Source organism: Dreissena polymorpha, chromosome 15 (assembly GCF_020536995.1).
Source record: "Dreissena polymorpha isolate Duluth1 chromosome 15, UMN_Dpol_1.0, whole genome shotgun sequence".
Lineage (NCBI taxonomy): Eukaryota > Metazoa > Mollusca > Bivalvia > Myida > Dreissenidae > Dreissena > Dreissena polymorpha.
The window spans coordinates 57,592,394-57,724,893 of NC_068369.1; the positions used below are offsets into that span (position 1 = coordinate 57,592,394).

Consider the following 132,500-nt stretch of genomic DNA (forward strand, 5'->3'; position numbering starts at 1 on the left):
TGGATTGTTAAGCTTTAAGAAGAGGGACATACATTTGTCTTATAATATGATTTCAATTTAAAACCTAGTTGTTGCCATATTTGATCCAAATTATATACGTTTATTGCACTAATCTATCTTTGTTTTATTGTTTACATGTAGTAGCATGCATATCACACTAAATATAACTTTACATTTAATGATAATTATTCGTCAATAAATGACATAGTCATTAATACATCATGATGGCTGTGTTCAAAGTATATATAAACTTGTTTATGGCTATTGACTATTTTCAGAATGCACTTTACCAAATATTATGGAATAAATGTTTAATGGTGTGTAAAAAATAATTAAGTGGCGCGTAAGCTGCATCAGCAAGAAAAATAAATAAATCTGGTCTTGTATTTATTGCAAGAGACTAGTACTGGTTTAAAATAAAATAAAATTTACAAGACATGACACAGATATACACAGACGCATAAAACGAATAACGTTGGGCTCACCACCTTGGAATGATACATACAATGTCTGGTCTCGCATATGTTGATGTTTTGTAACAAACTTGTAACAAACTAATATGCATATAGACTAATATGTGTGCTTTATTGATGAAGATAGAAAATATAATTACGATGATGATCTTGATAGTTGCATATTGTTACTGTAAGACTGTTTAATGATAAGATTGTAAATCCCCCGTTCACACATAGACGCCGCTTCTACACGATCAAAGCGTGGCCGAAAACGTGACCGATCGTGACTAATCGCAGGAGAAACGAAGTGGAGTCTTCATAAGCGCAGATGATCGCGATAGAGTCTACATGATCGAAGAGCTCTACGCTCTCGCCACCCTTATTTTGAACATGTTAAAAACAAGCTACGTAGCGGGATCGTTGCCAACAAGAAACAAGAATATAAAACAAAGTCGAAATGAAGACCATTATTTGCCAAATTGCTCGATTTAGACTCCGATCGGTCTCGATCCGCCCCTATCCAAACCTTTTTTCAGATCGCGGCTTGATCGGGATGATCGTCGTAAACTCGCAGCTCTGTGAGAACGGGGGTTAGAAAGGTAATTTCAGTAAATAGTTGTTCCTTTTTCAACCTGGGTGGTAGGTATATAACAGGCAATGGGATGTAACACTGCACATGCATTTTATCATGCTTGTAGATTGGCTGAATGCGGTCCGCGCTTTGGCCTTCCTCGGTCTGTTCTCGAGTGTTGGCAGCATTGTAACATTCGTGCTCTACAATTTCATCTTGGAGGAAAAGAAACTCATCCTCTATCTTACCTTTGCTCTTGCGGTTGCTTCTGGTAAGAAAATATAACATGTATTGTTTATCCCGAAAAAAAGTTTCAAAAGTCTCCAAAACGTAAAATAAACCAGTGCCCAATCACAAGTTAAGTAAGACTTTTGTTAGAAGTTCCACATAAGAAGTATATTCTAATAATGAATATGTTTTATATGTTTATTTAAATAATATTGTGTTTGCTGTTTACTGATTGGATAAGCTTAAATAATTCAAAGAAAGTTCTATATTATTTTATTTAAAAGCATTGTATGAGGGAAATGTCCAAAAGATTAGTATGAAATACAGTTGTCAGTAAGCAATGCGGCATTATTTGTAATCAAATCATGAATACGAAGGTACGATTTCGACCTGGTTACCATGTTGTTTTAACAAAACTTAAGATTGTGAAGTAATCATCTCCTTTTTAAACACGATGTAACATTTCGAAACACGACAAAATATGGGTCATTCTTATTCCCTTTTCGCATTTTATTAAATTAAGGCACTCAGCAGTCGTTTTTTCACAACAAATACCGATTTACTTCAGGTTCATTGTAACACACGACCGCTCAACGTTCATGTTTGTTCATATTTTATCATTTCAGGGCTCTTTATGCTGATTGCATTTATAGTATATGTGACATGCGAAACAAAGGACGCGTACTTGGGTGCAGGATTCGGACTCTGCATCGTTGCCTCTATTCTCGGATGGATTGCCACTGGACTTTTGGGCACGTACATGAAGATGCCATGATAATGCTTAAACAATGCTCATGAACACAAGTGCTGGGTTAGAATAACAAGCATCGTATGTTATTATGAGATTTAAGTTTGCTGTAAAGAGATTTTTGAATTTTAAGTTGTTTTCTTCATCTATCTGACTGCCCGTATGTAGTTGCTTCTGTTAACATGAACCATATACTTTTCGATCGATGGAAGCTGTCCTTTAACAGCAATTAGCAAACATGAATAACGTCTTTATAGCATTTCGTAATAACATCAAGACTCTTAACATATGCCAAATTCAAACTGTATTGTCATTGGTTCACGTATCGTGACTTACGACGTTTTGTTGAAACGGTCTCCTGACGCAAAGGAATGAAATATAAAGTAATTTCACGCATTATAAATATAATATTTTTGTGATTGATATAAACGTAAACGATAATTTGAAACTGATTTCGATGATACCTTAATATTGCAGAAATTGCATTTTAAAAGAAAACTACAATGTTCTGCACATCAAATATAATTGTACTATGTGTACTATGAATTATGACCTATCAGAGCTCAAACATGTTAGGCACTGTTATAGTGTATATTTGTGTATGTATGCTGTCATATTTTGAATGTCTATTAATTTAAATTCAATACAAATATCATGATGCAATATGTATTTTTTCATTTCACTAAACCGAATTGATTCCAACTCTATTGGTAATGCTTGTTTTAACAAATGTTGGGTCCGTTTCTGAGAAGAATCAGTTATTGTGTCTCGACAAAAAAACTATTACAGAGTATGGATCGAACCCTGAACGCGAACTTGTTTGTTATGCAACACGATATATCTGTTTGTTATTCGAATAAGCTGTTGTTTGCCCAACAAAAATCCTTTTCATGCTTTTTTTTTTCTCAAACGCAAAATTTATGCGAGATTGTTTAATTTAAATTGTTTTTTTTGTTTGATTGTGTGGCGTGTTTGGTATTTGTTAGAAGCATTTAAAAAAAGTATTTTAAACAGGCAGATAGCTCTAATTTAAAGTAATGTTGAAAAAAAACTTATATATATTCAAGAGGTCCTTATCGACCTATCTTCGAGTTTTTTAGTCAAAACATATAATTAAACTTTTTGAATTTATATGTGTGTTATTTTAAATATATTTAGTTAGTCTAATTTGTGATGTCATTATCATCAAATGAAAACATCACATGTTTCAGTTTGTCATGGTTCTTAAAATCATTCATTTTTCTATCGAATATGTTAATGTGTTTTGTTAGAATTGTTAACGAGTTTAATTATACATGCTTTCAAATACAATAAAACCCATAACAATGAAATTGTTTTCCCTAGATGAACATCAGGTAAATGTTTGTTAGTGTTTGCCAAACGTACATATCCCTCTATCTATTACACCTTATTATTTGAAACATCCAGCATGTCATCTATAGGGGACTATTAATCTCTTGAAAAATTAATAACAATGTTCTGCGCTCGAATAACTTCAGTTTGAATGGATATAGAATTGATAAATTGTGTATGTAGCTTGGTTTCTTTGCTGATCTAGCGTATAATTGGATTTTAAGTCAGTTGTATCCATGCTACTATTAATAAGAAATAATTTAATAGTTTCTAATTTCAGTAGAATGAAGGTATTTTGCTGTAATTGTATTTGTCTATCAAAGAATTAAGTAACAATGAGAGAAAAGTACTTTATACTTCTTTATGCTTCTTTATACATGTAATCGTGCATTCATCACCATGTCGTTTTGAAGGCTGCTTAGCTACATAAAACACGTACTCTTATAACAAGAAAAGAATTCAACAATGCAATATGAATACCATAACATGCACTATTTTCTTTATTTACACTTTTTAAATGAAAACAATAAAAACTGAGTTGTATTGACAGCGAATCTGAACCATTCCATAAACTGTGATTCTATCAAGACAATTAATAAATTTGTAAGACTGAATAACATACAGTTAAATAAAAATATCACATTTCCAATAAAAACAAAGTAAATCATCAGTTATATCATAAGATTAAGACACGAAGCAAAAATATAACGACATATATATATACACAAATAAAACTTGGGGTAACAATACCTAAAATGAAAGCGGCACATTCCTTTAGCCTTAGTAGAACGGATATATTTAATTAGCATTTTGTAACATATCATGATAGCCAGGTTATTTGTAACACGCGAATTAACAGTATATACATGCCAAAAAGGCATTATTTAAAGACATTAAAATACCATTACTTTAAATTATATTAACAAATAAAGTTAACTTATTAGATGTATTCATATTTGCGTATTAATATAATATCCTGTTAAATGCATATAAAGTGCATATGTGAAGTAATTGCTGCAAGCTCAAGACAAATCATTTGCAAAATGATAAATCTGCATAACTGCAAATATATGATCATATACATTAAACATGCGTTACTCATGATAAAGAGTTATAATCGGTTTTTGAAGGGGAAGGTAAATAAAAAAGGATAGATAAGATGGATGTAGTGACAAGTAGTGCAATTGGAAGTAAGATAAAATGAAATCGAGTTAGAGATAATGTCGGACTCATTTGGAACATTATTTCCGTTGCATTGTACATTTTAGAAGCCATATGATGGTATTGAAGTGCATGATTTAATATATTTCTATTAAACAAAAAATCATTCCAACATCCGAAAATCAATATGTATTGTACAATACATTATAAAAAGCAATCCATCGTGATCAAACCAAACAGCAACCCCGAGATTAGGCTCTGTCCGCCAGTTGCAGTTATTATCATTCTACATATATATATATATATATATATATATATATATATATATATATATATATATATATATATATATATATATATATATATGTATGTATTATTTAGTTCAATTTTGATGTTTATGTTGATACCATTCCTATTGTTATAGTCGTACCATAGACGGTGAGATATGTGGTCAAAATCATCACAAGTTGATGCTGTTGGTTTTTTATCATCGAATCTCTTTCATGAAAAAGTTAACACAAATAACACAAAACTGTAGTACAAATAGGTACAGTTATCTTTTGCATTAATGTTGTCCCGAAAGATTTATCGCAAACCTTTTATTCCGGCAAATTAAATGTTGCTTCAGTTTCTTCGCCTGTAGATTTCAGCTTAGCCTTAAGTTTTATTTCGGTTCCACCAAAGTACATTGTCACTTCTGCACTCGAAACGTTCCCTCGCTCATCCTTACAGTTAACATTAAATGAACCGATTGGCAAGCATCCGTCGTCATCCACGTAAATTGGATTCTTCTCTTTTGTTGCAAAGATGCGAGCGTTAAAGGTCGACTGTCCTACTGGTAAATCATATGTCCGTTTTCCAGCCGGCTCATCGGCTCGAATAGACTTGTCAATCTTAACGAGCTTCGAAAAGCAATTTTCAACTCTGCCTTTTCTTGGACCTTCGGATAATACTTTGTCTTGCGAATGCACTAATGGGTTATATTTTCCAAAGACTTTGATTCCATACGTAAATTTAGAAACCCTTGATATGATTTGGTTTTCGTTTTGTCCGAACAAAACTGCGACTCTCAGGACAGCCAAGCCTGCATCAATCGGGATGATAACTTGCATTGCTGGAAAAGCTTCTCGCACTGCATCTTGCAAAAGCGGTGATTCAGAAAACCCTCCAACCATAATAATATGATTGATGGGGTTGTCAACGTACTTTGACAAAATGGATGTCAATTTTGTTATGATATTGTTAACTGGTCTATTAAAAAGAGCTGACAGATCACTCTCTGAACATCTGATTTTTTCGCCGATTACGGTAGTGGTTTTCCCGTACTTTGAGCGCTGAACCTGCTCATTGAATGTGTAACCAGTCATTTCTTTAACAATGTCACGAATGGATATAGGGACGACTATAGTGTACTTTCCGGCAGTGGGTGATTTCTTGCAAGTTCTTTTCTTAAGTTCGAAAGCCCTTGTGATTCTTATGTAATCTTCCATATTTTTGTTTTTTACAGCTCGCATCACATGGCACCCTAACATTCACAAATGATAAAGCTTATAAATACTGAACTTCATGGTATAAGGGCATATTAAATAATGCAAAATGCCTTACACGTTTGAAATACAAATCATTCGAACGTATTTAAAGAAAATTATGTCTTGAATTATTGCTAATGGGAATTTTTCTGATTATTCGAAAATTGTGCGTATGTAGTCAATCACATAAATAAAATAAATGCCGTTGACACATACAAACCACTAGCTATATATGAAAATAAAACGTACACATTCCAAACGTACAAAAGTACCTGCTAAAGTATCAATATAATTCTCGAACTCCTCGTCGACCTTTGTGCCACCCCAATATCCGCCGCTAGCCTTCTCTATCTCTGTCAGTTTCAGATCAGGCGTCACCTCGTGCACTGTTATGTCAACTGTACCGCCTTCACATAATAATACATATAGCGACGCATTAATATATACATAATAAAGTCCTTTCAATCAATCAACATAAGGATTTTTAAGTTTACTTTACATATTTAGTTGAATAACATAATTGGATTGTTAAGACTGAAATACAATTATTTAAAATGACTTAACAATATGCTATTAAAATACATTTAATGGAAAAAACTATAAAAAATGGAAACAACAAGGCGTATCTTTGATGGGTTTAATTTGGATTTGGCTGTTTGACACGGGTGAACAAAAAAACTACGAATGGGTCAAATGACAAATGTTCGTAACGATAAAAATTGAGAAAATCTATTTTTGCAATAATATTTATGTTTGCAATAACATAGTACATAGGCAATATACATGTTTCTCACGTGACGTGTACCTCCAGTATCACAAACAAGGTATCGTGTGCCGGATTTAAAAGTAGAAATGTTTTGAGTTTTGAGGTTTTCGGTCCGTATCATTTTGGCATGGCGACAGTATATAGAAGCAGCCTCAGGTTCCAATGCTAGACTCAGATGTTCTATTTCTAGTCCTGCCTGCAAAACATACTGACGGTACACAGTCTGTAACTGTTTGTTTTTATTAAAATGTTATCAAACGCAATGAGAGCATGATATATATTTATGTCCATTCAAAGCTATTACATACCTCTTGAGCCGAAGTTCTCATGAACTGTTTGGCAGGTTCATCCCATATTGCTGGTACGGTCAAAACCCAATGAATGTCACTTGTGTTGAATTTTCCACATATACTCCTACTCAGGTGATCATAAAAATCGTCTCTCAAACATTTAATCGACAACGAAAATACTGTTAACGCTTTAAGTTCTTTTCCTGTCTCGTCTTTCAACATTGTTGATTGTGCAATGCTCTCCTGCATTTAAAATAATAAGCTGTACATGGTAAAGCATGTCAAATGAATCGTGTTTCAATTCTAAATAACTTGTGTATCAATGGAGTGTTGTTCAGTTAATCGTGGATATGCGACATTACCATCAAGTTTTACATTACAAAATTGTTTTAATATTTACATATTTATTTATAAATAATTATATTTTGGAATCTTAGGGAAGCGAAATTACAACTCAAATATAAAGGGAATTGTCCACAACTTTGCAAAATGACTATAAAAAATAATTTGTATAAACTCTAACAGCAATACATAAACTATATTTCTAAAAGCAACATAACTCCCCTGGCAAAACAAACAAACGTATCTGATTGTTTTAACCATTCAAATTCAAAATCGGTAGATGTATGAAACCCTTGATACATTTTTCATCGACAGTTTGTAAAATATTAGTAAACCGTTACGCACAGTAAATCAAAAGCTTAAATGGTCAGCGATAAAAAGTAGGTGTTTGCTTCCAAAGCCCCAGTTTCGAATCCCGATTGACGCTTTTTTCCCAAAACAGAATTACCTGCGCATCATATAGCTTCATCTTAAATCTTCGGAAAAAATACCAATCTTTGTGTATCTCGTCGGCAGCTAGCTGGGTATACCTATTTTCAGCGTCGTATCCAAAAGTATCTACGGTTTTGCCGTCCGGTTTTATAAGTATACATGTAGGTGCTAATAAAGAAATAATAATTATAATTATTTGTTTCTGTTCGATCTTTGCTTTTGTAATATTGTTAAATCAACTATTACTCTTGCTGAATAGTGTCGTGATTTTAGTGGCATATTGATTCTCATATATTCACAAACGGTTAAATTAAAACTATATACCTGCAATTTCGTTTCTCAAATCTTATTTTGAAATCACAGTCACTTGATTCATTTCCGTGCATATCCAATACTCAGAAATTAATTAATTCATATTCGCATTATCATTTTCTTTTAATAATTCGCTCGAATATTGGTCTTTTTTTCAACAATTAAGGCGATTATATTTTTAATAGCTGCCAATTTTCATGCAAATCTAAGCTAGTAAAATTTGACTTTTGTATAACGACTTCTTCCTGATATTGCATCACGATGATGTAAACTATAAAACTCTGGGATGCCCGGATTTAAATCAAAGATGAGTTCGATGCTTGTTTAAGTTGAATTTCATCGTGCCTTAACAAGTTGCAGTACTGTTGCTCGGATTTGCAACCATTGTGTAGATAACTGATAATTTAATTTAATTGAATATAAATTGTGATGCTTATGATTTATTAGCTATGTTTAAACCCAAAAAGCAATCGATTGACCTTTCTATGGCGGTTTTATTTATTCGTTTATGTTTTACATGTCTTATCTTCACGTTCTTTTACATTTGTTGTGTGTCTCATTGTTTTTACATAAATGTAAGTTCCTCTTTTTTATGTACTATGTTACTCGTTTACTGCTATGTACCTTATTATGAAATTCCTATAATTACAAAAGACCATAGATATATGAAACTTACTTTTCAATGAAATCATCTGATCACTCGAATTCCACTGTGGAGCAAAGATTTTGGTCGGATCCGTTGCAAAGTCATCATGTGTAGAATATGCCCAACCAGAGAAAGTTGTCCCAAAATCTATACCAACCACAATCAGAGCCATCTTCGACATTCCGAAGAAAGAAGGCATTTTCATCTTTTACACATTTTTTTCATGACTCAATTCATGTTTAAGTGTTTTTAATAGTACTCATTGTTTTATTATCTTTGGGGAGTTAGTGACATTCCCACAGCCGTATATGTTGAATGACAACCACGGCATTATACGTTTGCAGCATTTAGAAAGTTTATATTAATGTAGCAGATTACACAAGGTCACTGTCATAAACATTACAAAATCAACGCAAAACCGATCTCAAATGTTCTCATTTTTCGTGCAGTTATTTAACGTTGAACCAATTAGTTCCATTTAAATTTCTATTTTAATAAATAATTTGTGAGTGAGCTTAAGGTATTATCACTCCAATGGGACATTTTGATTTTATCTTCTTTCTTCGCATATTTCTTGGCGTTATTTTATTCGGCATTAAAGTTTAAATACAATTCATCGTACAATTTCGTTTTTGGACATTTTAAGTTGTCAACCCTAAAAAAAAGTTTTTTCCCTTTTTTTCTGAACCACTCACTCTCATTAATCCAACTATTGAACAAACAATATTTTTTTATTAATAGATAAATGCATTATATATACAAATATGATAGATTATAGCATGTGAGAAAAGGAATAAATAAAATATAAACAAACAAGTGATGGCATCATCCTTCGGAAAACGAGAAATAATACAATCTCTTGTCACAAGTCTTTTTTAAAATAAATTTTCAAAACAAAAGTGACAAAAGGAAATTACAATATTTGAACATAGATTTCATCTACAATATATGCTTGAATGAAAAAAGAGAAACAAAAAGGGGAAAACCAGTGAAAACAATGCCATCCAATAGTTGACTTTTATCATTAACTCTCCAGTAACATTAATATGAACAACAATAACACTTTCATTATTCTTTCTCTTTAAAGATAGCACATTGCTTCTTTTTTACACACCCAACCTGTCAGGTACAGTGTCGGCCATCTTTGCTGTTATTTTATTTAGCCTGCGGATCCTACATTTAGTATTTCATAGCGATATTTATCGAATATTCGTAGGTTTCCGCACATACCAGGAAAACGTTTGGGCTAACGGATATTTACGAGGAAAGGCGATATTGCACGAAGTTCACTTCGTTAATTTAACAAAGGTGCATTCTACTTTAAGGCAGCAAACAATTTGATTGATGTTGCTTATTATTATTATTTCTATTCTGCTTATGCTCCATGGTGTTTTTATTCATTCGTAAACACATAAGTTTCAAACAAAAATCTATTGTATTTATTTGTTGTGCAAACAATTTTGAATATTGCATTCTGGATAAAACCCAGGCGCACCTGAGAAAAGGCTTTGAAAATATTTTGCACTCACCATATCACGTACCGTCTGTGGTATTTCCTAAACTGAAATGATAGTAATAAGTGCGTTGTGATTACACGTGTAAATATTGCATTACTGATTTCCACGTACAACGATAACTTAAATAGATATGTGTTGATAACGGAAGGAGTAAACATCATAATAACTGTGATGTGTTCGATTATTTGAAGTGAACTAGAAACATATCAACATTTCAAGTTTACTATTTGCAAATAATATAATCACGCATTATCATGACAGCGTGATTTTAACATGAATTGCTTCAATTCAAATGACTACATTATTGAGCATTGTTATATTAATTGAGCAAAGTATGAATCATGCTGAACGGTCACACACATACACAAACACAAAACAGCTGTAGACAAACGTATCTATCAAACAGTGCTTGTCTACGTCTTAAAGAGTGAAATTGAAAGACAATAACATCGCGTAATCATCTTCTTGAAGGCTGTAACACTTACGTATTCCAATTAATGTAATAAATATAGAGATAATAATTGGTTTTGAAGAATTTAATAATCCCGATTCGCGCAACGATTGAATCGTAGTCTTAGTCGAGAACGCAACGTGGTACCGATATGTAGAGAATAACAGGTTACTGTCACATCGTTTTGTAATATTTCAGGCGAGGCTAAGAATAATATAACGGCGAGGCTTGCCGAACCGTTATTTTATTCGTGCTGAGCCTGATATACTACAAAACGAAGGGACAGTAACCTGTTTTTCTGTTTATCATACCAAATTTTCCAAAATTCTGCAAAACAATCCAGTTTTAATATTTAAAATGTACGGTCCCCAGCTGATTTTGCTGAACCGGCTTTTACACGTTGACCTACATGTAGCAACGGCGTTCGAAAAGACGACACGAATAATCGCTTATTTTAAACATCGTATAGAGATAAAAAGTTGTTTGCACCACGAATGGGAAGAGGACAACCGCTTTAATTATAAACGTCTTGAATTGGAGATCATGAATGGATTGCAGTGACAAATTTAATCGAAGAACACACTTCACGGAATAGTTTGGAGACGCCATTTTTGAGATGTGTATTGAAATTGACAGTTTGAAGATGGGTGTCGATATTGACATAAGCGTGTTAAATCGTTTGTTTAAATAGTTGAGGATTAGGATACAGTTATCATTTGTCTTGACTTTCTGTGCAACACTTGCGAGTGTAATAACTATATCGATATTTAAGATTTATTGTCCCATTGATGACGTCATTTAACTTCTGCAGTGCGGGCTGTGGTGATTTAAAAAAAATAAACATTTATGTGATTTATGACTTTAAACTAGAATAAAATATGTACTTTCTTGGTATCAAATTGTTTGTGTTGTTGAAACTGATTCATGTTGATAGAAATTGTTGACTTAAGTGCAAATCCCACGTAATTCCAAACATTGACTGATAAAAGAACTTCCTGTTGACCATGATATAAAAAATATATCAAGCAACGTTATATCAGGCAGATATCAATGCGGTGGTATGATAAATAGAGAATATCAATGCGGTGGTATGATAAATATTATGACCGTTATGTAAGACAGAAAAACGCGAAATAATAAAATTGACGTGATTTAATGTTTTATTTAGTTACACTTGATGTTTTAAGTTTTAGCACTAGTGTTGGTATTTTTATGAGGAATCTGATGGGAGACATATATAACTATATATACATGTATTCAAGGCGGTGTCTAGCGCTTAATCATTTGGTAATTTCTTATGTTTATTGATGATATTTATAAATGTTCTGTACTGAATAAGTCATTGGTGACTTGTAACAAATAACAGACAATCGAATTTGATCAAGTATCTCTTTATTGACAACGTTCGGGGAGTTAATTTCTTCTAATATGTTTTTTGTGTGCTTCTCCTTTTTTGCACTGTGTTGTTTGATATGTTTATGTCTGGGTTTTTTTCGTTTTACAATTGATCTTACGTGTTGTTACCAAATAATATGATCTAGTGGTATTTGCAATTGTGCAAATTAATGTTACCTTAATGTTCGTATAAATTTTTATCCAAACTAAATATGAATACGATGTTTTATGACCAGAGCCCCAAACACGTATATATATATATATATATATATATATATATATATATATATATATATATATATATATATATATATATATATATATATATATATATATATATATATATATACATACATACATACATACATACATACATACATACATGCATGCATGCATGCATGCATGCATGCATGCATGCATGCATACATACATACATACATACATACATACATACATACATACATACATACATACATACATACATACATACATACATACATACATACATACATACATACATACATACATACATACATACATACTACATACATACATACATACATACATACATACATACATACATACATACATACATACATACATACATACATACATACATACATACATACATACATACATACATACATACATACATACATACATACATACATATTAAAACATCCAATCTTGTCTGCAGATGGAACGGTTTGCGAGCAAGAATGGATCGGTTACCATAGCAACTGTTACTACTTCTGAAACGACAAGACCTTGAACTACAGCGACGCCAGACAGTGGTTATGTCACAGAACGCCGAGTTGGTTTCCATTCTTAGCGAGGAGGAGTTGCCGACACAAGATCTAGTAGGACGGTTATACTTGCCGTAATCTTTGGCTATGAATTCTCAGTTCAATAAAAACTCGTTAATGCGAAAATCGTTAGATTTGTCAAAGCACAGCTGTTAACGACTTTTCAAGTTTTTTCAACTACTGGTACGCATTTTATATTTAGTGTTCAATGCCACCGTATCCAGGTTGCTTCTAGAAGGTTTGTGTTATTTTCTCCAACTTCGATAAAACATACATTTAACGACTCCCTGGTTTGCATCACCTATATAATGGTGACACTATTTAGTTATAAGAAGTCGTTTCCTTTTGTGAACACTCATTTAACAATCATTTTCTGAAGGTTATATGTTCTCGCATATAAATTGTATTCATTAACACCCTGAACACTTTTAAATGACAGTGTTCCAGGACCTAAAACCTGACGTTAGTATCTCGGAATGGTGGATTGGAATGATTGACGTCATGAACTCGTCAATTTACACGTGGCTCGACGGCAACATGAGGACGTTCTCGAAGTTTTCCTGGGAACCACACGAACCCTATACGTCGTGCGCGCAAGAAAAGGTCACCCACTACGAATGGTTCGAGACTCCGTGTGCTCACGTGAAGAACGTCATGTGTAAAAAGACTGCAGGTCCGATTTCGCAGAATCTGCGCCATTGTTGATATTGTCTGTTATGTGTACACATGCTTCTTGTATTAGTACTTGACCTTTTATACAACTTTATGGATACAATATGTGCAGGTCGTATAACAGTCAAAATATGTTAATAGCAATGCCATAACACGTTTAGATGAAAAAGATGTAGCGAAATATACAAAACAAAATAATTATGCGTTCCATTGTCATTCATTTCAAAGGAGCAATGTTTTACTGCGTTTCAAAGACAACGGTACCAGCAGGCCCCCAGGCGGAGGCCCGAGAATGTATGTCGCTTTCCTTCTGCGCCCAGTTCTGTGAAAGCAAACAGTAGGACATATTAATGTCCAACAATACCGCGTGCACCTCTGGCGTAATGTTGCCGGCTGACGTGACTCTGAACTTGATTAAATGTGAAATTGTGTGCACCGGACACGAATTTCAATTTTGCACCGGAAATGACAGGATTATGTTTACAGCGTCAGAAATATAAAAAATACGCTCAAACATTGATCTCGCTACTCTGTATGGTTTTACTGTTTGTCTAAAATTTCGTAATGTGGTATAACATCTTACATCAAACTCGTTTTATAGTTTAAAGAGGCGGGTAGGTTTGAATCTCTTTCGAAATCATGTAGCCAGAGATATTTGTAAACGTTCAATAGCATATAATTATTTCGAGAGTCAACATAGACAACAGGTTCGCATGTTTGCTGTCCAACCGGAAGACAACTTGGTGAACCGCTATTGTGATACTGCGGGTAAGTATTAAGCCCGTTTTAATATATTTGAGATTAAATGAAGCAAGCAAATAGTAGGTTTGCTGTCTGAACGACAGACTGAGAGAGGCGTACAGGTTTTACACCGCGCTGAAATCGTGTACTCTCTGCTGGGATGCGGGAAGGTTTGAGGCACACTAGCATGATGAACAGTTAGGTTAATATTCATAGTTACATTATTAGTTCGTGTAGCTATGTGTCTTAGACATCAGTAGCTTAGCCGTTCATTTAAAGACATTCAATTCAGTTCAACCCAAATCATTATAAACAATTTGAGGTAAATTAAGACTTGTTAAAGTTGACCAATGCCACAAACACAACATCGTGCAATGGTATGGAGAAGGTACCACTTCTGTTGTTTCATAATGCACATCGCCTATACATCAGCATGCGAGTATGGCTGGGTAATACTAGATGGTCACTGCTACAAGTTCAACGTGATAGGAGAAACGATCTCAAATGCTGTCACCGAGTGCTCCAAACACGACGCCTACACCGTTACCATAGAAACCGAGGAGGAAATGGAGCCAGAGCTCGCTGCAGCTACTAATATAAGAGTGTGTCATTTCAAGTGTGTAATTAATGACGTCTTCTTTTTCTTTAATGCACTATCGTTGTTTGGTGTTGCACATATTTTATTTGGTTAACATAAAGCTTATAGTATTATGCTCTTACGTCCTATGTACACCTCGCATTTTAACAAATAAGAAAATAACCGGATTTTTACTCATTCCTGATTATTAATTATGATGCAGAATCAGTCTTGGTAGTTGCCATTTTGGATTTCGTAATACATCAATTATATTGATCTGTTTCTTATACTTATATATTATTTAGTTGCGTTTTTTTATTCGTACGCATCAACGTTCACCACTTTTCTATCCGAGATTCATCGAGATTTTACTTGCATATATGTTCGCATAATTGTTCACGAACATATGTCGATATCGCGCACACCTTCTTTTAAGTATCTACCGCTCAGAGGAATCCTGGCGGCTGTGCATCTACACGCTCTCCGTAAACGGCGTCCTGTTCGTGTGATCATACGGACGCTTGGCCAACATACCGGCGGTTACCATAGCCGACAAGGCTGACCCGACCGTCACCGTCGGCATGATCAATCACGCTCTGTTGACAGCCACCGCCGAAAATGGCAACGTTTATATCTGCAAAAAATGAGAGGGTCTGTTAAACCAACATGTGTTTTTTGTGTCAATTCAAACATACCTTCAATCAGATACGACAAAGAAATAATTGCTTGGATTTTTGACGATGCTGGAACAGCAGCGTCCAAGGTTTGATAATCACCTAAAGAAATTTCACAATTTCCATCTATGTAAAAGACCGAGCCAGTCCGATTGAGATGACTCGATTTTTCAGTTACTTCCCTTGGGCATACGCCACTGTGTAGGAGCATCGATAACATTCTCCTAGCAGAGTTGTCGTTCGTGTTTCAACATTCAACAATGGCCGCCTTAATGAGAGTCTCGATTAAAACTTTCTTACTGCATACATTGGCTTGTTTCGCTATTTAGAAGCTGTCATCTAGGATATATGAATTATTTATTCACTAAATCTCCGCTTATGACAACAATAGTTGGAATTCGAAGGATATATACTCGATGTGAATGAAGGACTTTCTGGATCGTAACAGCTTGACACGGCAAAACTGGAATACTGATTACTGGTATTTTTAGTTATCAATATAAGTCACATTGTGCTTTATAAATTGTATTCGAGCATTTTGCGACTTATTGAATGACTATGATAACCGATGTCAACATTTCATCGGGGATTTGCAGATCACCAAGCTGTCCTGAGATTCAACATTGATTTCAAACTCTTTACTGGTTAGTACTCTTTCTTAGTGTTAGTACTTTTTATCATTTTAAAGTTAAATGAACTGTGTCACAGTAAAAGAGACATTAACCCTTTCAGTGCGTGACCGAATTTTAAAGGCCTTTGCAAACAGTTTGGATCCAGATGAGACGCCACAGAACGTGGCGTCTCATCTGGATTCAAACTGTTTGCTATTCTGATAGTATTCTTTGAAAAAAAAATGAAGAAAATGCTTATTTTACAAATTCAGCAGACGACATGTTAGCAGACGACATTTTTCCCAGCATGCAAAGGGTTAAGGCGATTGTGGCCAGTTTGGATCTAGATCAGCCAGCAGTCGCTTGAAAGCTGTTTTCTTAAAAGCGTTTTTCTGACAATAACAAATAATTTAATTTAACTGATTTGACTGCGCTTTTCCTGTGACCTGGCTCAAATAACAGAATTGTCATTAATCAAATTATTTATTTCGAACATTAATCAATTGTTTTTATTGTCCCTCGGGATCAAGGACTTCAGCACTTTCCTGTTGAGAATTGAATACTGCTAAAGGCGATGCTAGGGGTCGTGAGAGATGTTGCACCTTCCAGTATCGCTCGATTGTTCATTGTCGGCTCGGGTACTACGTACATGTACCCCGGGTACTCTAAAGTATACTTACATGTATCCTGGGTACGGTAAATATACTAAAATGTACCCGGGAAATTTAACCCTAAATCAGTCGTTGTCGACTATTTTTTTGTAATAATTATATATACACATTTATGTCAATTTTCTGTAGAATGGCCTCTATATTATCGGAACACATACTCAAAAAGCATGTTGATGCAGTGTTTTTTGAAGAGAAGTGTGTTTAAGATAATCGGTTGCGCGTTTTACGACATCGGATTTTGGGCGCGAATACAACTCGGTTACAGTCTAATATGGACCGAGTACAATTACGTTTATTTTTACCGTACCTGGTTTCTTCATGAAATCAGGACACAAAATTGTATTTTATGTCCTTAATTGACCTGGTTATAGTTCTCAGATTATTATAAGCTCAATCAGTATATTTATATCATTATTTATGCGTTGTGTATTGTAAACATATACACAATCTTGCAGTTACATGATAGCAATAAATAATATCAAAGCTACCCATACTATAAAGGTCATTGACAAAGCCTATGGTCAAAATGTGAACACATAGAGTGTAATCGCCCTCTCGTGCCAGCAAAAACAACACGTTGACAGGTTGTCATTTTTGACAGTTCTACGTTCACTTTCATTTTGTGATATCAAACTATTAACAATTGTGTGGCTGAGAAAAATATCGCCATTGCTTTTTTATGCTCCCGGTAGGGTGGCCTATATCAGTTGAACTGTCAGTCAGTCAGTCAGTGTGTCAGTCTGTCCGTCCGTCCGAAAACTTTAATGGCCATAACTTTTTTAATATTGAACATAGAAACTTGATATTTGGCATACATGTGCATCTCATGGAGCTGCACATTTTCAGTTGTTAAAGGTGAAGGTGAAGGTCATCCTTCAAGGTCAAATGTCAAATATAAAGCGTCTGTCTGTCTGTCCGAAAACTTTAACATTGGCCATAACTTTTTCAATATTGGCGTGCATGCGTATCTCATAGAGCTGCACATATTGATTGGTGAAAGGTCAAGGTCATCCTTCAAGGTCAAAGGTCAAATTTTGCAATATTGAAGATAGCAACTCCATATTCGGCATGCATGTGTATGTCATGGAGCTGCACATTTTGAGTGGTGAAAGGTCAAGGTCATCCTTCAAGGTCAAAGGTAAAATATATGGGTTCAAAGCTGCGCAGCAGGGGGTATTGTGTTTCACAAACACAGCTCTTGTTTAATATATTTTCTGCACATTTCTTAAAAAAACTTACATCAATACACGATTTTCTTCGTTAATTCAATCATTCCTGACAGACTTGTGTACATATTTCGCTTACATTTTGACGCGCGTAGGTAGGACCGAATTACCGCTTCCGAAATGTGTATTCATACTATTGCCTTCGATGAACGTATCTGATGTTTGACGGAAAGGGCCGAAAATGTGCGAATGTGGGTCAAGTTCCCCACAGGTACTACTTTCCCGTTCCCCCAATTTTTTTCCGTACCTAAAATTTTTCGTACCCAATTTTTTTTCGTACCCAATTTTTTTTCGTACCCATTTTTTTTTAAATCCCCAATTTTTTGTTCGTACCCAAAAATTTTCGGTCCCAATTTTTGGTTCCCAAATATTTGTTCGTACCTAAATTTGTTTTCATACCCAATTTTTTTTCGCAAAATGTTTGTACCAAATAATACATTCTATATGAGCTACATTGAATACTGTTTACTTTCTTTCATACTGTACTGTGACTTTAGCGCATGTAAAATAAAAAGATCAAATTTGAAACTGTATTATTGTTTTCTTCAATTCCACAATCTCACATTTAAGATAACTACGGTTGCAACAACAACGACGGGTAACCATATTGATTGAAGACTACAATCACATGAACATACAGTCTTGGAAACATGTCTAGCCCAGACCTATACATTGGCGGTCGTCAATTAAACTTTTTTTCGCATGCGCCAATGGAGCCTCTGGCCTGAACAGACCGTGAGGATGTTCTGACACGTGCTCTGGTCAGGATAACCAAATATGCGGAGGTCCGGATGGAGCGATGCCGGTGAACAATATAAGTAGGTTGTCGAGTTTTGCTAATGAATGCTTACATTTATGATACACTTTGAAACAGATTTACATGTTTGAACATGATTTTTGTGAAATCTAGGAAATATCTATGTTACTGCGAGTCCATCAAGGCGTTAAACGTTATTTGTGTTCTCCCCCTAAGAATAAGTTCAATAATCGTCAAATTACAGTTCAAGCAATTTTTTTAAAACATATTATAATTCAAACAACGCAAATCATAGAAATCATCATTACATATATTCAACTCGGTGCTAAGTGTGTTGTTACGGGCACGACAGAAGACAACCTTATTTTTGTTTATGTGGTTAATTGTATATGAGGTATTTAAGCTGTTTTTCTGTACAGGTCTACAAAACTATTTTTTATTGAAAAATACTTTACTGATATTGTTTATGCACGCTTACAATTACTCAAACATTTGAAACTATTACAATAATAAACCATTTCAGACACTTTGTACCGTCTATGTATATGCTCTAGCAAGCAGAAAAACTGGAAAGGTGAAAATATTGATGTTGGTTTGGTTTCTTTGGTTCTTTTTTAGTAAACAACTCTGTTTATTTTTAAATTTTTGGAGCTATTCTTTATTTAAATCTTATTAACCACTTAGAGATCAAGTTTGTTTGTCACACATATGATGATCAATTTTGATGTTTAGCTGCTTCATAACCATATTGAAGAAATATTACACATACCAATTTGACATATGTCTTATAATATTTCCCCATACATATGTTCATGTAGTGCAACAATTCATATTTTCTCTTTTCAAGCAGATGTTCATCTTGTAGCAATCTTTCGTTAATTAAAGCGTTAAGAAAAATACCCAATTGGACTCATATTCACGCTAATACAGAAATAAATGATGACTTGCACTCAAGTCCGTTATCTATAGTTTGCATACGTATTACGCTGCCTTATGTACAGTTCTTTCATAACTATGTAACTACTTCTACAACTACTATTTTTCATACGCCCGCTAAAAGTGTCCCCGTGGACAACTTCTCAATATTACGAAACAAAAAAAAACGTTATAAGCGTTTGTCAGGCGACCATTTCATACATTTTTTTTGAAAAGATAAGCTTATTTCGGAACAAAAAATACCGTACTAATTGCAAAAATGACCCTTTAAAAGATTCCATATTGTGTAGATTTTTGCAATATCTTAATAAGATGTTACTTAAGCAATGTAATTTATATTAGTGTTGCAAATTTAACAAGAAATCCTCGTCAATAGTGTCCTTTCTTTCTTAATTGTCTAACATTCAACAACAAATTCTTGTAAATAGTTCTAGTTACGTACACATGCATCGTATCTCACATGAAATAATACTAACCTTTCCACGACAAACTATCTCCTCTTCATGTAAATGGGTGCCGTTAAACTATTGGTGATAATATGGGCATATTTAACTACAGCAAAATCATATCCAATACAGCCCATCGTTGATTCAACCAAGAGGAAGATTACCATTCCCGGAAAGTCGCCTTTTTGCTCGACATTCCTTTCCATAAATATTCTTAGGAGTTAAAAAAATCGTTAAATTCGTCGTTCTACTTTCTTACACATTGTGCTTAGCGTTCACATTCATCTCTAGCGAATAAATGCTAAATAAAACTTCATTCTGGCTTCTCATCTATAAGTAAAACAAACAAGAGACAATAATCGCTCCATAGGGAGCATTAGTCTTTGTCTGATATATATGAGAAAGTTGCCGCGCTCTGCAGTCAATATTCTTACGGTCGGTGTTTGTAGTTAGTGGCTGTAGTTGGTGCGTCGGGATGGAATACAAGAGTGTGTTGTATGGGATTGTGTTTCTAGTCTTCGATGCACAAAATGGTAAATATATTGTTCAGGATATTATAAAAAATGACATTCAAACTGTATAAATCTTTTTAAAACAATTTAATATATATAGTGAATTTCACATTAATGTGTACTTATACACGCATTTGGGAGAGGCATTGATACAGGCAGGGTTTGTTAGGATTATGTATTTGTATGTACGCTATCCGTCGTCAAAGCTTTTTCATAACAATAATTAATACTGTACGTGTATTAAAAATGTTTGTAGTATTGCATAACGCGCAGCGTTATAAGAAGTTATGAAAACAAATCTACCACTCTGTCACGAGCGCTATGAAGTCATTTCGAATAAAGGGATTTTCGCAAAAATAATCAACCTCAGCACTTACTTTTTTAAGTTAATATATACAACGCCTTTAAATTTACGTTCAGCAAAAGTTAAGGTTAAGGTTTTTAGTTTAATATTTACTCTGTGATGATATCGATATTGAAATAAACAATACACAATGGAGCATTTATCTTCGAATAATTACGTTACTTCTTTCTTGGGATACATCATGACATGAGAAATTAATGTTTTCCGTTCAATTTATGGACGCTGTATGCTATCGACCCTAAAATATAGTAATATCTTTACCAAAATTGTAGGCATTGTATTATAGATATGGTATATTGCGTACAACGTATGTGCCCACATAAGTATTTCACTCAATTAATGCCATATTCATCTAGCATCAACCTAAGCACTGAATGTGTATCACTAAAATTGACCAATTCTTATTATAATGCCATGTTACCGAAAGGCGTATTGTAAATTAATAATTACCATACCCTTGTGATCAATTTAATCAATCATTAGAACTTTTTCATTGCATACGAAACTTTAAGCGTTACGCACTATGTACAAAGTGTTGTTTATGTAGCGTCAATTCACAACGTTACTTAACCGGTCAACTTTTCCCTTCCAGTACTGACGCTTGAATGCTACCGGTGCAGCAGCCTGAAAGACGCCGCCTGTGGTATCAACTGGGAACTCTCCGATGCCGACGCCGTCAAGTTCAGAGTTGATTGCGCCCAGCAAGCGGTAGCCTGCCAAAAAACCGTCAGCGAATACCCAGGTACCTGTTCCTTTTTATTTAAACTCAGGTAAATTCAGCTTAATTACGATGATTAGGCATATTTTTGCCAGGTTTACTCATTTAAACCTGAATGCATTATATAAGACAGTAAGCTTGATATGAACCACCACCACCACCACCGCCATCAACAACGCCACCACCACCGCCGGCGCCACCGCAACGAACACCCCCACCACCACCACCGACGCCACCACTACCACCACCACCAACGCCACCGCCATCGCCACATCCACCACCACCACCATCACCACAACCACCACAATCACCACCACTACCATCACCACCACCACCACCACCACCATCATCACCACCACCGCCACTGCAACCGCCATTGCCACCGCCACCGCCATCGCCTCAGCAACCGCCCCCGCCATCACCACCGCCTCCACCACCGCCACCGCAACTGCAACCGCCGCCACCACCACCACCACAACCACCACCACCACCAGGTTTGTATGTATGTAGAATTTGGATTATTTGGAAATGATTGTGCAATTTCCCAACATAATCAAATAATAAAATGTAGTGTATTTTGTCAAATAAATGTGCAGTACTTGCTTACGATGATTTTATTTATTTATATCAGAGCTCAGTCGAAAATATTTGTACAAAGCATTTATACACATCTGTGACGAAATAGACGCTTAGTTTTCACGTATATGGATTACAAAAGAAAGTATTTAAATATAGATGCTACAGTCACTTAAAGAGGAGTTGTGTTCTCAAACAAATATCATCTGTATAAATAAATACTAAAAACATACGAAACTGGCAAGTGGACAAGTTTCTGCTTTTTCGAACATCTCTACATTTTTGGATGTTTTAAGTTTTGAATTTTTTCGCGAATTTATTATCACACATATTATATATATTAAATTATATATTGCATTTTTACAGCCGAATGACTTTGTTGTGGATAATGTCGTAAAGGAACGAATTTCGGTTGCGGCAGTCTGGGAAGAATTATGTCCATGCGCATTTATTTTTTACTTCAGAATAAATTATTTACTTAACTGTATTTAACTATGTTTGGGAGGCGATGTTATTTCGTCAATACGAGTATGATGATGTGATAAAATATTACGTTTCATGTGAAGACAAATATGTTATGTTGAACAAGTGCAAAGAGTATAATTGGTGAATATTATGAGCTGTTTTTCACATGTTGTCGCCGAACCCGATTGGAGAATCCTATTTTGCCAATGTCTCGTTTAAGAATTACATAGTTACCATACAGCTTGTCATGGCCGGTATTTAAAAAGCCCCCGTAGAAAATTGTGCTTACGTGAAATATCCCGAACAAGTTTTCTATTCGAAAGCAAATGTTTTCTGCTTTACAGATACAAGATAACATGTAATTTATTGCAGCAATATGCAATACTTGCTTGTCTAAGATATGTTCATGTAAAAAGACCAAAAACAGTGGTGGTCAATTATTCCAGTAATTTCATCATCCTCAATTTTCCCGAAGGAGCGTAGCGAATGCGGGTCCTGGCTCCCTTAAAGCCCAAGTCTCACTATTACCGGTAGAGCCCCGGTCCATCCCGGTTTGCTAACGCCGGTCGACCGGCTAGAACTTGGATGATTCGTAGATTTTTTTAACGCGATCGCACTATTTTCCGGTGCGGCCCCGGTTGAAAACGGTCAACAGCCCAGCAGAGTCACGGTCAACCCCGGACTAGCTACGGTTTATCCCGGTGAAGCCCCGGCAGAGCGCCGGTTGTCGCCGGTAATGCCCCGATGGAGCCCCGGTGAAAGCCGGCAGCGTCCCGGCAGAACCCCGATATACCGTAACTCCGCCGGCACTCACCGGGGCTATACCGGCATCAGACGCCGGCAGAGCTACGGCAACGCCCTGGCTTAACCCAGGTCGGAGCCCCGGTTAATGCCGGTGGCGTCCCGGCAGAGCGCTGATTTACCGATATACCGTAGCTATACCGGGACTCTGCCTGCATTCACCACGGATCAGGCACCGGGACACCAGCGGCGTCATAGTGAGACTTGGCCTTTTTAACCTGATACATTGCGCGGCATTCTATTCAGCACCTTAGACTCTTCTCCAGCAAAAATTCTTCTATTATATTATCCTTACGTTAAACTATAATACTATACAAGCAGATGGTTGTATTTGTGAACAACTCATGTTAGTAATGGTTTAATTTATAATGTTTATACATGTCTTCTTGTCAATTAGAATCGACACGGCTGTATTAATGTTGAAAGTCGGTCACAAGTCATGTTGTCTATTTAATTTAAGAAAATATCGAACCCCTCTTCTATGCTTAAAATCCTATCTGTATTGACCAAATATAAAGAAAACGTTGAATCGACTCTCAAAATGATTATCAATACATAATGTCGTTAGAAAGATATGTATTGTAGTGAAATAGAAAGACTTTGGGAGAGAAACACACACATGCTTATTAATTATTTAGAGCTCAAAATCAACATTTTTTCCAATAAAAGCAGACTTGCTACAGCCTGCTACACCCACGACAAATATATATTATTGTTTATTAACAGCCCGAGTGTCTATACATGTACCTACTTCAAAGCTCCAGTATTGCATATTTGAACGGCTTTGTCAAAAGTCATAGTAGATATTTCCTGGATACATGCCCGCGCATGACTTTGAATAATGCGAAAGAAAAAGGAGGTGCGTGAAGTTGGGACTGACATCGACAATAGATATTCGGCAAAAGTCCCGAATATCGAGCTGGGACGAATGTCGAGCCAGCTCTGACATCGACATTCAGCAAAAGTCCCGAATATCGAGCTGGGACGAATGTCGAGCCAGCTCTGACATCGACGTTCGGCGAAAAACCCGAATATCGAGCTGGGGCGAATGTCGAGCCAGCTCTGACATCGACATTCGGCAAAAGTCGCAAATATCGAGCTGGGGTGAATGTCGAGCCAGCTCTGACATCGACTATCGGCACTAGTCACGAATATCGAACTGGGGCGAATATCGAGCCAGCTCTGACATCGACATTCGGCACTAGACCCTAAAATCGAGCTGGGTCACATATCGAGCCAACTCTGACATCGACATTCGGCACTAGACCCTTATATCGAGCTGGGTCACATATCGACCCAGCTCTGACATCGAAACTCGGCAATAGACCCTAATATCGAGCTGGGTCACATATCGAGCCAGCTCTTACATCGACATTCGGCACTTGTCCCGAATATCGAGCTGGGACGAATTTCAAGCCAGCTCTGACATCGACTATCGGCTCTAGTCCCGAATATCGAGCTGGGACGAATATCGAGCCAGTTCTGACATCGACATTCGGCACTAGACCCTAATATCGAGCTGGGTCACATATCGAGCCAGCTCTGACATCGACATTCGGCACTAGACCCTAATATCGACCTGGTCCCATATCGAGCCAGCTCTTACATCGACATTCGGCACTTGACCCGAGTATAGAGCTGGGACAAATGTCGAGCCAGCTCTGACATCGACTATCGGCACTAGTCCCGAATATCGAGCTGGCACGAATGCCAAACCAGTTCTGACATCGACATTCGGCACTTGTCCCGAATAACGAGCTGGGGCGAATGTCGAGCCAGCTCTGACATCGACTATCGGCACTTATCCCAAATATCAAGCTGTGGCGAATGTCGAACCAGTTCTTACATCGACATTCAGCAAAAGTCCCGAATATCGAGCTGGATCGAATATCGAGCCAGCTCTGACATCGACATTCGGGAAAAGTCCCGAATATCGAGCTGGGGCGAATGTCGAGCCAGCTCTGACATAAACATTCGGCACTAGAATCGAATATCGAGCTGGAGCGAATGTCGAGCCAGCTCTGACATCGGCATTCGGCTGTAGTACCGAATAACGAGCTGGGTCGAATGTCGTGCTAGCTGACATCCACATTCGGCGCTAGTCCCGAATATCGAGCTGGGGCGAATGTCAAGCCAGATCTTACATCGACATTAGGCAAAAGCCCCAAATATCGAGCTAGGGCGAATGTTAGCCAGCTCTGACAACGACATTCGGTACTAGTCCCGAATATCGATCTGGGGCTCTGACATCGACATTGGGCAATAGTCTCTAGTATCGAAATGGGGCTCCAGCTCGATATTCGGGACTAGTGCCGAATGTCGATGTCAGAGCTGGCTCTACATTTGCCCCAGCTCGATATACGGGACTTTTGCCGAATGTCGATCTCAGAGCTGGCTCGATTTTCGCCCAGCTCGATATTCGGGACTTTTCCGAATGTCGATGTCAGAGCTGGCATGACATTCGCCCCAGCTTGATATTCGGGACAAATGCCGAATGTCGATGTCAGAACTTGCTCGACATTTGACCCATCTCGATATTCGGGGCTTTTGCCGAATGTCGATGTCAGAGCTGGCCCGACATTTGTCCCAGCTCGACATTCGGGACTAGTGGTGCCAAATGACGATGTCACAGCTGGCTCGACATTCGCCCCATCTCGATGTTCAGGACTTTTGCCGAATGTCGATGTCAGAGCTGGTTGCATTCGTCCCAGCTCGATATTTGGGACTTTTGCCGAATGTCGATGTCAGAACTGGCTTGAAATTCGCCCCAGCTAGATATTCGTGGGTTTTGTCGTATGTCGATGACAAGGCTGGCTCGACATTCGTTCGAACTCGAAATTCGGGAGTAATGCAGAATGTCGATGTGAGAGCTGGCAAGACATTCGCCCCATCTCGGTATTCGGGACTTATGCCGAATGTCGATGTCAGAGCTGTCTCGACATTCACTCAAGCTCGATATTCGGGACTAATGCCAAATGACGATGTCAGAGCTGCCTCGACATTCGCCCTAGCTCGATATTCGGGACTAATGCCGAATGTCGATGTAAGAGCTGGCTCGACATTCGCCCAGCTTAATTTTTCCGGACTTAAGCCGAATGACGATGCCAGAGCTGGCTCGACATTCGGTCCAGCTCGATATTCGGGACTAGTGCCGAATGTCGATGTCAGAGCTTTCTCGACATTCGTCTCAGCTCAATATTCGTGACTTTTGCCGAATGTCGATGTAAGAGCTGGCTCGACATTCGCCCCAGCTCGATATTCGGGACAAGTGCCGAATGTCGATGTCAGAGCTGACTCGACATTCGCCCCAGCTCGATATTCGAAGCTTTTGCCAAATTTCGATGTCAGAGCTGGCTCGACATTCGCCCAAGCTCGATATTTGGGACTTTCACCGAATGTCGTTGTCAGAGCTGGCTCGATATTCGACCCAGTCCGATATTTTGAACTAGTGCCGAATGTCGATGTCAGAGCTGGCTCGACATTCGCCCCAGCTCGATATTTGGGACTTTTGCCGAATGTCGATGTCAGAGCTGGCTCGACATTCGCCCCATCTCGATATTTTGAACTAGTGCCGAAAGTCGATGTCATAGCTGGCTCGACATTCGCCCCAGCTCGATATTCGGGGTTTTGCCGAATGTCGATGTCAGAGCTGGCTCGACATTTGTCCCAGCTCGATATTCGGGACAAGTGCCGAAAGGCGATGTCAGAGCTGACTCGACATTCGCCCCAGCTCGATATTCGGGACTTTTGCCGGATGTCGATGTCAGAGCTGACTCGACATTCGTCCAGGCTCGATGTTTGGGAAAAGTGCCGAATGTCGATGTCAGAGCTGACTCGACATTCGCCCCAGCTCGATATTCGGGCTTTTAAGCCGAATGTCGATGTCAGAGCTGGCTCGACATTCGCTCCAGCTCGATATTCGGGCTTTAAGCCGAATGTCGATGTCAGAGCTGGCTCGACATTCGTCCCAGCTCGATATTCGAATGTCTTATGTTTATATACGTCTATATATCTGGAATGTATTTTCTTAGAATCAAACGACTGAATCAAAACCATGGCCAATGTAATATAAAGCAACAATATTGTAATCGAATAAAGATTTTCTAATGTAAGCAAATAATTCATTCATCTTTAGGCTTGTACAAAATAATACAGGTATCATAATTACTGTAGCTATATGTATGCACTTTCTGGAATTTTGTCAAAGCAGAGGTTCGTTCGCAACAGAAGCAGTTTCACATTCAATTTTGTTGGTGACGTCAATGACACAGACATTGTCAAGAGCAATTTTCCTTCTTGTGTATACATTCGGCAGAAGCGGGGTTTAATGCAGTTAATTAAGAAAAGCATTGAGATAAAAAAAAACAATTTGCATCTAACGTTATCTGATGTGTTTAAAATGTTTTAATAATTTCAATTTTGTATGTATTTACATTACCGTAGAATGCAGCGTTATCAATTAATCTTTATCCCGCGCGACGGAAAAATAACCGATCTGACATTAAAATGGCAAACTGGATGCCATTCAGAAAGTATTTTAATTGCGCAGAATAAATTTGGCGGCTTTAAAGCAATGAAATGCCGTATAATATACAAAATATTATACCAGTACGTGTATGTTCTTTTCAGGTCAGCCAACGGTGATCAACACGTCTATCGCGACTGCTTTGAGCGCCATTACTCCGAGGACTGGATTCCAAAGGGATGTCAGATGGACGAAATAAGAGGCGGTGAGATCTGCCGTTGTACCGGAAGTCTATGCAACGAAAGCAGGCGGATTCGCGCAGACGCCATACTTGGATTCATGGTCCCATTAAGTGTCGCCATGCTTACATTTTTACAGGTGTAAGTGGAAGTTGACACTGCGGTTTCCTCATTAAGAGATATTATTTCTCTTAGAAATCGATGACCCGGTCATCTTTCGTGCAAACAAGGCCATACGCCCTTCTCACTCTCAAGTGTTTTTCAGCCGTTCGACTTCCATCGTTATCATCCACAGATATTCTTAAATTGCATGCGCCATTTTCCGGTGAAAGATAAAACATAATTAAATCGCATAATACCGTTTGATGGGGATGAAATATAATAATATACAGAAATAATGAGTTACTGACGATCAGGTTAATAATTGTTTGGCAAACTTGCAAGTTATTTTTAATTGTGCGTATATGTATGCAAGACTAATGTTCGGTACTTACCTATTTCGCCTTGCACACGTTTCTTACGAAGATCGTATTGCTGTAGCTCATGTTTTGTCAGAAAAACAAAAACTTCACAGAGTTATCACGGCTGTCAAGAAAAAAAACACATCGAAGATGCGCAATGCGCCGATTAAGTTGTAATAAACGTTTTGTTAATGCGATTATAGTGCCAATGCTATTGCCTACATGCATATTTGAGCTTACTTCATTAATATAGAAGCAACGTTTTCCCTGTGTAGTCTATTTTCAATTTGTAAATTATTTGCTGTATTTTACCATGTTGTATACATTCACATATTGTTAATATTTTTACACTGTTTGCTCAACTAAGAAATAAACACCGTAATAAGTTTTTATGAACATTCCATGTTTATTTTAATGCAAAAAAACATTGTCTTTGTGAAATTTACATTTTCAGAAATTTGTTCTTATCTCCACATTGTGTGATCATACAGTCGCCCCTCTGTCCGTACGTTCCTCGTTCAAATTTAAATTTTAACTTCCATTCAGTTTGTTTGATTTCTAAAATTCTATTCGTTAGTTGTTCAGTCTCTCCGCCCGCGTCTGCCCGTCACTTCGTTTCTTAACCAAATCTCAGAAATTATTATTTTTTTTTGAAATCAGCAAAACTACAGACATCATCATTTCATGCGTTAATATTCACGTCCTTCCGTTTTGATGGTTAAATTCGAGTGCGTTGGTGTCATCTTATTGCATATAAGACATTAACCAGGATGATCATAACAGAGATAAATTGAAACAACAAATAGCTTTAATAAAGATATACGGCGTTGATTGTGGTTGTAGTTGGTGAACGGTAAAGAGTTCAAAAATGAGATCAAAGATAGTGAATGTCTTTTTCTGTGAAGTTCTTAGCTGCATCACACGCAGTACGAGATGTTACGCGGAGTTTTCGCGGCTTATTTTACATTATTACATATTGCTGGTCATAAACATATAGATACAAAACCAAAAGAAGAATGGAAGTGAAATTTAAACATATGAGTCAACCGGCCACACGCGAAGTATCCGTACATATTTTTAATATTTATAGGCGCGTTCTTCGAACAAACCTGTTTTAATGGTATGTCGAGCATACCTATTTGATTCGATTATTAACAGTCTCGAGAATTATCGAGTTCAAGCTTAATACATTAGTCACTATGGTGGAATAATTCTTGTTAAATTAATCAAGAATACAATTTATCATGGTATTGTTGAATCTATTATTGACATACCATAATTATATCACTGAATATCTTCATTTAACATATTTCTGGTCTTAAGAAAATTCCAGGTCACCTAGTTCACGGAGAGCGTCTATATTATATAACGATTATTTTACTGGCCGCGAACTCAGGTCAGCACATAAGGTAGTCGTGAAGACGCAGCGATGACCTGTAAATAAACTCTGACATTTACACACACTGGCCGCGAACTGACCCTGATACCTCGCGGGTGAGGCCACGCTTCCACTGCTCTTTATACTTTTACATGTTAACATGTTGACAGGAATACGGAAGTAAGTACTAAATATGAGAACATAGCCTTTAAGTACAAAAGCCCTGGCGCTTGTAATCCTCTGAAAATAAAAGGTGCACGCACAAACTGTATTGATGTCGATAATTTAGTGTAAAACTGTTCTATTTATTAAGCCTTTTCATTAGAGATAAAATTGTTTCATGCAGTAAAACAGTGTTACAAAGACGCGGATATGTTTCCAATGTTCTAGTGGTATACTCAAATCAGCCAATTGAATAAATGAAGTGTTTTTATTCGTGTCTAGCCGCGGGAAATTTTATTTGAATTTTATTGGACACTTACACAGGTCATGTAAAGTCAAAAAATGACGTTAAACAGCTATGCCGAAAAAACTGATTCAAACGGAAAATCATATTTCTACGTGCAATATCGTTTTAAAGTCACGGTAGACAAAGTTCAGTTGCAGCAGTTAATGTGATCTTTTCGAGCAGAATAACAACTCTATCTCTTTTTCCATTATAGAATATAATTATAGGCTAAGACAATATATGTGCCAAACTCCTCCTGTTTGATAGATTTCACAGCTGCAAAACCTTCAAATGTATGCGATCGTTAAGGAAGAATAGTTGGCTGCTACAATAGAGGCAGTTATATACACAATATCGTTACACACAATGTCTTATATTTATTGGATTCAAAATAACGGCAGATCGGTCTTAACAAGAATTAAATATGTATCAAGCTGACATTTTGTCTGTGTCTAAAAATGTGTACTTATGACTATTTGACACTTCGATTTAATTTTCAACTATGGTAATTCAATATGAAATAATATAGATATTATGTAGCCTTTTACTTCAAGTAAGGTTTATAAGGACTTTTATTTGATAAATCATATCAATTCGAAGTGCACATCTGGTTTTATTATTATATTTTGAATCTTAAATGAAAATATATTCACATAGTAATACATAGCGTGTACACCCAGCAACCATCAGCGTCGCTCAAACGTGTTAAAGCGACCAGTACATTAGTAGTATGTGTTCAGACTGAATGCAAATCAGTACATTGTAGAAATGCGATATTTTATCAAATGAGGTTTAGCACACGGTGAAAGTAAAATATAAAATGTATTTATTGAATTACTAATTTAAAGAAACACGAACGGCAGAATTTATGCTTGCATACGTCGTTTTAGCTTTAAATAATTACATACGAGTTACACAGTACCGGGTTAGCACCGTGGAGGGCCATAGGCAGCGAAACTTTTGGGGCCCACGCAACCGGCCACTTGTCGATTACGAATTAAAGAAAATAATCACTTCACTTTAGTCTGTATATTAACGTATTCAACTATCCAAAATGAAATGATATGAAAAATATATTTCGCCATGGTCTCATGGGGCCCCTTAAGGTCGCGGGGCTGGATTGATACATACGGTAGCCTTAGTTTAGTTAAGCTATTATTTTACATAGTTATTGACTTAACACGGTAGCCACTGTTCGGTTAGATTGTTATGACCACTAGATATGTGCCGTCAGGGACGTCACATATGTGAGAGCAACAAAAGGACAACGCAAACACTACATTCGGATATTGTTCATTAACATTTATTTTCTCTGTACGCCTATATAAAAAACACTTTTATTTCATTTTAAATGAATTTTGTTTACATCTAATTGTACAACAGTTTCATACGAAATAAACACAGCTGACAACACGAGCGCAATGACGTACAAATAAATACATCTATAACATTCATTCACCATTTCGGAAATACTCAGCAAAGGTCTATTTTATCCCATAATCAGACGTGCATTGTCGAAATAAACCACTGTGGAATAAATTTTTCTCTATTTCGGCAGTGCTGAAATATAGCTGTCACGCGCGGCGGAGAATGGTCATATTACTCGGAATCAACTATAAAGTAATAATTTTAAGTAAAATCGATTCAGATTCAACAAAACAAACAATTTGATACCAAAATGTAATATATTTTTAACACATAATGCAACTCAAAAAGCAAAAAAAAACAACATTATTTACAAATATTAAGTGCGCGTACTCGTGGCGTCATTATTAACACGTCATACGACACAATGCATGTTCTTTCACGCTAAAGCTGCAGTTGTTTAGTGTGTTTTTTTTCATTATTTCTTAAAAATCGGGGACGTAGAGGTATGATAAACAGAAAAACAGGTTAGTTACTGATCTTTTTGTAATGTATTAGGCTCGGGACGATTAAAATAATGAAACAATGTTTGCTTAAAATAACTTTGGGATTTTCCGTGTAGTTCGATTTTCCTATTCTAATTTTAAAGAAATAATTTACGACTAAGGAAATTGATGGGATTAATCGAATACTAGGTCGGTGCCGCATAAAGCAGTTTATTTTGCTCGGTACGAAAATCTGAACCACTCGCCAAGGCTCGTGGTTCAGATTTTCTAAGCCTCGCAAAATAAACTTTGCTTTATTCGGCACCGACCTATAGTATTCTCTATGTGCATTGCGGACATTTAAAACAATACTTTAGTGTAATAAATTTGTGTCGCGTGTATTTATGTAAAATTAAATATTTCACGTCAACATTTACTGATGTAAGAAGATAACCAAACGCCGCCATAAAGAGAATAAATCTTGAAGCAACACAATACATGTATAATAATGATCTATGGTAATTATATACAGTGCTTAAGACATATATTGATGCACATAAATAATCGTTTCCATTTTAAACATTACATCAGATATTTCGTTACAAGACAACATAAACTGGACGAATATGAAGGTACCCCGGTATTCGCGTTTCTATTAGTTCGTGCATTGTAAACACATAGTGTCTTATCTACACTGAGAACTGCTAATCCTGTTGATGAATGTTGGACCTCAATAGAACTGTCTTTGGCTAACTATTTAGTGTAAATAATGACTCAAACTGCATGTTTATAAATCCGTTTTACGAATGTATCTCTTTTGTTACTTATGTTTTATAATAATTATATTATAATGCATACCTTGAATCGGCGTTTTCTGATTGTTATTCACATTATCCATAGGGCCAACATAAAAAAATATATTGGTTTGCGATTGCCAACCAATACAAGTATGAAATATGAAATAGTCCATATTTAAAATATTTGTCCTGAACATGAAATTATGATTGCAAACAAAAGAGATAATTTCCATACCTACATATCCAATTCAAATAACTCTGGATATGCAATCGCAAAACAAACATTTGTAAAGCTTGGTCTACGCGTATATGTATGATACGCTCGCTACATTTAACATATAAATAAGATAACCTATTAAGTTTCTATGGATATTGCTTCGTATACAGTCCTTTTCTTTCAGACAAACTAACGTAACTTTTCTAAATAACTATTTACCACCTACAGAAACATTTGTCAACCTAAACACAAACTGCAACAAGGAAAGTAACGCCACTGAGACTAAAACTCGATGTGGTTGCACGAGTTGTCCCCCATTGCATCCGTCAGTAGTGCAGTAGCAGACGTGAGATGAAAACATTTTCTCGCATTTTTCCGGAGCGTATCCTTCTTTCCCGGGTGATGTCCAACACGACCTCGTTACCACCACGCCATCTACAGGGAAAATAAAGAAATGTTAAACCTTAAATGAACTTGTCATCATCATCATCATCATCCTCAACAACAACAAGAACTTCAGCATCATCCTCATCATGATAATAATCATCCAGCTATCTATATTCAGCAACAGCGTCATTATCGGCATTATCATCATCTACACCATAAACAATCCGCAACAAATAAATATTCGAACAACTACGAAAGAACGCGAGATGTCTTCGGGCAGCGTCGGACGCACGACGCATTTCCCATGAATACGTCGTTCTTACGACGCTGCCAGAAGCCAGTCTCGCGTTCGCTCGTAAATGATCGGATATCGTCGCACAAAAAATAAAAACGACCATTTTGTATGTCGTTAAATCTATGGTAACATGCCACATCCAACGTTGACATTTAGGCTATTGCTATAAAGAACACCGATTGTATATGAGTTCACTTTATTTTAAGAAATATTCGTTGATTTTGAGTATTTATGTGACTTTAAGAAAACTAATTAAACATTAATAAAATGTCAATAAATATATTGTCTTGTTTATATAACAAAGTTTCATTTCCGTAAGAAAAAACGAAAAACGAAGTGGTCAAAATCAGCTTCAAAATAACAAGTATAAAACATTTTTGTTAAACCAAGGAAAAAAGGAACGTCACAGACATTAGTTCAATATGAATTCTACATTTGAAAATAAAGAAGTTCAGAATGAAGTAATTCACTGTCATGAAGTTGTCGCCAATATACTGAGAGTGTCAATCATCGCCACAGAGTCAGTCACAATAAATGGGAATTTACTGTACTTATTTTAGTAAATGTAACATTATATTTGTCAATCATTGGAGATATTCATGTTAAAGACCATTTAATCTCAATGAGAAGTTAAACATTTTAAAGCGTCGCGAAAATGTATGACAATAGCACAACAACACTAACTTGCGATTGCATTATCGCACGTCCAAACATAATCTGCGTTCGTTACAGTAACAGTCTTCAATTTTAATTTTAAGGCAAGCACATTTAACAATTATGTCGTCATAATCCCTACCAGTCGTTATCCCCTGTAGGCTGTCTCTGTATTCGAGCTTCCGGCAGGCAGTCGCTTCCGGCTCGCATGTGACATTATACTTGTCTGATGCGGTATAAGAAGTACCGCACGCCTTGTCCTTGAGATTCATGCATTCGTAGCATTGCAGCGCTTGCCCTGAAACAGAAGATTACCGGCTAAGACTTACAGTAAAAACATGGGGGACATTTGCATCACCATCGTCCTTGAGATACAACAAGGGAAACGGTTTGCGATTGATCTTGAGATTCGTGCACGTGTTCTCCCGAACGCTCGATTATCTGATGTGAATAATATTAAAACGGAAGAGACAAAAAAGCTTATTGTCTTGAGGTTCCGCGCTTCCCTTCAAATGGAGATAATTTAGTTATGCTTCGCGTACAAACAAGGGAGACAATTTAGAAGTGGTGCGACCATCAATTTGTAACCATACTTTCCAATCGTCGGTTGACCGTTACCAGTCAAACCTGTGTATCGTGGTTAGTTGTTTAACCCATTAATGCCTAGCGTCTAGAAAAAAGGCATTGGCAAACAGCGTAGACCCTGATGAGACGCCGCGTCTCATCTGGGTATGCGCAGTTTGCTTAAAGGAATTTCTGTAAGAAATATTCTAAATATAGAAATAAATTACTAGACATCCTAATTCTGGAAATAAATTGATCCAATTTAGAAGGATGGAAGAGTCCACTAGGCATAAATGGGTTAATAAACGGATGGTCGTCTGTTCGTTTTTGTCCATTGGCTTTGTGTGCATAATTTGGTCAGAAAGACGACCATATGCCATGATATGTACCGAGGTTTTATTGATTGACAAAGTGACTACTAGTATCTAACTGACTGTTTCTTGATTTCGTCCCATGGTCGGTGACGGTACTGACATATAGAATGCATACTGTAACCATTGTCCATCTAGATGATTTAGATCTGCGCTTGTCATCCGACACAAGTCACTGGCATAATTTATTGCAAACTAGATCAATATTATCAATGACGCCGCGGGAATATCTGAGATTGGATCCAATACCGCCTATGACAAACGCGGGGAACGATTGATCAAAGAAAGGCGATAGAAACATGTTAATACTAATACGAAGAGACAATGATGAATAACGTGTTCATTTGTAAAAAAAAGAGCCTCCTTAACAACGGACGTAACGTTATTGCATTTCGTAGTTGTTCAGATTTATGAATACATTATTAATATAATTAATCCATGTATTGGTCGATACAGAGCATGTTGGAATACAACAGATTCGTAAGAAGCGGTATACGAAATGACAGTGTTTTTTCAAACGTCTAGCCAAGACAATTTAGGCCAACATTTTTTTATTATTTGTTTTACGGGAAATTGTTCAAAAAAATTGAGTCAGGGGAGGGGATAAATAAAAATAAAAATAAAATCATGAAAAGTGATCAGTCTACCAAAAAATAAAAATAAAATTGTCTAAACTGATTATTTTTATTTTTGAAAATTTAAAATTAAGCCAATTTAACCTTATGTATACTTGCATTAAACTTTAAGTGTTTTATATATCTTACTACACTGTTGTAGAAGCTTTTTATAATAATAGTAAACATATTTTTATATGTAAGAGCACCTTTCGCATGTATTATACTATATTGCTTCAATAGAGACCATTAACCACGCCAGGTGTGTAGTGTATTATAGTGATCGTTAAACGTTTGTTGAGTGTTAATCATATGTATGTTTATAACAAATATAGCATGCATTTGACTTATATAAAAAAAAATTGAAAACGTTTTAAATTGTTTAATAGCTTTAAATAACAACCAACTTTGTAACTTTCATCCATGGATGGAATATGCACACTAAAAAATACTATTTAATATACAACAGACTTGCTTTATATCATGATAATTTGTATCAATCATGAGAAAAAATGAGCCACATAACAGGAAATTGGACCTTAGGGCGATTGCGACCATTTTGGCTCCAAAAGAGCAGTCTGATCAGGATCCAAACTGTTCAACATAATTGTCATTCAGTCAGTACTTCTAAAGATGTTAAGCGAACACTTTGGATCCTGATCAGACTGCGCTTGAATTGATCTTGATCCAAACTCTGTGTAGTGAAAGTTCTAGTACATAAAATGTGAATATTTCATTTAAGAAACCTTTGGTTATAGACTTATAAAAACATGTGCTGCATTTCATTTTATATTCAGAGAGAGAGTTATAGTGTTTATATATGTGAAGTGAACACAAGAGGCATGACTCCAATACTTGGTGTGTAACATCGTTATGAGATTCTCTTTAAAGCTTGTTCAAATCATGCAGAAAATTTGCCCTCCCTAGGGGTTACTGTTTTGCTTATACATATAAATAATATAATCATTCTCTGAAACCGCAAGGCCCTATGGTTTGTTGCGTTGCATGCCAACCATATAGTGGTTCTTTGCTAAGTTTCCTCAAAGCATGCCTCCGTGGTCAAAACTGTTTGCGCTTCAGCGGTCAACTGATTTATATAGTTTAATGTCTTTGATAATCCCTAACAACACAGACACCGCAAGGGTCAGGGGTTCAATATTTGGTGTGTAACATGTTAGTGTTTTCTTCTTCTAGGTGTGATCAAATCATACATTTGGAGTTAAAAATAACCCTTCCTTGTTTCACATGCTTAATATTTACTTATATAATAAAGAGTTAAACAATATTATTATCTCAAAACGCATGGGTAAGGTGATAATTATTTTGTATGTGACAATGTATGGCGGTAATCTTCGTATGTTTTGTATCATTTCCATTGGCTTCACATTAGCCCCAACAAAATATTGAGGTAAAAGACACAATATACCTAGAAACCTAGATTAATTTCATTGAACATTTTCTTAAGTGAAAGCCATATAAAGAATTAAATAGTACATGTAGCAAGGATTTTAATTGTTCTAGTAGAATTACTCTGCTGACTGTATATAGCTTACTCGCAAGATTAATTATATATAGAACACAACTTTTGAACTATGTAATTGTATATTTTAAAATAGTATTTTATTTTAAAAATTTCGTAAGACTCACAGTATTGTCAAAATAAAATGGTGTAAACTTTTGTTCCTCTCTTATTCACAGTTTAAGTTCAAATGAAAATTTCTATGGAATATGTTGTCTGTATTATTTTAAGGAGGAACAGCAATAACATGTTTTGGATATATAATACACAGAGAGAGCTATATAAATATTAAGATAAAAATAACCCTTGGAAAAAATACATAGAGCCGATTGAGCACATTTATCAACAGAGCCTGAGGTGTAATAAATTTATTTGCATGCCTTGCAGTACAAATCTTGCAATATGAACACATTATTTACAGTTGATAGAACATCATATTTCGGTTAAATAATAACTAATTTTTGAAAAATAATGTCAAGTAAAATAAATAAAACTTTCTTGTGACTTTGACGGACATACGAACATCGGGACCCACTGTTATTTTCTTCAGAAGCTGTGTTGCATACTTTTTTTCTAAATAAAGAATATATATGGGTGGGTGGGGAATGGAGTTATTGATGCAAGTACCTGTGATTCAGTCCTCATGTCCATTATACAGACCCGTAAAGTAGTATTTCTTGGACATTTTCGGAATGTAGATTTTTATCTATAAAAATATTACAGGATATGCATTTTAATAAATACGCATATTTATTAAACCTATCCAAAACTTTTTAACACACCGAAAGTTATCGATGGTGACACCTCTGCATCATCTGCAAAAACTCATTATTATTTTGAATTTCGTATCACATAATATGGGCATGATGTCAACAATGGTGTTCTGAAGATTATCTTTACTAATTGAAATTGTTTCTGCTCCGTTTTTAATTAATTTGATTTTAAAATATGCTATATTTGTCTTGTTGATGTTAATGTCCGCCATTTCGGAAATGCAATATGAAAATCATTTGTTAAATACTCACCGATTGGCTAATAGCGTGTGATATTGGCTGCAATGGCCAATGTAAATCGCTGACGCTTTACAAGTCGAATTGGCACAACGAAACAACCCACATTATAAACAAATTTTGAACAACACTTTCGGCAATCTGCGCAATTTTTTTTCTTGTTTTGGATAAAATACTAGGTCGGCGGGTAAAATGTAAATAAAACAAGAGGGCCATGATGACCCTGTATCGCTCCACTGTTTTTTATGCGAAAAAAAGAGTGCAATGCGCATGGGTTGAAATGTACTCAAACATGTGACTTTCTCTTTCTATCCCTCGTCCCACTGGGCGCTTAAAGTATGAAGGGTGAGAGTTTTTATTTATGGAAAACGTTACTACGGTGTAAACTAAACAGACTAAAAAGCCCGTGAATTGTCGCACAGGTCCTTTGCTTATAACGTAGGTACATTAATCTCTCCAAACGATATTGTTGTTATTTCTATTTCACATATTTTTAGATGCTGAAGATCAAATCTACGCATGTTCTACAAGATTAATGAAAGTTCCTTAAAAAAACGACTTCCTGTGGCCATGTTTTTTGACGAATCAAATTTTCTTGTACAACTTTTTAATGGGAGCCTTCAAGTGATAAATTTGGCCATATTTGATATAATTGCTGCTACATTGTATCACTTTGTTTGATGATCATATACATGTTTACATTGTATGTCTTATATTGAAAAAAATATATGGACAGCAACAAAAAAACAACAACAAAAAACCAGGGGCTAAATTTGAACAAACTTGGTAGAGGACTATAAGATGTCATTACATACCAAATTTGGTAGTTCTATGCCATACTGTTATTGACTAGAGGATTTTTAAAGTTTGCACAAAATAGGACTCATATAAGCAAATTTTTGATTCTTTGACCCCCATGGCGTCAAAGTCAAATTTGACCCCAGAGGCATAATTTGAACAAACTTGGTAGAGGACTATTAGATGTCACTACATACCAAATTTGGTAGCCTTAGCCCCAATGGTTATGGACGAGAATATTTTTTAAGTTTATACAAAATAGGCCTTATATAAGCAAAGTTTCATTTGTTTGACCCTCCGGGGCAGGGTCAAATTTGACCCCAGGGGTTTAATTTGAAAACACTTGGTAGAGGACAATAAGATGTCACTACATAGCAAATTTGGTAGCCCTTGGCCCTATGGTTATGGACGAGAAGATTTTTAAAGTTTTTACAAAATTGGACTTATATAAGCAAATGTTCAATTTTTTGACCCCCCGGGGCAGGGTCAAATGTGACCCCAGGGGCATAATTTGAACAAACTTGGTAGAGGACTATTAGATGTCACTACATACCAAATTTGGTAGCCTGAGGCCCAATGGTTATGGGCGAGAAGATTTTTAAAGTTTTCACAAAACAGGCCTTATATAAGCAAATTTTCAATTTTTTGACCCCCGGGGCAGGGTCAAATTTATCCTCAGGGGCTTAATTTGAACAAACTTGGTAGAAGACAATAAGATGTCACTACATACCAAATTTGGTAGCCCTACGCCATACGGTTATGGACAAGAAGATTTTTAAAGTTTTCACAAAATAGGCCTTATATAATCAAATGTTCAATTTTTTTACCCCCCAGGGCAGGGTAAAATGTGACCCCAGGGGCATAATATGAACAAACTTGGAAGAGGACTATTAGATGTCACTACATACCAAATTTGGTAGCCCTAGGCCCAATGGTTATGGTTAAAATGATTTTTAAAGTTTGCACAAAAGAGGCCTTATATAAGACAATTTTCTATTTTTTAACCCCCCCCCCCCCCCGGGACAGGGACAAATTTGACCCCAGGGGCATAATTTGAACAAACTTGGTAGAGGACTGTAAGATGTCACTACATACCAAATTTGGTAGCCCTAGGCCCAATGGTTCTTGACAAGAAGATTTATAAAGTTTGCACAAAATAGGCCTTATATAAGCAAATTTTCAATTTTTTGACCCCCAGGGGCAAAGTCAAATTTGACCCCAGGGGCATAATTTGAACAAACTTGGTAGATGACTGTAAGATGTCACTACATACCAAATTTGGTAGCCCTAGGCCCAATGGTTCTTGACAAGAAGATTTATAAAGTTTGCACAAAATAGGCCTTATATAAGCAAATTTTCAATTTTTGACCCCCAGGGGCAAAGTCAAATTTGACCCCAGGGGCATAATTTGAACAAATTTGAAAGAGGTTCACCACAGGAACATTCCTGACAAATTTCATTAGAATTGGACCAGTAGTTTAGGAGAAGAAGATGTTTAAAGAAAAAGTTAACGCACGGACGCACGCACGCACGCACACACGACGGACACAGGACCATGACATAAGCCCCGCTTGGCCTTTGGCCAGTGGAGCTAAAAACGAAAGTGACTTTTACTTTTATTTGTATTTTGTCGAAAAATAGGGTCGGTCTCTCCCGTACAACAGATAATAAAAAAAATGCTGGCCTAAGGGTCACCAATCTTAAACGGATAGTAACTGAATTGTTCATCCAGTCTTAATTCATCGCATTAAACATATATTAAATTATGCCACTTCCTTCGTACATCATAGTTTATGCTGATATATTCACAAAACTAACCGGATACCTTTGTGTCAATTGAAACCTACGAGATAAAATATGCAGACTTCCGGTCTGCCGTATAAGCTTCATCTATGTTATTTCATTTTCTCCTTTGTTACAGGAAACATAAATAATGCCAAGCTAAATGCGGATGACGAAAAACATATCAAATTTCTCAGGTCGACACCGATACTGTACTTACTTAAGGACGTCAGTTTAAACTGGATTTAAAGGAAATACTTGTTTTTTTATCAACAGCTTAAGTACGTTATTATTGGATATTATGAAACATCATGATGCTGTATTAATATCTTTTATTCATTACTTTATTCAAAATTTGGAAACCGCGAATGCCATTGGCAATCATTCAGGTCCTTATAATAATTTTGATTAATATGGTAATAGCAAATTAATACGCTTTTGCTTGAACGTATTTATGTCTATGGGTTTCACACATAGAAAATGCAGGTTTTATAGGTTAGGCCAGCATTTTCTTTATATGTTTTACGGGAAATTTTTCAAAAAAATTGAGTCAGGGGAGGGGATAAATAAAAATAAAATCATGAAAAGTGAGCAGTCTACCAAAAATTAAAAATTAAATTGTCTAAACATATTTTTTTTGAAAATTTAAAATTAAGCCAATTTAACCTTATGTATACTTGCATTAACCTTTAAGTGTTTTATATATCTTATTAGACTGTTGTAGAAGCTTTTTATAATAATAGTAAACATATTTTATATATATTTATATGTTAAAGCACCTTTCGCATGTATTATACTATATTGCTTCAATAGAGACCATTAACCACGCCAGGTAGTGTAGTGTATTATAGTGATCGTTAAACGTTTGTTGAGTGTTAATCATATGTATGTCTATAACAAATATAGCATGCATTTGACTTAAATAAAAAAAGAATTGAAAACTTTTGAAATTGTTTAATAGCTTTAAATAACAACCATTTTTGTAACGTTCATCCATGGGTGGAATATGCACACTAAAAATACTATTTAATATACAACAAACTTGCTTTATATCATGATAATTTGTATCAATCATGAGAAAAAATGAGCCACATAACAGGAAATTGGACCTTAGGGCGATTGCGACCATTTTGGCTCCAAAAGAGCAGTCTGATCAGGATCCAAACTGTTCAACATAATTGTCATTCAGTCAGTACTTCTAAAGATGTTAAGCGAACACTTTGGATCCTGCTCAGACTGCGCTTGAATTGATCTCGATCCAAACTTTGTGTAGTGAAAGTTCTAGAGCATAAAATGTGAATATTTCATTTAAGAAACCGTGAGTTATAGACTTATAAAAACATGTGCTGCATTACATTTTATATTCAGAGAGAGTTATAGTGCTTATATATGTGAAGTGAACACAAGAGTCATGACTACAATATTTGGTGTGTAACATCGTTATGAGGTTTTCTTTGAAGTTTGTTCAAATCATGCAGAAAATTAATTTGACCTCCCTAGGGATTACTGTTTTGATTATAAATATAAATAATATAATCATTCTCTGAAACCGCAAGGCCCTATGGTTTGTTGCGTTGCATGCCAACCATATAGTGGTTCTTTGCTAAGTTTCCTAAAAGCATGCCTCCGTGGTCAAAACTGTTTGCGCTTCAGGGGTCAACTGATTTATATAGATTAATGTCTTTGATAATCCCTAACAACACAGAAACACCGCAAGGGTCAGGGATGCAATATTTGGTGTGTAACATGTTAGTGTTTTCTTCTTCTAGGTGTGATCAAATCATACATTTGGAGTTAAAAATAACCCGTCCTTGTTTCACATGCTTAATATTTACTTATATAATAAAGAGTTAAACAATATTATTCTCTCAAAACGCATGGGATAGGTGATAATTATTTTGTATGTGACATCGTATGGCGGTAATCTTCGTAGGTTTTGTATCATGTCCATTGGCTTCACATTAGCACCAACAAAATATTGAGGTAAAAGACACAATATACCTAGAAACCTAGATTTATTTCATTGAATATTTTCTTAAGTGAAAGCCGTATACAGAATTAAATAGTACATGTAGCTAGGATTAAAATTGTTCTAGTAGAATTACTCTGCTGACTGTATATAACTTACTCGCAAGATTAATTATATATAGAACACAACTTTTGTACTATGTAATTGCATATTTTAAAATAGTATTTTATTTTAAATATTTCGTAAAAGACTCACAGTATTGTCAAAATAAAATGGTGTAAACTTTTGCACATATTATTTTGTTCCTCTCTTATTCACAGTTTAAGTTCAAATGAAAATTTCTATGGAATGTGTTGTCTGTATTATTTTAAGGAGGAACAGCAATAACATGTTTTGGATATATAATGGTATTTTATTCAGAAGCTGTGTTGCATACTTTTTTCTAAATAAAGAATATATATGGGTGGGTGGGGAATGGGATTATTGATGCAAGTACCTGTGGTTCAGTCCTCATGTTCATTATAAAGACCCGTAAAGTAGTACTTCTTGGACATTTTCGGGATGCTGATTTTTATCTATAAAAATATTACAGGATATGCATTTTAATAAATACGCATATTTATTAAACCTATCCAAAACTTTTAACACACCGAAAGTTATCGATGGTGACACCTCTGCATCATCTGCAAAAACTCATTATTATTTTGAATTTCGTATCACATAATATGGGCATGATGTCAACAATGGTGTTCTGAAGATTATCTTTACTAATTGAAATTGTTTCTGCTCCGTTTTGAATTAATTTGATTTTAAAATATGCTATATTTGTCTTGTTGATGTTAATGTCCGCCATTTCGGAAATGCAATATGAAAATCATTTGTTAAATACTCACCGATTGGCTAATAGCGTGTGGTATTGGCTGCAATGGCCAATGAAAATCGCTGACGCTTTACAAGTCGAATTGGCACAACGAAACAACCCACATTATAAACAAATTTTGAACAACACTTTCGGCAATCTGCGTATTTTTTTTTCTAGTTTTGGATAAAAAAACTAGGTCGGCGTGTGAAATGTAGATAAAAAAAAACGAAAGTGACTTTAATTTTTATTTGTATTTGTCGAAAAATAGGGTCGGTCGCTCCCGTAAAACAGATAATAAAAAATGCTGGACCTTATGTTGTAAACTTCAAATATCGTTGAAATTCCACACATAGTATTATAAAACCGACCATCAAAATGTATAATTCATTGCTTTCTGAACGGCTTAATACAGTTTTAATCTAATCTTTTGAAAGGCAAAATATACCAAATAAAAAACAACAACAACACAACTACATACAAATTATATTCGATTCAATTAAACCAAAAAACAATCCGGTTTGGGCATAAAGCAGATTATAAAATTATTGTATTTATAATTCAGCCGAAAACGGATATTTATAATTCAAAACTTGACAACTGTATGACTCGCTCTAGAAATTCCGCGATTAATCAATAAGTTTATCCTCTATAAAAATAAGTGTAAGGCACGATTTAATCGAGTGAAAGTTTATGTTCGCTTCTAAAAGACCAACCTCCGCGCAGAGATTTGACTGGAACCAGCAAAGCTGGATTAAATCCCTGCCTTCATAACTGACCACGTGATGATAGCCAAGCCAGGTAGTACAATTATTTTCCGTTGTCATTTTGTCTCTTTTATTTACGTATTTGTTTTTTGTTTTTATTGTGAACCTTAACTTATACATTACTTACGAAATATAAAAGGAAATGATTCTACTTGTTAAGTAGTACCCGAGCCGACAATGACCAATCGAGCATTAGTTGGGGTAAGGGGGATACAGGAAAGGTCCCATTCCAGAGAGGTCCCTGTGTCATGTTTGCTCATTGTGAAGCCCGTACGCTGCACATCAGTTAATTGTGGCATGCGGAAGTCGAGTAACAACGGTTAGGGTCGAGCGGAGGATCGAGCCAAGGATACACACAATCTAGGACCTGCTTGTGTGTTGGTCATAAAGTCCTGGCCTACAGAAGTCCTATAGCAATCGTAACTACTCGGACAAGTGGCTGTTGAGATCAGAACGGTTCAATAAAAGCTCATAAGATCGAGAACAACGTCATGCTGAACAAAATGGATCAAATACATTTCTTGAACTGCAAATACGGCGCAATTAAAAACACGAACTTAAAGTATAAATTGGATTTTGCCCGGGAAGATGAAGGCAGTAAATCAAAATTTAAAATCAGCATTTGTTTGTTTTTTAATTAGAAAAGATTACAAAAATACGAATCCAAAAAGGTGTCTTGTATCTGGACACTTACAAATAATTTTAAGCCAAAATGTCTTCAATCACACGGTATATCTAGCATACTTACAAAAACACAATTATGACTGTTACTTTCCGAGTTGGAAACACTTATGTATTCAACTAAAAGTTAGTGTCATGACGGAGGGACGAAATGCACTGGATTGCGTTATGCGATATTCTCAACTGTTGCACCGTGGCTTCATAAGAATAAATCATAATTCTGTGACTATTGGGACATTGCAACATGCGGGTATCGATTGCGTTTTCGTCTGCACTGTTGGACAGAAGCCGAAGACTAATTGAACGCCAGCAGTAAAAGACGTTCCAGCATCTGAATTTAAGCGATTAGCAAATGTACATTTATGGACAGATGTATGTACATGTATACATACGTATATTAATACAATTAAACAACGCATTGAAACGGGTAGCAAACGTGATCCGTTTCAACTTGTACACTCTGATTAAGTAATTAATATTTGTGGTCATTAATTAAAAAAAATCAGTTTGAAAAGCAGTATGTAAGTTTACGCCACAGAGTATAAATAACCGTTTAAATTTAGTATGTTTTTTCCACTTTACTTGCGCCTTATCTTAATTACGAAAAGGTAAACATTATCGCATCCCCGTTTGACAACAGAAAGACTAAGGCTTAAAAAATGATGGAAGTTTTGCTCAATGTTGAAGTTTCTACAGTTTTGGGCGACACAATCAACAGTCATTTATAATTGAAATTAAGTTAAAATATATATTTGCAGTTTAATGCTCATTGTTATTTAATAAATTGCTTTCCAAAGTACTCACTGTCACCTGTGTATACATACCTGTACATGTATTTGAAGATCACTGTACATGTTTCCTCATGATTGTTCGTCATCTACTATCACATCATTTCAAAGTTTTTAATTTGGAAATCTTTTAATTGTGCGTTTCTTAACTTTCAAGTCAAGAGTAAGTTATTTGTGCTGCCATACATTACATTAACACAGCATTTAGCACAGTTATAATCATTTTAATTTACAAATTCAAAAGAGCAGTGCTTTCGTTTTCAAGTTTCCCTTTCCCATTGCAGTTGTTATTCAATAGAGTAGTGCGTTCGTTGTCAAGTGTCCTTTTCCCATTGCTGTTGTTATTCAATAGAGAAGTGCGTTCGTTGTCAAGTGTCCCTTTTACATTGCTGTTGTTATTCAATAGAGCAGTGCGTTCGTTGTCAAGTGTCCCTTTTCAATTGCAGTTGTTATTCAATAGCGCAGTGCGTTCGTTGTCAAGTGTCCCTTTCCCATTGCAGTTGTTATTCAATAGAGCAGTGCGTTCGTTTTCAAGTGTCCCTTTTCCATGGCTATTTTTATTTATAACACATATTCCGTTCGCGCTTCGTCAATAAATATTGTCACGTCATGTGATGCCAAGGTGGTTTTAAAAAACAGTTTTTAATGACTGGATATTATAATAAGAAAAGGATGGCATTCGCATTATTATAACGAATATTGTTCGTATACAGTGCTCGGCATATTATATTCGTAGTATCCCCTTTATAGAAAAAGGAAAAGAATTATACAATTCACAAAAATGTATATGAGCCTTGCTTTGTGACAAGGGGGTTAAATGCATGTGCGTACAGTGTCGTCCCAAATTAGCAAGTGCAGTCCGCACAGGCTAATCAGAGATGACAATTTTCCGCCCAAACTGGATTTTTGCTAAGAAAAGACTTTCTGCAAGCGAAAAATGCAATAAAAGCGGAAAATGTTGTCCCTGATTAGACTGTGTGGACTGCACAGGCTAATTTGGGACGACACTTTACGCACAAGCATTAAACCCCATTTTCAAAGAGCATGGCCCATATACTTATATTTGTTGACTAAAACTGGTGATACTTTTTTATTAAGTTTCTGTTTCTGTATTTTTTTTTTCAGAAAACACACACACAGATAACGTGATAGGCTTATAACAACGTTTTAAATGTATTAGCGATGCCAATTGCAAACAGTAACAATATGATCTTTACATGTTTCCGCATTTTCTAATGTGTCGGGTCAAATTAGGTGTACATGGATATTATAAAATAAGAAAAACATCAAACTTATTTACTAAGGGGAGAATAAACGACGACATGGTTGATTTACAGACTCGCTGACAAAACAGTCACACAAGTGCTCAATAAAAGTTAGTTTTATCAGATACAAATATGTATCCATGTTTAAACCACATATATGAGTCGTGCTTCTGAGAAAACTGGGCATAATGCATGTGCTTAAAGTGTCGTCCCAGATTAGCCAGTGCAGTCCGCACAGGCTAATCAGGGACGACACTTTCCGCTTTTATGACATTTTTCGTTAGCATACATCCAAATTAGGCGGAAAGTGTCCGTCCCTGATTAGCCTGTGCGGACTGCACAGGCTAATCTGAGACGACACTTTACGCACATGCATTATACCCAGTTTTCTCAGAAAACGACTCATATATGTATAATTCGGTACGCAGCGTGGTGGTCGATCAAAAAGACGTTAGAAAGTACAAGGTTCAAGTACGCAAATCTACATAACTCAACAATCGCGCCCTCCAACATCAACGGTATGCACTATGTGTCATCGTAAACTAATACTGAATGCACACCGAATGCATTCTGAATGCATTATCAGCCATTTAAAGTCATTTGTTGTTATACCGACGGGGATGTATGGGCAACTATTTAAACGGTTTATAACCGTTCTATGAATATTGTTGGTGTAACTTGTATCATCAAAGTAATTTGAACAGTAACTATCGTATTCATAAAGCTATAAAAATATTCATTTAATGAATTTCTTAACCGAAGACAATACAATAATCAATGAGGTAAATATTTATAGCTTTATATGGTCACATTCTTGATGGGAATCATTGATCATGGTCAACAATGAACACATTCCAAATAAGCCTGATTAAAGATGAGATCCATTTTGAGTCAAGCCAAATGTTCTAAAGATTACAGCTTCTTAAGTCAGATCTCTAGGGATCGATTCCATATACTCCATGTCTCAATGCGCCAAATTACGCGCTTAAGAATCACTATGATCGACATCCATTTGCTTTCCCCTTACTTAACGAGCTTTACCATTTCGAACTTTGAATGCATAAATCTCGCTGGGTCGATAGCAGTGGTTCATCCTTCGTGCTACGTTTGATCGATAAACAATAGCTCCAGTGTAAGGGCCGGCGTTCTACGTGTATTCCGTTTTCAAATTACTTGATTAAAACCATATATGCCTAGCGTCCTGAAAAAAGGACATTGCAACCAGCGTAGACCCAGATGAGACGCCGCATGAATGCGGCGTCTCATCTGCGTCTGCGCTGTTTGCTGAAAGGAATTTCTGTAAGAATTAGTCTTAATAAATTAATATAGACATCCTTAATATACTGGAAATAAATTGATCCAATTTAGAAGGATGGGAGAGTCCACTAGGCATAAATGGTTTCAACCATTTTATTTGTAATGACTCTGTCATGGTTTGTCTTCACAACGCTCTTTGTGAAAACGCTTAAAATGAACAACTAAATCGTTGGAATTTGACCCTTACTATATAATTTATAATACCCGTACTACCGCGACCCCATAGTATATACACATGTCATCTATATAGTTCCGTGTCTAAAATATAAATCAACTATAATCTGCTAATCAGGTTTCATGCAGTTTTTTTTACAATTAAGAAAAATGTCAAGAAGAACAAAGCAATATACCCCCTCTTCTTCGAAGAGGAGCATAATAACTGAACGGTTTTAAAATTGATTCATCTGAAATCTTCTATTTTGAACTATGAACGTGGTCAGGTTTTATGAACGTGGTCAGGTTTAATAACTGTGTACGGCTGCGTTTTTGTTTTCAATTAATTTTTTATCAAACTTAATTGGTACCATAGCTTAAAAAACTTGTATAATGTGATTACTATGTCTAAGAACAACAATCACATTTGTTTTTATGCTTTTAAAATGAAATCCAATAAACAGCTTGCAGCGTGCAAGTGTCGAAAAAACAGTTACTACCGTTATATCGACTCAATCATATTGCCAAGCAAGAATTTAGCAAGACAATACACGCGTTGTTTACGAGATCAGCACAGGGTTACTTAATCTAGTAAACAATGTGGCTTAAGTTAATACAAGCAATCAAGGGGCATTTTGTTCAGACAATGATTTAACATAAAAAATCAAGAATCGTTTTTATATACAATTTACATACTACGTCACATGCGACATAAAGTGATGTTAACCGACAATCTATCAAGATAGCTTTCATATGCAGTGGTAGTTTTATAATGAGCATAATTCCTTAATCCATGTCATGCATAGCGTCTAGAAAAAAGGCCTTGGCAAACAGCGTAGACCCAGATGAGACGCCGCACGATGCTGGCGTCTCATCAGGGTCTGCGCTGTTTGCTTAAAGAAATTTCTGTAAGAAATATTCTAAATATAGAGATAAATATACCAGACATCCCTAATTTTGGAAATAAATTGATTCAATTAAGAAGGATGGGAGAGTCCACTTAGGCATAAATGGGTTAAACAAAGTTTCTTATTACTTGCTTCTTCAATACAATATGAAAATAACATATATGTTTTTCATGATTTAAAAATACCCATGACAACACAAAATCATATAAAAATTTCTTAACACAGGACACCTAGTAAGAATGCCTAATTAGAAATCTTCTAAAGCTCTAAGATATATAGTTGAAATGTCTGCATCATCGCTTTTTGTAAGAGCTTTTACCAATACGATATGATTTTCGTTTACCTGGAAATAAACGAAGGGTATCGCCACAAATTGCCGTATACACTAAAAGACGAAGTTGCCTTCATTACACTTAATATATACACAAAATATTGCACGCGCTAATTATCCTTAGACTTGTGAATGTCCAGTGGATGTATTAACTAATGTGGCAAAACAGCAGACAAATATCCCTATATCTTAGGAAAAAACCTTATATTGACTTTATCTGGTCATTTGAAGGACACAGGTTTGACCTCTCTAATACGGCTAATGTAAAATGTGCTTAAATATTCAATATCCGTAAAAAATATCAAACAAATAACAGCTTATGTACTCACCCAGTTGTAGCACGCAGATAAAAAACACCATAAGTCCACTCAAATGAGTCCAAAGCGACATAATAACACGAAAGGAAGAGAAACGAGAACTAAAATGCTTCGAAAATAATCACAGACGCCAATATTCTTGCATAGATTCTAACAAAATACTAGTCGAAGACTGCGGTTTCTTGTGAATGCGCGGTAAGTCACAAGCGATCGACGCCTCTAAAGTGAACGCGATTTATCGAACTTGTGTCTTAAATAGATCTGCAGACGATGTGGAAATATTGAGCGCTGTATTGCGAAATACACTCACTGAAATATTCGAACTGAAGCGGGCAATTTCAAAATCTAACTGTGCATTGCGAAATTGTAAAAAATGAATCATTCACACAATTGCAAAAATGAATCGCGAACAGACAAAACAGGATTACCGCGGTTATTGCGTAAATAATAGAATTGTATTAAAAAAGTACAAATTCAAAGGTGTCAATGTTTTTACACTTCTGTAGCAAGTTAAATAAATAAGGATAATATACACTCATCCTTGATATATATATATATATATATAGAGATATTTGTCAACGCTGTTTTTTTTATAAACCATAGTTGCATGATTATAATTACGCCTTCTTTACTATGTACAAGACTGAGTTCACACCCATTTTAAAGATCTGTTGTATGAAGACTTTATTATAAAACACACATGAGAGACACGAACATAGTTGTCAAAAGTAGGCCCATACACAGAGAACTATATAGAACGAATAGGAAATGAACTAAAAATATAATGCAATGGAAAGGACTGTTGTCGGACACAATTCATATATTTGATCCGTGCTCTGCGATAAGAGGGTTTAATGCATGTGCTTAAAGTGTCGTCACAGATAAGCCTGTGCAGTCCACACAGGCTAATCAGGGACAACACTTTCCGCCTAAACTTTACTTAGAAGAAAATTTCTTTCAACAGAAACTATCATAGAAGCGGAAAGTGTCGACCCTGATTAGCCTGTGTGGACTTCACAGGCTAATCTGAGACGACACTTTACGCACATGCATTTAACCCACTTTTCACAAAGCACGGCTCATTTGATCTGAAACTGCATCATACCAGAGTAGTTAACAGTATACTATTTCCGTACTGGGTATCATTGACAAGTCAATTAAAGACGAAATGAAAAAGATCTGAGCAGATTATATCTGTGTACGCGATATGATTCTAAAAAATGTATTTCAGTCGCGCTTTTGGAAAACCGGATGTACTGCATATTTGAAAAAAGGTCGTCCCAGCTTAGCCGTTGCGATCCGCGCATGCTTATCAGGGATTACTCTTTCCGCCTAAAATGGATTTTCGTTTAAAAAGATTTTCTTAAAGAAAATGTCGGCAATCTGAAGGGCAGGAAGTATCGTCCCTGATTTTATATCGTCAGTTGAGAACAAGCATGTGCTATCTAGTCTCAATCAAACATATACTGTAGCACATACTGGCTCTCACAATGATGCTAAAGTTTACAATTAAGGCATTTTACAATCTGACTGTACATATGAATTTATTTCGCGAAAGAGAAATTCCAGTACATTGATGCTATTACTCAAAATTCGTCCCAACTAAAGTGCGTCTAGTAAGTTCATTAAAAGCGAGTAATGAGTAACACTCCGGGATCATTACATAATGAAGCTTAAGGCGCGGAACAACCTCGTTAAGTTAGAAATTCTACACAAGGGACAAAGACAACAAACATACATTTTTTCATAATCTTTATTAAAATACATACAACAATTCGTATGAGCTCATACGGAATCCGCTGCTAAAATAATTTTCGTCAAATAGAATGCTATCAATGTCGTCAAAATAGCAAGCAATTTGTTCAAGGACATGACTATTACAAAGCCAGCAATTATAAAAAGATGCTTCCCGAAGGAACATCAATACATACCCCCGAATGAATAATGTGATTGCATCTTCAATTAACCAGACACTGTGATTACCTAAGGCAGCTTATTAAACGCCCATGCTAATTTTACAGGCACATGCTACATATAAGGTTATGTAATTTTATATCAATTTATATTAATAACACACACGAAAATTTCATTTTTTTATGAGAACAACATATGTACCCATGTATTAAAAGAATTGTCTACTATTATATTGATTTTTTACGAGGATTAATTATATCCCCGAATTATTTTTTTAACGATTACGCTTGTATAGATGGATTCAAAGCAACAGAAATGTCCACTCGTATCATCCGTAGACACATCACTATCATGTAACAACCTGCGCTAAAAGAATCATTTTGAAGTTTATATTCTGGGTAGAACCAGTACCCGAGGCTAGTTCACATCAGGCAATCTATGAACAAGTTGTTAAATAAATTAACCAATGCTTAATATAAACATGGTAATTTTCAAACACATATGAACTTAATTATACTTAATTTTTTTACATAAAATTATCACTGTCAAACATTGGAACAATTAACCAATTGTACAGATTTCAGTCTTCATTTTAAACAAACCAGTCAAAGAGATCATAAAAATAAGATATTTTTTTTATCAGAACCTGCTAAAATATTCGGCAACTCGCCACTATTCTTGGGCAATCTCAGCCTTTGACACTAGTGGGCAACCTGTGATAATTGTAGTGTGCCAATTCATGCCACTACTGAAACTGTCCTACTTGGACCAGGATTATGTATGACAAATCCTAACACATGATATGAGGCAGGGCTAGGAGTTCATATCACACTTCCGTGATCCACATTCTAACCCCCAACCATCTGTGCTAGCCAGGCCAGCCTAAACCAGAACTGTCACTGTCGTGTCTAAAATAATTCCCATGCATCTTTGTCAGAGGGCATTGGTGGTTCAGTTTTTAGAACTGTTTTCCCAAACAATGATTAGCTATGAATTTTCATCTTGATACCTCCCATTGAAGTTTAGATATGGCACATGCAATATTTCAGCAGGATAATTTAATGTAAAATTATGACTACATTACCCTCATTCAAACCTACCAATACATGAAGGTCAAAGCTGGTACCTCTAATAATGTTATACCGGTAGATATTATGTGTTAGAAATTCAATACAACAATCTACAAAGGGCAATTACTCCATGAAAGGAGGCAAGAGTTGGTCTAACACCCCACAGACATTTACTTACCCATAAAGTATCAAGCTTCAACTTCATTTAGTTGATACACATAGCTCCCCTTTACAATTTGGACAATAAAATAAACAAACATGATTTTTTTGAATGTTTCAAGTGGAAAAAAGGCTTTTTTAAATGTAAGATGATGTCAATCAAACATCCTAAACTTCATATCTATGGGAAAATCCATAAAAAAGTAATTGGTGAACGTTCAAGAGAAGGCTTTGCACAAGTGTTGGTCTACGAAGAGACAGACAGGCAGACATTTGGAAAGATTTCCATGGTGATTCCATTACAAACTATTTACTTAATTTCCAGGGGGTGTAACAATCTGGGACCTATGTTAACGTTTAACATGATGCAACTTGATAACTTATCAGACCCAATTTAAACTAGAATATCTTTGACAATGTATATTTGGAACAAAAGTGACACAATGCAAATGGAAGAACAATATCAACACTAAACAGTTATGGACAGTACATAACCATGCTTATACCAGTAACACAATGGATTAAATCTATGACTGCCACAGCTTTTCCTAAGGTGAGCACCTATAAAATTGAGTCAAATGTAATATGTGTGCACCTGTTAACCTTACATGCAAAGAAAACATGCTTTAACAATTATTTTTGTAACATTCTTTATAAATGCTGTCAAATGTCAAAGAGGTATCCTGAATTTGAACACATGGAAATATCAGAATAGCATACTACACACCATCGGATTTTAAAAAAAAAGAGAAATATTATCTTCATTTTATAAACAATATGCTGTTATTGTGGTATAAATTTTAACAATTTTCTTATGCCAAATGTCCAGAAGGACTAATGCCATAGTAGACAATTGTGCCCAGATATTTTCATGTAAATAATACTTTCCCATTTTTTTAAGCATTGTCCAACAAAATTGATAATCAATAATTTTCAAGTATTTTCCACAAGTTTTAAAACATTTAAGTTAGGTTATCTAAATAGTTCACAGTTCTTTATTGACAAACCAATCTGGGATCTGAAGCAGAACTTATGAGGCATAAAGTTACACAATCACCTTAAATATGCTACATAAATTGTGTTTTGATAAAAAAGAACATAACCATGAAACATAATACATGAATCTCTTAACAAATAAAATAAAAGCTGCGCCATGAGCGCATGATACGCCCGTCGTTCGCCAATGAAGTAGTAAGGTAATAAATAACCCTTTGAATCATTTTTTTACTTCAGTTTATTTGTATTTGAATACATGGTTTATTTTATAAGTACATGAGCATGGAAATCACGAAATTTTGACGAACAAAGTCCCATAACTCTGGAACGACAATTCAGAATTCCGTCAAAAACGAAAGGGGATCAGGGTTTATCAATATTAAGATTGTGTTGAAATTTGAAAAAAATCCATCGAAGGATATTTGAGCTACAGTAGGACATTCAATGAAATCACGAAATTTTGACGAACAAAGTCCCATAACTCTGGAACGACAATTCAGAATTCCGTCAAAAACGAAAGGGGATCAGGGTTTATCAATATTAAGATTGTGTTAAAATTTGAAGAAAATCTGTCAAAGGATATTTGACGTAGCGTACGACATTAACAGACGGACGGACGGACGGACGGACGGACAGACGGACGCGGGGTATACCATAATACGTCCCGTCATAGACGGGCGTATAAAAAATACAAAAATAATCACAAATGAAACCATGTCAATTGTCCATCTTTTTCATGGTTTTTATCCAATATGTTTCAGAATACACTAATGAAATACTTATGGAAATGTTTTTGCAGCTATCGGTTTTAGCGCTATCATTTCCCTCTGTTCACCAATCTATAACAATATATTCCATGTTTCGGTCCATTATGTCAGCCCACTAATTCTATATTCTCTGTGCATTTTTAAGTCAGCCCCAAGACAAAAAGTGGGATAACCTAGCAAGCAGCCTTCCTTTTTATACAACTTTTTGCTACGACATTTCACACGTTAGTAACTAGTCAATCCTTAATTTCACAAATTATTTAGTAGGCAATAGTAAATTCCTAATGTTTTCATCACTATTATCAACCAAGCATCATTCCTACACCAAACTTGAAGTCTGATTTTGAAGGATTTCCTATAGCACTGAGTGTAAATGATATTGGTACCATAGATTCTAATAATTTCTTCTCAAGAGTGGCTTGTACAGTCAATGTTGTGTCAACTTGACCTGAAAACGCAAACAGAAATAAATGGTCATATCTTTAGAAAATATGCTGCAGATTTTTATTTATGTTGATGATTGTTGTCTCTGTAACAGCACCAGGGATTTTTAAATCGATAACATTCCTTTTTTAGTAAAAACAAAATGATTTAATTTGTCAGTGCTAAAAGGCCATTTTAATATAATGTCCAACCAGATCTTTGAACATTCAAATAGCAAATCTTTTAGTTCATAAACAGATCTAGAATACATACTTGATATCAATATAAAGCACCTTTTTGACAGATCTCATCTGCATAATCTCAATATTCTGCCTTCAAACAAATACAAATTCAGATTTCACTAAAAAAAACATCATCACAAAACTAGAGCTTTGTCACAGGCGTGACGTATACCCCCGCATGCTGCATAGACACAGACTATTTTGCATGCTGTCTTCACAAATCAAGAGAAGCTAATTTATCATTTATGGCCATTTTGACCTTTGAACTTATGAATTCTTTTGCATGACACGCCATCCAATGACTGTGAACACAATTAATGTACAGTCATTTTAAAATCTCACAATGAATGACATAGTTATGGCCCGGACAAGATCATTTATGGCCATTTTTTACTGTTGAACTCAAAGTGTGACCTTGGAGATATTGACGTAAATCTTTAGCGCGACACACTGTCCAATGATGGTGAACACAAGTGCCAATTGATTTTAAAATCTCACTATGAACAACATAGTTATGGCCCGGACAAGCTCAATTATGGCAATTTTTGACCTTTGAACTTAAAGTGTGACCTTGACTTTGGAGATATCAACGTAATTCTTTCGCGCCACACACCGTTCAATCATGGTGAACAAATGTGCCAAATGATTTTAAAATCTCACAATGAACGACATAGTTATAGCCCAGACATGTTTTCTTAAATCTAAGTTTATTCTTAAGTGTTAATATTGGGTGGTTAATACGGGCCCAGAACGCTCACCATTACTTTTAAGTTTTAAACTAAAACATAACCAACAATCCCAGCATACCTTTAAAGTTCACTCCAGCAGATGGTATCTCCTGCTGATATCCTACACTGGCCACTGCCTCGCCCATGCCGGACATGGTCTCTAATTCAGCCCCTACCTGCAGTGATTTTGATTTTTTTTAAATTTTACAACCTGTGCCATTTAAGCTTAATTTATTTTTTATTGAGATTATTGGTAAAGTTTGACATCATTTTTGGAAATTTCAGTCAGATTTTTCATTAAAAAAAACATAATTTCTTGCAATTAGGAAACAGCCCATTAGACGCTGTAATTTAGTGCAGAAACAATTGCTGACCTGGAGGTGGTCGTTGATGCGGTGGCAGTACGTCAGGTGAGCCTGGGGTCCTGCTGGGCCGGCCGGGGTCAGCGACACAGCCAGAGAACGCTTATCACCTACAAAAGATTGGAATTTGGTACCATTTAATACGAAATGATGAAGTCATGGTTTGGGTGGAGTGCATTGTGGTATGTCAGGTATGTGTTGTTTTGTCAAAGTATGAATCAAATGTGATCATAAATAAAGAAGTTATGGCAATTTAAGCAAAATGTTCAATTCTAAAAGGGGCCATAATTCCGTCAAAATGCTTGATACAGTTGTCTGCTCTTGTTTATAGATTGGGATCATGTTGGTAAAGAAGTATGCCAAATATGAAAGCAATATGTCAAAGGACTTAGAATATATTTGAGGTGGTACGCAAACTTTAACATACATTTATCAATAATATGCCTATTTTAAGTATAAAAGGGGCAATAATTTTGTCAAAATGCTTGATAAAGTTGGGTGCTCTTGTTTATAATTTGGGATCATGTTGGTAAAGAAGTATGCCAAATATGAAAGCAATATGTCAAAGGACATAGAATATATTTGAGGTGGTACGCAAACTTTAACATAGATTTATCAATAATATGCATATTTTAAGTATAAAAAGGGACATAGGAAATATTTGGGGTAGTACGCAAACTTTAACATTTGCACGCTAACGCTAATGGGAACGCTGGGGTGAGTAGGATAGCTCCACTATACATATTTCATATAAAATAGTCGAGCTAAAAATGTACAGTGAAAGTTTTGCAAAAAGCCATAGCTAATTCCAACTAGAAATGGCGCGGCAGAGGCCGACGCGTATCCCCACGCCGAATGTTTGACCTAGGTGTGCCCCAGGGTTGGTAATGGGGCCATGCATAGCTGAGATTGACCGTATTGTCATAAGAGAAGTTCATCATCAATTAGAAGTGAATTGGTGTAGAAATGAAGAAGTTATAGTAAAAGGCAATTTTGGGTGGGTGTGACATATGTGGGCAGGGCGCCCCAGGGTTGGTAATTGTGCCATGCATAGTTGAGATTGACCGTATTGTCATAAGAGAGGTTCAGTATCAATTTGAAGTGAATCGGTGTAGAAATGAAGAAATTATAGTAAAAGGCAATTTTGGGTGGGTGTGGTCTATGTGGGCGGGGCGCCCCAGGGTTGGTAATGGGGCCATGCATAGTTGAGATTGACTGTATTGTCATAAGAGAAGTTCAATATCAATTTGAAGTGAATCGGTGTAGAAATGAAGAAATTATAGTAAAGGCAATTTTGGGTGGGTGTGGTCTATGTGGGCGGGGCCCCAGGGTTGGTTATGGGGCCATGCATAGTTGAGATTGACCCTAATGTCATAAGAGAAGTTCAGTATCAATTTGAAGTGAATCCGTGTAGAAATGAAAAAATTATAGTAAATGGAATTTTTTGGTGGGTGTGGCCTATGTGGGCGGGCGCCCCAGGGTTGGGATTGGGGCCATGCATAGTTGAGATTGACCCTAATGTCATAACAAAAGTTCAGTATCAATTTGAAGTGAATCCGTGTAGAAATGAAAAAATTATAGTATATGGAAATTTTTGGTGGGTGTGGCCTATGTGGGCGGGGCGCCCCAGGGTTGGGAATGGGGCCATGCATGGTTGAGATTGACCGTATTGTCATAGGTGAGGTCCAGTATCAATTTGAAGTGAATCGGTGTAGAAATAAAGAAGTAAATGTAAAATAACCTAAAAAAATGAGTGATAATTTCTGACGCGGCCCCACCCCAACCCCTATAACTTTTGACCCAGGGGTCAGATCAAAATTCCAAATAGTGCAGGGTCGCACATATGCTCATAGCTACCATGTGTGTAAATTTCAAGGTTCTAGTGCTTTTAGTGTAGGAGGAGATAGTGGCCAGGACGGACGGACAGACGGACGGACGGACGGACGGCGGAGATCACCACAATATCCCCACCTTTTTTTCAAAAAGCGTGGGGATAACAAAGTAAGATAGCAAAATGTCATCACACAAAATACCAATATCACAGCATAAGATGTGTGAAGACAACTTCAATATCTAAAACACAGTCTTTGAAAGATTGGGGGGGGGACAAATCTTGAATTTTTGTAAATGTTACTTGAGACAAATGTTGAAAGCCTTGTTAAATATAATATTCTATAATGGGGGCTATATAGGAGTCACTTTGTTGGTCGGTCTGTCGGTCTGTCTGTCCCGAAAATTTCATCTGATCTTCACCAAACTTGGTAAGAAGTTGTATCAAGGGGAGCATGGCTAACAAAAGTAAAACAAGCTTATTCGTTGAATTGATATCCGCCACCAATATGCTTCTGGACACATAAGTGTTATATTTGACACTCAAAAAAGCATTTTTTCAAGAAACAAAGGACCATAACTCTGTTATTAACAAATGGTGTACAATGCCATTTTGCGTGCATCATCCATGTCTTATACATAAAATACTCATACCAAGTTTCAATGAAATCTGCCAAAGCACTTCCAAGATATGGCTCCGGACACAAAAGTGCCGGACGGACGGAAAGACGGACGGATAACACCAAAACAATATCCCTCCGCCTATGGCAGGGGATAACTAACTAGAAATTGCGTGGCAGAGGCAGACGCGTATCCCCACGCCACATGTTTGACCCAGGGAGCACCCCAGGGTTGGTAATGGGGCCCTGCATAGTTGAAATTTACCGTATTGTCATATAAAGAGATGTTTAGTATCAATTTGAAGTAAATCGGCGTAGAAATAAATAAGTTAATGTAACATAACATAAACAAGAGTGCCAAACTGTCACAAGATACGCCCATTTGATGGTTTTGGACACCATGCTAAATGCTTGAAATGCACTAAGTGACCTTGTGACCTAGCTTTTGACCCGACATGACCCATATTTTAACTTGACCTTGATATCATTAAGACACAACTTCTGACCAAATTTGGTGAAGATTTGATGAAAACTACTTCAAATAGAGAGCAGACACCATGCTAAATCTGTGAAATGCACCAAGTGACCCTGTGACCTAGTTTTTGATCCGGCATGACCCAAATTCGAACTTGACCTAGATATTGTATAGATTCAACTTCTGACCAAATTTGGTGAAGATCGGATGAAAACTACTTCAATTAGAGAGTGGACACCATGCTTAATTCTTGAAATGCACCAAGTGACCTCATGACCTAGTTTTTGACCAGGAATGACCCATACTTGAACTTGACCTAGATATCATTCAGACACAACTTCTGACCAAATTTGGTGAAGATCGAATGAAAACTACTACAATTAGAGAGCAGACACCATGCTTAATCCTTGAAATGCACTAAGTGACCCTGTGACCTAGTTTTTGACCCAGCATGACCCATATTTGAACTTTACCTTGATATTGTCTAGATACAACTTCTGACCACGTTTGGTGAAGATCTGATGAAAAGTATTTGAATTAGAGAGGGGACACTGCTGTGGACGCTGTGCCGCCCACCCGCCCGCCAATGGTGAAACAATAATACGTCCCGTTTTGCAAAAACGGGCGTATAAAAAAGATTGAAAACCTCTGGCCCAGCCCCACCCCAACCCCTGTAACTTTTGACCCAGGGGTCAGATCAAAATTCCAAATAGTGCAGGGTCGCACATATGCTCATTGATACCATGTGTGCAGACCTATTTATCCTACTGATTGCTTCTCAGTAGTATGTAGGGCATCTCTCAGTAGTTTGAGGCTGTTGTCAGTAGTTTTAACCTTTTCAATCATTTTGAGCATTAAAACACCACGACTGGGTCACATATCAGTTTAAAGGTACATAAAGCATTAGATGAATTCACTTGCTAACCATTTAATCTGTTAAGTGATTTTATTTGCTTTTATTTGTTACAGCCTGTGCCATTTGGATTGGAAAAAATAGCGCTATTAACCATGAAATCGGAAAAAAATAGCGCAATAAACCATGAAATTGGGAAACATTAAGCATTATAAATATGATTATAAGTAGCACAATTAAAATTGTTTTTAAGTGCATGCTTGACAGCATTTTTATATTATAAAGTGCTGCTTTAATGTCTTCTTACAATGATGACAATATTTAGTTGATAACCATCCACATGCATATTAAACTTGCAATAATCTATAGATTCTTAAATACACCATTTGCTCATAAGCTCTTTAAGAGTAGCTGTTAATTTAATTCCGTATTTTTTTTTAAATTAAATATCATAAGGGGAAAACATAAACAAATATTGACAAACACCCTTAAGTGTTCTTGCTGTGTTAAGAATGTATTTAGTGCAGTTAAAATAATATATTTTATTTGTATACCTTTCAATATCTTGCACATGACAGCCTCATTAGCGTAACAAACATAATAAAGCAGAATATGCATATGAATCTGAGTATACACAGATCCACTAACATATTAATCAAATCATGTTCGTCTCTTTCCATTTTCAAACGATACTCATCTTATTATAAATGATTTAACTTTGTGAGTAGTTTGAACTCCAATTTTACAACACTTGTTTCCGTGACACACATTCACTGCGCAGATTTCTGATAAAAAAATTATATCTCAAACGTAGTATTTTGCGTTAATTGACACACGCATTACATTATTCCCTAATGACCATATGATAACTGTTGTTTGTTTGAATGGTATTTATTATTTTCGCCTTTAATCGCAATTTCACGTCTGCTTGCCGCCATCTTGGACGTGTGTAAAAACAGACGTTCTCAATCCCGAAACATCGACTATTGTCGGTATTATCTGCATTAGAGAGAGAGTTGTGTATACTGGATAGCAACGCAAAAACGTATATATTCGGCTAATTTTGCGAATCAATACGCAAGTCAGTTGTTCTACAGTGATACAGTGACGACTCGACGAGCTCGGTCAGCACTCGTTCCCCGGGAGGCTTGAATTTTAACGTTTCTTACTATGCAAGGACCAAAATGATAATGATTGATAAATTACCCACAAAGACGGAAAATAAGCGAAAGTACAATTAAAAACTGAAATTTGACCATTTTGATCGATGAATCCGTAGTTTTTCAGTACAAATCCGTAGTGCGTAGTTTAGCCAAGTAATCCGTAGTAACTACGGCGAATCCGTAGAAGTAAACAGGTCTGTGTGTGTAAGTTTCAAGGTTCTTGTGCTAATAGTGTAGGAGGAGATAGTGGCCAGGACAGACAGCGTGATAACTACAATATACCCACGCTTTCTCTCTTTTCAAAAAGCATGGGGATAATGACATATTTTGAATTTCACTATGGATCCTTGGAAACACACACCCGGGGACTACTAGCTCAACTCACCATTGAAGCGTGCTGCTAGTGACAGGACTGCTATCTCAACTCACCATTGAAGCGTGCTGCTAGTGACAGGACTGCTATCTCAACTCACCATTGAAGCGTGCAGCGATAACAGGACTGCTATCTCAACTCACCATTGAAGTGTGCTGCTAATGAGACTACTGCTATCTCAACTCACCGTTGAAACATGCTGCTCAACTCACCATTGAAGCATGCCATTAGTGACAGGACTGCTATCTCAACTCACCGTTGAAGCGTGCTGCTAGTGACAGGACTGCTGTCTCAACTCACCATTAAAGCGTGCTGCTAGTGACAGGACTGCTATCTCAACTCACCATTGAAGTGTGCTGCTAGTGACAGGACTGCTATCTCAACTCACCGTTGAAGCGTGCTGCTAATGACAGGACTGCTATCTCAACTCACCATTGAAGCGTGCTGCTAGTGACAGGACTGCTATCTCAACTCACCATTGAAGCGTGCTGCTAGTGACAGGACTGCTATCTCAACTCACCGTTAAATCATGCTGCTAGTGACAGGACTGCTATCTCAACTCACCATTGAAGCATGCCATTAGTGACAGGACTGCTATCTCAACTCACCGTTGAAGCGTGCTGCTAGTGACAGGACTGCTGTCTCAACTCACCATTAAAGCGTGCTGCTAGTGACAGGACTGCTATCTCAACTCACCATTGAAGTGTGCTGCTAGTGACAGGACTGCTATCTCAACTCACCGTTGAAGCGTGCTGCTAGTGACAGGACTGCTATCTCAACTCACCATTGAGGCGTGCTGCTAGTGACAGGACTGCTATCTCAACTCACCATTGAGGCGTGCTGCTAGTGACAGGACTGCTATCTCAACTCACCATTGAGGCGTGCTGCTAGTGACAGGACTGCTATCTCAACTCACCATTGAGGCGTACTGCTAGTGACGGAACTGCTATCTCAACTCACCATTGAAGTGTGCTGCTAGTGACAGGACTGCTATCTGCACTCACCATTGAGGCGTGCTGCTAGTGACAGGACTGCTATCTTAACTCACTATTGAGGCGTGCTGCTAGTGACAGGACTGCTATCTCAACTCACCATTGAAGCATGCTGCTAGTGACATGACTGCTATCTCAACTCACCATTGAAGCGTGCTGCTAGTGACAGAACTGCTATCTAACCTCACCGTTGAAGCGTGCTGCTAGTGACAGGACTGCTATCTCAACTCACCATTGAAGCCTGCTGCTAGTGACAGGACTGCTATCTCAACTCACCATTGAAGCATGCTGCTATTGACAGGACTGCTATCTCAACTCACCATTGAAGCCTGCTGCTAGTGACAGGACTGCTATCTCAACTCACCGTTGAAGCGTGCTGCTAGTGACAGGACTGCTATCTCAACTCACCATTGAAGCGTGCTGCTAGAGACAGGACTGCTATCTCAACTCACCATTGAAGCATGCTGCTAGGGACAGGACTGCTATCTCAACTCACCATTTAAGCGTGCTGCTAGTGACAGGACTGTTATGTCAACTCACCATTGAAGCATGCTGCTAGTGACAGGACTGCTATCTCAACTCACCATTGAAGCGTGCTGCTAGTGACAGGACTGCTATCTCAACTCACCATTGAAGCGTGCTGCTAGTGACATGACTGCTATCTCAACTCACCATTGAAGCGTGCTGCTAGTGACAGGACTGCTTGTCTCAACTCACCATTAAAGCGTGCTGCTAGTGACAGGACTGCTCTCTTAACTCACCATTGAAGCCTGCTGCTAGTGACAGGACTGCTATCTCAACTCACCATTGAAGCTTGCTGCTAGTGACAGGACTGCTATGTCAACTCACCATTGAAGCGTGCTGCTAGTGACAGGACTGCTTTCTCAACTCACCGTTGAAGCTTGCTGCTAGTGACAGGACTGCTGTCTCAACTCACCGTTGAAGCGTGCTGCTAGTGACAAGACTGCTATCTCAACTCACCATTGAAGCGTGCTGCTTGTAAAAGGACTGCTATCTCAATTCAGCGTTGAGGCGTGCTGCTAGTGACAGGACTGCTATCTCAACTCACCATTTAAGTGTGCTGCTAGTGACAGGACTGCTATCTCAACTCACTGTTAAAGCGTGCTGATGGTGACAGGACTGCTATCTCAACTCACCATTGAAGCAAGGCTAGTGACAGGACTGCTATCTCAACTCACCGTTGAATCGTGCTGCTAGTGACAGGACTGCTATCTCAACTCACCATTGAAGCGTGCTGCTAGTGACAGGACTGCTATCTCAACTCACCGTTGAAGCGTGCTGCTAGTGACAGGACTGCTGTCTCAACTCACCGTTGAAGCGTGCTGCTAGTGACAGGACTGCTATCTGACCACCTGGTACCTGTCCCCCTCTCTGGACCATGCACTCTGCACCAAGGTCAACTGAACTGGCGGCACGGTGTAAGTAGTGGCCCACAAATATACCTGTGACATATTATAGTAAAGAAATATTAAGCAGATTTAGTACTGATTTATGAAGCAGATTGTTGTACCAAAGTATGAAGCAGACTGTAGTACCAATATATAAAGCAGATTTTAGCATCAAAATATGGAGCAGATGTTAAAACAGCCAGAGGCAATCCATGAACATCCTAACAAAAGGAAATATTGAAACATGCATTGTGCTGCTACTTATTTTATTTAGTTACAAGAACTATTTTGCGTAATTTATGAAGAGCATTTTTTAAGGCAATATAAATCTGAAATTGATGCATTCATTATTATAAATATTATATCACAGGCACAAAGAGAATACAGGGTAGTGTTGAAAACCAATAACTTAATCATATGAGGCTTAGAAAACCTGAACCAAAAGCTTTGAGAATGGTTGTGTTTTTGTGACTGAGCAAACAAACTTTTCTGTATTAGACACTTAACTAGTTTCCTATTTATCCCATCTTTTTTGTAAAGAAATCAAGTCATTTACATGCAAACAAAAATACGAAATGGCTGAAGATACCAGAAATATACGATAAACTTCAAATGACATAAAGTGAATTAACAAAATAACATTATTGCTTCACCCAATGAAAGATTTATCCCTATAATTCTGAAATAAAGCATACTTTACTCAACAGAAGTTTATTTTGACAACCCAAACCTGACAATGGGATACATCGTTTCATAACTTAACATTAGGTAAGAGAAATAGTTAATAATTTACCCATTTCAAAGGACTTAGATTGTGGTGGCGCCTTCTCCTATAGGCCTGTTCTCTTACCTGAGCCATTGAGAAGGTCTGGATTAGCTGCTGTGAATGAGGCTGTAAAGCAGCTGCCCCTGTAGTCTGTAACCATCTGGGTGTTTGTCTTATCTCCTTGGAACTAGAATTGCAACATACTTTTTTCAGGTTTGTATAATAAAATATTCTATTCATACAGTATTCAAAATTGGCAATTTAATACTAAATACAACACACTATTTATTTTTAATAGACTAGCTCAGATCTCTAGATTTTTTAGAAATAAATGATTCAGTACACTGAATTGCAATGTTACAGTAGACAATATTTGATTAACTCAAATTTGACTCAATCAACACTTGTGTTTGCACAGGTAATTAATGCCTATTCATACTGCTATGAAGTTTTAATAGTTTATTAACGGCTCTTCAATACACATATTTGACAGCTATATACACATACAAGTTATTCATAGATTACAAGTGTGTTGCACTCAGGTACAGAGTTATAAGAGGACAGCTCTCTATCTACAAACATAGGTATTTAATACTTTATACATAGAGAAATAGAAAAATAATAAAAATTAACTAAAAAAAAACAACATAAGCATAGCATAAAATAAAATCAACTTAACAACCAGATAGGTTATGAGCTCCAGTTGACAATTAAAACACATGTAGGTTTCTAACAGCATGAGAGATTACATTATATATATATATAATATAATATATATATATATATATATATATATATATATATATATATATATATTATATATTTCTATATATTACACATATTATATTATAGGTATTTTTTTTTAATTGAACTCATCAACAGATAATTTACAAATTTATATGTGAGCATCACTAAAATCTGATAAAACATAAGTCTTGCTAAAAGTTAAGAGAAGGCTTAAAATGCTATTTATACAAGAGTTGTGTTCGTGTAGTTAAGATCATATGAATGAATGGACAGCACCTACATAATATATAGGTGGTACATAAAGTCTCAAAGTGGTACATAAAAGGACTGGTACATAAAAGGACTGGTACATAAGGGGTCACAACCTTTCAATACCTGTTTGTAAATGTTAATTCAGTCCATAAATAGTTCAGGTGGGAGAAATAAGCCATGCATCTGAACTATGAATTGTGTTTTGGGGCGATTTTTATAATACCTGAATTAATTTAAATCTTGGACGTATTCAAGCAACTTAAATGATAACTGTATTTTCATTGTTTTTCTTTAAGGTAATCAGGTTATGAAGTATGTCTGATCATTTAAAAATGATAAATTTTACTCCAAGATCTGTATTGATGACAAACATTCGTCTGAACCCACAGTTAATTTTTGTTGTCACTTAATTATATATTCTGGAGCAACTGGCTTGCAAAATTTCACTTTCATAAATATTGATGAGCCAACAAATAACTATATTACGCTTAAAACATAAATTCTCTTTCAATGAAGTCAGGGAAGCAAAAATTATCTAAATAATAAAATGGATATCAGTAAATGTAAGAATGGATAACAGAACATATGACAAAGCAAACACAGCCTACCTTATTGAAAAAAAATGTTTGATTAATTTTCTCTACACACAAAGAAATTGAAACCAATGTCTCCTTTACAAGCATTTTTTCACAGTTTAGGGAGTAACTTTAGCTTTACCTGTGATATTGGGATCTGAACAGAAGCTGCAATTTACCTTAAATTTTTAAAAATTATTATTGTTTAATAAAAACATTTTTTTTATTTGTTACACAAATTCCCCCCCCCCCCCCCACACACACACACGCACTAAACATAGACATATCAGTAAAATGAATAATTCAACTTTGCAACTCTAGACTTATAATCTCAACCTATCAATTGTGAATTTTTATACTGGATTTATAGAGGAAAAGCATACTTTGTGCAATTAGGAATATGACCCAATAAGGGCTGTAAAATAAGCCAAACAAGCAAATTTGTTGAATTGATATCCCCTGCAAATATGCTTCTGGACACAAAAGTGTTAAATTTGACACTCCAAAAAAGCATTTTTTCATAATACAAAGGGCCATAACTCCGTTATTAACGGATGGTGTACAATGCCATTTGCCGTGAATCATCCTAGTATCCATATATATATATACTCATATCAAGTTTCAATGAAATCCGTAAAAGCACTTCCAAGATATGGCTCCGGACGGACGGAAAGACGGACAAAACCAAAACAATATCCCTCGATGGCGGGGGATAAAAAGGCCCACAATTACTATTCATCTGACATCACTATGAAAATACTGGTGTAAAAAAGAACTATATATGTTATTACATGCACTGCTGACTTTTTAGAAGAATTTAACAACTAATGATTGGAGTTGTGGCATAAAAAACAAACAAATGCAACCTTTGTTCAACCAGCTTTAAAACAAACAAATGCAACCTTTGTTCAACCAGCTTTAAAATAAACAAATGCAACCTTTGTTCAACCAGCTTTAAAACAAACAAATGCAACCTTTGTTCAACCAGCTTTAAAACAAATGCAACCTTTGTTCAACCAGCTTTACAACAAACAATTGCAACCTTTGTTCAACCAACTTTAAAACAAACAAATGCAACCTTTGTTCAACCAACTTTAAAACAAACAAATGCAACCTTTGTTCAACCAGCATTAAAACAAACAAATGCAACCTTTGTTTAACCAGCTTTAAAACAAACAAATGCAACCTTTGTTCAACCAGCTTTAAAACAAACCAATGCAACCTTTGTTCAAACAGCTTTGCTGGCACACATAACAGACTAAGGTCAAGGAAGTATTCAAGAATTCATTTGTACAAAGGAATGACAGATAGATATCATGAAAAATACCTGTGCCACAAATCGTGTCAAAGTGTTCTTAGTGAAAGCATGAATGATGTTGGCATTGAGATTTCCACTGGCATCTGTATCTCCAAGCATTATTGGATAGGCCTGTGAAACAAAAAAGGTTAAAAAACATGATTTACTATAATAATCTAACAATGCAAAATGTTAGTTGTACACAAAGTGATGTCTTGGTATATAAGCAGTTTTTAAAAATTCTTTGTAAGCAACAACAGTTCTTAGTACCACCATTTTTGTCGATTCAATTTCTCTAGTATTACTCAATTAAACAAGGGACAAAATTGTCACAAAACCAGGTTTTCATTGTGAAAAAAAATCTGATAAAGGGAGACAACTCAAACTGAACTTTTGAAATGAACAAACAAAATTAACCCCCTTTGTAAGTTTGTTTTAAAATAAATCTATTTTTAGTCGTGGCGACCTTGACATTGGAGATATTGACGTGATTCTTTTGTGCGACACACCGTCCCATGATGGTGAACAAATGTGCCAAATGATTTTAAAATCTCATAATGAATGACATAGTTATAGCCCAGACAAGCTCGTTTATGGCTATTTTTTACCTTTGAACTCAAAGTGTGACCTTGACCTTGGAGATATTGACGTAATTTTTTCGCGCGACACACCGTCTAATGATGGTTAACAAATGTGCCAAATGATTTTAAAATCTCACAATGAACGACAAAGTTATGGCCCGGACAAGCTTGTTCCGCCCGCCCGCCAGCCAGCCAGCCAGCCAGCCCGCCCACATTCGCCAATCTAATAACCAGTTTTTTCCTTCGGAAAACCTGGTTAAAAACATGATTTACTATAATAATCTAACAATGCACAATGTTAGTTGTACACATAGTGATGTCTTGGTATATAAGCAGTTTTTAAAAATTCTTTGTAAGCAACAACAGTTCTTAGTACCACCATTTTTGTCGATTCAATTTCTCTAGTATTACTCAATTGGGGCATAAACAATCTTTAAAACACATTTTCATAATGATTGATATGTTTTTAACATTATGAAATTTGAATTTGAATAGGAAGAACAAAGATGATGCAATTAAGAATAATATTCAAATAATATATTTTATAACAAACAATACCTCCTGAGGACTGAACTGTTTTGTTCCAGCATATGTAGCACCAAACCTGTAACCTGAGGTCATGGGGTTGGCAAGCTGAAGATTGTGAGTGATCTGGAAGTGACTGCTCAATGGCTTGCTGAACACAATCTTACCACCTTCAAACACTTGTGGAAATAGCTCTGAAGCAAAACAAGAGCACCGCATAACGGGTGCCATGCATGGCTGCGGGTGCAGTTTTGTATAAATGAAAGCTTGACGGATTTTTTTTTCTTTTAGAAGTCACAGTGACCTTGACCTTAGACCTAGTGACCCAAAATTGGGTGTGGCATGTGGAACTCATCAAGGTGCAGCTACATATGAAGTTTCAAAGTTGTAGATTGAAGCACTTTGATTCTTTTTACACAATGACTTTGCCAAGGATGTTCAATGACAATTACCTGCTGTTTCCTTTAAATGCAACACAAATTTTACCACACAGGATAATCTGGGATGACAAATGAAGCGTTTATGATTTTTATCCCCACGCTTTTTGAAAAAAGGTGGGGATATTGTGGTTATCTCCGCCGTCCATCCGTCTGTCTGTCTGTCCGTCCTGGCCACTATCTCCTCCTACACTAAAAGCACTAGAACCTTGAAACTTACACACATGGTAGCTATGAGCATATGTGCGACCCTGCACTATTTGGAATTTTGATCTGACCCCTGGGTCAAAAGTTATAGCGGTTGGGGTGGGGCCGCGTCAGAAATTATCACTCATTTTTTTAGGTTATTTTACATTTACTTCTTTATTTCTACACCGATTCACTTCAAATTGATACTGGACCTCTCTTATGACAATACGGTCAATCTCAACCATGCATGGCCCCATTCCCAACCCTGGGGCGCCCCGCCCACATAGGCCACACCCACCAAAAAATTCCATTTACTATAATTTTTTCATTTCTACACGGATTCACTTCAAATTGATACTGAACTTTTGTTATGACATTAGGGTAAATCTCAACTATGCATGGCCCCAATCCCAACCCTGGGGCGCCCGCCCACATAGGCCACACCCACCAAAAAATTCCATTTACTATAATGTTTTCATTTCTACACGGATTCACTTCAAATTGATACTGAACTTCTCTTATGACATTAGGGTCAATCTCAACTATGCATGGCCCCATAACCAACCCTGGGGCCCCGCCCACATAGACCACACCCACCCAAAATTGCCTTTACTATAATTTCTTCATTTCTACACCGATTCACTTCAAATTGATATTGATTGACAGAACTTCTCTTATGACAATACAGTCAATCTCAACTATGCATGGCCCCATTACCAACCCTGGGGCGCCCCGCCCACATAGACCACACCCACCCAAAATTGCCTTTTACTATAATTTCTTCATTTCTACACCGATTCACTTCAAATTGATACTGAACTTCTCTTACGACAATACGGTCAATCTCAACTATGCATGGCACAATTACCAACCCTGGGGCGCCCTGCCCACATAGACCACACCCACCCAAAATTGCCTTTTACTATAACTTCTTCATTTCTACACCAATTCACTTCTAATTGATGATGAACTTCTCTTATGACAATACGGTCAATCTCAGCTATGCATGGCCCCATTACCAACCCTGGGGCACACCTAGGTCAAACATTCGGCGTGGGGATACGCGTCGGCCTCTGCCGCGCCATTTCTAGTTTTTTATTTAAGCTAGTCACTTCTCAACAAAATTCAAGTCAAAGCAAATAGAAGCATCAAAGATTAGCCTGAGTGGAATGTGGACTAATATAATGGAAAAAATGATGGTCAGTACTTCCATTTTTCCTAGGTTAGCTGGTAAACCAGTTCTGAGCGCACTAACATAATTTAATGACAACAACTGACAACTTCCCAACTTGAATCAGAGGTACATGCAGAAGAATCTGGGCGGTACTATAATCGGTAATATTACCAACATAATCTATTTTCTGGCATAAATAAACACAAACAGATCATATATACATCACTAATCCGCAAATTTTATCGACAAACGTGATGCTGTGTGCTCGCATAATAATGATATTAATCCTAAGTTTCAAACACATCAACAGTTTAATGAAAATGTGTAAGTTTTTGCAATGGAAAAAGCAGAGTATTTTTAATTAAAAAATACGCTATTGATTATCCGGAATCCCCGGCCCCACGCAGGGCAACAAAACACCAACTTTGGGGAAAGGCTGAAAGGGCCACAGCCTTTTTTTCCAGGAAAAAAAAGCCACAATTTTTTGGCTTTGGGGACTGAAAAATACTGAGGTAGATTGGAAATTTAGAGGAAAATGCATGATTTTAAAGAAATTTCTGTACGGGAAAGGGCCTTTTTGGTTATGGGGAATAAAAAGAGGCCCCTTATATGCCTTTACCAGTTGCAACACCCAGCAACCCGGACGGTAATTAGCTGGGAGTAATCTAAGTTATATTATTGCAACTACATGAAGGAAGGATTTCATGACAAATCCTAACAACTTTTATTACTTTAAATAAAAACATTAAAAGCAGGGAATAATCTACATGCGCGTTCTGCGTCTATGACGTACAAATATCAAAATAGATGCTTCGTTTTGAAATATGTGCGTCCACTTGGACGCATTACTAAACTGTATCCGTTAACGCATACGCAAATCACGATAAGTACGAACCATCTTGTGTACGAGTCAAAAGTGTAGCAATGAACGCAGAGTTTAATCGAATGAGGCCTGAAGACTCCAGCAAGTCTTTTGATTGGCTCTAGTCGAGCCGCTGATGTATAATATGAATCAATTAGAATCGACCTTTTAAATAGAATGTGTTATGATATTTTCTCGAGTCCCCGGATGAAAACCTGCTTTAACTCTGTGTAACTTAGTCATAAATAATACAGAAAAAATGCCTCCGAAATAAGGTGTTGAAGCTTAATCCAAAACAAACAAATCTAATCTTTAATAATGGTAGGTCAGGGGTTTTTTTGGCCTGATTTTATAGCCGAAATTCAGCTTTGTTCCCAATCCCCAAAAGTATTTTTTTTCCCCAAAATGTGGCAAAAAATTCCCAATTTCCCCCCCCTATAAAAAAATTTATTTATTTATTTTTTTTTAGAAAGAAGTCTAATGCGTATTTTATCTCAATTTCAATGCAATTACATCTAACAAAGTATTATATGATTTTGTTCTTTTAATTTGAATGATTATAAAGAGTTATATCAAATTTAGTATTTCTCTAATCAGTGGACTTTTCATGTGGAAAAAAAGGCTAATGAATTTATTTTCCCAATTTCATGAAAATGCCGATAAAATTCCCAATTTCAAAGCCATGGACTATCTTCCCAAAAAGTGGGAAAAAAAACCTGTAGGTCAACGGCTCGCAATTCAGCATAAACAATAATCTTATCAAGCTCGCAATTCGGATGTTAACAATAATATTATCATCGATTTGAATCAAGTTGAAATGTTATAACAGGTTACATTCATGTAACAGATAATGTTATAGCCTATGTGAAGGCAAACAAGATAGTGATAACTATGAATTTTTTTTTGGTTTCAACAAGTTTTTGAGATTTACAAGTTTAATGCAAGTATAGTTTAATATTGCGCTAGTGTGATTTAGACATATTTTCTTCACTACTTGGTATCTTTCAAAATTTGGGACCCATTCGTTTTGAACTTTTCAAGGTGGACTCATTAATTTTGGCCTCGGACTCATTGGTCTAAAATCTGCGAGTTCAGGGACCCATAGATAGTAAATTCTAGATTATTCCCTGTAAAAGCAATATTGTTTATTTCACAAATAGTCAATTATAAATCTTATATCTATAAAAGTTGATCGCAAATAAGTTAATAATACTTGTGGACATAAATATATTGGCATATTTGGTTGTTGAGCAATTACCTTCCGAGGCAATTGAAAACTCTCCGTAACTTCATATTAAATTTCTTTTCACCATTTTGGGAATTAGGAAACTTAAGTTGCTGATTGTATGGTTACTTTAAAATTTATAATAAAAGTGATTTCAAAATTATATTTTCTAAGGTTCAACTCATAAAGTTGGATTTGGAGATGAATAACATGTTTATAGACTAATTCAGTTAAAATTTCAAAAATCTTTTTGGAAATCTTCAATTAGGAATTTTAAGGTCATAAAAGGAAAAATATATACTGTTTTCCTTTGAGAATGTGTCACCCTAATGGACCCAACTTTGAATGACAGCACACATGGTCAGCAACCACGGTTTCCAGTCAACTCGTACCTAAGTCAACACGTACCTTAGTCAACTCGTACCCGATTTGGTAAACTCGTACTTTAGTCATTTTTCTGGTTGGTCAACTCATACCTTTTTAATTTTGTGTTATTTATGAAAAAAATGTGTGATGGGAGTTTGCATATATTAGATTCTTTTAAGTTTGTTGCAGGTACAAGTTGACCAAATAAAGTTATATTTTGGCATAGACTTACATAACAGGCTGTCTTTAGGATTAAGTAAGATAACATTAACTAAAATTAAATTAAAAAAAAAAAACGACAGTAACGATATGATTTATTTTAATTATGAAATTATAGTAAAGCATAAAACACAACATACATACAAAATACTTGAATATTAACAAATTTTGCATCGAATTGTGGTTCGTCCGAAACTTGAGTAGTCAATGATTTAATCAATTAATCAACACCTAAAATACTTATTCACACCTACTTGACATGGCTCGTTAATATCGTAATTACTTAATCTGCACCTGTGGTAAATATTGAATAACAAATTACTCGATACAGGTCACTGATATCTAAATTGATTTAATCTGCACCTTTGTACCTTTGTAAAAAGAAAGAACACCTTTGAGTAAAAACAAACGGGTTTATCGAGTATTTAGTTGTCTTAATAAGCTTTTATTTGACACAGATATTATACTTTTTTGTATAATAACATAAATTTGTTCACACAATTCAACAAATTGTTCCATTACTCGAGAATACTTAAGATTATTGAGTAAAAACAAGAGGGTTTCATGAGTATTTAGATGTTTTACTAAGATTTTATTGGACACATATATTATAAATTTTTATCTAACAGCATAAACTTGTTGACAAAGTCCAACAAACAAATTGTTCCATTACTCGATAATAATTAAGATTATTGACTAAAAACAAAAAGGATTTAATGAGTATTTAAGCTATTTATTATATAAATGTAAATACCGTCAGTTATAAATAAATATGCTTGAATTCCTCATTTTTACGCTTCCGCACGCTTCCATGTAAGTCCGTTTCTCGAATGAAACTAATTAAAACATATTAAAGGGATTACTTACCAGATTTACAGTGTCTCTGTTGCCATCTATTATATTTGTCGCACATAATTGCCTTACACTCATCAGAAACTTTTGAAAAAAAATCCCCAAAAAGCAAAAAAATTAATACGGGCAAAAGCCCGCGAAGCGGGCGTTGACCGTTCATACATATGGGAATTTAGACATAAAATTACATAAGAATACCACATATGGATACGTCTCAAAAAAATTTGCCACGCGACATATATTTTCGCGATGCTATTTATGAACTTGAACAAATCAAAAACACTTTGACATATGCTAAATCACATGTAAATACATACCTCAGAAAAAGTTATATCAATGACATCATAATTGTGTAGCGAATCGCACTAAATATTCTCGCATTATTTGGTTTTCTTCGCAACCGTTCCAGAATTAGGTCATTACTCAATTATCTCCCCTAAATGCTCTTCTTCAGTGGGTATAAGCCGAAGACTGGTTCACTACATATAGTAACAGTCTTCACCGAACACAATTTAGGGGAACATAACCCGTCTTTAATATATTGCCGAATCTCCGAATTCTGTCGAATTTATTTGCTTTGATCTTTTCGATATCTTATTGTTATTATTATCATGACAAATCACAAATGCTTGTTAAAAAATTATTTGTTTTAAACACTATAGTTGGCATGTCTATTCTTCAAGTATTCTCGCGGTATTTCAATAACGACACCCTACTGTTTATGTATCAGAATTTGTGACGCATTTTCCATTCGCCCTCAGAAAGAAGTTTTACTTTTGATCATGAGCAATATTCTGGTAAGTTGTCGTTGTTACCCACCAGAAACACATTTATTCACAAATTTTTAAGATATTCAGATCTAACTTTTTAGTCTTTTAGCTTTAATTTTAAAAGTATTTTCACCTCGTCTGCTCGCACTTTACCGATATCCCAAAAGGTTACATATCACTACAAATAGTTTAGGCCTAAAACCACAAAATCCGATACCGTTAGAATTTTCGTACCACAATCTTACGTAAAAAATCTTCCAGATTCGAAATCAACAAAAAACAAGACATTTATAAATTGTCTGCATTATTGATCAAATTTTAAGATATTTGTTGGTTTTCCGTTTTTAGAAGCTGTTCTGCCAAGGCAAGAGCTGGGCATTATACAAGCCATTATATCCAGCAAAACTGGCAGTTTTGGTTTACAGAAACCAACAAAGGAGGGATTCCCGAGCTATCAAAATTTCCAAGCTATACACACAGTTATTATCTGTGGTTATCCTTATTGGTTCTGTTTCTTTACTTGGATGGAACATGTGTGAACTTTAATAGAACTTTGAAAAGTCTATATATGTCTATCTATAAACAAAAATCAGCTTTGGTATAATAAGATCAGATGTGCAAACAATGTCAAAGGGTTGTTAAATTAACAATTTGAAGGCAATTATGCTGAAAAATAAGAAAAATTTCCATGCAAATTTTGTCTGTATATCGACAAGTGTCTGCTGATTATTGTCAAACTAGTAATACAAAACTTACCACAAGTATGTAAAAGCACTAAGTACCAGTGATCATTTTTAGTAAGATAGTGTAATTCTAAACAGTAGCAAATAGCTTGTTTAGTAAATGCATAATGCAACTAATATGATTTCCGTTCTATTGTGTAATTAATAAATTGGTTGTTACTTGCTAATCCATGATAAATGTTTTATGGCTAGTGCAAAACCAGCAATGTTAATTTTGTAAAAGGTAATACAATAACACCACTTTGTAATTTCATATACGTAAATATTCTTGAAATGTAGGTTGATGAGTTTTACTTATTTTGTAACTATTATTTTATGAACAAATAAATAATGTGAAGTGTTTTGTATATCCACACAATACCACATATCTTTTTATATATGTACTGTATTATGTGTTATTTGAATGTTTAAATAAAAAAATATGGATGATATAACATGATGCATTCTAATATTTGCATTCAAATTGTAACTGTAGAGCTAGGTGTATGCAGTTTAGACTGTGATTTTAGAATTGCTACAAAATGGCTAGTTTTTTAGTGGCGACACAATTTAAACTATTCAACAATAGTTTGCGAAAGAAAATTAGAAACCTGCAAGATACCTGTATTTATTAAATATTTTAATTGCGAAACAAGTATGTTGTTATGCTGTTACACATAATTATACATTGATAATAAATAAGAAGATAATTAGTGGTGTTAACGTTTCCCAACAGTAGAAATCATTCTTCTGATGAAGTCAGTGGTATACAGACGAAAGCTCCAGGTATGGCTTTCAATACGTAGTGTGTGTTATTTGGCAGTCTAAAACTTATTGGATTAAAAAAAATCCTGTCAAATTTGTCAATCAAAATTGATTTGACACATCACATGTACTGTATGCTAAATGCAACTGCTTTAGCAAGCTGTCAAGTTGAATTGAGACATTCGATGTAACAAACTGGTTCCTGGGTAGGACCAGTACTTAGTGTCTATATGACGTACCATGACGTCGAAAGTCTACAAAACCTACTAGGTAGAACGAGAAATGTACTTCGACGTACAGTTTTCACCGACCCTTGAGTGTTAGCCAATCAGAAGACACCTTACATCTGTTGCTTTAAGAGATATTTGACATTGAACATAAGTATTATTATTATTTATACCAAATTATGCGACTATCGACCGCTTACTCATAGATATTGTGCGTATTTATTAAACATTATTATTATTATAATTTATACCAAATTATGCAACTATCGACCGCTAACTCATAGATGTGCGTATTTATTGACCTGGCGTGGCGGAATTAACCTCTGACTTATGCAAGTTATGGTTATCACAAAATACGACCAACAGAGAGGTTATAATACATTATTTATCCCGTTAATGCTTGGTAACTGTTTGGTTACCGTTGGGAATTTTTCCTACACAGTAATGCACTGGATGGTCGTGATACTCCGCCCCGCATGATCAATAAATACGCACAATATGCTGAATAATTTTAATTTTAAAAAGTTAACAATTGAATCTTCTTCGAATTTGTATATAATCTATTTCAATGCATTAAATACTTGAAACTTCTATGTGGTTTTTTTTGCCATTCTGATATTTTTATTCTTTTTGTCCTCAATTAAAAAAGAGATTTTAAACATTTATTATGAATAAATCTGAAGGAAAAGCGGCTCAAGAGACTAGTGTTTTGATTGGCTGTTCAAAAAATGTGTACGTCGAAGTACAAACATGTATGTCGAAGTACAAATTGTACTTTGACGTACAAATATATACTTCGAAGTGTATTTTATATTTATGTCGACATACAATTATTGTACTTTGACGTACATTTCTCTTTTTAACTTGTAGGTCTTCTTGACTTTCAACCCAAATGGTACGCCATTGTATGTCTTTAGGGTAATCTAAAGAATGCTCCCACTTAAGAGATCAATACAGAGACCTCCCAGTGACTAAGCCAGTTAGCAGACACCCCATCCACTATACCACAGACACCGAACCAGCTATAAATTCCTGTGGCTAGAAAACAAAAAAATATAAGATGCTAGATCTTTAAGCTTGGAACATGTAACTTGTTTTAAGATTGATTTTTTTTGGATGCATTACTTAATTATTGCAACAATTATAATATTTTGAACACAATCATGTCAATATATTTATTAAAAATACATAGTTTATATCAAAAAAACTTAAAAAGCTTTTGCCCGTAAATTAGGTAGCACCTATAATCATATTATAACCTATATTCATAGCAAAAGCATAAAAAAACAAATAAACATATTTCACGTCTTTGATATATATAAATAATTTTTAGGAGGGTACGTGTTGACCAAATCGGGTACGAGTTGACTAGTGGGGGTACGTGTTGACCAAAAATCGGGTATGAGTTAACCAAATCGGGTACGAGTTGACCGAAGGTACGTGTTGACTTAGGTACGAGTTGACTAGCTTCGGCAACCACTCACGTAATGTCTTTCTCAAAACTTACCTCTCGTCTTTTTATGAAGTTCTTCATATGTGCCTGGATTGTTAGATCTTTGCGAAGCTGATTGTTTTGCCTCAGCCATTTGCACTTGTATATCTTCATGTTTCATTTGTGGTGGAACCGGTGGCATGCCGGTGGGTGGGGGAGGGGGTAAAGCAGACGCACTAGTTTCAGAACGTTGCACAGGCGGTGAATGAGTTGCGGGAGCTGACGCATTGTTACCCATGGTTTGTTACCTTTTTCAGTGCTTCTCGTTGATGCTTTTATTATGGTTAAAAATTTTATAATTTGTCAAATGTTATGCAATGTATTTTTATATTTTTGACATGTGCAATTGCCATGCGCAAGGTGACTTCCGATTGCGTAAAATTAATGCGCTGTAAGGCTCGCATTAAGGTTACACTAAAGGCGATAGTATGGTATTAAGGTTGAATTACACTCATTCCGATTCCTAAAGGGTCATTTTTTGAATGCCAACTTTCAAATTATTTATCTGGCCTTTCATATATAGCACATTTTGCATGCCTGCAATAATAAAAAATAAAATTCGCCCAAACGCAAGCACCATCGGAAAACACGGTATAGACAGTGAGACTTGGACAAATGCACAGTACTTCAATACACGCACACCTAACGTTCACCTTTCAACGTTGTCCCCAATGAAATAAAACAATATGCTGCAGACACACATTTGATACAGAAAATGATAATAAAAGTATGGGCGCGATCGCTGTGTCGCTTTTAAAACAGATGAGGAAAAGAACTCTTAAAAACAGCCAATACTTTCTACCTAGCTTGAATTAATCACACGTACACAGTTCAGATTATTGGTTTATTCTACACTCAATATTCTGTTGTTGTTTTTTCTTAATAACATTGAACCGATATTTAAAAAGTATCCTACTATGTTTTGCGTTGTATTATGAAACTGGTTTTTATTCAGCCATAAGCCTTCATTCGTCCCAAGTGTGTATATTGAAAGCCGAATTCCACATGTTGTTTTGGTATCATCAATTTATTTACTCTCGATATCTATTGCATACAATGATATGTTCCACACGTGACCTAATGTAGTAGTCAGTCGTAGTCATAAAACAATACATTTATAAAGCAAATTATAAACCAGCTTTCCTAAAATATTATATTACTGTATATATATTTTTCAGCATCAAAATGTCATGTCAGATGACAAAGCAATATCTGCTGAAATCAGCGGTGTCAGAATTTGGCCAATTCGTCTTTTTTCCGCCTCCATATATGCCATATGTTATTTAAATGCCCCGAAAAGGAAATAAAGGAACCCGCTTTGTTTGCCAATTGTGTTACTTATTTAAGCATACTGTTGCCCAATTGAAAATTTAACCACGTTTTCAAGGGGTCCAGCATTTTTTCTATCGACAACATGTTGCACTGAATTAAACAGGATACATAATAATCGTTTAGTTTAATTATACTTAAATAAGTTTCTTTTGTTGCAAAATAAATACTGCACCAAAGGAGTTTTGTGGTTAGTAATAACATTTTATTTTTAATTATCGATTCGGATATACTTTTTGTTGAACAAAAGAACAAAGAAAAAGTGAAACAGATTTATGAGTAACTTGTTATATATAGAATTTTAAAAGGACTTGTACGCAGAATGTTTGCATGTTGTAGTGACGTTTAAAACATGCAAATGTCATAAATGGTGAGTTTTTCCAACACTACTTAACTATTACGTGGTCTGTGCAGTTTGATGTTTTTGAACGGTTGGTAATACTAAAATATTTACGTCACCCAACATGCAATAGTCTCGCATGAAGCAAGGATGCAACTCACCATATACACATATTGCCAATATGCGTTCCTGAACGTTTCCGGTTGCAAAACATATAAGAATCAAAGTAAAAATTACAGTGTTTTTATTTAATAACCCAGTTTTTACGTTTTAATTAAAAGCTGTCACAACAGTGTAAATTATGTACATGTTTGATGTCCTGAGTGTACACAATGCACTCATAATAATATAGAATTTGCGTATCTTCGAAATCATAGCAAAATTACATTTATTTGTTTTTGGTAAAAATAACCCAATTCTTATGTTTAATGAATACCTGTTTCGCCCGTGTTAACTATTTTTATGTTTGCTTACATGTTTGGGTGTACAAAATGCAATCATATTAATATATCAGTAACAGTTCTGCGTATGTTCGTAAAGTAATAATATTCGGCAAGAAGCCAAAACTCGATATTAGCCAACACGACGAATAACTGTGAATATGTACACATCATCTGGAATACATGTTAATATAAATGGCATGATATCTGCACGCACAGTGCTAAATCTAATCATAAGGGCATTTAAATATTATGTAGTGTTTACAACACTTTCAAACACAACAAACAGCAAAAGTTACAGTTCGTTTACGTTATCATATGTATTTATTTGTATAAACACAACGTCATTTTGAGATGTATGCATACGCACATACAATTTAATATCCCCATTTTCATGATTTTTATACCAAATGAATTGCTACATAACCAGATGGTAATCAAAACGACTCTTTTAACGAAATGCAAAATAATTCTTCTTTGAGCATCTGAGAAAAAAATGTTGATCTTTCCACTTTTTCATTTTAACAGTCTTATTATGTTAAGTTCTACCCTTTTTACCATATCTTATCACATTTTAAAATTTCACGACTTTTGACTTTTTGTTGACATATAAAAAAAAGTTCAACTGGAAAATGAAATTTCACAGGAATAGTAATTGTAATAACGTTAAAATGATAACGTCATTACAGAGCTTTTGTGCTAGGTTTTGTTGACGCCCTGTTTCGTGAAATCAGTTATACAAAAAGGTGTTTAGAGTAAAATTTCAATGTACATTGCAATTTAATCGGCGATAATAAAACTTATACATTTCAAATCCAATCTGAATAACTATTTAGGAATTTGGTTAATGACACTTTAGGTGGAAGGCTGCTAGAAATGACACTTGACGTGGCGCGTGCTGGTAACGGTGAGCGATGCGGTTTAAGCGTCTGTGACGTAACTTCCGTAGTACTTGGACGAGAACGTATACGAGACTCGAGGACACCACGTGACTGATTTGTCGTCTGCTGGGAGTCAAGGGCGGCTTTGATCTGAAATATCAAAAAATAAATAAAAATAATATAGAATCATACTAATACAAGTAAGTGTAAGATATATTATGCCCAGGGGAACAATAATATTCATTACTTTTAATTTGAAATCTCTATGATCTGTAACATTCTGTATTAAGTTAATTTATGCTTATTTAAAATTGATATACACACAAAGACCTATTTTCCTCTTAAGAATAATAAAACAGTAATTTCGGACACTTTAAAAAGCAACATGGTTCACTGCTGCACCACTTAATTCTTCGAGAAATCTTTTGATAAGCAACAGGGGACAAAGACACATGTAGATGAATCTATTCGTTTTTTAATTCAATAGAACATGTCTAATAATCGAAATCAAAAACGCAACAATGTCACTTACCGCTGAATGGAAGCACGTCGTAAAACCGGACTGTTCGATAGCGCTGGTCTCCACGTATTTGACCGCACCGAGCTCTTGCGCCATCTCCTCGCCCTCGTCCGTGAGGACATCAAGCGTCTTTCTACCGGAAACACAGTCGTCTGCGGTCGAAGTACAGAGATAGTAAATTTCAAATGTATGATATTTGGTTAAAAAACAACAACGAAACTAAGGCAATTCGTTTTTTGGCAAGTCTTACGAAAAATACCAAACACCAAGTACTGTATTAAATACGGTTAAAATAACGACATTGTTATTGAATCGATAATGGACGCGACAGTTTGTCAACCAGTTCCGGATAATCAGCAAATTAACAAAGTTTGAGCAAGAAAGCCTTTGTATTATGCTTGAGGGGGGGGGGGGGGGGGGAATAAATGCAGCAAAAAGGTAACCAAAACGGATTGAATGAGTTATGTTTTGAAATGTGCATATGGATATGGAAGGCTTTGTTAGTTTCAAATAAGCCTTTACCTGATTGAAAACAAATGCCATGACAATGTTTTGAAATACTAATTCTTTTAGTTGAATGATTTTTTAATTATTTTCAGAAGGGTGAATTTTAATTTGCTATTTTTGACAAAAAATTGCATATGCCGTCTGGTCTTACCTGTTATCATACAAAATAAAGTTTACCCTTTATTTTTACATCTTCTCACATTCACACTCAATCCCGAAAGAAATTATTGTGGTCAAAAGAATTAACGTTTTCTGCCGGGTGATTCTAAACTGGTTGACTGACTGTATATATTTTTGTACTGTTCGATCACAGATTTTCTATAATGAGACGGGAACTCAAATTGAAAAAAAGGATGATCCCTATATGTACAAATTTTAGTTTGATTTAACTTAGTATAGTTATGGTATGTGATTTTGCAAAAGGTTTTTGATGCCTAAGCTTAGTTTGTATCACTTGCCATACATGGGTAACAAACTCTATCGACCCCAAGGTATTTGGGTCTAGGCCGAAAAGCTGGTTAAATTCGTTCCCAAATCGACCGGCTTATTGGGCCCTATCATAAATAATGCATATTATTTAAACTTAATTAAATGCAATTATCGTTTTACAAACTAAAACCAATGTATGCAACTGTGTCTGTTTTGAATTGATTAATGCGTTTATAGAAGAACGTCGGTTCGCACAGTCAAGTGTTAGTGTATACAAGGATCTCTACCTCGTTTACATCCGACGAGAATAAAGGGCCGCCTCCCGACGGCGGCTTCTATTTCCGGCAGCCACGTGGAGCGCACATTTTCGAGGGAGCGGAGGCACTTCAGCGAGAAACATACCAGGAACACGTCCGTGTTAGGGTAGGAGAGGGGTCGTAAGGAGTTGTATTCACCCTTAAAAGATTACACAATAAACATATCAAGATAAATATATATGTATGCAAACTTTCCTTCCAAAATTGCGAATTAAAATAAGTAATAAACTGTAGAAACCTTTACGTAAAGTGAACGTATACCTTCATGTAAGACGGGGTTTTATAAAGCAGAGGTCAGAGTGTGAAAATGAATGTAATTAAAAGGTATGAGAAGAAGATTGGTTAAGCATACAATATCGTCAAAAAAACAAGAGTAAACGAGAACAAAATGAGCGTAAAATGTGTGCAAAATGTGCAGGTGAACTTGCGGAATATCATTTGTTGCTGCTGTGTAAACAACTTTAAACGAAAGTCAATTACAACACTTGCATACGCAAAATTAGGGTTTACAGTTTACTTTTACCTAAGTCAGATCGTACCTTGTTAAACTTGCACCAATTTTGGTCAAATTGTACGGTAGTCAACTCGTTACTCGTATCATAGAATTTCACTTACCGAACCGGAATTATCCCATATCTGCAAATCCACTATCAAGTCATCGTGCTTCAACAGCGTCCAGTGGTGATTGAGCACCGTCGGCTTATAGTCTTTGAGCACGTGGTTCGCCGTGTACGACAGACATAGCAGCGTCTTCCCGACGCCGGAATCACCGACGACGCCTACAGTAACCTGCTTGACAGTGTCCATGGTTTTCTGTTTCTTTACTAAACCACGTTCTAGTGTTTTCTTAAACTTTATACAATTGTTTAAATAATAGTATTATGATTTTCTGGCAAGTCTAAAGTCCTAAACTCTTTTTTTCCCTAGTTCCGATGGTGTTCTTTGTTATTCACACATGTTCTCGTTTGCAATAACTCTATATATAAATAATTAATGTTCGGACGTGTTTTTGCCTCTAAATGTTCTTTCAATTACTTAACATCATGTTCTGACTCATAATATTTGCTGTAAAATCCTGTTATTCGAAGTACAATAATTGAACATTATAATAAGCGATCACGTGGAATGATAAAAAACCTGCCAGAATGGCCTTATTTTTTTATTCGTCGACTTGGTAAAATATATCAAACATCGAAACTAAATGAAATGCACTAATCCGCCGAAATGGATTCAATGACAGATAACACCATGACAACACTGTGTGTAATGACCGCTTGTTTATATCCGTCATCTTTTGTAAATACAATGAATGGTGTCGATTGTTCTGACTGACATGTGCGAATGATTGATAAATTTGTCACTTTCATGATTTCATATCCTTGTTGTCGTTAAGTGCCAATAACCTGTTTTGATGTATCGATACAGACAATTCTCGATATCGATATAACTAATTATACATCCTTTTCTTAAAATTATTCTCTTATCCATGACCGCAGCGATTTTATCAATTAGATGTTACTTAATTGGTCGTACGCATTTCCGTTCCTTAAATGATAGTATTGATTGTTTTTAAGTAATTATATGGAGCATATATAATTATATATATGAAAAAAGATGTCTATCAATAGGGCACAGTTGTATTAATATTCAATTTTATTTAACTCGATTCGTAGAAAAGTATCTTCAGGAAAATTAAAATCAGTTCATTACCGTATTGTTCAAGTAATTTTGCGAGTACACAGTATATTCACAAATTAAATTTTGCATCGTGTTATCAGTGACAATAACATACGATTGTCAAACAACAAACTTTCAGTTGGTTAACAATGTCAAGGAAGTATATTCCTTTCTTGTTTCCTAATTGAAACGTCGAAAAGTTTCCAGATTCGGGTTAAGGTTTGTAGTCTGAATACTGATATTTATTTCAGAGATAATTTGAAAAAAGGGTTTTATTTCCGTATGCACAAATATTTTAAATGCATACTACATTGATGCACCATTTTACTTTAACGTCACCTTTTTACTTTTGGTTTAGCGTTTCATACAATTGCGACTTCTATAAATACAACTAGACTCAGCTTTTAGTTAATTTTGAGCTTCTTAATTTCGACATCATGAGAGAGAATCGGGTTCTATGACTTCGACAATACATCGAATAACTGACACAACTCGTGCATATTCTGAATTGAACAATAATCCGAATATCTGACACTACACTTGCATACTGTTGCTTTCACGATACCCCGATTAACTGACACAACACTAGCATACTATGGGTTCGACAATTCTCCGAATAACTGACACAACATACTTAAAAAAGACAATTTTATATATTGTTAGTATATCACTTTATTACAATGATTTAATCCATAAGTCTGTTAATATAATTGATTATTTAGTGTGTGTGTGTTTGCAATTTATGGCCATCATTAATAAAACAGTTGGAACTGTTTCGTTGAATATTTATAAGAAGACGTAAAAAAGCACAAGACATTTATATAATTCGCACTGAAAATATTTAAGGCACAACGAATATTATTTTGTATAATATGGAATTGGAATGGTGACAAGCACAAGTCTGTTATTCAACATCGATTGTGTTTTATTATATATGTTATACATTAGTTTGGTTTCCATGAAATACGAATTAGTCGAGTTGAGTTGGATTGATTTAAACAATACATTTAAAAAAGCTTGTATACTACAATATATATGACAATTATTATTTCCCCGTATTTGAAGTGTGAGATATCTGCGTAGAAAGAGAATAAAAACACGTCTGCATGAAAGTTCAGTGAACAGCGATAAACTAACGACACTATGCTCCTTGCCACTTCTTCAAATTTAAACGTCAACTTTACCAATAAAAAACCTTAACATGCGAATGTGTTGTGATATGAGTTGCGCTCTGTGTGAGTCGTGTTCAGAGAAAACTGGGCATAATGCATGTTCGTGAAGTGTCGTCCCAGATTAGCATGTGCAGTCCGCACAGGCTAATCAGGGACGACACTTTCCGCCTAAATTGGATTTTTGCTAAGAAGAGACTTCATTTAAACGAAAAATGTCATAAAGGCGGAAAGTGTCGTCCCTGATTAGCCTGTGCGGACTGCACAAGCTAATCTGGGACGACACTTTAAGCACTTTCATTATGCCCAGTTTTCTCAGAGCGCGACTCATATGTCCACGAAGTGTCTTTCCTTATTAGACTGTGCAGTCCACGCTGGCCACAATGGGGCGACACTTTTCATATAAACTGGATTTTCCTTAAGAAGAGTTTTTCTTTAAATAACAAATAAAAACAGCGGAAAGTATCTGTGCGGACTTCATAGGTTAACCCGGAGCGACAATTTAAGCACATGCATTAAACCCCGTTTTCCCTGAGCGAGACTTATATATTTTCCGTACCGGCAAACACAAGCTATACAGTATTAGAAATATACCACTACTTCTTCATACAACGCAATTACTAACGGTGTTTGATAAGGTAAAATTCAATTTTTACGTTTTGCTCGACAGTTCGTGTGTTAATTAACTTCGAAGATAATATAATATATTACATGTGCATTTACATTTGTACTCAATAAACCTATTAACACAACACACAGTTTTATGAAAGATAAAATGAATCCCTAAATATCCGACTTTTCACTGCTCATTACATCTGATTCACTCAAAAGCCATAATTGTCGCGATTATTAAATACTCCTTGCACACTTCATGCACTTTGGCTTACACGTTTTTGTTATCTTAAGATACGGTTATCACATCAGCGAATTCCTAAAATTACGCGGATTTAACATCCGCTGTTTAAGATGTAAATTACGATAGACTGAAAATGAGTCGCCTTGACAGCACTTTACATTTGCCACATCTAAAGAATGCAAAAGTCAGCTATATTTTTGTAACGAAATAAAGACATATAGTAATGGTATTGTCTTGTCACGGCTACCTATGCGTAGATAGCCGGCGTGTCCATCTTAGTGATCAACAGGAAGTATTGTTTTGTCAAGTTAACAGATATTTACATGAAATAGAACACTCATTTTGCATTTGTGTTTCATTAAGGTTTGCTTAATCAATTTAGTATATTTCAGAAAATTTAATATATTCGTGTAGATGCGTTAAACTACTATACTGTCGCTTGATTAAACTTTCAAATTGAAGCGCTATTCAGATATATTAAACAACTGCAATGTCTACACCATCGATACGCTGATGAGTAAATATATATAAGTATAAATATATTCACAACAATATGACATTCATTTTGCATGTTTTTTAATGCAGTTTTTGCTGAATCAATAATATATATATATTGGAAATTTAATAGGTGCGTGTACATGCGTTGAATTACTACCATGTCGATTGTTAAACTTTGGGAATGAAACGCGATTCAGGTTATAGAAAAACTGGAATGCTAACAACAGCTATATATAAGTTGATGAGTAAATATTGATATATTTTCCGTGTCAAGTTATATAATTGTATTAAACAAGAATACTTATTCATATCAAGATATGTTTACAAACAATTCCTTAAAGCAACGACACACTGTTAGCATGTGTTGATGTGCGGCTTTAAGGCCAGCGTTTAAAAAAAAGTTGTTTAACATGAAATTCTTGTCATTTGAAGTAGTTTGGGGAAATGCTAACATAAATAAGGTATTAAACATCAAACATATGAAATAAAAACGAAAATAAAAACGGTCTTTGATAATGTTTTATCACTTACGCGAACAGGTAAGTTGAAAAGCGATACCTGAGGGCATTAAGGACATATCATTTTTATGTTCAATAATTTGGTTTCCAGACATCGGCAGCGTTATCGGTAAAACATATTTTTGAAAGGAATTATTAGCTTTTGATGTCAGATGTTTGAACACAATGGGAAGTGCGTGGCCAAAAAAAGTGTTTCAGACTTAAGCTTCATAGATTTTTAGCTGATGCAAAGGAATATGACTTTAAAAATGTACTGTAGTTTTTTATTGAAATACTTTAAAAGCTAATTCAGAGCACAATTCTGTAAAAACATGTCATTGTTTCTGTTGAGGATATTGAAGTTTTATAACGACGTACACATTATAAACAAATCCTCTTACACAATTAGAACCGCGTAGGGTATAATTACTTTAGCCCTTAGACAAGGTTATGGATGGCACGTAAGTTTACCATTACTAGATTGTATAAATTGTTTGCTTAAATATTTCTATGCACGGAACACACAATATCAATACAATGACGGACTTGGTAATGACACATATACGTTGAGTTTTAAAGAGTAAACAACTAAGTGCAACAAAACAAACATTATTCAAAAGGCAAATAAAATAATGAAAAAAAAAACTTCAACAATATCCAGGCATTCATTTATCAGAAAATATTTTACACATAATCTAGAAAGTATTTAGTAGCGGCTGAAATCCTGTCTTTACATAAATGATCAGTTCAAAGTTATTTAGTTTCTTATAACATTAGTTTGTTTTCAGCATAGTTGTTTTTACATTTAGATTAGTAAATTACAACGGTTAAATACAAGTTTCAATTATTTATAACGGAAAAAAAACTGTGCTTGATTATTCTGGTTCGTGATCGGCAGATTTTTTTTACTGCCGACATTGCGATCTGGGCTCAAAACATGGGTTTTACCAAGGTTAGAATGAACAATTTTTTTAATTTGCTGCATTTAAAGTGAGCGGCGCATAACATCAAAATAAATTTTGGCGTTCGTAATTTAAAAAATGTTGATAAAACGCCTACTTGGAGGATCTATTTTGTTTTTAAGAAAACCAAATCCAACATCCAAGTTTTTTTGTCGAATCACCTATAAAACACTTTGCCAACGGATAATATTACCGTTTTATAACATAAATTACAGTATGCTTTGTGTATTTTATGACGTAACATATTTCATCAAATACCCTCTTCACCCACTATAAGAAATGGACAAAGTGCCTGTGTGGCTTTAACTTTGAAGAGACAAGCTGTGTTAACAAAGGATAAAAGGAAAATTGAACGCGTGTCCCAGGGTATAGAGCGAAGTGAACGCGGTTGCCGTGACACGTGGCAAAGAGAACGCGGGTCATGGGATATAAGGCGAAGAGGGTGTACAATAAAACAAAGAGTATCTTATAAACTTCTAACCACACTGTTAAAGATGTTAACAAAACCGGAAGAAATTGTGGTGTTAAATTATTTCCTGTTGTAGGGCGTAAATTTACTTCCGTCGGAAATATAAACTCTGTTTTTAGGAAATGATATCTTTGATATTCTTCTTTTCGGGTTTATTTTTTCTATAATTAAATATACACCGTTTCGATTTTTAAGTACACACATTTTGATAATAGTAGATAGTCATACAATATAAGAATACGTTATTCAGCCGTCATAACTCTTCTTGGTGGGTATGCAACTAACACTATCAAAGGGGTGTGATTGAAGCAAACCACAGACCTGCAGCTTTGACTGAAATAAAGGTCAGAAATTAAAAAATAAGACCTTTTCTTATACAAGAGCCGCGTCATGCGAAAGTGGGTTTTATACCATATGCGGTCAGCGTAGCTCCAAACCGGTCCGCGCATACACACAGTTTTCTTAGGACCTAATATTATGCTGTTCACTATTAGCCACGTAAGGTTTGGTTGTCCCTTTAAGGATAGGGAAGCTCCTAAACCAGACTGTGCAATTGAGATTTCTGTGTTGCAGCTACTCTGGCCGCATATGGAATAATACCCATTTTTGCATTACGCGGGTCATGTTTTTCTCATGTGATTGGCCATAATTTTCTAAATCATTTTAACTTAGCGTTTTAAATTCAATTGATTAGGTAGATGTAAATCCCAAATATGTCAACATGTTTATTTATTGACTAGTATTGTGCGGTTTATATGTCTGTTTGTTGTTGTCTTGAGCAAGCTTTCTTGCGATTACTTTATGAAGCATAAACAAAGACGGCCATCGAATTAAGCAAACTTTTGTGATAAGGAATGCCTACTTACCACAATAGTTTAATGTGTACCAATTATGTTGAATACTGTTAGGTATAAAAAAAACTTACACCGTAATTTACATCAGTTGTCAAAACAAAAATGAGATCACATATTATACAGGAACACTAGAATTGAATATAATTATAAACGCCATTACCCATTAAGCGTCCTGAACAGAATGTTTCATTCATTCACAAAATCGAATTAAAATTATTTTAAATATACATAAACGTTACATAAATAGCAATGTCAAAGATTTAATTATCTAGGCGCTTGTTAATAATAAAAAAACACATTCATTGTGTCAGTTTTTTGTTTAGATAGTTTCACATAAATGTTTAAATTGTATTGATAAGCAAGCAGTGCGTGTCAATTTACATTTGAATAGTGGTTGCGTTTCAGGAAAAGTATTTTTAGATAATGAAGCCTTTTTTAACTTTTGTAGTATTAGTGTTTTTCCCAGGAGGGCAAAGGGACATGGCGCATTACTTTCAAAAAGGGCATTTTAGCGCGCAGTTAAGGCAAAAACGGGCGAAAACGTTCCCTGAATACCTGAATTACGGGGAAACATGTAATCGCATCAGAAGCAGTTGTGGAAAAAAATAACATATAACATATAAACAAGCACATTAAATGGTAATAGATGTATTTAACTTACTATGATTTATATTAATATATTTACCCAGCAATGTACATTTAAGTTCCATGCTGTTTCAATAAACTGTACAGCACGACAAACATAATAAAGCTATATATGCATATGAATCTTATACACAGATCCACTAACATATAAATGAAACCATGTTTGTCTTATCCAATTTTCGAACAATAATCTTGACAGATGTTTAAAATAACATTGCAAGTACATTGTTCGCTAACAATATGCAAACACTCGTTTCCGTGACGTACATCCACCGAGTAGATTACAAATAAATAAATAATGTTGCTATCTAAAACATTTTTATGCATCGTTGATTATCACAGACATTTCATTAATTCCTTTTTAATGTATAATCTCCATCGTTAATTCGATCGTTTACGACGTTATTTGCCATTTTTGCCGAGTTACAATTTAATTCTGTATAGTCCGCCATGTTGATAAAATGACAAATGATGTAAGCGACAGGTGCGCATAGCAACGTTAAATCGTATACGCGATTCGCATTTTGTTAAATTAGTATACGTCTCAGTAATTATTTCAATAATTAGATCTAATTATCTTAAAGACGAAAACGATAAAGAATATTTTTTGTGTGATTTTAAATGTAATTATGCGTAAAAAACTAAAAATATATGTTTTTATATAACCGAATAATGCATGCAATGCACAATTGCCACGAGAATAACATCGAGTTTTTCATCAAAAGTCTCTGAAGTAATGATTTTATCGTGGAGGAGTACACCTTGCCGACCGAAAAGTGCGCTTGGTATTTTAACATAGCCTCCGGCATTATCGATTGATACTGACACTGGGTTATTCACGCATGACAAATCACAGCTTTGGAGCAGTCAGTAAGACCTACCTATAAATCGAGCACTGTAATAGATTAAATCTACTCGATTAATATAGTCGATTAGACGTTGACGTCTTTCGAGTAGATCAAGCATAGTCGGAGCGTACAGACAATCAAGGCAGCTGATTTTGCGGACCAAGTTAGATCGTAAGGCAATAAAGATGAATGATAAGGGCGCGTGGCGAAATTTGCCTTTGAAAAGAAGGGCGCGTGGCGAAATTTGCCTTTGAAAAGGGCAGAGTGGCGATCCGGGAGGGCGGCGTGGCTTTTCGCCACGCTAAAATGGCCTGTGAAAAGCACTACAGTATAATCACATTCACTTTGTTAAGATTTAGATAGATTTAGATTTAAGATTTAATAGTTTATTTACATCTCATCAACACAATATTACACATCACAGAATATTAATATATAAACATATAACACATGTGTTGCCGCTCAGCATTCTGAGCTATAAGAGATGGTAGTGTTGTACAAATTATGTCATCCACTATATAGCCCCAGCATAGAGAGCTGTTTACTGCTTGACACAACTTGCACAAAATACACAATAAAATAAGTATAAAACAATGACAATACCTATTTACACATATTGCTAAGAGTAATTATTCATTTTTTATTATTTTTATTTTCGTGAAGAACGATGACTTGTTACAATCCACCCATAGATATTGTATAAAACGTATACTAATTACCGAGTTTGATCAAATTGGCCATTGCCAAAAAAATAAAAAAAAATAAAAATTAAATTAAAAATAAAAATAAATAAAGAAAATAGCAGGTTTAACCAAGCAAATGGTATACTAGATCACGGCAAACAGATATACACAGGATCCAAAACATCATTTACCTAGAACACACTAGGTGATAAGCAACTATAATTATTGTGAACTGACATCTAGTAAAGTTACTACAAACCGAATATAGATATTGACTATGCCACGTCATCCTTCTCCACTATATTACATCTTTAGGTCTTATTTACATAGGTCTAATGTATTATAGTAAAATCAAATGTTAAGCAGTGGCACTTAACTATGCCATAGCTGGCCGAACAAAAAAAAAGAGAAAAAAGTAATAATAAAAAAAAAAACAAAAAAAAAACAAACAACAATTAAGATCTTATTTACACATATAAAAATTTCTTCTTTGTAAAATCAAATAGCAGGTTTTGGCACAAATTCTTATAAGTAACACATTAGTGAATAAAATTGACATTTTATCAACAGAATGCAAACCCTGAAACTCAGGCACCATTGAAATTGCCTTATCAATAAAATAAGATCTTATATCATCATATAATGAGCACTCTAACATGACATGTTTTTCATCTTCTAACACTTTACAAAAAGTGCATAAACGTTGATCTGTCGGTAACCCTTCATATCTACCAGTCTCAATTCTTATAGGAGCGACTCCACATCTAAATTTACAAAAAGATGAACGATGCTTTAAGGGCATTATCATGGTACAATATTGTTCAACATTATAATCTTTTTTGAATATACAATAAGTTCGGAGTTTGTTACCTCCTCTTTGTGAGGGCCCAGTTACAGAATTAACATTTAAAAACCAATCATTCTTATACTTATTAAACATACTTTGCTCTAAATCTTTAGCGAGCAACAACTTTGAAATTGGTATATCTATATTACAATAGCAATCTAAATTGTTATCTTTCAGTTGTTTACGAACCTTGAAATGCCAGTTTTTAAGTCTATCAGGTTTACCTGCTGCCCAGAGTGCTATTCGTTTGTTCAGCCTAGATGTATTGGTACATGATATTCGTGCCCAAAAATTTGCAATAACTTTCCATTGCCGGACAATTGGGGGGATCCATCCCATCTCACCATACAAAGCTGCAATAGGCGTATACCTTCCAACCCCCAAGAAAAATCTCATGGCTCTGTTTTGAACAGCCTCAATGCAAGCAAAACTTTTGTCCCCCCAAATAGCCGCACCATATGCTATAACCGGCCAAACTACTGAATCATACAACTTTGTAAATACATTGTAGGGAACACCCCCAATTTGCTTACATTTGGCAATTACTAAACCTAACGCACGACTAGCACTCTGAGCCAACATTTTTGCAGTTACAGAGAAATCCAAGTGTTCATTTAAAACTAAACCTAAGTACTTGTATCTGTCGGTATAGTTTAAAATGTGGTCACCACAAGTAAAAACAAAATCAGATTTAGCAAAAGATTGTGGACGACAATGAACTATATTGCTCTTGTCAATATTAATAGACATATCATTTTGTGAACACCAATCATTGAGAGCACTTAATAGAGTTTGTAAATTCTGCTCATTTTCTGCTACTAAAATTAAATCGTCCGCATATAAAAGTATACAGATCTTATCATTGCCTATATCAATACCAATATCCAATGACTTTAAATATATTGCTAAATCGTTAATATACATGTTGAACAGGAGAGGTGATAAAATACAGCCCTGTCTTAAGCCTGAATGCACAGAGAACCAATCTGTTTTGTGCTTATTTATTCTAACACAAGATGAAACTGAGTGGTACAGTGAACGTAGCGCCACCAACATTTTGCCTGAGATACCATTGGATTGCAAGCGTTCCCAAAGTTTGGAACGGTTAATATAATCGTACGCTTGACTAAAATCAATAAAAGATATGAAAGTAGAAAGTTTTTGCTTCTTTCGTGTATCAACAATGTCAACTAAAGAGGAAATGTGTTCAATGGTGCTACGTTTTTTCCTGAACCCATTCTGTTCATCAACTAGCAAATTTTCACGCTCTGCCCAGCTTGATAATCTCTCGTTTAAGATGCGACAGTAAATTTTATATACCGCTGAAGCTAAAGCTATACCCCTATAAGCTAACGGGTCTCGTGCATCAGACGTAGACGATTTGGGAATTGGGTTTATAACACATTTACCCCAAATAGTTGGTACTGTTCCATTATCAAAACATAGACTATATAAAGCATGAAGAAAAAATATTACAGTATCATTTTTCATTACCTCTGCAGGAATCTCATCTACTCCAACCGCCTTCCCATGTTTGGCTTTAAGGATAGCATTCCTCACCTCTAGGATAGAAATGCTACCGTTAAACCCAGAATCATAGGTGCACCGCTGACAGGGATCGCGGTTCAGTGCTTGAGCATCCTCCAGTACTTCATTGCGAAACAAGGAACTAAAATCCTTTTTCCATTTTTGCAATACATCAGACAATGACGTAGAAATATCACCATTTGGGAACAATATCTCCTCGGGTATATTGTTACACTTAATATGAGCAACTCCAATTTTACCTATAGAATGCCAAAATTTATTTTGGTCAACATTACACTCATTTAAAATTTCATTCTGCATATTATACCAGTATCAACGCTTACAGCGTTGAACTTCCCTGTCAAACAATTTACGTATATAAACAAATGTAGATTTGTACGTAACTTTATCATTTTTATTATTACATTTAAGCCATTTACGTTCTGCAAAACATCGCTCATTCCACATTTCAGACAGTTTACCATTCCACCATGGCTTAACCCTTCAATTTTTCCTAAAAGAGCTACTAAAATTTACTCTTTTATGAGGAATATGTTCATAGATCTCACATTTTACCATATCACACCACTGTCTATAAATAGAGTCTATACTTTCTATATTTAAAGTATCCTGCTCTAGTCGTGCAACAAGATCATTTATACTTTCAAGAACCGATGGATCGGACAAAAATTCATCTGGAATCTGCCTTAAATCAAACTTATCAAATCCATCGTCCTCCGATGCCAAATCATCCATAGCACGGCCAGAGCACACATTATATGGTATTGACCAAAACAATATTGAATGATCTGGAATAGCAGTTTGGTTACCCATATTTAAATTAACACATCTATTTATAACATCAATAGTAAGAGAAACTTTAAAATCATTAAACTTGCATAATTGATCATGTGCAACTAAACAATAATCTACCACAGACGAGCCATGGACAGAAATTGATGTAGCATTATTTTCATGTGAACTTCTACCATTCAACATACACATATTTGCATTTGTCAAAAATCTATTAATAATTCACCATATCTATTAACTTTAAAATCACAGACATTCTTTTGTGGAATATAATCAATACCAACAATAAAGTCATCCATATCACCACATCTGCTATTAAAATCACCACAGATATACATAATATCCTCGTTTAAGAATTCATATACATTTGCAATTAAATTATCATTGTTAAAGAAGTCACCGAATACGACACAATTATTTTCATATTTATTTTGTTTCACATGCGTACCAAGAATAAAATATGTGCGCAAACGACAAAAGTATGCTAAAATATTAGTTTAATTATACTTAAATAAGTTTCTTTTGTTGCAAAATAAATACTGCACCAAAGGAGTTTTGTGGTTAGTAAAAATATTTTATTTTTAATTATCGATTCGGATATACTTTTTGTTGATCAAAGAAAAAAGAAAAAGGGAAACAGATTTATGAGTAACGTGCTATATATAGAATTTTAAAAGGACTTGTACGCAGAATGTTTGCATGTTGTAGTGACGTCTACAACATGCAAGTGTCATAAATGGTGTGTTTTTCTAACACTGCTTAACTATTACATGGTCTGTGCAGTTTGATGTTTTTGAACGGTTGGTAATACTAAAATATTTACGTCACCCAACATGCAATAGTCTCGCATGAAGCAAGGATGCAACTCACCATATACACATATTGCCAATATGCGTTCCTGATGGTTTCCGGTTGCAAAACATATAAGAATGTATACTTACTGGATGCGCATTCATACTAATAGATCACAATCAAAATGGTGATTACGGTTGGCGAACCAAAATCATAGTAAAAATTACAGTGTTTTTATTTAATAACCCAGTTTTTACGTTTTAATTAAAAGCTGTCACAACAGTGTAAATTATGTACATGTTTGATGTCCTGAGTGTACACAATGCAATCATAATAATATAGAATTTGCGTATCTTCGAAATCATAGCAAAATTACAGTTATTTGTTTTTGGTAAAAATAACCCAATTCTTATGTTTAATGAATACCTGTTTCGCCCGTGTTAACTATTTTTATGTTTGCTTACATGTTTGGGTGTACAAAATGCAATCATATTAATATATCAGTAACAGTTCTGCGTATGTTCGTAATGTAATAATATTTGGCGAGAAGCCAAAACTCGATATTAGCCAACACGACGAATAACTGTGAATATGTACACATCATCTAGAATACATGTTAATATAAATGGCATGATATCTGCACGCACAGTGCTAAATCTAATCATAAGGGCATGTAAATATTATGTAGTGTTTAAAACACTTTCAAACACAACAAACAGCAAAAGTTACAGTTCGTTTACGTTATCATATGTATTTATTTGTATAAACACAACGTCATTTTGAGATGTATACATACGCACATACAATTTAATATCCCCATTTTCATGATTTTCTATACCAAATGAATTGCTACATAACCAGATGGTAATCAAAACGACCCTTTTAACGAAATGCAAAATGAGCGCTCTATAACTAGGTTTAAACCCCCAATGCTTTGCATTGACCGTTCCAAGGCGGTGACCCCAGCTTTATTCATATTTTGTGTTTATGTTGGTTTGTATTGTGCTGTATTGTGCTGTTTTGTACTGTTTGGGCAATCGGTCACTTGCCTTAAATAAAGGACCAACTAATTGTTTTAATGAAAATTCAATACTGCTCCAGCAGCTGGAGTTTCACTTCTTTATATTCTTTGAGCATCTGAAAAAAAATGTTGATCTTTCCACTTTTTCATTTTAACAGTCTTATTATGTTAAGTTCTACCCTTTTAACCATATCTTATCACATTTTAAAATTTCATGACTTTTAACTTTATGCTGAAAAAGTTCAACTGGAAAATGAAATTTCACAGGAATAGTAATTGTAATAACGTTAAAATGATAACGTCATTACAGAGCTTTTGTGCTAGGTTTTGTTGACGCCCTGTTTCGTGAAATCAGTTATACAAAAAGGTGTTTAGAGTAAAATTTCTATGTACATTGCAATTCAATTGGCGATAATAAAACGTATACATTTCAAATCCAATCTGAATAACTATTTAGGAATTTGGTTAATGACACTTTAGGTGGAAGGCTGCTAGAAAAGACACTTGACGTGGTGCGTGCTGGTAACGGTGAGCGATGCGGTTTAAGCGTCTGTGACGTAACTTCCGTAGTACTTGGACGAGAACGTATACGAGACTCGAGGACACCACGTGACTGATTTGTCGTCTGCTGGGAGTCAAGGGCGGCTTTGATCTGAAATATCAAAAAAATAAAAATAATATAGAATCATACTAATACAAGTAAGTGTAAGGTATATTATGCCCAGGGGAACAATAATATTCATTACTTTTTATTTGAAATCTCTATGATCTGTAACATTCTGTATTAAGTTAATTTATGCTTATTTAAAATTGATATACACACAAAGACCTATTTTCCTCTTAAGAATAATAAAACAGTAATTTCGGATACTGTAAAATGCAACATGGTTCACTGCTGCACCACTTAATTCTTCAAGAAATCTTTTGATAAGCAACAGGGGACAAAGACACATGTAGATGAATCTATTCGTTTTTTAATTCAATAGAACATGTCTTATAATCGAAATCAAAAACGCAACAATGTCACTTACCGCTAAATGGAAGCACGTCGTAAAACCGGACTGTTCGATAGCGCTGGTCTCCACGTATTTGACCGCACCGAGCTCTTGCGCCATCTCCTCGCCCTCGTCCGTGAGGACGTCAAGCGTCTTTCTACCGGAAACACAGTCGTCTGCGGTCGAAGTACAGAGATAGTAAATATCAAATGTATGATATTTGGTTAAAAAACAACAACGAAACTAAGGCAATTCGTTTTTTGGCAAGTCTTACGAAAAATACCAAACACCAAGTACTGTATTAAATACGGTTAAAATAACGACATTGTGTTTGAATCGATAATGGACGCGACAGTTTCTCAACCAGTTCCGGATAATCAGCAAATTAACAAAGTTTGAGCAAGAAAGCCTTTGTATTATGCATGAGGGGGGGGGGGGGGAATAAATGCAGCAAAAAGATAACCAAAACTGATTGAATGAGTTATGTTTTGAAATGTGCATATGGATATGGAAGGCTTTGTTATGTGTTATGACAATGTCTTGAAATACTATTTTCAGAAGGGTGAATTTTAATTTGCTATTTTTGACAAAAAACTGCATATGCCGTCTGGTCTTACCTGTTATCATACAAAATAAAGTTTACCCTTTATTTTTACAGCTTCTCACATTGATACTTAATCCCGAAAGAATTTATTGTGGTCAAAAGAATTAACGTTTTCTGCCGGGTGATTCTAAACTGGTTGACTGACTGTATTTTCTTCAACTTAGTATAGTTATGGTTTTTGATGCCTAAGCTTAGTTTGCATCACTTGCCATGCATGGGTAACAAACTCTATCGACCCCAAGGTCTTTGGGTCTAGGCCGAAAAGCTGGTTTAATTCGTTCCCAAATCGACCGGCTTATTGGGCCCTATCATAAATTATGCATATTATTTAAACTTAATTAACTGCAATAATCGTTTTCCAAACTAAAACCAATGTTTGCAACTGTGTCTGTTTTGAATTGTTTAATGCGTTTATAGAAGAGCGTCGGTTCGCACAGTCAAGTGTAAGTGTATACAAGGATCTCTACCTCGTTTACATCCGACGAGAATAAAGGGCCGCCTCCCAACGGCGGCTTCTATTTCCGGCAGCCATGTGGAGCGCACATTTTCGAGGGAGCGGAGGCACTTCAGCGAGAAACATACCAGGAAAACGTCCGTGTGGGGGTAGGAGAGGGGTCGTAAGGAGTTGTATTCACCCTTAAAAGATTACACAATAAACATATCAAGATAAATATATATGTATGCAAACTTTCCTCCCAAGATTGCGAATTAAAATAAGTAATATTCTGCAGAAACCTTTACGTAAAGTGAACGTATACCTTAATGTAAGACGGTTTTTTTTATAAAGCAGAGGTCAGAGTGTGAGAATGAATGTTATTAAAAAGTGTGAGAAGAAGATTGGGTAAGCACACAATATCGTCAAAAAAACAAGAGTAAACGAGAACAGAATGAGCGTAAAATGTGTGCAAAATGTGCAGGTAAACTTGCGGTTTATCATTTGTTGCTGCTCTGTAAACAACTTTACACGAAAGTCAAATACAACACTTGCATTCGCAAAATTAGGGTTTACAGTTTACTTATACCTAAGTCAACTCGCACCTTCTTAAACTTGCACCAATTTTGGTAAAATTGTACGGTAGTTAACTCGTTACTCGTATCATAGAATTTCACTTACCGAACCGGAATTATCCCATATCTGCAAATCCACTATCAAGTCATCGTGCTTCAACAGCGTCCAGTGGTGATTAAGCACCGTCGGCTTATAGTCTTTGAGCACGTGGTTCGCCGTGTACGACATACATAGCAGCGTCTTGCCGACGCCGGAATCACCGACGACGCCTACAGTAACCTGCTTGACAGTGTCCATGATTTTCTGTTTCTTTACTTAACCACGTGCTAGTGTTTTCTTAATCTTTATACAATTGTTTAAATAATAGAATTATGATTTTCTGACAAGTCTAAAGTCCTAAACTCTTTTTTCCTATTTCCGATGGTGTTCTTTGTTATTCACACATGTTCTCGTTTGCAATCACTCTTTATATAAATAATTCATGTTCGGACGTGCTTTTGCCTCTAAACATTCTTTCAATTACTTTACATCATGTTCAGATTCATAATATTTGATGTAAAATCCTGTTATTCGAAGCACAATAATTGAACATATTATAAGCGATCACGTGGAGTGATAAAAAACCTGTCAGAATGGCCTTAAATATTTTAAATCGTCGATTTAGTAAAATATATCAAACATCGAAACTAAATAAAATGCACTAAAACGCTGAAATGGATTCTATGTCAGATAAAATTATGACAACGTTGTGTGTAGTGTCCGCTTGTTTATATCCGTCATCTTTTGTTAAGACAATGGATGGTGTCGATTGTTGTGACTGACATGTGCGAATGATTGATAAATTGGTCACTTTCGTGATTTAATATCCTTGTTGTTAGGTGTCAATAACCTTTATTGATGTACCGATACAGATCATGCTCGATATCGATATGACTAATTATACATCCTTTTTTTAAAATTATTTAATTATCCATCACAATTAGTTGTTACTTAATTGGTCGTACGCATTTCCGTTCCTTAAAGCCACACACCTTAAAATAAAAGCAAATTTTAGTATAGATAAGAAACATCTTTTATCTATGCCAATGAGAACATATCTGGTAGTAACAAGGTAGAAATCCGTCTTTTTTGCGCCTTAAAACTTTAAAATAATCGCGTTTGTTGAAATGGACGTATACGTCTAGAAATCCTACTTTCGGTTTTAAAAGAGGTACCGTTTGAAAAATAATGAATTACTTGCTAACAAGTCCATATATTTAATTTTATCTATGCAAATTAGAAAATGTCTGGTGTTAACATGATAGAAATCCGCCGTTTTGCGCTTTAAAACTTAAAAATGATCGCGTTTGTCGAAATGGACGTATACGTATAGAAATCCTACTTTCGGTTAAAAAATAAATAAAAATACTTACTTATTAGGCTATGGATTTAATTCTATCTATGCCAATTAGAATATATGTGGTGGTTATAAGGTAGAAATCCGTCTTTTTGCGCTTTAAAACTTAAAAATAATCGCGTTTGTCGAAATGGACGTATACGTATAGAAATCCTACTTTCTGTTTTAAAATTAAAAATAAATAAATAAATTACTTACTAACTAGGATATAGATTTAATGACAATTTTGCACACTTTCAAATTGCATCTATATGTATTGATTAACATGTATTTTATTTCAAGGTGTTTGGCTTTAAATGAGTATTGATACTTTTATAGTAATTATATAAGAAAGATGTCTATCAAAAGGGCACAGTTTTATTGTTATTCAATTTTATTTAACCCGATTCATAGACAAGTGTCTACAGAAAAATTAAAATCAGTTTATTATCGTATTGTTCAGGTAATTTAGCGAGTACACAGTATATTCATAAATTTAATTTTGCATCGTGTCATCAGTGACAATTACATACGATTGTCAAAAAACAAACTTTCGGTTGGTTAACAATGTCAAGGAAGTCTATTCATTTACAATTATCGTTTTCCTGAAATGAAACGTCGAATAGTTTCCAGATACGATTTAAGATTAGCAGTCTGAAGACTGATATTCATTTCAGAGATAATTTGAAAAAAAAAGTTTTATTTCCGTATGTACAAATACATTTGTATTTTAAATGTATACTACATTGATGCACCATTTTACGTCTACGTCACCTTTCTACTTTTGGTTTAGCGTTTCATACCAATTGCGACTTCTATATTTACAACTATACTAAACTTTTAGTTAATTTTGAGCTTCTTAATTTCGACATAATGAAAAAGCATCGCGTTCTATGACTTCGACAATACATCGAATAACTGACACAACTCGTGCATAATCTGAATTAAACAATAATCCGTTTAACTTACACTACACTTGCATACTGTTGCTTTCACGATTCCCCGGATAACTGACACAACATACTTAAGAAAGACAACGTTAAACATTGTTCCAGGTCGGACCTCAAAGACCTCGTGAAGAGGCCGGTAGGACCTGTAAATAAACTCTGATACACACACACATATTGTTAGTATATCACTTTATTACAATCATTTAATCCATAAGTCTTTTAATATAATTGATCATTTAGTGTGTGTGTTTACTATTTATGATCATTATTAATAAAACATTTGGAACAGTTTCGTTGAATAGTTATAAGAATACGTAAAAAAGCACAAGACATTTATATAATCCGCACTGAAAATATTTAAGGCACAACGAATAATATTTTTTATTATATGGAATTGGAATGGTGACAAGCACAAGTCTGTTATTCAACATCGATTGTGTTTTATTATATATTTTATACATTACGTTGGTTGCCACGCATTACGAATAAGTCGAGTTGAGTTGGCTTAATTAAAACAATACATTTAAAACGCTTGTATATTATAATTTATATGAAAATTATTACCCCCCCCCCAACACACACACACACACACACACACACACACACACACACACACACACACACACACACACACAACACACACACACACACACACACACACACACACACACACACACACACACACACACACACACACACACACACACACACACACACACACACACACACACACACACACACACACACACACACACACACACACACACACACACACACACACACACACACACACACACACACACACACACACACACACACACACACACACACACACACACACACACACACACACACACACACACACACACACACACACACACACACACACACACACACACACACACACACACACACACACACACACACACACACACACACACACACACACACACACACACACACACACACACTTACTAAAATTTTGATTGATAAACTTTTTAAATGAAGCAGGATTCAGGTAATAGAACAATTGTAATGTTAACGATTGATGAGTTTAAACTGATATATTTTCCGTGTCAAGTTAGATTATTGATTAAACAAGAATAATAATTCAGTCAAAATAATGTAGGAGCGACTGTCCGGGTTGTCAAAATTAGCGTAGGAGCGATTGTTAGTGGGAGCGAGTGTCCGGGATTTGGGCGAAGTGAACACGGGCCTTGGGTTTCAAGCAAAAGTAAACAAGTGTCCCAGGATATATGGCGAATTGAAAGCGGGTCCCAAGATAAAGTGCGAATCAAACGATATATCGTAAACAAAGAGAATCACATAAACATCTTAAAGGGGCCTTTTCACAGATTTTGGCATGTATTGAAGTTTGTCATGAAATACTTAATATTGATAAATGCTAACGTTAGAACTAAATTGCTCCAGTAAAAAAGCAAGAATAAAATTAAAGAAAGAATAAAAAGTTATCCTCAACGGGGTTCAAATCACTGACCCCTGGAGCCCTGGAGTAAAAGGTTACCACTTAGACCACTGGGCCATCCGTGCTCATATCATTGATGATGTATTTTATACTTTATATAAGCAATCCTCGTAGCATCAGAAAAAACGACAACACAGAACTCTCCAAATTATTAAATCGTTTCGCGTTGCAACGCTTTATATTTTTTTGGTTTTTAAACTGTCAAAATATGCACATAATGGATACTTTAGAGCACGGTAAATGTTCAGTATTACTGTTTCCTCACAAATACCATAACTACAACAAACATTTGCGAATCTGAAACATTTTTTTTTAATTTTGTCAATTTACCAAAATGTGAAAATGCCCCTTTAACAACTTTTATTAATGTTAAAAAATCCGGAAGAAAATCATTTTTTAATTATTTCCTACTGTGGGACTTACATTTGCTTCCACCGGAAATATTTTATCTTTTTCACGGAAATAATACTATTGATATTGTTTTTTCGGTTTTGATTGGGGTTTAAATAAAGAAGTAGTGGTTCGTGCTTATCGCCACAAATCAGGATGATAGTAGATAGTCATTCAGTGTGAGAATACGTGATAAAGTCATTATAATGCTTTCTTCAGTGTGCAGATTACACATAGAAATTTCAAAAACATGGAAGTAATTCCGTCACCCACAAACATGCGGCTTTGATTTAGATAAAATTTGTATTTTCAAAAGAAGTTGTTTTTGCGTAACGGCTGTTACATGCACAAATAGGTCTCACGCAACGGGCGGGTAGCGTAGCTCCAGATCAGTCCGCACATCCACTCAGTCTGGTCAGGAGCTGCGCTCTCCGCAACAAAGTCACGCAAGTTTTGGTGATATTATAAGTTGAAATGGTAGCCCCTGACCAGACTGCGCGATTGTCAATAAAAGGAAAACTTTTTGGCTTTTTGCCCAAGATTGCCGAGGTTTTACGATAGCCCTTAATTCAAGACCACTTAAGCTTCAACTTGCAGTAAGTCCTATGTAGCGCGCGATTACCGAGGCGACGGACTGTAGAAGCGTTAAGCTGGCAGTTGTCTTTCCCCAAAAAGCCTAATTCCGGTACTGTGTTACACCAATAGTCTTTCTGTAAACAAGAACAACACAAAATCGGAGTCAAAGTAATGGATTCCAAAATAACACATTCATACAAATAAAACAAAACGTTCTGCAGAAGATTATATGTACATGCCTTTTTTTGCTATGTAATTTAAAGCTAAAAATTGACCGAACGCAAGAATTTTCTGATTTTCTAAACAGACAGAATTTCAGCATAAATTTACCTAATGTGTTAAATGTCCGTCAGTTCCATACGTTTGAATGATAGAGCACGTAGTTATGGATGCTACTACGGTGGCACTAAGGTGACATCACCGCTCCAAAAAAAAGAAGTCGGGAAAACACAAGTTCTGTTTTCCCGTCTCCAAAAAAAATGAACTCAGGGAAACACAAAATAAGTTTGTTTTCACGAGTTATTTTTTTTTGGACTCGAGAAAACAGATGTTCTTTTTTCCCGAGTTAATTTTTTTTAAGACGGGAAAACACAATAGCTATATTGTGCGCACGAGATAATCGGCCAATCACAGACGCGGATTATATTGAGGGAACAAGATACTATCTTTTTCCCTCAAAATAATCAGCCAATGAAAACGTCCCTAGTATCCAGAAGTTTTAGCAGCGGTAAAAGACATATCTACCAAGGACAACACTACTTCTAAATTTCAAAGTCAGCTTTTCATGAAATTTTAAACAACAGTGAATTTAATGGATGATCTAATGCAAGGATTCTGATTAGCCGATTAATTTTGTTAATTAATAATGTTGCTGTTAATATTTGGACTAAGTATTCACTACTTTAGCGTGCTGAACTTCTTTATTTGCATTAACACACCGTTGATTTAGTTGCCTTTTATTAAAACTTGCAATGAAACAAAAATGTTTAATTTTGAACAGATAACTTTGTTAAAATGTTATGCAATAGCAATCGACTGCGCTTTGACATAATATAAGCGAGTGGGGCTGTAACACGATAACAGCAATGCAGTTACACATTGTGTGTTCTATGATACTTAATAACGTTTCGTATGGAAAATCTACTAAACATATAACTACCAAAAAACAGACAAAGTTGTATGTCAATGAATTTCAATTTGTCAAGTCAGAGAAGAAATGTATGAAAACATTGACATTTTACACGTACGTTGACGCTATCGTTGACGTGAACGCTAACCAGCTCCCCGGATAGATCATCACAGTAACGTAGCTCGTAAGACGTCATGCTGGTGGTGTTAATATCTAGAGTGAAACAACGACGACGATATTAATTAACAGGGCTCGTTAATTGGTCTATAAGAACGTGTTTGTAATGTTTTTATAACTAAAATACCTATATCGACGGAATTTAATTAGATAATTATCGTAACAAAAAAGATGACAAACCGCGTAAGTAGTTCGAGTGAAATAAAAATAGAACATTAGAAACCCATACATATTAAATGGTAAACATAAATAGATATTTATGTTATTCATATTGAAACACTCAAAATTTTAATCGTGACCTTTAAATGTCAATGATGTTATTAGGTACTCGTCTGAAAGGTTTATAATCACAGTCTGGCTCGTAGAGTCCACCTTCGATTTCAATGCTTATAACTATACAGGAAACACCGGTATATGAAGTGTCAAACAAACTAAAAGATTTAGTTAGAATACACAACCCGTCTGTGTCTGCTGAGCGCACCCTCCGAAACAATTTGATACTGGAGGTCCACCAGCTTCCCTTCCCTCAGCAGCAAAGGTAGGAGCACGTAGAGCTGGAGGTTGGATCGTCCAGCCTTGTGGTTGAGCCTGCGGTTCCAGCCTGAAATATAAAAAAATGTTTAAGAGCCTACCTCTGTAATGTATTAGCTATATTAGCTATATATCGTATAAGTACCTATTATCGAACGGAACCTGTTATCGGACGTTTTGCTTTGGTTCTATATGCGCATGCGCAAAAGTGCTCATGACGTCACATCCATAAATAAATGGTCGTATATGAAGTCCGTGACCTACTTGCATACTAAGCTTGCAACAAATGCGCCGAAAACAGGTAAAATGAATGCATTGATTGTTATTTACACGGTTTTATGTGTTGTTTGCTATTACTTTTCGAATGCATTTATCAAAACATGCATTTACACACCAAAAAGCATATTTCCATTTGCAATTTTGATCGCAGAAGACGTAGATTTTTTCGTCGAGTCCGGATCACGTGACAGTCATGTGATAGTCATGTGACTTTGTTTTTATTATCGCTCTTAGAGCTACAGCACAGTTCTGAAAACTATTCCAGTTTTTCTCTCTTGACAATTGATCATCATAAAGTTAAGTTTGTTTTTCTTGTTCTTTTCAGTCAAAACCTAAGAAGATAATTAGACACAGAGGTCTATACTCTCCAACAGCTCTTCACAATGCATACCTTAAAGTAAAAGACAGTGTCTTGCCAGTAAGAACAGTTGCAAAACAGTATGGTGCACCCCATACTTCACTATGGGACCGTGTGAAAGGTATTATTGACCCTGAATGCCTCAAACCCGGACCAGCTCCACTCTTCTCTCAGGAAGAAGAGGTCAAACTAGTTGACCATGTCAAGACAATGGCTGATCTTGGGTATGGTTATACATAATATAACATAACATAACTTTATTCTGGCATAAAATAGCACAATGCATACTTATAGCCAACAATACAATTATAGCGTGAAAAGTGATAGGAACATGAAATATTATAAACATTAATCTGAGAAAGATTAACAGAGATGTAAGTGCCGTGCAAACAGAATTTGCATGGTAAATATTATATTTATTCACAACAATAACAACAACATTTATTTGCAAGTAGGTGACAATGAACTTCAAAACATTTTAACAGTATGTATTCTTGTGTGAAATAATATGCGTTTACAACACCATATAGGGGTCCAAAATATACTTAAATATTCTTTGTAAGGTTAGAACTTAAATGGAGAATAAAATTAGATAAATTAAAGCAATATTTATGGAGACAAAATGTTGTAGTATAGATATAAAATGAGTTACAAAGACTTCATTACACATCAATTAGAGCTATTTTTTGCGTTAAAGGTAATGTAATCTTAAGAAAAATATGTAAGTTAGTTGCACATATTAATGACGGTTTTATTATAAATAAGTACGTATATTCTTATACATGATGTAAGAGACAATAATGCGCTATTTACTAGGGTACATTCGAAGTAAAAAGAGTTCGTGATCTTGTTGCATAATATATGTATTTCGATAGATTGTTTATTACGTTAGTGGATTTTGACGACATAAGTGAACGGAACTTGTTTATTGATGGCCAGTGACAGTAATATGATTTCAAATATTGTTTTCTGATTGTGGTATAAGCTGGACATACAAGTAAGAAGTGGTATTCACTTTCGATTACTTTCATATTGCAATATGTGGACAATCTATTTTCTTTTGGGATGTTATACCGTCAGTGAAGTTGTAGCAAATGCTACAAACTATGCAGTGTTCCTTGGTAAGAGGCCAAATGATAAACCTTTGTCTTTGAAATGGTTTAAGGGTTTCCAGCAGCGATGGCCTGAGTTGCTAGTTGTTCGTCCGAGGGCACTGTCCAACTACAGAGCTGAAGCCACATCAGAGGCCAATGTTCACGAATATTTTAACAACTTGAAGAGCGTCGTTGAAAAACATGACCTCTACAACAAACCTGAGTGTGTCTATAACATTGACGAAAAAGGCATCCAAACAGAGCATACCCCACCATTCATTATAAGTGGCACATTGAAGGCATCAGCAGTTACTTCGTCAAGGTCCTGCGTTACAACAATCATTGGATATGGAAACGCATTATGCACACAACTTCCACCCTTCTTTGTTTTCAAAGGGAAACGCACTGAATGCAGATCTGTTGCAAGGGTCTACACAAGGGTCATCAGGGTGTATGTCTGACAGTGGCTGGTAAAATTCAGCTTTTTTTACACTACATGAACACCCATTTACTCAGATATGTTCAAAGAGTAGACAAGTCACAGCCTATCCTTGTTCTGCTTGATGGCCATAAAAGCAACATAAATGTTCCAGTGCTGGATTGGGTAAAGAAGAATAACATGATTCTATTCATCTTACCAGCCCTCACAAGCCATGTCTTTCAACCCCTTGATGTAGGTTGTTTTGGACCCCTTCAAAAAATCTACAACTCCATGTGTCACAGATTCATCAGAGAAAATCCCTCTACAAAAATCACAAGATACAATGTTGCTTCTCTTGGATCTGCTGCATATGTAGCAGCATTGTCTGTCGAAAATCTTCGATCTGCCTTCAGGAAATCGGGTGTTTTTCCTGTTGACGAGTCAGCTGTTAGCAAGGACCATTTTACTCCTTCGCTACCTTATGTTGCTGAACCATCTGTTACTGAAATCAACAAAAACATGCATGACAGAAATCCTGATGTTTTCTTTTACGAAGCGGAAGTTGTCATTAACAAACGGAAGAATTTAACAATGGAAAGAAAACGAACAACATCCATGAATTTACATCTGGCAAAGAAATAACAGATCCGTTAATTGAACAAAAACTAAGGGAAAGAGCTGAAACAACAAATTAACAGAAAAAACAAGCAACAAACTGACAAACAATCAAACAAACATTCGAAGCTGAAGGCTACAAAAACAAAAGTTTCACAAACAAGGCACAAACAACTGAATGAGAAACAATCAACAGAACAACACCCTTACCCAAAGCATGGACCCTCTCATCTGAACACTGATGTTGAATCGTCTGAGGATGATGATGATGATGAAAATTGTTGCGTATGCAGCCGCTTTCAGCCAAAAGAACTTGCAAACTGTGTTTCCTTGATATTTGTGAAGTGGGCCAAGTGTGACTTTGATAACTGTAGCCACTGGGTGCACTTGCAGTTTTGCATAGCCACAAATGTTGTCAGGAGAAATGACATGTTCTATTGTCCTTGACACAATATTGCAGAGGAATAGACTTGTTTTTTGTGTTCAAAGCTACATGCTTTTCTAATTTTGTTAATGTTCATGTTTCAATAATAACTATTCAGTTTCATGTTTGTTTATATTCACTGGAGTAGTATTTATGAACTGTTCGGTAATAGGTCATGTTTACATCGGCCTCCATCTTGTTTGTCTGCTAGAGGTGACAATAAACATGGAATCATTCTTATAAATTCTTGAAGGAAATTTGATGGAAAACTTTACAGATAAGTTATTGAATGATTGAACTGTTAGTCATTTGGTAGGAAGGGAAGCACCAACAGCTTTCTGATCAGACCGTGAACATCCTCTCGTCGCTCGAACGACGTCTGAAGATCAACGGCTTTAACTTTCTTAAGTACGGCTTGGGCCCAGTGGAACGCGCACCCCTTCATATCCATGTCGGGAAATACTGTGCGCAGAGCTTGTCACAGTCCTGAAAATACATACATGTAGATGAAATACATGTGTTATAGATGATCGACTTCTGTAAAAGTCGTAATAAAATAGTAATATACTATAATCTGAATAGAGATCATTAATAGTGTGTTGGTCATTCGATATTGTACTCAGCTGAATATAGTTCATTACACTTGCATATTTCAGTCAGCATGTCATGAAATTTTCTTTATAAACTTGCCAGCTTCGAAGTCCATTACGAAACCTTCGACTACAAGCGCTTCGGTCAGGATCTCTAGGACCTTCAGGAACACCGCAACGTAGTCCTATTTTCTTCGTTTCGACATCAAGACAAAGAGTAGTGGGACCTCCTTCATGTTGTCGTCCTTTCGCATAAAGGCGTGGATGCTGAACAGCTGGGCAAAGGGTTTGTTCACCACGTCGAATGTGCCGTCCAGATACCATCGTTTAGCCTTCTGTAGATATTCTAAGTGGTTGGAGTTGGCGAATAGCAAATGGCGTTTTTGTTCCACACGGACGTCACCAACAAGAAAGTCGCCTTTGAGGAATTCAGTGTTCACCTGCAAAGATATCATTTACAATACTGACCACCACTATTTAGTGGTATTTCTCTATGTTATTAATGTCATTACTTGAAGAGAATAATTAATTTATTGATTTATAGAATCCAATCATTCTTACCCATGTAGTCACCTATTACCCAGCTAGCAAACATATATCGTTCTTATATCGGCCCGATATCGGCAACGACAGCGGGCCGTTATCGTTTTGCCCATCGGCATTTGCTCGGCCCGATATCGGCAATTTATTTATCGGGCCGCCGTCGGCCCGATATCGGCAATTTATTTATCGGGCCGCCGTCGGCCCGTTATCGGTTATATGTGGTGCTCGTATCCCCGTAATAAATAAATAATAAACACAATTATATTTGCGTATACTTTTTATAATCATGTTGTTGACCTTCCTCGTCATAAAATATAGGTATAGTTGAAAGTTCAAAATTACTAAATATAGTATACAGTGTGTACATACATATGCTGGTACATGCAATGGAATGGTAATTTTATTTGCTATCTGAAATAAATTATTTTCATGATTGTATATGCATTATATCAAGGAATTATGAACAAGAGATGTGTTTGTCAGAAACACAATACCCCCTTATGCGCCGCTTTTTTTTTTGACCTTTGACCTTGAAGAATGACCTTGACCTTTCACCAATCAAAATGTGCAGCTCCATGAGATACACATGCATGCCAAATATGAAGTTGCCATCTTCAATATTGCAAAAGTTATGAAAAAACTTTAACATTGGGTCAAGTTTTGGACAGACAGACAGACAGACAGGCCAAAAACAATATACCCCCTTTTTTTCAAGGCGGCATAAAAAGGCTCATCTAACATGCTTTAAAATAAGAGAGCTAACACCATGCTAAATCCTTAAAATGCACTAAGTGACTACGTGACCTAGTTTTTGACCCAGCACCCCATGACATAGTTTTTGACCTGACATGACCCATATTTAAACATGACCTAGAAATCATTTAGACACAACTTCTGACCAAATTTGGTGAAGATCGGATGAAAACTACTTCAATAAGAGAGCTGACACAATGCTAAATCCTTAAAATGCACTCAGTGACCCCGTGACCTAGTTTTTGACCAAGCATGACCCATATTCGAACTCGACCTAGATATTGTCTAGATACAACTTCTGACCAAGTTTGGTAAAGATCGAATGAAAACTTTTTGAATTAGAGAGCGGACACGAAAAGTGTGACAGACTGACCGATCGACCGACTGACTGACCGACGGACAGTGCGAAAACTATATACCCCTTTTCTTCGAAAGGGGGTATACAAAATTACACCTATTAATTGTATCATATATTGTAACATACATTCAAAAGGTAAAATATTGTCAACATACTTTTATTAATATACTAAAATGTGTTTCCGTGAGAGGTTGCACACCATTTTAAGAAGGTTAATTTTTAGTACTGAGATAACAAAGTACGATGTCATTTACATTACACATTTAACCGACAAATCATTACAATGTCCAGATGGTGTCGTGTTTGAAAAAAACAACCTTTACATACTAACACATGAATAAATGTAAATTCGCATTATATAGTCACTGGAAATTATATTATAATTTTTGTTTGAACTCGTAAAGTAAATAATAAAAACACAACCAAAGTGGAAAATATGAAAGCATTAAATACATATACTTAATACTTAAAATACACGTATTGCGTCATGCTATAATTAATTTATCAGGCACGTTTGTCTCTGCATGATTAATCAAAGAATTTTGAAAACTGAATCCAACCAATACTTAATGTTGTTGGATTCCAACTAATACTAAATGTTCTTGAATATGATATAATAATAAAGCATTTTGCTTTGAAAACAAGTTATCAGACAAGTCAAAAAACACATTGATTACGTCATCGGTATATGGAGAAAACAGAATAAATGGTGTCACAGGACTATTGAAAAACAGAAGAAATGATGTCATCGGAATATGGAAAACCATATATAACATAAAGCGTCTGTATGTAAGTATAACACACAACATGCATGAAACAGGAATTAAGGGCAATCAATTGAAGTTCATATACACAATTAGTAAAACAATGCACTTTTTATCTACAATCAAATCTAAACTATGCATTTGGAACTATAAAGAGTCTTAAAGGGCAGGGCTAACTCTGCCACTGCCAAAGGTATACCTAGTTTCTGTTAATTCCATTACATTTTGCAAAGAAGCTAGTTATTGTAAATGCCTTTAGATAACTTATTAAATAAAGTATAAAAAGCTTATAACAGTCCGGATTGTCGGGTGGTCACAGCAGTAACCGTTTAATCCATAAAATGACGTAGAATGATTCGAGCCCCGATCTAATGATCCGAATCTTCTTCAGCCATGGCTGATGCCATCGTAGATGGCTTGGTGCGGGTTTTGCGCCCTCCCTCACGATCACTTGCATTTCTCAGCCATTATTTTATGAAGAACTCAGTCTCACTGGTAGTTGTGTTTGGAAACACTCGCTTGACAGCTTCTAAAAAAGTACATGTTTAGGTATATGAATGAACATTTGAATACATTACAATAACTGGGCATAATGCATGTGCGTAAAGAGTCGTCCCAGATAAGCCTGTGCAGCCCGCACAGGCTAATCAGGGACGACACTCTCCGCCTAAACTGGATTGTCGCTAAGAAGAGACTTCATTTAAACAAAAAAATTCATAAAAGCGGAAATTGTCGTCCGTGATAAGCCTGTGCCGACTGCACAGGCTAATCTGGAACGACACTTTACGCACATGCATTTTGCCCAGTTTTCTCAGAACACGACACAAATATCTCAAGATGTTTAATTATTAAAACAGGAACTTTTTCATGGACAAGTATTTTGTTAACTTTAAAAATAAACATTGCTGTTAAATTTGGATGAGCGGTTTTAAAACCTCAATTATCATGGAAGTTTAATTCATATAAATGTAGTCAGCAGAAGAACTCATTCTTTAAATTATCTGCATAAAGTATTTCACTACTGCTGACAAGTACTTAATGCTAATATAAAGTGTCTTACGGAGAATGGCCAAACACAGCTTCAGCGCCTGAAAAGACATCTTTCCACGCCCGGTCCAGTTGAAACCTTTGGCAAACTGGTTGTCAAGAACCCCCGCCATTAGCCGCTTGGTCATGAGTTTCACACAGGACCCCCCAACATTGGATAAATAGTCAACCTGTGAGGAACAAATATATAAGCAAAAGTTTAAACAAGCAAATTCGTAGAATTGATATCCCCCGCAACATATCTTTTGTTTAAGGATGGGTGCAAATCAGACGGATGAACATACTACAAAACAAAGGGCCATCACTCCGTTATTAACAGATGGTGTACAATGCCATTTGGCGTGCATCATCGTCTTATCCATATATATACTCATACCAAGTTTCAATCAAATCCGCCAAAGCACTTCCAAGATATGACTCCGGACACAAAAGTGCCTATAGTAAAAAGCATTTTTTCAAGATACAAAGGGCCATAACTCCATTATTAACAGATGGTGTAAAATGCCATTTGGCGTGCATCATCTTCTTATGCATATATATACTCATACCAAGTTTCAATGAAATCCGCCAAAGCATTTCCAAGATATTGATCTGGACACAAAAGTGCCGGACGGACGGACAGCCGGACGGACAACGCCAAAACAATATCCCTCCGCCTTTGGCGGGGGATAAAAATGTTAAGAGTACAACCTATGACAACTTAGATAGCCAAATTAAAAGATAATACACATAATTATACATAAAATTTCACAACACGAGTCCGACAGTACATACCAACATCCGAAATGTGGCTTTATCACATAGCCTTTGTTCTATGCCCTCAACATCTTCCAATCTTTTCACTGGAAGGACGATTCCTTCAGGAAGTTCTTGGCCCCCTACATGTCCATGCATTTGCTGGATCAATGTGGCCAACATTGCCTTAATCTCCCGCTGATCCTGTTTGATTTCCTCTAAGGAGCGCAGGATAGATATATCCCTTCCTAAAATTAATTTAAGATATGACTGTGTTGTGACTTAGGTACTTTTTTAATCAGGATGTCATGGTTAATGCAAATTAGTACCATTTATTTATATTTTAGATATGAACACCTTAATTTTTTTTTGTATTAAACAAATTAATTTTTCTCTGTGTAATTAAGGGATATAAAAAATTATAAGTCCCTCATTGTTAAATTATAGAAACTATTTCTAACAACATGTTTATGCATTTTAGCACAGTATTTAAAATAAAAATGCAAAATATGTTGTGTGAAGACATAACAATGTAGTTAAAAAATACTTCCCTTGGTTAAGATAAAGGTGCAATGTAAAAATAAATACATAATACAAATAGCAAGTAAACAACCAAAGAAAAATCTTCAGGAATAGTATGTACCTGTAACTATCGGCTGTGGTCTGTCAGAAGAAATGTGGGCAGACTGTTGAGGGCTTGATGTGGGCAACAAAGGGGTTGCATCTTGACCTGGCCGTTTACTTTGTTTTGGTGTTGACATCCCGGATTTTGACCCCAGCAACATAGGGGAATCACATTTCGTTCCTGCTGGTATGGAGATTTTGGGGGGAGGAGATGGCATGACGGTGTCCGAGTCTTTGGTGGTTGTTAGTGTTACCAACTGCCTCTTTGTACATGTATCCCTCGTTTGAGACTCTTCATCTTCTGTGTCTGAGTCCAGGAAGCGTGGATTTGGCCTAAAATCAAAGAAACCTTATCATTATGTTATTTCATGTTCCAATTTTGTTTTTTCGTTTATAATTATTATAAATTATGTTTAAGAACGTATTTTTATTGCAATAGAGGTTTTAATTGTTGCTATTATGAAAGCATATTGAGTTTGGCATTTGTCGTCATGAACATGTTAAATCATTCCTAGTTAATTTGAAATTACCTGTGTTTTCTTTTTTGAGAAACTGATGACTGCCTTACATCTGCATCTGTTTGTAGATCCGACTCCTCTTCAGCCTCTTTAGCCTTCTGCTGGGCTTTTTCAAAGGAATCTGAAGATTTTTGAAATTGATTACATGTATATGAGTCACACTCTGATAAAAGGGGGTTTAATGCTTGTGCGTAAAGTGTCATCCCAGATAAACCCGTGCAGTCCGCACAGGCTATTAATAACCCTTTGCCTGCCATAAGCGACCACAGCTCGCGATAAGCTTTATCTCTATCCACTGCCAATCCCGACCTCAGGTCGCTTCAGGGGGTTTCCCTGTTATGTTGCCTCGATTGAGATTTACTAGTGGAATTTTACTACGACATGTTTACAATTCCATTCATACATGCTTGTCACGTGATCTGCAACGTCATTTCATCTACAAATATGAGCCAATAATTGTTTATATGCTTAACAAAATCCAACACAAAGAAAATGAAAGCCAACAGACAAAATGGCGAACCAGCGAATGAGCCTTGATGATGTTATCAATCAATTGTGGACAGAAAGCGATAGTGAGGACAAATTTATGGATAATATTGATGATTATGTGTAAGAAGATTTTTTATTGAATGCTAGTGTTGTTTATGAAATTAATCTAGAACAATCTGTGCGTGACAAGGATTTTCCAAGTGACACAGAAAATGGCTGGTTGAATGTTGACACTCCACCAGTTGTTATGGAATTTGATAGCCATGTAGGCTTGAATGCCGAAGATATCACCAAGAGTATAACACCTTTGAGTATGTTCAATGTGTTGTTTGATGAAAGCATGTGGCAAAATATGGTGACACAGACAAATAAATATGCACAGTCAAGAATTCAAAGTGCACAGGATTTAGGTGTTTAATTTTAGCTTAGACTTTTCTTGACAACTGATCTTATTCAGTGTGTTTCTTAAGAATATATTTGCAGAACAAAATTATTCTCAAAATTAAACCTATTGATATATTGTTGTTCATGATAAATCATAGTTTTATAAAAAAATATCTTATTTTAGTACATTTTAACTACTCTACTGGTCAGAATTATACAAATTATGCCATGTTCTTTGAATCAAGTTAATCTTTAATGATATATTATGTAAACATATGTTTGTACTTTGTAAATAAAAATTATACCACGGGGTAGCTTATTTATTTATCTGCAACTTTGCGTCGTTGTGTTATTAGATAAAATCTAAGGTTAATGCACAAAACCTGTTAAATCAATGCCACTGATACTATCTTGTTTACAGATGCCATATGGTAAAAGTTTAGTGGCAGTGGAGAAGCTGATAAGCCATTAGGCTTTCTGGCTTAGGCTTAGGATTTAAGGGTGAAGGGACGACACTTTCCGCTTTTATGAAATGTTTCGTTTTAAGTCTCTTCATAACAAAAATCCAGTTTAGGCTGAAAATGTCATCCCTGATTAGCCTTTGCGGATTGCACTGGCTAATCTGGGACGACACTTTACGCATGTGCATTAAACACTATTTTCACAGCAAGGCTCATATATAAGAAGTTAATATAAACATCTTCAACAATATCAAGCTTTTCATTTTATATATATATATCAATCAGTCATGTTCATTTATTTCATTAAATTAACAATGACAGAAGGAAACAATTTCTCAATATATTGACTTGATTTAAGTAATATGTCTGATACATTCACCTTATTACTGAAATCTTCTACCATCAAAACATAGAAATTTAGTGAGCTACAAATCACCCATGTTTTTATTACTGCATGCTACATTTTCTATTTCAAAATTGGTAAATAATTACAAACATCACCATTACTTTGTGCATTATTCATATCACATAAATAATACATGTGCAAGCTGGCACATAAGGGCTTTTATTACCTGTTTGATACATCAACCGGCGGATAGCACATGAAACCCACGTATCTTCAGGCTCTGCGTGTTGTTTATTATTATTAAGTTTTGCAGACGATTTCATTGGGGGCCAGAGCACCTTCTTGTTTCCATCGGATTCATCTGTTAGCCAATTTTCCGACACAATAGCAACTTCATTTGTGGCAAATTCAACGACCACGTATTTTGACATGATCTGGCCCAACAAAATCAAAACATAGCGGTTAAGTAACGTTCTTTCTTTTTGAAAATGTCAACTTGAAGGTACAGTTTTAATTATTGTGTATTGAGTCGGACATATTCAGCGTTTTTTTCACCTGTTAGGGAACAGGTCCTGTCCCCTAGAAATTGGGAATTTTTGAGTCGCGAAATCCTTCAAATTGGGAATTTTCGCGTCGTGAAATCCATCAAATTGGGAAATATAAAAAATCATACAAATACATCAACTGGAATCTATTTTATGTAGTAAACAATGCTTTTATACACTATCAATGGCATTCTGGGATAGGGTAGATCATAAGTCTGTATAACAAATACCAGTTTATTAAAAAAAAATTAAGAACTGGTTTTCCAAATAGAATTAATGGGTATTGCCGCAATATAACTGAAAATTGTTTAAAATGGCATAAAGTCCAATTGAACAATTACTTTGTGTGGCAATTTGAGATAACTTGTCTAAATTAAAAGGACCAGCAGATGACCATTGTTATAATGGAAAACAGAAATTTAGGTGGCTATGCTTGGCTGATTTTGTTTTGTTCTTTTTTCAAGTAGTATTTTGAATTGTGACTCATTTTCTGGCTATTTATATAAAAACCACGATGCGAGTGTGCAAAATCGTCAGAAGTTGTTGACTATTTACTTCGCCGCGAGTATTTGAAGAGTAAATTGAGATATCGGATTTCCATATTTGGGTTTGTTTACTAGAGAGCTACGTAAAGACGTCGCTACGAATAAAACCAAAACCCGGGAAAATATTTTGTCAAAGTCGGCATTTCGAAATATCTATCATTCTTTTCGGATTAGGGTTTTATTTTGTATATTGAATCTGTATTTAACGAGATCGTTCAATAAACAACTGTCACGAACATGTGAAACATTGTTATCGAAGCGTACAAAACAAGGTCAATTTTACTACTTATTTGGTTGACTGTTTCCCCGCCAGCATTCAATAATGCCGCATTATGTATATCGGCGGGGAACAGTCAACTTGGTAACTAGGTGGCTCCACCTATCGGAAGTTGCGTCGGCCTCATTCTAAAAGAACAACAACAACTACAACAACAACCGTTTCCTTTTCATACTTGTTTACTAACTTCTGAAGTCGTTTTGAGACAAAAAAGATAGTCTATTTGGGATTTTCAAATCGATATGAGGCCGTTTTTATATAAAATATTTGGGATAAGACCGTTTTCTAAATTGGGAAGGGTCCGTCGGCGATTTTGGGACCAGGTCCGGTCCCGATTGGGAACAGGGCCGTTTACCGGACCCGTTCAAAGAAGGAAAAAAACGCTGATATTAGCAGTTCATTATCAGACTGGTATAGTGAAACTTAACTTGATAACATAATTCTACACAAATGATGTATATCATTTCCTCTTGCTTGGGTGTCAGTATTACTTTGGTACCAAATCATGAATAAGGGGAAAACAAACAAATCCATCATCTAATGGCAGAAGCACACATTTACAAGTAATATCAGTTAATAATGCTGTACACAAAGAACCACTCAGTTCTTTAACATGTTTAATTCGTAAGTCTGAAGAAGGTAGTGGTATACTGAAAAAATTGGTTGAATAAGTGAACAATTCATAAACAGCATATTTTTCATTCGTTTCTTTGGTAAATATATTTCTAATAATGCCAACATTGTCATTAATAAGTATACAATTATTCCCCTTAAAAATAGAGAAAACTATGTTAGGGAAATGGATTTCTTTAAATTGCGTGATTTGAAAATTGTTATACCTCTGCGGTATTGGTCCATGATTATGCTTTTTTTTTAAAACACCTTCTTGAATTCAGACGGACTTTCGAATTTAGGATCAAACAAATTTCCTTTACTTTCAGCTATTCTGCGAATGACCTGTTGCAAAGGCAGCGTCGGTTTTCTAACAAGGCATTTTAGTTTCCCTAAAAAGCTTTCAAAAGCAAACGCAGAAAATGTTTCAAGTGAACCAAAGCTCTGTACATCTAAAGGCAAGTGAACCAACCCATGAACATTAAAAACAACCATATCTCTGCCATAAAGCTCACCGAACTGTTGCACAAACTTTACTAAAAGTTCTTGCGCATAAACTCTGTATGCATCGCAAAATAAACTGCTGGACAAACAGAATATGCTCACAAACAATAACATAAAATGTTTGTACAATGGAGGAGGCAGATGTTTCTTTAGGACAACTGGTCCAGTGTACAGCAAGAATTGGCGAAACTCTGTTGCTTTCCATCTCTCAATATAATCCAGAGTACGTGACTTCCAGTTAAATTCCCTTGGCAAATGTCCCGACAAATCAAACAAACACTCTGATATCCGTTTTATTGCACTAGGGCCTATACGACAACCCCTGTCAAGTGGTCCCTTCATCCAAAGCAATATTAACCTTTTCACGACGCCTAGATATACCAAATGCATAGCATCTATGGGAAACTGAGAAACCATACCAATCGGTAAACTGTGAAATGGTGACTGGCCAGTATGATGCAATCTATCTTGCATTTCATCAAATGCTATATCTGTTCTAAGAAGACAGTTTGTCTCCGGAAATGTCATTTTCCCGTTCCACTCACCATGTTGTACACATTTGTCACATCCGTGATAGCCACTGTGACCTTTAATTTGCTTAATATAAGCTTTAGCGGGAGCATCGCAAATCACACACGAAAGAGAAAAAACAGCTCTGATCTCAGAATCATCCCACAATTTTATACCATTTTGAAACAGGCCTTCCAACTCCTTGACAAAATGTTCAAGGTATTCTGCCACACTTGCAGGTTTTTTATCTCCTGAGAACAAACCAATAACAAATGGCTTGGTAACCGTAGGTTTAATAAGTCTACCTAAAATTGGCCATTACTGAACACCGGAACTTTTAAACAGCGGCAAACCATCAATATTAACTTGAAGTGAAACCTCACCAACATCTTGGCGAAACTGGCTTTCAAATATAGATTTAATCCAACTTTCTACACCAAAGTGGTAATAACAACCACCAGCAATATTGAAGACTTCATAATTGCGTGGTGTTTTAAGTAATGTCCTAGCATCTTTTGGTAAGTATGTATGATACTGACGCAAAATGACAAGCAAGTCAGAAAGAGCAGAATGGGTTATGTTATGTTTTGAAACCCAAGATATTAAGAGCTCGGCTAAATCAGCACCATCTTCATTCAGAATTGTCAGATGTTTCATATTCGGACTGATCATGAACTCCATCTTGATACAATATGTTTAAGGTATCATGATCTGCAACTGATGAAGCAGAGTTATCTGAATCTGATGCCAAATCCAGTCCTTCACTCTCCTCATTATCAACAAATAAAGGAATTTGCAAATCCGGGGATTCATTTGAATAAGAGGGTACAGTTGAATCTACGAGCACAGCATCGTTATTTATTTGATTTGTTTCTGTATAAATGTTATTTATTGCATCAACTTGTAAATTAACTGATGAAACAACTTTTCGCCGTTTTGACCAATAAGAAGCCATTGTATTACTTTTTTTTAATGAAACAACTAAACAAAAATATTCTTAATGTGTACAAATAAAATTAAATTGTATACAAATCAAATTTAAGTGAGTGTACGTACAATTAAAAAAACAAAACAAGTATGAACGCGCGATAATCTACCTCGCGAATATTAATTACATTATCAAAGTACAATCCAAATTCTTACTGTACCTTCAAGTCTACATGCATGTGCTTGCACAAATTAAGTTACTTATATAGTTTTATCAACAAATACTAACTTTTACTGAGCGAAAATCTCCAAAACAAAATTATTTTGTTCAACCGCCTGAATTAACTTGCCGCCAGAAGGTTATGCCAATTCCCAGAATCCTGCAGAGAATTGCTTGGAACCGAACGAGATTATCGTTTTTGAACGAAAACATTTACCCCACATCGGGCCGTTGTCGGCCCGCTAACGGTAAAATTACTCACAAGTTGCATATTTATTATTGACCATATTTATGTTTTGTGGTACGAATATATATATATTTTTATATATTTCATTATAGTTTGCATATAACATGACTTTTTTGTTAATTACATACATCGGGCGGCGAAACGGCTTTACATCGGATAGACATCGGGCCGTTTTGCCGATATACCGTTTCGCTACCGATATCTATCCGATATTGGTGTGCTGGCTGGGTATGATCCTTAATTGAGAAGTGTAACAAATGTTTATGCTGATTCTGCTTCGTAAAGTTGGTAAGTATACGTACTGACGATTAGCGACTCCAGTAAGTACGGATATTTAATTCATTCTAATATTCATTTCACTTACCTCAAAATCCAAGGAGTCTGGTTCCTTCGTTCGATGTTGTGCTCTGGCTCTGTTGACGGTACGGGCCAGAGTTGAGTGTTTTGGTAAATTGAAGTCACCGCGTTATAAAACGTCCTGCATCATACCGTCGACTATGTTTCCGGCGGGCTAGTGTACGCCTTGGAAATCTTCTCTACGTATCTGCAAACTTAGCCTAGCAGAAAATATAGTGTTTTCCAAGTCATAAATCTTTTGAAAAAATAAAGCTTCATACATTTTTGTATTAATTCAAAGTGAATGACAACTAAAACTCAAGAATGATAATAACAAACATGTTATGGAATAACAGTAATCTATACATAATTAAAAATATCTGGGGGTTAATTGTCCAGGGAGCAGGGGGGAATTGTCTAGGGGGTGAATTGTCTCCTGGGGGTGAATTGTCTTGGGGGTGAATTGTCTCGCTTCCAAATTAAAGATTGTCAAATACATATCAACAGTTTTGTCAACGGGTAGAAAACCTGTCATCTCGGCCTAAAATAATGCAACAAATAACCATGAATCCGTTCGATTAGACAACCTGTATCAGAAACTTAAGTAATGACCTTAGAAAACTCTAATATCAACGCTTTTAAAGCGAGATTATACGATTTTGTCAAATATTGATGAATTTATAAAAAATGTGTCAAAAAATTATTATATATATATATTTCAATATCAATTAAAATAAAAGTTAAGAAGAACATGTGTCGAAAAATGCTAAATAAGTCAGATATTTAATTCTGAAATCGAAAATGTCTGTACAGTCGAATTCGCCAGCATATATATCATGCATGTACGATGTGAATCTAAATTTAGTTTAACGGTTCATTTTAAATTCCTGCAACGATATATATTCATACGACACACGAACACTAACTATGATCCTAATAAAAAGACGAATGCTTCGGCTGTTGTAGGAAAATATGTACGAAATATCTTCGTCACAATCGGATCGGGGCGCTTATTTGTCTTTGCTGCATTTTAAGAAATTCGTCTTCAATCTATAATTTTTCTTGCCTATTTTGTGTTAATGGAACATATTTTATCAATATATTACAATTTAACATATATAAAAATCGTATAATCTCGCTTTACATGTTCTTACAACAATATTAAATAGAAGCCCAATAGTATTTATAAAACCATTAAATTGACTTTTATACAACATCAACATGGTGAAATTGTATTGTTTTATTCATACGATTTTTATCGCTGCAAATTTAAGTCATTGAAGCTGTTTATTATTCTATTTCACTTATTACTGTAGCAGATGAACACACTCAAAGGGGCGTAACTCTATCATTTGGAAATATAATCGAAAGAGGAAGTTAATTGCTAACAAGAAACTGAGCAAAGGTAAAGGTAAACATATTATTAATAATAGAATTTAAAGGAATGTCAAAAAATGAAAATCAGAACTACACACGGCGTATACTACTTAAAACGTTAGCCTTATAATTTAACGGTAAAATATGTGGTTTACTCGAGTACACATAAATTTGTGTCCCAATTAATACGTTTAGCTACCGCTCTCTCATGAAGGTCATGCTCGTAAATTTGACGTCTGTATATCCTAGCGGTAATCGAAAGTGAAAGAGATTTCACAGTTTTGCTCGAAACTTTATTTGATTTAATAAGGTACTTAATACTTGTTTTGACCCGAAATTAAGTGTGCCCTATTAAAATTGAGTTTAAAGATGTGATTGACAGGGGCGTAGCTAGCATTTTTTTTAGCTGTAGGCCCGGAAATGATGGGGTCCGGGGGTCCTCCCCCTGAATATTTTTAAATCCTATAACGACTGTGGTGAGATTTAAAGCACATCTAGACAAATAATAAGATAAGAAAAATTCAGAAGTTTGCCTGTTTTTCTTTGAAAGTTTACTGTTTTATCTCAATGTCAACATTTTAATGCTGTTTTCGAAGTTGGAGCATTTATATTTTTGTATATGTTTCAAAAGAAATTGTAGGCCCGGGCCTGCTGTGCCTAATAGCAGCTACGCCACTGATTGAAACAATCATAGACCTAGAGGTAAATGCCTAATATGGCGGTAGTATAAACGGTATATAACTTCTAAGAAAACGTTATCAAGGTTTCGACAGTCATCGGGCCATTGCTTGCCGTGGTTTTTATGAAACCATTAGTTGAAACAAATATTATCGGTAAAAGCTAAAAGTAAATATATCTTTTGTTACTATGACTTAAACGTATGCATTATTGTCATCGACATATTCTAGATTAAAATTGAAATATTACATATGTTCGACATGGTGTTGTTGTATCTCTCCATCAGAACATTCAATGTTCTAATGGTAAAAACCTGTCGTCCCCCCATATTTTGAAGTTATTCTTACAGTTTATGTTATGTTCTTCTCCATATCAACTTGAATGTGACCACACACCATTTCCATTACACCTTAAAGTTTATATCGTAAGTAGTGTAAACGTGACTAAATATTTAACAACTCAAGTAAATTTAATTAAAGCAATAAAATCAATGCAAGTTGAATGATTTTGTATAATATGCGAAGAACACTTTAATTTGTATAAATGGAACATAAACATAATAAATCAATCTTTTTCAGATGATGCAATTCATGGTTTGCATTGAGGAAATTTTACAACTATCTTAATAAACAAATTAAACATATTAATAGCAATTCTGCATGTCTTATGTCCGTAGTGTTTTAATGTAATATATAGTAGTAGTAAAACAAACACAGCAATATTAAAAGGAATGTTTATGCAATGAATGGTCATATGAACGCAAAATAAGCGAATACGATTAAAACAATTTAAATACAAAATTAAGATTAACTAATGTATTCACTTTCGAAATTAATTATATTATCATGGATGGTTTTGATTTATATGTTCAAGTATTTGTTCTTGTGGAAATTAAAGACAATGTATTTTCATCATGAATACTTGTATATGCATAGCAATATTCGGCTAGCATTTTTTATTTTTTTATTATAATCACTTGATAGTTTATTAAACGTTTTAATACATTTAAACAGGTGATGAACCATATAAACTTATGTTATGTTTGTAGATGAAAACACAATGTTGTATCTTTATATTCAACAATAATTTCAACATTGAAAGCGGAATGACAATTCCAAAACAGCAATTAGGATCTGTACATCCGTACTTATATCTCAGTGCAATTATTAGATGATAAGCATAATGTATTGAAGCAAGTGTCATTTGTTGAAATCACTAGTTCACTAATTTGAACAAGTCCAATAGCCATCAATGAACGTATGCCAAATTATACTTACTTTTTGTAGATAAAAGGAGCTTTTCTTCTATGTGGACTTGAAATTATATGACGCTCTTGAAAAGACAGGATAAAAGGTATACTATATTTTTTCTTATTTGGTACAAATATTCAGCATAACAATTGTCATTCGAAAGAGTATTTTAATAGATTTGAAGAATAACAAACAAACAAACAGACGGACGAACGGACAGCCTTGTCTTGTACAATGTCGACATCTTCTTCATCGTCAACAATGCATTATTTAAAAAGTACAATGTCAAATGTGATAGGAACAAAGTTTTACACATATTTACAAATCATTTACTTATCTAACAAAGATATAATAAATAATACTTTATACCGGCATTTGGTTCAGCAAAAAATATGTGTACACTAATGACGCTAAGTCCGCAAAAAAACAGTAATACAATAATATATGGATATTCGTTCAATGGTTATGCTCTTCTCTTTTGTAAAAGGGTTTCTTAGAATACTCGTTAAGATGCAAACCGAAAGTCAATAAAAAAGCTCGTTCAGGTGCGTTTCATTTGTTATGGTTAGTTATTGGATACGTGTGAGGTTCGAAGCAACTTAGTCTGTCAACAGACTGATAATTTTTATGCTCCCTTTTCGAAGAAAAGGTGGCATATAGTGATCGAAATGTCCGTCTGTCCGTCTGTCTGTCTTTCCGTCACACTTTGCGTTTAGGTTTCGAAAAATGCTCATAACTTCTATGTCCCTTGAGATGTAACCTTCATATTTGGTATGCATGTGTATATGAACAAGGCCTTTCCATACGCACACACATTTTTACCCCCGTGACCTTGACCTTGAACTTAGGGTCCGCGTTTAGGTTTCGAAATCTGCGTTTAGGTTTCGAAAAATGCTCATAACTTCTATGTCCCTTGAGATATAACCTTCATATTTGGTATGCATGTGTATATGGACAAGGCCTTTCCATACGCACAAAAGTTTTACCCCTGTGACCTTGACATTGAACTTAGGGACCGCGTTTAGGTTTCGAAATCTGCGTTTAGGTTTCGAAAAATGCTCATAACTTCTATGTCCCTTGAGATATAACCTTCATATTTTGTATGCATGTGTATACGGACAAGGCCTTTCCATACGCATACAAATTTTGACCCCTTTGACCTTGAACTTAGGGTCCGCGTTTAGGTTTCGAAATCTGCGTTTAGGTTTCGAAAAAAGCTCATAACTTCTATCAAGCGTTTATAGGGGGCATAATTCATCCTATGGTGACAGCTCTTGTTTTTTCTTATTTCACAATTACTTATTGAGTTGTATTGCAATACAATATCAAAGCTCCTTTTCTCTTCTGGCTGAATTATCATTTTAAGCAGATAAGAAAACGTAACTCTGTACTTCCTTTACAAATGCTAGCCCATTTCGAAATGCACACATACACATCGATTTAATGTGAATTGGGACAAATGGTTTTTCAAAAGCGTCAATTATACTCGGTCTGGAGCAGAATGTGTATCAAACAATCAACAACTCTTTAAAAAGTTTGTAACTGCATTAATAAGACCTAAGAATAGCAAGTACGTTGGATAGACAATATATATTTAAAAAAAATCTTCATGTGTGAGGCCTTTCAAAAATCTACTATAACTTAAATTTCCAATAAAATGGCACATAGTTTGAAGAAAAACATTGTATGGTGGCATAGAACCGCACTATCATAAACACATACGCCTCACGTTAAGCACATCAGAATCGTGTTATTAATCTTCAAGCGTGTTTACTAGTTTTTGTGGATTTTCTGTGTGCCATTGATTTTTCTGCCTAACTCAAAACTGGCATGAAAGTACTCCAAACTGACACCATAATTTCAGTGAACACAAACTTAGCTGGTAACAGGTATTTATACGTCTTATGATTTTCGTTTATAGATAATTATCACTGTAACTATCGCTGTTTCAGATAATGTGAAATAAAAAATCGGGCACGAATGAAATACATGTAGTATTAGCAATACATGTATTATCGTGTTAAAATGTATATTGCCAGATAATTACTATTGTACAATTCAGTTGGAAACACGATTTGTTTGGTTATGCTAAGTAGTTTATGCGATTAATATCCCCAAACCCTCACATGTTGCATGAATTTTACTATGTTAAGGTTAACATTAGCAAGATTTTGCGTCAGATCTCGGACTCAATTATTCATTTGGCGGTAAAATGAAACTGCATAACTGCATAGCTTTTGTAAATATTATTCTTTTCAACAATGTTAGCAGTGATTCTCTGAATACATATTATATTTATGTCTAGTAAAGTGGTTACAGGAATATTGGCGTGTTGGGAATTTCATAAGCGAATAATTATCTGGTAAAAATAATATTATCACCGAAAGGTTCGCTTTAGCAAGATATTGCGGAACACCTCGATCACACGCAAGTTGAAACAGGAACTAACGTTAACGCTGAGCCATTAAATATCATTAACTAGTTATAGGAATATTAAGGTTCGCATGAATTAGAAAATGTAACGTATAGGCACTTCAAGGCAATTTAGTTTAATAATAAAATATCGAACGTAATTGTTCGTAAACGGTTACTTAATATTCAAATAACTATCGAAATAAATAAGAAGTAAACCGAATGTTTGAACGTTTAGCACAAATTTGTTAATGAGGAAAGGCTTTAAGGGGAAGAATATTCATGCTGTGTTCTTTGTTTTCGATGAATGGGTTTGCAATATCAGTGCACTTATTGAACAAACTAGAGTTATCCTACGACAGCGATCCAGTGCACGCAAGCCTCTAGTCGGCTGCCTATTGGGCTTTCCTTATTTCAGGTCAATGCTTTAATAAGGTCAGGCTTCATCGGAAGCGGTTTATCTGGCTGACCAGAGTTTCGGACCAAATTTGATATTGGTTTTGACTTTAGGACTATGTATACTCATATCGCGTTCGTTTTTCCAAGTGATTGGGTATGCATCTTTTATGACCCCTTTATGTCAAACAGGTGTTATCTCCCGGTATCTTCCTTTTGCACAAAGACCTTTCGTTGTCTGCTTGTCGGACTTACTTAGGTCGGGCCAATGTTTTAATTTCGATGGGCGTCATGGGTGGTGGGGAGAGTGTACATATACGCCATGTGCGTTATTTTATGTGAATGGAGATGCAGCTCGAATAACCCCTTACTTACAAACAAAAGATCTCCGAAGGTAAGACCTAGTGCTTGATGACCTCATTTCAGCTGCCTGTCGCGCTACCTTAGTTTCGGACCAGGTCTCTAACTAACCCGTTTACTCTCTTTAGACTGTGAAAAAGAAAGCGACAGAAAATAATATGGCTTAATCTTTATTTCATTAAAAAAATTATTCCTTTGTGTCTATCATGCAAAGACGTTTACACACGTGCACATAAACATATATAAGTTAATTATTACTCATATAGCTATAAATTATAACTGTACTTAGTATTGGTATTTGAGTTGTTTTATGGATTGGTCATGTGAAACACAATCAAAGATCTGTCTATCAACAATTTCTGTTAGATATTAGAACATAAAACTCATATTGTTGATGATTCACATATACTTTTCCCCCATAAATGTGTTGTTCTTTTCTTGCAAATTATTTAAAAAAAATGAAATGTTGTACACGAATTAAGTAATACTTTTTATAGGGATGATTACTGACCAATACGCTCATTTACTTCATTACAATAATACATTGTGTACATAAAGTAGCTTAATATTGTGAAGCACAGACATAGTCGAGGTGCTATCTTGCGCATTGGGAAAATTATGACCATAAACTAATTGTGTTAACTTTATTATTCAAGAAATGTGCGCCTGGACATAACATTTTTTGAATTATTGCTGATTGGTTCGTTTGGGTGATGGTACTCTCCATCTTTATCATTTCACAATAAACATAATTTAATTACGTAGTAACGGAAACACTATAACTGTAAAAAATAAAATTTAAACAATTACTTAAATCATATAATTCCTAGTAATATAATTGATATGTGAATCGCTGATAAAACTGCATTGAAACAATTTAATTTGTATGACAAATTACCATGTGTAATCAAAGTACCGTCTTACGAAGCAAAGAACCAGTGACTCAATTTTGACAGGAAGTGCTAATTTGCCGAAAATTCGTAGAAGTCGGGATATATATTTGATTACCTGATACGACAAATTAAATGTTAAACGACATTGAAGCATTATATTATAAAGCAATAACTATTGGAAAAAGTAGGAACTTTAAAATGCTTGATATTATTTTTAATCTAACAAAAAAAAAGATCGTTTCAAAATAATTTGATAACTAAGATCATTTAATTTATCTTGCAACTGATTGACTATTTAAAGCATCAACTATTGACGTTTTAAAAACAACACATATACAAAAATTATTTTAAAAAAAAGAACATCGTAAAAAGATGAGTATAAAATGATTTAATCCTTAAGTGCATATTGATGCGATTGTGTTATTGACCTTTATTTGCAATTGTCCAGCACAATGTGATTCTGTGCTACTACAGCTACTACTACATGTCGTGAAAATGAGACAACCCGACAGGCGGCGAAATGGTGGCTTAGGTAGTGTTGGTTAGAATTCGACCATTTGCGGTGCATACCCATTCACGGAATACGACTAATACAATATAATTGTACACACGACAGAAACCCAAACAAATTAATAATAATATAATTGTAGCCCGAAACTAGATCAAGTCAACATGCAGCTTACGAGAGCATTACCGGTCCCATGTAGCAGACCGTAATGAAAAGTTCGACTCGAAACGCTGTCTCCCGAACAGGCAGCTTTCGAAAAGTTTGTGCGCTTGTTCTTTACTAGGATAAAGCCCTTGTTTGTCGGAACGGGGAATTGCATATGCATTTTAGCTACTTTAAATAACGCACACGACATGTATGTACGTCGCCTTGAAGCCAACCCTTAATAAAACCTCAAAATGCGTTTATTTATGCTTACCGTTACTTCATTTGAAGTCCATTGGCATCAGAGATTATAACAAAATTGAAATCATTACAAAACATGTAAGAACATGTTAACACCGTGTTTAACACTGTTTTAATATGTTTTAAAGCTTACATCTTATTATTTCCAATCGCAATCAGTAATCGCGGCTGTTTAAATTTAAGTTTGAACCGTAACCATTGTTAACCATATCCATAAACATAAACTGTTTAACAATTGAGAATATTTTTTTTCAATAACATTATTAGGAACAATACACATAATTATTCAAATAAGCAAACTTTAATAGCTTAGTCTTATTATCCATTGAATATCAATTCAATAATATGTGGAATCAAATAAATCAATTATATAATGCAACTCAACAATAGCATCATATAGACAAACAATTGTTTCACCTTTTTGACGATGCTGATTCAGCGAAGCACCTCGTCTACGTTATCATACCATGAAATCACAATGGCGACATATGTAAAAGACTCCGATTGAGTTAGCTAAATTTTCTCAATCGGCATACTTCGCTGATAATCATTGATAAAGGTAAAGGCAGCTTGGTTCCTGTCCTCTTTCAAATTTATCGAGAGGCTCGGAACAGGAACCAGACATAATACTGCCAGGTGGCATTTCAAACGCTGTGAAACTGGGAAAACCCCAAATGTAGTTATTTTTAGATTTGATCGAGAATGTAACCGCCTTGTTCGTACCCAATTTTTTTTCGTACCCAAATTTTTTTGGCATAATTTTTTCGTTCCCAAAATTTTCGTACCGATATTTTTTCGTACCCAAATTTTCGTACCCAAACACACAATTGTGTTGATGTAGATAAACTTAAATTGATGCTTTTATATCCATCCTCTTCAAAAGCATCGTCACACCAGTACTGTCAGTACTTTGATTGTTCATGGTATGTCACTTGTTGCCTTCGTTTAACGTGTGAAATTTAATTTAAGTGTTAGTAATCTCAAACAGTTAGTTACATTAAAATGACAAAACATGTGTTCAAATTTTTAATATAGATATCACTGACATTGACTAGGTAGGCAAAATGATTTTCTGTGGTGTGGTATCAAATCAGGCTGTACAAATTTCTCTCAACCATGCAACCTATTCCTCGACATCTACTTGACTAAGACGATGTCTGGTTTGTCTGATATCATTCTG

General features: G+C 35.5%; 6 protein-coding genes across 16 annotated transcripts in view; 1 reads left to right on the forward strand and 5 right to left on the reverse strand.

Moving 5' to 3' along the window:
- Nucleotides 1-3,826: 3,826 nt before the first annotated feature.
- Nucleotides 3,827-10,384, reverse strand: LOC127860732 (heat shock 70 kDa protein 12A-like). The gene is made up of 7 exons (XM_052398996.1): nt 10,363-10,384; nt 8,864-9,011; nt 7,892-8,043; nt 7,120-7,344; nt 6,829-7,007; nt 6,318-6,452; nt 3,827-6,041 (listed from the first exon to the last, which is right to left on the reverse strand). The coding sequence occupies exons 1-6, from the start codon at nt 10,363-10,365 to the stop codon at nt 6,440-6,442; spliced, it is 720 nt and encodes a 239-aa protein (XP_052254956.1). The 5' UTR covers nt 10,366-10,384; the 3' UTR covers nt 3,827-6,041; nt 6,318-6,439.
- Nucleotides 10,385-32,925: 22,541 nt separating this feature from the next.
- LOC127860730 (uncharacterized) lies at nt 32,926-51,188 on the reverse strand. Its single transcript, XM_052398994.1, has 3 exons — nt 50,966-51,188; nt 35,083-35,238; nt 32,926-34,039 (listed from the first exon to the last, which is right to left on the reverse strand). Exons 1-3 carry the CDS (start codon nt 51,024-51,026, stop codon nt 33,816-33,818), a joined length of 441 nt encoding a protein of 146 aa, XP_052254954.1. The 5' UTR covers nt 51,027-51,188; the 3' UTR covers nt 32,926-33,815.
- A 4,589-nt stretch (nt 51,189-55,777) lies between these two features.
- On the reverse strand, nt 55,778-79,751 carry LOC127860238 (mitochondrial import receptor subunit TOM40 homolog). Its single transcript, XM_052398168.1, has 8 exons — nt 79,388-79,751; nt 70,106-70,266; nt 68,997-69,098; nt 66,180-66,282; nt 65,252-65,383; nt 57,627-57,724; nt 57,332-57,428; nt 55,778-56,307 (listed from the first exon to the last, which is right to left on the reverse strand). The coding sequence occupies exons 1-8, from the start codon at nt 79,608-79,610 to the stop codon at nt 56,162-56,164; spliced, it is 1,062 nt and encodes a 353-aa protein (XP_052254128.1). The 5' UTR covers nt 79,611-79,751; the 3' UTR covers nt 55,778-56,161.
- A 2,025-nt stretch (nt 79,752-81,776) lies between these two features.
- Nucleotides 81,777-102,019, reverse strand: LOC127860631 (cell division control protein 42 homolog). 9 transcript variants are annotated; one of them, XR_008039865.1, is made up of 5 exons: nt 101,007-102,019; nt 100,360-100,528; nt 99,325-99,464; nt 98,618-98,945; nt 81,777-82,184 (listed from the first exon to the last, which is right to left on the reverse strand). XR_008039865.1 is itself a non-coding variant. In XM_052398846.1 (5 exons), the coding sequence occupies exons 2-5, from the start codon at nt 84,940-84,942 to the stop codon at nt 82,291-82,293; spliced, it is 723 nt and encodes a 240-aa protein (XP_052254806.1). In that variant the 5' UTR covers nt 84,943-85,210; nt 87,705-87,847; the 3' UTR covers nt 81,777-82,290. The 9 variants fall into 9 exon arrangements, 8 of the variants coding, with proteins under 8 accessions (XP_052254806.1, XP_052254811.1, XP_052254814.1 ...); XM_052398846.1 differs by lacking the exons at nt 98,618-98,945; nt 99,325-99,464; nt 100,360-100,528; nt 101,007-102,019 and adding exons at nt 82,895-83,034; nt 84,106-84,274; nt 84,751-85,210; nt 87,705-87,847 and having other exon boundaries at nt 81,777-82,512; XM_052398851.1 differs by lacking the exons at nt 98,618-98,945; nt 99,325-99,464; nt 100,360-100,528; nt 101,007-102,019 and adding exons at nt 82,895-83,034; nt 84,106-84,274; nt 84,751-85,210; nt 87,795-87,845 and having other exon boundaries at nt 81,777-82,512.
- An 11,648-nt stretch (nt 102,020-113,667) lies between these two features.
- On the reverse strand, nt 113,668-118,606 carry LOC127860974 (uncharacterized). The gene is made up of 6 exons (XM_052399307.1): nt 118,545-118,606; nt 116,651-116,759; nt 116,140-116,453; nt 115,536-115,744; nt 114,775-114,931; nt 113,668-114,243 (listed from the first exon to the last, which is right to left on the reverse strand). The coding sequence occupies exons 1-6, from the start codon at nt 118,555-118,557 to the stop codon at nt 114,182-114,184; spliced, it is 864 nt and encodes a 287-aa protein (XP_052255267.1). The 5' UTR covers nt 118,558-118,606; the 3' UTR covers nt 113,668-114,181.
- A 5,793-nt stretch (nt 118,607-124,399) lies between these two features.
- The window catches only part of LOC127860523 (heat shock 70 kDa protein 12A-like), a 13,668-nt gene continuing 5,567 nt past the window's right edge, over nt 124,400-132,500 (forward strand). The window contains exons 1-3 of one of the 3 annotated variants that reach the window (XM_052398636.1): nt 124,407-124,446; nt 125,050-125,120; nt 126,383-126,449. In XM_052398636.1, the coding sequence (XP_052254596.1) occupies nt 126,421-126,449 (29 nt within the window). In that variant the 5' untranslated portion in view covers nt 124,407-124,446; nt 125,050-125,120; nt 126,383-126,420. Of the gene's footprint in view, nt 124,556-125,049; nt 125,121-126,382; nt 126,450-132,500 lie in introns of all 3 variants that reach the window. The other 2 variants (XM_052398635.1, XM_052398637.1) reach the window with 2 other exon arrangements.

Excerpts from the sequence above, each read along its gene's own strand:
- LOC127860974 (XM_052399307.1), bottom strand. Across the intron at positions 115,745-116,139 it reads ACCACAGCCGATAGTTACAG|GAAGGGATATATCTATCCTG; the intron begins GTACATACTATT and ends AATTAATTTTAG. Across the intron at positions 114,932-115,535 it reads AAGCCACATTTCGGATGTTG|GTTGACTATTTATCCAATGT; the intron begins GTATGTACTGTC and ends TGTTCCTCACAG.
- LOC127860631 (XM_052398852.1), bottom strand. The coding sequence starts at position 101,198 with ATGGACACTGTCAAGCAGGTTACTGTAGGCGTCGTCGGTGATTCCGGC. Across the intron at positions 83,035-84,105 it reads TCTCGTCGGATGTAAACGAG|ACGACTGTGTTTCCGGTAGA; the intron begins GTAGAGATCCTT and ends CTTCGACCGCAG. Across the intron at positions 82,513-82,894 it reads CGACGTGCTTCCATTCAGCG|ATCAAAGCCGCCCTTGACTC; the intron begins GTAAGTGACATT and ends TTGATATTTCAG.
- LOC127860732 (XM_052398996.1), bottom strand. Across the intron at positions 8,044-8,863 it reads TCAGATGATTTCATTGAAAA|CACCTACATGTATACTTATA; the intron begins GTAAGTTTCATA and ends TTTCTTTATTAG. Across the intron at positions 7,345-7,891 it reads TGAAGCTATATGATGCGCAG|GAGAGCATTGCACAATCAAC; the intron begins GTAATTCTGTTT and ends TTTTAAATGCAG.
- LOC127860730 (XM_052398994.1), bottom strand. The coding sequence starts at position 51,026 with ATGTCGCTTTGGACTCATTTGAGTGGACTTATGGTGTTTTTTATCTGC. Across the intron at positions 35,239-50,965 it reads TATCTGCGTGCTACAACTGG|GGCAAGCGCTGCAATGCTAC; the intron begins GTGAGTACATAA and ends CTTCTGTTTCAG. Across the intron at positions 34,040-35,082 it reads CCTACAGGGGATAACGACTG|ATGGCGTGGTGGTAACGAGG; the intron begins GTAGGGATTATG and ends TTTTCCCTGTAG.
- LOC127860238 (XM_052398168.1), bottom strand. The coding sequence starts at position 79,610 with ATGGGTAACAATGCGTCAGCTCCCGCAACTCATTCACCGCCTGTGCAA. Across the intron at positions 66,283-68,996 it reads TGACACGATTTGTGGCACAG|TTCCAAGGAGATAAGACAAA; the intron begins GTATTTTTCATG and ends TTGCAATTCTAG. Across the intron at positions 56,308-57,331 it reads TGCTGGAGTGAACTTTAAAG|GTCAAGTTGACACAACATTG; the intron begins GTATGCTGGGAT and ends TTGCGTTTTCAG.